This window comes from Salvelinus namaycush, chromosome 9 (genome assembly GCF_016432855.1).
Source record: "Salvelinus namaycush isolate Seneca chromosome 9, SaNama_1.0, whole genome shotgun sequence".
Lineage (NCBI taxonomy): Eukaryota > Metazoa > Chordata > Actinopteri > Salmoniformes > Salmonidae > Salvelinus > Salvelinus namaycush.
In genome coordinates this window covers 20931408-21073065 of record NC_052315.1, presented here as the reverse complement: position 1 = coordinate 21073065, position 141658 = coordinate 20931408, and the positions used below count along the sequence as shown (strand labels likewise).

Below are 141658 nucleotides of genomic sequence, written 5' to 3'. Positions count from 1 at the left end.
GCTGACCACAACAGTGATATTTCCCCTCAGGGAAAATAAATGCAAACTAGATTTCACAGCTTTTTTTTTTTTTTTAGCTAAAAGGAAAGTTTAAAAACAGAAGTATGGTCCCCGGTCACTTTTTAAGTAGTGTAAATGGGAATATTCGATCTAGATGTCCACTCATCCTTATACCCGTTCAAATAATAACACCAACCCACTCACCAATCTCTCAATCTGACACTCAGAGTGGCAGTATGTCCACAAGGTTGTTGCAACTCTGTTTTTAGCTCATTACAGACACATTTACCCTCACCTCTAATCTGCCTGTGTGGCTGTCAGCCCAGAAGCTTTAGGAGGAGTTCCAAAGGCAGCCAATGAAGGGCACAGGCAGGCGTCGCCAGGCAGCGTAGCAAGTCCTCTGGGCAGGTGGAAGGTGAGTCTTCTGCCAGGAGACGATCCCACCTGCCTCTCAGCCGTCTGGACAGACCACCTGCTGCCCTTCATCATCGCTGATATCCAATATCATCCAAGATCACCCTCCAACACACATACTTTTAATGCCCTTAGGTTTTTACAAGAGACTGCTAATATCACGTTCCTTTTTCTTTTCATTATGACCATTTAAGATGGTATGTGTACAAGGATGTGGGCTTGTCCTGCATGTTAGATTGGGATGGCACTGTTCATAAAACTAGTTGATTTTCCATACTAATTTCAAACAGGAATGTAATCAATTCCCACTATATGCTGTTTTCCATCCTGAGATGGTGGCACTCCTGGTGCACCAGGACGTCCCTTGTAACCCCCTGACTACAGGTGTTACCATATAATAAAGTACTATTAATAAAGTACTACTAATAAAGTACTCACTTATGTATATTTTAGCATATCCACCCCTCTCTTCCCAGTTCAGAAAACCCTCAAGCAACACTTTAGTCTTGCTAAACTTCACAGGATTTCAAAGTGCAACGAATGCCTACTGTTTTGAATAACTAAATATCATCAACCTTTCTTACTGTTCAGAGAAGGGAACACAAAATGCCTTGTTTCAGTGTCCTTTCATGTTTTCTAACAGAATACGCATGCTTTGGCATTGCATTTGCACAATGACTACATGCTGTACAGTACATCCCCACCGATAATATAGCCAGACGTATATGGCAGGGTCTACAGGAAATCACGGACTACAAAAAGAAACCAGCCACGTCACGGACACCGATGTCACACTTCCAGACAAACTAAACACCCTCTTTGCCCACTTTGAGGATAATACAACGCCATTGTCGCAGACCGCTAACAAGGACTGCACCCCCCCCCCCTCCTTCTCCATGGCCGATGTGAGTAAAACCTTTAAACGTGTTAACCCTCGCAAGATTGTTGGCCCAGACGGCATCCCTAGCCGCGTCCTCTGAGCATGCGCAGACCAGCTGGCTACCAAGGACTGTGGGCTCTCCTTCTCCGTGGCCGACGTGAGTAAGACATTTAAACGTGTTAACCCTCACAAGGCTGCCGGCCCAGACGGCCGGCCCAGACGGTTTATATTTTGTTTTTATTGCTACTATGGTGTGTCGTGTGTATGCTTTGAAAGTAAATGTGTATATCTACATGTTACCTCTTGGTGGGTTGGGGAGAAAAGATAAGCCATTCTAGTTAAATTTGTCTTTTGTTTTTGTTAGTCTTTAGTGACATGGATAGAAGTACAGTCTGCTGTCATTCTGATCTAAGAATATTACTCCTGCTTATTATGAAGAAAAAATACATCTGTTTAACTTTGTAAACTAAAGGTGTGTTTAGAATTATTTTTGTTGTATTAATGCTATTTAATCTCTCCTCAGACTAATATTATTCTGTTTGTCCTGTGGGTACCTTTGCCACTGTTCCACCCCTTGTGTATTGCGCTGTCATGGTGTATTTGTTAATAAACAGTCCTGGTGGCTGGTGTGTTTACGGACATATTCAATCTCTCCCTAGCCCAGTCTGCTGTCCCCACATGCTTCAAGATGGCCACCATTGTTCCTGTACCCAAGAAGGCAAAGATAACTGAACTAAATGACTACCGCCCCATAGCACTCACTTCTGTCATCATGAAGTGCTTTGAGAGACTAGTCAAGGATCATATCACCTCCACCTTACCGGCCACCCTAGACCCACTTCAGTTTGATTACCGCCACAACAGGTCCACAGACGATGCAATCGCCATCACACTGCCCTATCCCATCTGGACAAGAGGAATACCTATGTAAGAATGCTGTTCATTGACTACAGCTCAGCGTTCAACACCATAGTATCCTCTCAACCCGCCCTGTGTAATTGGGTCCTGGACTTTGATGGGTCGCCCCCAGGTGGTGAAGGTAGGAAACAACATCTCCACTTTGCTGACCCTCAACACTGGGGCCCTACAAGGGTGCGTGCTTAGCCCCCTCCTGTACTCCCTGTTCACCCACCACTGTGTGGCTATGCACGCCTCTAAGTCAATCATCAAGTTTGCAGACGACACAACAGTAGTGGGCTTGATTACCAACAACGACGAGACAGCATACAGGGAGGAGGTGAGGGCACTCGGTGTTTGGTGTCAGGAAAACAACCTCTCAGTCAACGTCAACAAAATAAAGGAGATGCTTGTGGACTTCAGGAAACAGCAGAGGGAGCACTCCCCTATCCACATCGAAGGGACAGCATTGGAGAAGGACGAAAGTTTTAAGTTCCTCGGCGTACACATCACAGACAAACTGAAATGGTCCACCCACACAGACAGTGTGGTGAAGAAGGCTGCCGGCCCAGGAGGCTGAAGAAATTTGGCTTGTCACCTAAAACCCTGACAAACTTTTACAGATGCACAATCAAGAGCATCCTGTAGGGCTGTATCACAGCCTGGTATAGGAAATTCACCGCCCTCAACCGCAAGGCTCTCCAGAGGGTGGTGCAGTCTGCACATCGCATCACCGGGGGCAAACTACCTGCCCTCCATGACACCTACAGCACCCGATGTCACAGGAAGGCCAAAAAGATCATCAAGGACAGCCACCACACGAGCCACTTCACACCTCTACCATTCAGAAGGCGAGGTCAGTACAGGTGCATCAAAGCTGGGACCGAGAGATTGATAAAGAGCTTCTATCTCAAGGCCATCAGACTGCTAAACAGCAATCACTAACTCAGAGAGGCTGCTGCCTACATTGAGACCCAACCACTGGCCACTTAAATAAATGGATCACTAGTCAATTTAACCAATGCCTCTTTAATAAATAATGCCACTTTCATAATATTTGCATAGCTTACATTACTCATATCATATGTACATAATGTATACCATCTACTCTACATACTGTATACCATTATACCATCTATTGCACCTTTCCTATGCCACTCGGCCATCGCTCATCCATATATTTATATGTACATATTCTCATTCACCTCTTTAGATTTGTGTGTATTAGGTAGTTGTTGGGGAATTGTTAGATTACTTGTTAGATATTATTGCACTGTCGGAACTAGAAGCACAAACATTTCGCTACACTCACATTAACATCTGCTAACCATGTGTATTTGACCAATACAATTTTATTTGAGTTGAGTTACCGCTAGCAATAAATATATATTATTATTCACGGTGCAATTATCTGGGTACATTCATTCATGTCAATCCTTTCCTTTAGTGTTACCATGTGAATCCATTTTAGATAATTGGCATAGGAGAACTTCCTTTGACAGCTAGTAAATCTCTTCTGAAATGATTATGTTCATAAGGCTTGAACATGAACAATCCCAGCTTTAGAACTCTGGGTGTCAACTAGTCTGAATAATCAGACTGTAATACACAATTCATTGGTACAGTTGAAGTCGGAAGTTTACATACACTTAGGTTGGAGTCATTAAAACTCGTTTTTCAACCACTCCACAAATTTCTTGTTAACAAACTATAGTTTTGGCAAGTCGGTTAGGACATCTACTTTGTGCATGACACAATACATTTTTCCAACAATTGTTAACAGACAGATTATTTCACTTATAATTCACTGTATCACAATTCCAGTGGGTCAGAAGTTTACATACACTATGTTGACTGTGCCTTTAAACAGCTTGGAAAATTCCAGAAAATGATGTCATGGTTTTAGAAGCCTCTGATATGCTAATTGACATCATTTGAGTCATCTGGAGGTGTACCTGTGGATGTATTTCAAGGCCTAGCTTCAAACACAGTGCCTCTTTGCTTGACATCATGGGAAAATCAAAAGAAATCAGCCAAGACCTCAGAGAAGAAATTGTAGACCTCCACAGGCCTGGTTCATCCTTGGGAGCAATTTCCAAATGCCTGAAGGTACAACGTTCATCTGTACAAACATTAGTACGCAAGTTTAAACACCATGGGACCACACAGCCGTCATACTGCTCAGGAAGTAGATGCGTTCTGTCTCCTAGAGATGAACGTACTTTGGTGCGAAAAGTGCAAATAAATCCCAGAACAACAGCAAAGGACCTTGTGAAGATGCTGGAGGAAACAGGTATAAAAGTATCTATATTCACAGTAAAACGAGTCATATATCGACATAACCTGAAAGGCCACTCAGCAAGGAAGAAGTCACTGCTCCAAAACCGCCATTAAAAAGCCAGACTACAGTTTGCAACTGCACATGGGGACAAAGATCGTACTTTTTGGAGAAATGTCCTCTGGTCTGATTAAACAAAAATAGAACTGTTTGGCCATAATGACCATCGTTATGTTTGGAGGAAAGGGGGAAAGGCTTGCAAGTCGAAGAACACCATCCATCCAGCAATGGGGTGGCAGCATCATATTGTGGGGGTGCTTTGCTGCAGGAGGGGCTGGTGCACTTCACAAAATAGACGGCTTCACGAGGATGGAAATTTATGTGGATATATTGAAGCAACATCTCAAGACATCAGTCAGGAAGTTAAAGCTTGGTCGCAAATGGGTCTTCCAAATGGACAATGACCCCAAGGATACTTCCAAAGTTGTGGCAAAATGGCTTAAGGACAACAAAGTCAAGGTATTGGAGTGGCCATCACAAAGCCCTGACCTCAATCCTATAGAAAATTTGTGGGCAGAACTGAAAAAGCGTGTGCGAGCAAGGAGGCCTACAAACCTGACTCAGTTCCACCAGCTCTGTCAAGAGGAATGGGCCAAAATTCTCCCAGCTTGTGGAAGGCTACCCAAAGTGTTTGACCCAAGTTAAACAATTTCAAGGCAATGCTACCAAATACTAACTGAGTGTATGTAATCTTCTGACCCACTGGGAATGTGATGAAAGAAATACAAGCTGAAATAAATAGTTCTCTCTACTATTATTCTGACATTTCACACACTAAAGATAAAGTGGTGATCCTAACTGACCTAAGACAGGGAATTTCTACTGGGATTAAATGTCAGGAATTGTGAAAAACTGAGTTTAAATGTATTTGGCTTAGGTGTATGTAAACTTCTGACTTCAACTGTATATACCGCCTGCAAAATCATGTAAATGTTCCTTACAAGCCAGAATGTTGAATAAAATTACAAACCGCACATACCAGTTGTCTGTGTGGTTTGTCCTTCAGCTGCTCTATATTTTTTACAAAATATCCACAGGTATGTATTGTTTACCTGACTTTTTAGAGAGCTGGTAGGTATATCAGAGGAGGATGGAGAACTAGCAACACCTTATTTAAATGTTTTATTAGGATTTAAATATACAAAAAAAATTACAATTCACATAAAAAATAATGTGTTGTTCTCCATCCTCTCCTGATTTTTTACCTTAATTTAACTGGGCAAGTTAGTTAAGAACAAATTAGTTTTTTCAATGTACAGGAACAGTGGGTAAACTGCCTTCTTCAGAACAACATATGTTTTACTTTTCCAGCTCAGGGATTTGATCTTGCAACCTTTCAGTTACAAGTTCAACACTCTCACCACTAGGCTACCTGCCTGTTCATGGCATGTTCAATAGCTATAGATAAGAGAAAACCGAATATCCACTATAAACAAACTTTAGCTCGGTGCCTAATCAAACCATACCTACCAGCTCCCTAAAAAGTTGGTTAAACAATACTTTCCTGTGGATATTTTGTCCAAAATTTAGAGCAACTGAAAGACAATCCGCACAGGCAACCGTTAGAGAAAGTTTACATTTTGTTCAACATTATGGCTCGTAAAGAACATTTGCACGATTTTTCAGGCAGTATCTCTCAATTGCCCTACTGTAAATGTACAAGTACAAGGATCTGACGTATACTGTGAGCCACACTGTTGATGACCACCATACTGTGGGCTATACTGTACATACAGTCAGGCTAATAGCCTAGTTTGGCAGCTTCCCAGAAATGTCATGAACATACACAATTGAGTGGAGAAGCAATGCATGCCAGTGAGATAATAATTTAAACTGAATAAAAATACACAATTCCTGGAAGCGGAAAATGTCAGAGTTCCTTTATGGTCTGCGTACTCACCAGACATGTCACCCATTGAGCATGTTTGGGATGCTCTGAATCAACGTGTACGACAGCATGTCACAGTTCCCGCCAATATCCAGCAACTTCGCACAGCCATTGAAGAGGAGTGGGACAACATTCCACAGGCCACAATCAACAGCCTGATCAACTCTATGTGAAAGAGATGCACTGCATGATGCAAACTTTTTTTTAAAGGTCTCTGTGACCAACAGATGCGTATCTGTATTCCCAGGCATGTGAAATCTATAGATTAGGGCTTAATTTATTTATTTCAATTGACTGATTTCCTTACATGAAATGTAACTCAATAAAATCTTTGTTGGTCAGTGTACATTAAGAAGACAGAGAGCCTTTCACACACTCACTCCTCCCTCTAATGCCAAACATAGATCAGGGCTTGTCAGATACTCCACCATCTCGTCTTTTATTTACCACTGATTAAGAGAGACATGTGAAATCAATAAATTCATTAGCCCTATAAGTCTCTGTAAAACTAAGTAAACACTATGAACAGCTAATCTCACTCCCCAGCGATGGGATTGACAGTGGTCTGCTGCTCTTACTGCTTAGTATGTAGACATGTTCTGCAGAAAGTCTATTGACCTTCTCTCAGTGAGTGCCTTGGATCCACAGACTCCTGGGAGTTGAGAGGTTAAAGGTCAAGCTGAGGATTGGCTGCAGCAATATTGTGTGTAAGGGGTGGTTGGTGTTGTTGTCATTGTGGAGCAGAGAGCAGCAGACTAGGACTGGCCTGACTGCACCACTGGGACTGAGAGCAAACAAACAGGAACAGTTGAGGACAAAACTACAATTACAACAAACCCTACACTGAACAGTAGGCTACAACATAGATAGTGTTGTGTCGTAAATTTGCTAGCTACTGCATTCACAATGGCTCACAAATTCTGGGGAAAGTATAAGAGGTAAAATTAAGGGGGGAAAGAGAGAGAAGCAAGCTGTGTAAGGTTGAAAAGCCACTTGGAAATACCATTGTGTAGTCTTTCTAGTGATGGGGAGTAGTGAGCTACTGTACATTTAGTTCCACTAGTAACTATATTCCATTTTGTCGTAGCTTGGTGGTAATTGAACTAAATTCAAATATAGTTAGTGTTTTCGGTAGTTAATTACTTTTTTGCAATGTAGCGGTGTAGCAAACTACTGGAATTACAAATTACTTTTTTGAAAAAAGAAAAGATGGGTGAAGTACATTCTTAGAAAAAAGGGTTCCGAAAGGATTCTTCACGGTTCTCCTATGGGGACAGCCAAAGAACCCTTTTAGGTATTTTTTTTTCTTCTAAAATTGTAGGCAAGAATTTCCTTTATTTGTTGGCATAAGACCTGCCTCATTTTCACTTGAAACATAGGTTTGTGTTTAATAGACTCAATAACACATCCTGTTAACAAGGGACTCGAGAGTGATCTGTTTTTGCTATTTATATTATGACATTTTAGATTTGCATATGATCATTTTTCACAAAGTAGTTTGGATGTAGATAACTACTTTTTCAATGTATCTTTAGTTAATAAACTATATTTTTATGAAGGGTAGCTTTAGTGTAGGTTAATTCTTCCAGTGTGAAGTAATTGGTATCTTGGAAAACTATATTTTCAGAGTAGCTTCCCCAACACTGAATCTCTCTTTCAACAATCCATGGACTTTAAGCTTGAGCTGGAATTCAGAACCAAACATCATAAAGACAATAAAATATTCCATGAGGACACAACTGTTGCATGTTGCCCTCCCCTATTATAAATCATGTATAGCAGCCATGAGAATTAACAACAGATGAGCTGAGCCAGGTCTCTAGTTGAATTCATTCAATTTAAGTTGCATGTATTCATTAGTCCCTGTAATAATGGTATATGTAGTAACACTGGTTAATTAATGTAACAACTTTTATAAATATAATAACATTTAGTATTTTATTAGGATCCCCATTAGCTGTTGCCAAGGCAGCAGCTACTCTTCCCGGGGTCAGAAATAAAGCATTACATCATACAAAACATTGTGCATCATACATATGTACATTGCTCCATTATTACATGACTAAGAATAATGTGTATGTGTCTCTCTCTTTCACATTGTGCTGTGAGTTGTTGTTTTATCTGTTTTTTTAAATCAGATTTTATTGCTAGCTTGAGTTACCTGAGGTGGGAGAGAGTTCCATGTAGTCATTGCTATATATAGTACTGTGCATTTCTTAGCCTCTGTTCTGGACTTGGGGACTGTGAAGAGACCACTGGTAGCATGTCTTGTTTCAGTGGGGTATGTATGGGTGTCTGTGCTGTGTTTTAACTGATTGAAACAGACAGTTTGGTACTTTCAATACATCAATACCTCTGACAAAGACCAGTAGTGATGCAGTCAATCTCTCCTCCACTTTGAGCCATGAGAGATTGACATGCATGTTTTGTTTTTTTTGTAAATTCCTGTCAAGAAGAGAGACACAGAAGCCCAGTTAGCCTAAAGTTTCAAATGGAGGTCGCTAACAAACAGTTTCAATGCTGCAGGAGCTGTGATATTTTGTTTTATTCCCAGACAACGTGCCCCCCCCCCCCCCCCCAGCAACTGTTTGCTCACAGAGGACTACAGAGGTGAAGTGGCTACTCTTAGCAAACAAGTAGTGAACTTACACAAGCTACTGGGGAATCAACATCCACCTCACTTGCCTAGTTAAATAAAGGTTAAATATAATAAAAGAAAACATCCACATCCACCTACTTTCTCTTCTACTCCAGTAGCTGGACGCCGCTCTGACCTGATGGGTGTGTTGCCACCGTGTCGTCTCCCCATAACCGACTGGCCGGTGTTCTGCAGGGATCCCTCCCCGAAAGGGTCTCCCCCTTCCCTGGGAAATTGAATTAGTAGGATACTTCTGGATGACCTAATGGGTGTTCCTATTTGTTACAGGCTTTGGTTTTTCCATTTGTTGGTTTGACTGATGGGAAGGCCAATGCAATGATACTGTATGTTGCGTGGTTCTAGGTTAGATATTGTCCACCCTAGCTCCTAACAGGCACACTACAGGACAAAGTGGGATACATACTGTACATTCAAAATTCAACATATCACCTACCTCAGTCCAAAATCTTTTGACGGCTGGACATTTCCATAACAGATACATTAGTGTACCAACCTCACCGCAGTCATGCCAACACAAATCTGAAAGGCTTTGATACTTTTTTTTTCAACTTGTGAGGTGTAATATAAGCCCGATGCAAGACCTTCATTTTGAATAATTTTATAACTTACACAGTTCGATATCGATGTTGTGTTTTTCCATGTTGCATCCCACTGTACTGCAGTGAGAGATACACTCAAGTCCTGTTCCCAACACAACTGAGCAGGGATGTTGTTGTTTGAGGAGGAGATGCCACCAGCTTGTATAAGGCGGAAAATGTTTCTTTCCCATTAGCAACACCGCTCAGTTTGTTGTCTATCACACTTTTAGATCCCACATCAATACCGTTTGAGGAAATACATTTTATTATTGATTTGAGCTGCAAATAGGTAGAAATGCCGTATCTGTCACGCCTGTTCCCGCTCCCCCTTTCTGGCACTCGAGGGTGCCAGGCTGCCCATCATTACGCACACCTGTCACCATCGTTACGCACATCAGCACTTCATTGGACTCACCTGGGCTCCATCACTTTGTTGATTGCCTCATTATCTGTCTATTCCTCAGTTTGATCCCCGTGTCAGCATTAATGTTGTTATGTTTCCCCTGTCCAGACGCTGTCCGTGTTTTGTTTCATGTCTGTTATTTATAAAATATTCAGTCCCTGTACTTGCTTCCCGTCTCCCAGCGTCTGTCCTCACAAAATGCTGACACCAATATTGGAAGCATCAGGGAGTTTTTTGTTGTTATTTGTTTTGGTTGGTGATGTCGGGTCCGGGTGCCACTGCCGAAGAAACCAGGGATGCCTTAGCTGGCTCGAGAGGTTTTATTATTTCTGTTATCCCTTTTTCTCCCCAATTTTGTGTTATCCAATTGGTAGTTACAGTCTTCTCCCATCACTGCAACTCCCGTACGGCCTCGGGAGACGCGAAGGTCGAGAGCTGTGCATCCCCCGAAACACAACCCAGCCAAGCTGCACTGCTTCTTGACACAACGCCATCTTAACTTGGAAGCCAGCCACACCAAAGGGTCGGAGGAAACACTGTACACCTGGCGACCATGTCAGCGTGCATTGTTCCAGGCCTGCCATAGAAGTCGCTAGTGCGCGATGGGACAGGAACATCCCTGCTGGTCAATACGGACCACAGGCCCCCCCAAAAAAATACTCTGTTAGTGATCCCTCTAAATTCTGGAAAACCATTAATTCACTGACGCTTGGGAATTCCTCTACTTCCCTGTCTAAGCAAGTAGTTTTAGACTCCTTCATCATTACTGAAAAGTTAAGATCTCTGATGCTTTTAATCAGAATTTTACCTCTGGTTTCCTGTTTGGTTTCATATTTCCTATTCCTGGTTTCCTATTTGAAAGAAATGGTAGTCATACCAGTCTTGGCCAGCCAGTTGAGCACCACTACGGCAACCATGGTTGTTGCAAATTATATTGCAAATGCCTTAGATGATAGAAAGAATTGTGCTGCCAATTTTTTAGCTTGTTAATTAACTTCTTGACGCTCGGGGTCAGATTTTTATTTTATTTTTAATAACGTACTATTTCTCAGGTCCACATCGTAGAATATGCATATAATTTACAGATTAGAATAGAAAACACTCCAAAGTTTCCAAAACTGTCAAAATATTGTCTGTGAGTATAACAAAACTGATTCTGCAGGCGAAAACCTGAGAAAATATAACCCGGAAGTTATTTTTTTGTTTTTTAAATCTGTGTTTCCTGGCCAGTCTTTCTTCCATTTAAAGGGTTATCAACCATATTCCTTTTCCAATGGCTTCCTCAGGCTGTGACCAGGCTTTAGACATAGTTTCAGGATTTTATTTTGAAAAATTAATGAGATTTTTCAAAAGTAGTCGTGTCCTCTGAATAGTGCCTGCGTGCGAGAGGGGAGCTCTCCATTTTCCTTTTCTCTCTTATTGAATAGGTTACGGTCCGGTTGAAATATTATCGATTATGTTTGTTAAAAACAACCTGAGGATTGATTATAAAAAACATTTGACATGTTTCTACGACCATTGCGGATACTTTTTGGAATTTTCGTCGAACGGAACGAGGCTGTAGTTTTCTCAACATAACGCGCAACCCAAATGGCGTTTTTTTGTTATAAAAGTAATATTTATCGAACAAAAAGAACATTTGTTGTGTAACTGGGAGTCTCGTGAGTGCAAACATCCGAAGATTATCAAAGGTAAGCGATTCATTTTATTGCTTTTCTGACTTTCGTGACCATGCTAATTTGGGGCTAGCTGTTGTAGCATTGATTGATACACTCACAAAAGCTTGGATTTCTTTCTCTGTAAAGCATATTTTCAAAATCTGACACGGTAGGTGGATTAACAACAAGCTAAGCTGTGTTTTGGTATATTTCACTTGTGATTGCATGATTATAAATATTTTTAGTAATATTTTTGAATTTGGCGCCCTGCAATTCAGCGGTTGTTCAGGGAAATGATCCCGTAATCGGGATCTGTGCGTAGAAAGGTTAAAATCTTTTGATACTGTAGTCTATGTTTTTCTGTTGAATAAGCTGTCCACAATAGGGTTGGGCACTGATGCTTGCCGATGGTTTCATAATTATCTCAATGACAGAACGCAGGCCATCAAGGTAGATGGGGTCAAATCTGAGTCCCTTAAGTTACATAAAGGGGTTCCCCAAGGTTTGATACTCGGCCCAGTATGCCCCACTAAAGTTTACAATCTATATATACTGAACAACAAATGTAAAGTGTTGGTCCCATGTTTCATGAGCTGAAATAAAAGATCCCAGAAATGTTCCAAACACACAAAAAGCTTATTTCTCTCAAATGTTAATGAGCATTTCTCCTTTGCCAAGATAATTAATCCACCTGACAAGTGTGGCATATCAGGAAGCTGATTAAACAGCATGATCATTAGACAGATGCACCTTGTGCTGGGAACAGTAAAAGGCCACTCTAAAATGTGCCTACCCTAAGTGACTATTAAAACCTACCCTAACCAGAAACTGTGGATAGATGGCGGCATTCGCACAAAACTGAAAGCGCGAACCATCGCTTTTAACCATGGAAAGATGACTGAGAATATGTCTGAATACAAAAAGTGTAGTTATTCCCTCCACAAGGCAATCAAACAGGGAGAAATGTTGGTATAGGGACAAAGTGGAGTCGCAATTCAACGGCTCAGACACGAGACGTATGTGGCAGGGTCTACAGGCAATCACGGACGACAAAAAGAAAACCAGCCACGTCACGGAAACTGACGTCTTGCTTCCAGACAAACGAAACATCTTCTTTGCCCGGTTTGAGGATAATACAGTGCCTCCAACGCGGCCCGCTACTAAGGACTGTGTTCTCTCCCTCTCCTTCTCCGTGGCTGATGTGAGTACCAACAACGACGAGACAGCCTACAGGGAGGAGGTGAGGGTTCTCAGAATGTGGTGTCAGGAAAACAACCTCTCACTTAACATCAACAAATTAAAGCAGATGATCGTGGACTTCAGAAAACAGCAGAGGGAGCACTCCCCTATCCACATTGACGGGACAGCAGTGAAGAAGGTGGAAAGTTATAAGTTCCTCGGCACATCTCGGACAAACTGAAATGGTTCACCTCACACAGACAGACAAATTCAACCTCAGGAGGCTGAAGAAATTTGTCTTCTCACCTAAAACCCTGACAAACTTTTACAGATGCACAATTGAGAGCATCCTGTCGGGCTGTATTACCGCCTGGTACGGCAACTGCAGTGCCCACAACCGCAGGTCTCTCCAGAGGGTGGTGCAGTCTGCACAATGCATCACCGGGGCCAAACTACAGGACACCTACAGCACCAAATGTCACAGGAAGGCCAAAAAGATCATCAAGGACAACAACCAACCGAGCCACTGTCTGTTCACCCCGCTACCATCCAGAAGGTGAAGTCAGTACAGGTGCATCGAAGCTGGGAACCAAAAACAGCTTCTATCTCAAGGCCATCAGACTGTTAAACAGCCATCACTAACACAGAGAGACTGCTGCCTACATACAGACTTGAAATCATTGGCCACTTTAATAAATGGATCACTAGTCACTTTAATAATGCCACTTTAATAATGTTTACATATCTTGCATTACTCATGTATTTACTGTATTTTGTACCATCTATTGCATCTTGCCTATGCCTCTCTGTCATTGCTCATCCATATATGTATATGTATATATTCTTATTCCATTCCTTTACTTAGATTTGTGTGTATTAGGTAGTTGTTGTGGAAATGTTCGATTACATGTTAGATATTGCTGCACTGTCAGAACTAGAAGCACAAGCATTTCGGTACACTCGCAATAATATCTGCTAACCATGTGTATGTGAGCAATACATTTACATTTTTTTGCCCCACCTGTTTCGAGACCCACATTTTTAGCAACAAAAAAATGTTTTGCATGTTATTTTGGCATTAATACGTGTCACATATCAGTATGCAAACAATGTAATAAATAAATATATATAATTGAGTTAATAAAGCCGCATACAAACATGGTCTCTTTTTTGTTTAGTTGAATAAGGCAGCTCCAAAATGTAGGTGTTTCAGTCTAGCTCAGTGCTTTCTGTGGTGGAGGGGCAGCCAGCGGAAAATATGGAACGTTGCGCCGTGATTGGCTCAGTGTTCTGTCACTCATGGGGACACAACGTCACCTGGGATTAAGAGGCTCTTTTCCAAATTTTAAATTAGAAACATTCAACATTGTCCATGCTGTCAATGAAGTATGATTTGTGCCGTGCTCAAAACAACTATTAACTCGGAACTGCGAAAACTTGACTTCAGTGAGTTCACAACAACTGGGAAGTCGGGAATAAACGAGCTCCGACTGGGAAAATATGTTTTGAAACAGTCATCCAACTCAAAATTGTAAATCCGGCCTCTTTCTAGAGCTACGAGCTGAAGATCAGTGACGTCATCATGATATGACCTTGTTTTTTCCCCAGTTGTTTTGAAAGCACCATAAATCCAGAGAATGCCAGAATTTCCTGTTCAAGTGAGCACAGCAAAACAAGGTGAGTCCAACAATGTCTTGTATGCTGCTGCATAAATTATGTAATATGCCAAGGAGATATGTATACTGTAGCTAAGAAAGTAATACTATGTGTATGTTGGGTAGTAAGATGTTAGTAGCCCATGTGCCTCACCCTAATAATTTGGTCTATTTACCCCTCTTAATTTTGCCTACTGTTCTGACTTGGAGGTGCACATGTAGCCTATAACCTGTTTTAGAGAAATGTAATCATTGAATACATTGTCCTCTTGTATGCCCCCTTTATTTATCCTACAGTTCTGACTTGGCGTACAGGGAGAACACTAAGAACGGCCCATGATTTGAATTCTGTCACTGTACATTTATAAAGTGCTAAACAAATAGTTATATTGACTACGTCCATCCTAGCTCGATCGTTAATGTCTTAATCGAAATTATGATTTCCTCTTATCCTCTTGTCGTCCCCTTATGCCATAGTTTGTACATCTCAATTGTCATTAGAAACCACATTTGCTTAAGCAAGTCAGCCATATCAGCTCTGTTTTTTTTTAAAGGCAGTAAATGAGGCTGAATTAACTGTTTCGCTGCCAGACAAGGCTCCGCTGATAGCCAGGTTTGTCACCGTTACAGTGTAATTCATGTATTGTTTAGTGTTGTGTAGTGGCTTTGCTGGCATGCATCCCACTTTCTCACTTTTTCAAACTGAAGGTGATTGTCATACAAGGAAGTATGATCGTCATAATGCTTTATTCAATCTTCATCGCGGAAATCAGCTTTACAGAGTGATTTAAATTAAAAGGCAATGTTCCTGCTTTAGTGGAGACTGTGTTCACTGTAAACACTGCTTATGTCAGCTCAATCGGAAATGACCTTTACATTTATATTGCGGAATCTGTAACAGATTTAATAGAGCCCCCAATCAACTCACCTTCAGTAAAACAGACATATCAATTATGAAATGATTACTGGTTCACATTTCTTTCCGTCTTTGTCATGACTCGTTGTAGGAAAGCATCTGTTCATCAAACATTCCAATTGTCTCAACAACCAAATGTTCACATTGTTGCTGTGATTTTATGAATAAATCTGTGCATACAAACATTTTACAAATGATGCCTTTGGTCTGCCATCCAGTGACGTGTACCACCAACCCTGTTTAGCTTCAGAAGCAAGCCACTCTTCTGGTGTATGGCGATCAGACCTGGGTTCAAATACTATTTCGGGTATTTCATTTGCTCTCAAAGATGTGAAAATACTCAAATACACTGACGTAAACCAGGTATTTGAAAATAGTATTTGAAATAAGTATTTGAAAATACTTTCAAAGAGTAGGCTATTTATAGAAATGTATTTTAAAATAATTACCAATACTTTCAATAGTAGTTGTTTCGGGCCACACTATTTGAATATACTCAAATACAGAAAATAAGTATTTAAATAACAAATAATAAAATACACATATATTTCAATGCAGGTATAATGGAGATGGTGCTGGGAAATGGAACCCCTTCAAATTCATAGACAGTGCTCTAGTTGCGGAAGCAGAAGCTATACACAAAGTCTCTGTGTTTACACAAACATACAGATTGATGGTGGCAGCACTTCCTTATTCAGCTATTGCTCCACTATAACTCAGAGGCTAGTGTAATAAATAAGACATGATTGCTGCTGCTGCTGGGACTGAGCTCACTCCTTTCTACAGGACCCTCCCACTCCACTCTACACCACTACAATACAGGCAACCTGACCTCAGGACACACCAGGACTGTTTACATGGGAGGGTTTCTGTTGGAACTTACCTTAGTCAGTGGTCATAGCCAAATGAGTTAATGAGAAACTGGAGAGTCATCAGCGTCTCCCTTGCCTGAACTCTACTCATCTCCGATACTACCGTGATCTTCAAAAAGTGATGTATTTCTTTGCTCTCTCCTAATCTAATCCCATATAACAGTATATTTACATTGCTACATGTTCAGTGGATCATTTCATATTTAATATTTTCTTTCATAATTTGTTACGGTTAAGTGAATCATTTTATGTCAACCTGCTGAGAAAATTCTCAACATTACTTACTGTATAGCCTACTGTGTAATGCCAGCTTGAGAGAGGGGAATGTAGGAGAGAATTTAGCATTTCCACTGAAACATGCTGTGACACGCTCCACCCAGGTTCAATGGGAAGCCTGGCTTCTTAAGATTGTCAAATTTACATAACAGGAGTCTGGAGCTGCCGGGTATAGGTAAGCCCAGGGCTCGACAGCCCAAGTTCTCTGTCTGTGCATTACTCTGGGGTAATGTCATCTATCTGTCTGTCTGGCAATAAACGTGCCAAGTGTGGGAAGGAACTATGCGAGAAATGCAGCTGTAAAATCAGAGGTGACCTCCAAGAGCAGTGCTGAAACAACAAAGCTTGTGCTGGATGCCACAGCCGCACAAGCTTACACTCTGTCTTACACACGCTCTCTCTCACACACATGCATATAGACGCTCTCTCTCACACACATGCATGCACACACTCGCATGCGCACACTCCCATGCACGCACACTCACACACAACAAAGTACAATATAAAACTCTTTCATCTTTGCTAATCCTTGAGAGATTATCTTCAAGTACACATCTCCTGCATCTGAGTAGAGGAACAGCATGCCAGGGGAGAACAGTGTTCACACGTCTACAGCACACAGAAGAATGAGTCTGAGCACAGGGTTTAGTCACTCTTTGCTGCACTGCCTTTCATAGTAGGAGACTTTGTTTGTTGTCATTGTTTGCGTTGCTGTTTCCATTTTCTCGTGAATGAGAATCATGTTATGTAAACCATGTTCACTGGTGAAAAAGCAGGAGAGGGGGAGATGTGAAGTGGGCAGAAGGGAGGAGGGAGGGAGGGAATGGGGGAGTTGTTTCAAGCCTCACACCACATAGAAGAAAGATATTTTGGAGGCAGTCATGTCAGGCACAGACTCAGCGTGTGAACAGGGCCCAGTGGGAGTTTGATGCGTCCCCTTATAGAAAGCACAACCTGTAGAAGTGCAGCCTGATGTTCTACCCGGAGAGGAATACTGTACAAAGAGCAAGGCAGTCATCAGTTATCACCCATACATTGTAAATGTATTATGAAATCTACGTGGAAAATACATTGGATGTTTGAGAGTGAAATTTCAACCACAGGATTATGTCATTATGGTAACCAAATTTCAACATAGACAAATCTTGTATAAAATATGTCAAATTTATACCTTTAAAACAATGTCAGATCTTCAGATATCAGTTTGTGTCTGTGAATGGTTTGTCCTCTGACAAATCAACTGTACATTTCGGTGTTCCTCAAGGTTCCGTTTTAGGACCACTATTGTTTTCACTATATATTTTACCTCTTGGGGATGTAATTTGAAAACATAATGTTAACTTTCACTGCTATGCGGATGACACACAGCTGTACATTTCAATGAAACATGGTGAAGCCCAAAAATTGTCCTCGCTAAAAGCCTGTGTTTCAGACATAAGGAAGTGGATGGCTGCAAACTTTCTACTTTTAAACTCGGACAAAACAGAGATGCTTGTTCTAGGTCCCAAGAAACAAAGAGATCTTCTGTTGAATCTGACAATTAATCTTGGTAGTTGTAAAGTCGTCTCAAATAAAACTGTGAAGGACCTCGGCGTTACTCTGGACCCTGATCTCTCTTTTGACGAACATATCAAGACTGTTTCAAGGACAGCTTTTTTCCATCTACGTAACATTGCAAAAATCAGAAACTTTCTGTCCAAAAATGATGCAGAAAAATTTATCCAGGCTTTTGTTACTTCTATGTTAGACTACTGCAATGCTCTACTTTCCGGCTACCCGGATAAAGCACTAAATAAACTTCAGTTAGTGCTAAATATGGCTGCTAGAATCCTGACTAGAACCAAAAAATTTGATCATATTACTCCAGTGCTAGCCTCCCTACACTGGCTTCCTGTTAAGGCAAGGGCTGCTTTCAAGGTTTTACTGCTAACCTACAAAGCATTACATGGGCTTACTCCTACCTATCTTTCCGATTTGGTCCTGTCGTACATACCTACACGTACGCTACGGTCACAAGACGCAGGCCTCCTAATTGTCCCTAGAATTTCTAAGCAAACAGCTGGAGGCAGGGCTTTCTCCTATAGATCTCCATTTTTATGGAATGGTCTACCCATGTGAGAGACGCAGACTCGGTCTCAACTTTTAAGTCTTTACTGAAGACTCATCTCTTCAGTGGGTCATATGATTGAGTGTAGTCTGGCCCAGGAGTGTGAAGGTGAACGGAAAGGCTCTGGAGCAACGAACCGCCCTTGCTGTCTCTGCCTGGCCGGTTCCCCTCTCTCCACTGGGATTCTCTGCCTCTAACCCTATTACAGGGGCTGAGTCACTGGCTTACTGGTGCTCTTTCATGCCGTCCCTAGGAGGGGTGCGTCACTTGAGTGGGTTGAGTCACTGACGTGATCTTCCTGTCTGGGTTGACGCCCCCCCTTGGGTTGTGCCGTGGCGGAGATCTTTGTGGGCTATACTCGGCCTTGTCTCAGGATGGTAAGTTGGTGGTTGAAGATATCCCTCTAGTGGTGTGGGGGCTGTGCTTTGGCAAAGTGGGTGGGGTTATATCCTTCCTGTTTGGCCCTGTCCGGGGGTATCATCGGATGGGGCCACAGTGTCTCCTGACCCCTCCTGTCTCAGCCTCCAGTATTTATGCTGCAGTAGTTTATGTGTCGGGGGGCTAGGGTCAGTTTGTTATATCTGGAGTACTTCTCCTGTCTTATCCGGTGTCCTGTGTGAATTTAAGTATGCGCTCTCTAATTCTCCCTTTCTCTCTTTCTTTCTCTCTCTCTCTCGGAGGACCTGAGCCCTAGGACCATGCCTCAGGACTACCTGGCATGATGACTCCTTGCTGTCCCCAGTCCACCTGGCCGTGCTGCTGCTCCAGTTTCAACTGTTCTGCCTACGGCTGACCTGACCTGACCCTGACCTGTTCACCGGATGTGCTACCTGTCCCAGACCTGCTGTTTTCAACTCTCTAGAGGCAGGAGCGGTAGAGATACTCTTAATGATCGGCTATGAAAAGCCAACTGACATTTACTCCTGAGGTGCTGACTTGCTGCACCCTCGACAACTACTGTGATTATTATTATTTGACCATGCTGGTCATTTATGAACATTTGAACATCTTGGCCATGTTCTGTTATAATCTCCACCCAGCACAGCCAGAAGAGGACTGGCCACCCCTCATAGCCTGGTTCCTCTCTAGGTTTCTTCCTAGGTTTTGGCCTTTCTAGGGAGTTTTTCCTAGCCACCGTGCTTCTACACCTGCATTGCTTGCTGTTTGGGGTTTTAGGCTGGGTTTCTGTACAGCACTTTGAGATATCAGCTGATGTATGAAGGGCTATATAAATACATTTGATTTGATTTGATTCAACGTTATATCCATTACCAGACAAAAATGATAGACCGGGCTGCACCTCCTACTGGAGAATTGATCTATCTACAGCTATCCATTTGGTCTTCCATCCAGGGATTTAACCAAGCCCAGCTTAGATATGATATTTGTCACTGACTATTACCAATGTGCTATAGTGAGAATGATTATTGAGAGATCTCCACTTAAAAACTAAATAGATTCCCTGTTTCTAGTCATTCTAAAGGGTAGGTTTAACAGAGCGAATGAAATGTGGCCATACTTTATCACTCATATATAATTTGCAAAGTCATCAACAGCTATAGTTTCAATTTAACTCAGAATTCAGCTAACAATAGAAAATACAAAACACTCTTAGCAAAAGGGTTCTTTGGCTGTCCCCATAGGAGAACCCTTTTTGGTTCCAGGTAGAACCCTTTTTTGTTCAATGTAGAACCCTCTGTGGAAAGGCTTCTTTGTGGGAACCAAAAAGGGTTCATTAAAGGGTTCTCCTATGGGGACAGCCGAAGAACCATTTTAGGTACTAGATAGCAACTTTTTTTTCTATTAGTGTAGGCCTAGGGTTTCAAGCTCTGGTTGATTTCCAATGTAATGATATTTAGTAATATTGAATTGTGTTTGGTTTTCAAAGCAACCAAATATCAACATTTCAACTTAATAATTGATGTGTTGGATTCACATCGTCATTTCAACCAAAAATCAAAGTTGAAGAATAGGACTTAATGAAATCAAACTTTATTTAAAGTGCATTTGAACTTTGATTTGATTTAGCCCTGTTCATTCAATTATATTTTTTGGTTGAGATGGAGACGTGAATCCAACATCAATTATTCGTTTGTAGAAAAACTGGAATTTAAGACATGGATGGATGTTTCCAAGCAGAAGATAAATCTCCTTCAAATGTTGATATTTGGTTGCATTGACAACAAACATAATTCAATATCACTTTTGAAATACAATAGCTTATTAACTTGTCGACAAGTTAACAACTTATATGTTGGATTCATGTTTCCAACTCATCCTAAAATACAAATTTAAGAATGGGATTAAGCCAGTGTGTCACGATCGTCGTCAGGGTGGAAATGACCGGACCAAGGTGCAGCGTGGTCCGGTCATTTCCACCCTGACGACGTTCATGACAGAACTACCCACCACAAACGGACCAAGCAGCGTGGTAAGGAGGACTGGACATGGGAGGACAACCTGAATGGGAAAGGATCCTGGACGTGGGAGGAGATCCTGGCGGGAAAGGATCGCTTGCCGTGGGAGCAGGTGGAAGCAGCGAGGAAGGCGGAGGCAGCGAGTAAATGTGCTCAGGATTACACAGGGTCACGGCTGGCACGAAAGACCGGGAGGCCACTCAAAATTTGGGGGGGAACACGAGGAGATTGGCTGAGTCAGGTTGGAGACCTGAGCCAACTCTTCGTGCTTACCGTAGGGAGCGTGGTACAGGCACTGTGTAATGCGGTGGTGCGCACGGCCAGGTGCGCTACATTCCAGCACCCCGTATCGGCCGGGCTAGAGTGGGCATACAGCCAGGTAGGATGGTCCCGGCTCAGCGCATCTGGCCGCCAGTGTGTCTCTACGGCCCAGGATATCCTGCGCCGGCTCTACGCACTGTGTCTCCGGTGCGTCTGCACAGCCCATTGCGTCATGTGCCAGCGCCCCGCCTTTGCCGGGCGAAGGTAACCATCCAGCCAGGACGGGTTGTGCAGGCTCTACGCTCGAGACCTCCAGTGTGCCTCCACGGCCCAGTGTATCCGGTGCCTGCTCCAAGAACCAGGCCTCCAGTATGTCTCCCCAGCCTGGTGAGTCCTGTGCCTGCTCCCAGAACCAGGCCTCCTGTATGTCTCCCCAGCCTGGTGAGTCCTGTGCCTGCTCCCAGAACCGGGCCTCCTGTATGTCTCAGTCCAGAGCCTCCAACGACGGTCTCCAGTCCGGAGCCTCCAACAACGGCCTCCAGTCCGGAGCCTCCAGCGACGGCCTCCAATCTGGAGCCTCCAGCGAAGGTCCCCGCACCGGAGCCGCCACCGAAGTAGATGCCCACCCGGACCCTCCCCTATAGAGTCATGTTTTGCGGCCAGAGTCCGCACCTTTGGGGGGGGTACTGTCACGCCCTGGCCATAGAGGCTTTTATTCTCTATTTTGGTTAGGCCAGGGTGTGACGAGGGTGGGCATTCTAGTTTCTTTATTTCTATGTTTTCTGTTTCTATGTTTTGTCCGGGTGTGGTTCTCAATCAGGGACAGCTGTCTATCGTTGTCTCTGATTGGGAATCATACTTAGGCAGCCTGTTTTTCCACCTTAGTTGTGGGTAGTTGTCTGTGTTAGTGGCCTGTATAGCCCTCGTCAGCTTCACGTTCGTTTTTGGTTGTGTCTTGTTTTTGTTGGCGACATTCAAAATGAAAAGGAATGTACGCTCACCACGCTGCACCTTGGTCCGGTCATTTCCACCCTGACGACGTTCGTGACACAGTGGTTCAGATGGAACTATCCAAGCAGTAGTTACATCTCCTTTACTTGTTGATATTTGGTTGCATTGTCAACCAAACACAATTCAATATTACTTTTGTAAATACAGTAAAAAGCCTAAAGTTAAGGCTATTTTACAAACTAATGTAACATTCTATTTTAAAATGAGTAACACATCCATGGCCACATTTTGAGGTTATAAATGTCTTATGAAATCATGTAAAGTGTGTTCAAGAGAGCATGCATAGGTGGTTACAGGTCTGTGGAGATCTTCACAATTGCTGTAATAATCTGTGCAGAATCTCGAACAGCATTAAATCACCTGCACCTTGCACTTATAATGTAATCTCAACTGCAATCCATCCAGGTCATTTTGTTCTTCTATTAGATTAAGCACAGTGATAACTGTTGTATAAATAAACAACATATCTGATGTTGTATTCCCATTTGAACTTTGCTGTGCTTTTAAATGGTTGAAAGTGCAGTGATAGACATTTGCGTGAAAACTAAACCAAAAATCTGTCAAAAACATTGTTTTTCCATTGAATTTTGGTTGTACTTTTAGATGGTTGAAAGCATAGTGATACCACATGGGAAATTCAACTAACTTTTGGCTGTGTTTTTGAGTGGGTGAATATAGGTTGTAGTATTATTGATCAATGTCTCAACCAAATGCATTACATGACCAAAAGTATGCTCGTCGAACATTTCATTTAAAAATCATGGGCATTAATATGGAGTTGGTCCCCCTTTGCTGCTATAACAGCCTCCACTCTTCTGGGAAGACATTCCACTAGATGTTAGAACATTGCTGTGGGGACTTGCTTCCATTAAGCCACAATAGTTTATATTGAGGTCAGGCACGGATGTTGAGAGATTATATCTGGCAAGCAGTCTGAGTTCCAATTCATCCCAAAGGTGTTCGATGGGGTTGAGGTCAGGGCTCTGTGCAGGCCAGTCAAGTTCTTCCACACCGATCTCGACAAACCATTTCTGTATGGACCTCGCTTTGTGCACGGGGGCATTGCCATACTGAAATAGGAAAGGCCTTCTCCAAACTTTGTTGCCACAAAGAATAGTCTAGAATGTCATTGTATGCTGTAGTGTTAAGATTTAGCCCGAACCATAAAAAATTGCCCCAGACCATTATTCCTCCTCCACCAAACTTTACAGTTGGCTCTGTTCATTGGGGCAGGTAGCGTTCTCCTGGCAGATTCTACCAGATGGTGAAGTGTGATTCATCACTCCAGAGAACGCATTTCCACTGCTCCAGAGTCCAACGGCGGGAAGCTTTACACCACTCCAGCCAACGCTTGGCATTGCGCTTGGCATTGCTGCTCGGCCATGGAAACCTATTTCATGATGCTCCCGACGAACAGTTCTTGTGCTGACGTTGCTTCTAAAGGCAGTTTGGACTCGATTGTGAGAGTTGCTTCTGAGGACAGACAATTTTTATGTGCTATGCGCTTCAGCACTCAGTCCCGTTCTGTGAGCTTGTGTGGCTTACCACTTCGCGGCTGAGCTGTTGTTGCTCCTAGATGTTTCCACTTCACAATAACAGCACTTTCAGTTGACCAGGGTACCTCTAGCAGGGCAGAAATTTGACAAACTGACTTGTTGGAAAGGTGGCATCCTATGACGGTGCCACGTTGAAAGTCACTGAGCTCTTCAGTAAGGCGATTCTAATGCCAATGTTTGTCTTTGGAGATTGCATGCCTGTGTGCTCGATTTTATACACCTGTCAGCAACGGGTGTGGTTGAAATAAGCCGAATCCACTTATTTGAAGGGGTGTTCAAATGCTTTTGTATATATAATGTATTACTCAATTATCCACGTTTAAGTTGTGTGGTGTGCCCATTGGGCAGTATTCTTCCTTTCTATTTTGTAGTCTTGCTCTATAGATTCCCCAAATATGGTAAATAAGTCAATAAGTCACCATACTTACAGTGCTCTGTGTGCTATGCAGGGATTCCACTTCCACATTTCAGGACTCTGTATACTGTATACTCTAATGTGGATGGAATCTCAAAGTTCTCCCATCCCTCCCCTTCCTGCCAACAGTTTTGTGACAGGACAAGGCCTCTTGTTAGTCAAGGTAGGTACAGTACAATCTGCAGTGAACAGGGCCATGCACCAGCCAGAGCACCGCGGCTCCCAGGGGCCCGATGGACAGGCCTGGTCAGGACATGACAGGAGACAAGAGAGGTGTGGTCCCCTGGACAGATGAGTCATCCCACACATTTTTAACAGTGCAATTAACAGCCTTTGAAGAGGTGGGATACCCGGCCTGTTGAGGGAGATCTCTGGGGTACGGAGCAGTGAAGAGAGGAGAGGAGAGGAAAGAGGAGAAGAGGAGAGAAGCTGCTGGCTCTCTCTCACTCTCTGAGAGGAGTTGTTCTACCTCTGGAAATCAACAGCAGCCAGCCTTGGGGCCAGAGTAGAGTAGAGCAGAGCCAGTTTGTCAAAGACAGGATATGCAGCATAACACATCCACCCTAATGGAATTTACCTGGCATTCCTGTCCTTTATCAGATCACTCTGCACTTTAGAACCCAACCCTGCTATATGCTGAATCACTATGCTATACAGATGATTAAAGGGCACTGTGCCTTTCAAGAATACAGTAGGAATGCTGTCATAATACATCATAACATAATGTAAGCTATTGACGGCAACTGTGTCATATATAGCATGTCACTGCAAAGGACACTTACATTTCTAGCTTTGATCTAGCAAATTATAAGGTCATTAATAAAGTAATGTATAAAGTATGGTGTTCAGGTGTTGTGACAATAATCGTCAAGAGGTCACTGTTGGTGCAAAGTAATCTATTTGCCATATTAGCTGGAGAACAGTATCCTGAAAACCCAGCAACAGAGCAGCCATACTGCTGTTATTCTCTAGTCTCCTCTCCCCTTCTTCCTTCATCTCTGAGTGGCCTCTCCTCTCTCCCTGGTTTCCCCTGACTGTAATTCAGTGGAACACATTACTATGGCTCACGTAACCACCCTGTCTGCTGCGGTGTGCAGGGTAAATACAGCTGCTGTTCCCTCCCTCCCTCCTCCTCTCCATCCCTCTCCATCCAGCAGTAGGTTATATGGCCAGACCGAGCCAACTGCTGGGGCCGAGGGGGGGATGGGCTCAGGGCGTCAGTCAGGGGGCTCCTCACATGCTCCTGCTGCCTGGAAGTCACTTAGTTGCTGTGTGTTTGTATAACAGTCTTATGACACTGTGACTAGGTATTATAACAGTCCTGAGGAGGGGGTGGGACAGGGTATAAACCCAGTGTTTAGAGGGGTAACCACCGGAATGTCTGGGATAGTAATCGCCTGAAGCTGTCCAAGCTTTTGGTCCCCCTCTTGAAAGTTGTAATAGTAGAATGAATGATAACACTTTACTTGACACCCAGTGTCATAACACATCATAATATGTCATAACCGCTGACATAACTTGTCAAACTGTTATAATAAGGTCATAACATTGTCATGACCCATATTTAGACCTGTTGTGACATATATTGCGCTTTTTTAAGGCCGGTTATGACACCTACATAAGAGTCTCAAAACCCACAAAGCCTCCCACACAAGGCAAAACATTCCATTACACCATAGCCTACGTGTCAACAGTATGTTTAATTAATTATATTGACCATATTAAATTATACAGTCGAAGTCGGAAGTTTACATACACCTTAGCCAAATACATTTAAACTCAGTTTTTCACAATTCCTGACATTTAATCCTAGTAAAAATTCCCTCTCTTAGTTCAGTTAGTCACCAATTTATTTTAAGAATGTGAAATGTCAGAATAATAGTAGAGAGAATGATTTATTTCAGCTTTTATTTCTTTCATCACAGTAGAGCCTCTAGCCCTGCTCAATATGCCTTAACCAACCGTGCTTCTACACCTGCATTGCTTGCTGTTTGGGGTTTTAGGCTGGGTTTCTGTACAGCACTTCGAGATATTAGCTGATGTACGAAGGGCTATATAAAATAAACTTGATTTGATTTGATGTTGTTCCACCTCCTACATATGCGATGACATCACCTGGTTTAAACGTCTCTAGAGACTATATCTCTCTCATCATTACCCAATGCCTAGGTTTACCTCCAATGTACTCACATCCCACCTTACCTTTGTCTTTACACTATGCCTTGAATCTATGCTATCGAGCCCAGAAACCTGCTCCTTTTACTCTCTGTTCCGAACGTGCTAGACGGCCAGTTCGTATAGCATTTAGCCGTACCCTTATCCTACTTATCCTCTGGTGATGTAGAGGTTAATCCAGATCCTGCAGTGCCTAGCCCCACTCCCACTCCCCAGGTGCTCTCATTTGTTGACTTCTGTAACCGTAAAAGCCTTGGTTTCATGCATGTTAACATTAGAAGCCAAGTCACTAAGTTTGTTTTACTCACTGCTTTAGCACACTCTGCCAACCCGGATGTCTTAGCCGTGTCTGAATGCTGGCTTAGGAAAACCACCAAAACCCCTAAAATCTCCATTGCTAACTATCACATTTTCCGACAAGATAGATCTGCCAAAGGGGGCGGTATTGCAATCTACTGCAAAGATAGCCTGCAGAGTTCTGTATTACTATCCAAGTCTGTACCCAAACAATTCGAGCTTCTACTTCTAAAAATTCACCTTTCCAGAAACAAGTCTCTCACTGTTGCCGCTTGCTATAGAACTTCCTCTGCTCCCAGCTGTGCCCTCGATACCATATGTGAATTGATTGCCCCCCATCTATCTTCTGAGCTCGTGCTACTAGGTGATCTAAACTGGGACATGCTTAACACCACAATCTAAGCTTGAAGCCCTCAATCTCACACAAATCTCACTCCAAATCCGTAAACACGGGCACCCTCATAGATGTCATCCTAACTAACTCGCCCTCCAAATACACCTCTGCTGTTTTCAATCAATCAATCAATCATCACTGCCTCATTGCCTGCATCTGTAATGGGTCTGTGACCAAACGACCACCCCTCATCACTGTCAAACGCTCCCTAAAACACTTCTGCGAGCAGGCCTTTCTAATCGACCTGGCCGGGGTATCCTGGAATGACATTGACCTCATCCCGTCAGTAGATGATGCCTGGCTATTCTTTAAAAGTGCCTTCCTCACCATCTTAAATAAGCATGCCCCATTCAAAAAATTTAGAACTAGGAATAGATATAGTCCTTGGTTCACTCCAGACCTGTCTGCCCTTGACCAGCACAAAAACATCCTGTGGCGTTCTGCATTAGTATTGAATAGCCCACGTGATATGCAACTTTTCAGGGAAGTTAGGAACAGATATACACAGGCAGTTAGGAAAGCTAAGGCTAGCTTTTTCAAACAGATTTTGCATCCTGTAGTACTAACTAAAAAAATCTCTGGGACACTGTAAAGTCCATGGAGAATAAGAGCACCTCCTCCCAGCTGCCCACTGCTCTGAAGCTAGGAAACACTGTCACCACCGATAAATCCACTATAATGGAGAATTTCAATAAGCATTTCTCTACGGCTGGCCATGCTTTCCACCTGGCTACCCCTACCCCGGTCAACTGCCCGGCACCCTCCACAGCAACCCGCCAAAGCCCCCACCATTTCTCCTTCACCCAAATCCAGATAGCTGATGTTCTGATAGAGCTGCAAAATCTGGACCCCTACAAATCAGACGGGCTAGACAATCTGGACCCTCTCTTTCTAAAATTATCTGCCGAAATTGTTGCAACCCCTATTACTAGCCTGTTCAACCTGTCTTTCGTATCGTCTGAGATTCCCAAAGATTGGAAAGCTGCCGCGGTCATCCCCCTCTTCAAAGGGTGTGACATTCTACACCCAAACTGCTACAGACCTATATCTATCCTACCCTGTCTTTCTAAGGTCTTCGAAAGCCAAGTTAACAAACAGATTACCAATCATTTCGAATCCCACCGTACCTTCTCCGCTATGCAATCTGGTTTCAGAGCTGGTCATGGGTGCACCTCAGCCACGCTCAAGGTCCTAAACGACATCATAACCGCCATCGATAAGAGACATTACTGCACAGCCGTATTCATCGACCTGGCCAAGGCTTTCGACTCTGTCAATCACCACATTCTTATTGGCAGACTGGTTTACCAACTACTTCTCTGATAGAGTTCAGTGTGTCAAATCGGAGGGCCTGTTGTCCGGACCTCTGGCAGACTCTATGGGAGTGCCACAGGGTTCAATCCTTGTGCCGACTCTCTTCTCTGTATACATCAATGATGTTGCTCTTGCTGCTGGTGATTCTGTTAAAATATTTTATCAAGGTTTAAGATAAATGATTAAATAATTCTACCCGGAAACTTAACCATTAGGATTAGAGGTTATGTAGCATGGACAAGGAGTAATTCAAGCTGATAACCATTGGGGAAGAAAGGAATGTATGTGTGTGCAGAAAGAAAACAAGAGACTCCTTAACCTATGTTTGAACCGACCCAGCTATAACTCTGGGGAGATAAGATAGGACAGGGAGAGCCCCTCCAGGTTTCCCTTATCTGGGGGGGGACTGGAACTGTCAGCTGAGTGGTAATAAACTGTGGTGAGACTTCAGGAGAAAATCCAAATATTAGTGTGTATGTATGTGTGTAGGTTAAGAGAATAGTATAAAAGGAACGTTTTTGTATATGCACGGGAGAGCTCTCGCAAATAAAATGGAATCTGACTAATTGTGAGATGGGAATTCGGTTTCATTTAAACCAGAACTTTACAACCTCTGGGTTTCAGACCTAAAATGATAATTGCAATTTATGAACATTAATTACAAAATTACATAACAGCAGACGACACCATTCTGTATACTTCTGGCCCCTCTTTGGACGCTGTGTTAACTAACCTCCAGACGAGCTTCAATGCCATACAACTCTCCTTCCGTGGCCTCCAACTGCTCTTAAATGCAAGTAAAACTAAATGCATGCTATTCAACCGATCACTGCCAGCACCTGCTCGCCCGTCCAGCATCACTACTCTGGACGGCTCTGACTTAGAATACGTGGACAACTACAAATACCTCGGTGTCTGGTTAGACTGTAAACTCTCCTTCCAGTCTCCAGTCTCAAATTAAATCTAGGATCGACTTCCTATATCGCAACAAAGCATCCTTCACTCATGCTGCCAAACATACCCTCGTAAAACTGACCATCCTACCGATCCTCGACTTCGGTGATGTCATCGATATAATAGCCTCCAACATTCTACTCAACAAACTGGATGCAGTCTATCACAGTGCCATCCGTTTTGTCACCAAAGCCCCATACACTACCCACCATTGCGACCTGTACGCTCTCGTTGGTTGGCCCTCGCTTCATACTCGTCGCCAAACCCACTTACCAAACCCACAAAAATACTTATCTCCCTCACTAGCTTTAAGCACCAGCTGTCAGAGCAGCTCACAGATTACTGCACCTGTACATAGCCTATCTATCATTTAGCCCAAACAACTACCTCTTCCCCTACTGTATTTATTTATTTTGCTCCTTTGCACCCCATTATTTCTATTTCTACTTTGCACATTCTTCCACTGCAAATCTACCATTCCAGTGTTTTACTTGCTATTGTCACGTCCTGACCATAGTGCTTACGTGTTTTGCTTGTTTTAGTGTTGGTCAGGACGTGAGCTGGGTGGGCATTCTATGTTGTGTGTCTAGTTTGTCTGTTTCTGTGTTCAGCCTAATATGGTTCTCAATCAGAGGCAGCTGTCAATCGTTGTCCCTGATTGAGAATCATATATAGGTGGCTTGTTTTGTGTTGGGATTTTGTGGGTGGTTGTTTCCTGTGTCAGTGTTTGTGCCACACGGGACTGTGACGGTTGGTTCGTTTGTTGTTTTGTATTTTGTCTAGTTTTCGTGTTATTAAATCATGGAAACTTACCACGCTGTACATTGGTCCTCCGATCCTTCTCGCCTCGCCTCTCCTCGTCCGATGAGGAGGACGACTTAGACTGCCGTTACAGCTATATTGTATTTACCTCGCGACCATGGCATTTTTTTGCCTTTACCTCCCTTATCTCACCTCATTTGCTCACATTGTATATAGACTTATTTTTCTACTGTATTATTGACTGTATTTGCTCATTGTATATAGACTTATTTTCTACTGTATTATTGACTGTATGTTTTGTTTATTCCATGTGTAACTCTGTGTTGTTGTATGTGTCGAATTGCTATGCTTTCTCTTGGCCAGGTCGCAGTTGCAAATGAGAACTTGTTCTCAACTAGCCTACCTGGTTAAATAAAGGTGGAAAAAAATAAAAAGATGGGTAAAAATAAAGAAAGCAGACATTGAATATCCTTTTGAGCATGGTGAAGGTACTAATTACACTTTGGATGGTGAATCAATACACCCAGTCAGTACAAAGACACAGGCGTCCTTCCTAACACAGTTGCCGGAGAAGAAGGAAACTGCACAGGGATTTCACCATGAGGCCGATGGTGTCTTTAAAACAGTTACAGAGTTTAATAGCTATGATAGGAAAAACTGATAATGGATCAACAACATTGTAGTTACTCCACAATACTAACCGAATTGACAGAGTGAAAAGGAGAAAGCCTGTACTGAATTTAAAATATTCCAAAACATGCATCCTGTTTGCAACAAGGTACGAAAGTAATACTGCAAAAAATGAGGCAAAGGAACTTTTTGTCCTGAATAGAAAGAGTTATGTTTGGGGCAAATCCAATTACAGACTACCACTCTCCATATTTTCAAGCATAGTGGTGGCTCCATCATGTTATGGGTATGCTTTTAATCGTTAGGGACTGGGGAGTCTTTCAGCATAAAGAAAAAACAGAATGGCGCTAGAGGTCCTAGAGGAAAACCTGGTTCAGTCTGCTTTCCACCAGACACTGGGAGATTAATTCACCTTCAGCATGACAATAACCTAAAACACAAGGCCAAATCTACACTGGAGTTGCTTACCAAGAAGAGAGTGAATGAGGTTGTCTAACAATTAACAACCAATTTGACAGAGCTTGAATTATTTTGGAAAGAATAATGGGCAAATGTTGCACAATCCAGGTGTGGAAAGCTCTTCGAGACTTACCCAGAAAGACTCATAGCTGTAATCACTGTCAAAGGTGCTTCTACAAAGTATTGATTCAGGGTTGTGAAAATTTATGTAAATTCAATATATCTGTATTTCATTTTCAATAAATTTGCAAAAATGTCAAAAAACATGTTTTCACTTTGCCAGTATGGGCTATTGTGTGTAGATGGGTGAGAAAAAAATACATTTAATACAGTTTGAATTCAGGCTGTAACACAACAAAATGTGGAATAATATAAGGTGTATGAATACTTTCTGAAGGCAATGTAGACGTGACAATAGTGAAAAAGTTCAGGAACCACTTCCCTACAAGCTGGAGAATGACAATGACGGTGATCACAGCTAAGATATTAGGTTTCCATGAAGGCCAAAGAAAGGTATTTGGTCAGATGTTGGGTAAAATGTTGAGAAATTCTACTAAGAAAAGGAGAGAACATAGCACAGGCACAGACAAACACTGAGTGACAAAATAAGATTTCTGAGAGGATACTATCTAGAAAACAACTTTGGGTAGTTTCACAAGCGAGGTGTTGCCATGCGTCAGCATAGGGTACTATCCACTTTCACACCTTCCAGATTAAATCATAGAGAGAGAACATGCTGTACTGTCAGAGGGAAGGGGAAACGGGAAACGGGATGGATTGACCATAAAACTGTATTCACATCAAAGACACCGTATTATTGGTCTGGCATGGATTTTAGAATCACTCGAAGGTCATGCATCTCATCATAATGAACATTGATGTCTGTCCTCCCCCTAAACTTACCATCTCATATCCACAGGGATCCGAAGAGGATATATGATGGATATGAAAGATTCCTGTCATTCCATCAGAGTACAAATAACTATATAAGGTTCCACAGTCGACAGTGCACGTCAGAGCAAAAGTCATGAGGTCAAAGGAATTGTCCGTAGTGCTCAGAGACAGGATTGTCTCTGAGCTCCCCAAGATCACAGTGGCCTCCATCATTCATAAATGGAAGAAGTTTGGAACCACCAAGACTCTTCCCAGATCTGGCCTCACGGCCAAACTGAGCAATCGAGGGAGAAGGGCTTTGGTCTGCGAGGTGACCAAGAACCTGATGGTCACTCTGACAGAGCTCCAGAGTTCCTCCTTGGAGATGGGAGAACCTTCCAGAAGGACAACCATCTCTGCAGTACTCCACAAATCAGGCCTTTATGGTAGAGTGGCCAGACGGAAACCACTCCTCAGTAAAAGGCACAACAGCCCGCTAGGAGTTTGCCAAAAGGCACATAAAGACTCTCAGACCATGAGAAACAAACAAAATTCTCTGGTCTGATGAAACCAAGATTGAACTCTTTGGCCTGAATTCCAAGCGTCACGTCTGGAGGAAACCTGCCACCATCACTTCGATGAAGCATGGTGGTGGCAGCATCATGCTGTTGGGATGTTTTTCAGCAGCAGGGACTGGAAGACTAGTCCGGATCGAGGCAAAGATTAACGGAGCAATATACAGAGAGATCCTTGATGTAAACCTGCTCCAGAGCGCTCAGGACCTTAGACTGGGGCGAAAGTTCACCTTCCAACAGGACAACGACCCTAAACACACAGCGAAGACGCAGGAGTGGCTTCGGGACAAGTCTCTGAATGTCCTTGAGTGGCCCAGTCAGAGCCCGGACGTGAACCTGATCGAACATCTCAGGAGAGATCTGAAAATAGCTGTGCAGCAACGCTTCTCGTGCAACCTGACAGAGCTTGAGAAGATCTGCAGAGAAGAATGGGAGAAACTCCCCAAATACAGGTGTGCCAAGCTTGTAGCGTCATACCCAAGAAGACTCAAGGCTGTCGTCGCTGCCAAAGATGCTTCAACAAAGTACTGAGTAAAGGGTCTGAATACTTATGTAAAGTGATATTTCAGGGATTTTTTTTGCTTTGTCATTATGGGGTATTGTGTACAGATTGATGAGAAAAAACTAACAAAATGTGGGGAAAAATCAAGGGGTCTGAATACTTTCTGAATGCACTGTATACAGAACCAGCACAGTACTAGTACAGTAGCTTGGTTGGGATGTTTCTATGTGGTGACTGTTTCATCACTGTTATAAATCAAATCAATAATGTCATATGCAACAGCAACAGACTGAGAATGGCCGCTGGGTTATCCTTTAGCCCAACCGTTGAACCTATCAGAGATCCCTATTGATCTCTAATAGGTTATAAATGACCATTGGCAGACTCAGAGAGATGGATGGATAAAGAATGAAGGAGAGGGTGGCACACCATTGGCTGGCTGGCTGGCTGGCTGGCTGGCTGGCTGGCTGGCTCTCTCTCTCTCTCTCTCTCTCTCTCTCTCTCTCTCTCTCTCTCTCTCTCTCTCTCTCTCTCTCTCTCTCTCTCTCTCTCTCTCTCTCTCTCTCTCTCTCTCTCTCTCTCTCTCTCTCTCTCTCTCTCTCTCTCTCTCTCTCTCTCTCTCTCTCTCTCTCTCTCTCTCTCTCTCTCTCTCTCTCTCTCTCTCTCTCTCTCTCTCTCTCTCTCTCTCTCTCTCTCTCTCTCAAAAACAGCCTATCTATCTGAGTGCATAGTGCCATTAGTATTCATTGTTCAAACATTGATGGGAACATACACACATGACCTGACAACAAATGTCGGCCCCTTGTCTGAGATTTTGAAGTTCCTCTCCACAATAACAATAACACCCTGCTTTCTTTTACTCACCTGTCACATTCCTCCTGTGGCTGGACTGTGAGGGGAGCAGGATGGGAGAGAGAGAGAGGGGATGGACATTATACAAGCCTATTTGGAAGAGGAACAACACAATCTAAGAAATTGACTCCCTCCACTGTGACACGATATGAAATAGATGTTTAATCTTTATCAACATCTAGCATAAAAATATATATAACTCGCTTGAGGGTGTTCGGGGGAAATCAAAGGCTGGCAATGGTGAACATACTGTTTTTGATACTCAATGGCCGTTCTGTTCTCTGTTCGTATTGAGACACACTCTCTGTCTGGATTTACAGCCCAAGACGTAATTGATGGAGTGGCAACACGTCCGTTATCACAAAGGCACCCAAAATGAAGAGACAAATGTGGAACAGACAGAGAATGCCATTGTTAAGTAGTGAAAGGCTCTCTAGAATGAGCTCTCATCTTCATTAGTCACACCCTATTAACAGGCTTAATTACTCCTATCTCCCTGGCCACTGGTCTTCCAAGTGTAATCAATCAATCATGCTCTGGACCTGGCTGACAGGGACGGGAGAGGACTGGCTTTCATGGCTGTGTGATCAGACTGACCAACCAGATGCATTCCTACATTTTATGTCTACAGCTACATTACTATGTCTACAGTTATGAATATGAAACTTACTAATAATAAACTCTCTCCAAAAACAATGTTTGTTTCTAAGCTGCTGCAGGAGCTGGACTGACTTGGCTTCCACCCCTTTGGTGAGCCATAGCTTATAGATAAATAGTGCACTTTATAGCAAATATTACAGTCTGGCAGGGGCAGACCGAAACGCCAGATAGGCTGGATCATTTTTTGCCTAGTGGGTCTGTCTAACTAGTTTTTTTGTGCAAAATGATAAATATCTGGCTAATAATTGGGGCCTCAAGGAATAAATGGGCTGGTGTGTGATGTTCAGCAGTGTTAGCAGTGATGTTCAGTAAAGCAGACACTGATTGGCTTAAACCTATAGCATCTTTTCCCCCCAGTCGGGGAGGACACTAGAACTGATGCCTTCTAAGTAGGGCCAAGTGTTTGAAAAAGCCGAAGGACCCTAGGGCCGAGGAGGGGAAAACAAGGAGGACTTTGCCCGGTGGTTAGAAGCAGAGGTTTCCTTCACAACCAAATCAAATCAAATGTATTTATATAGCCCTTCTTACATCAGCTGATATCTCAAAGTGCTGTACAGAAACCCAGCCTAAAACCCCAAACAGCAAGCAATGCAGGTGTAGAACGGTGGCTAGGAAAAACTCCCTAGAAAGGCCAAAACCTAGGAAGAAACCTAGAGAGGAACCAGGCTATGAGGGGTGGCCAGTCCTCTTCTGGCTGTGCCGGGTGGAGATTATAACAGAACATGGCCAAGATGTTCAAATGTTCATAAATGACCAGCATGGTCAAATAATAATAATAATCACAGTAGTTGTCGAGGGTGCAGCAAGTCAGCACCTCAGGAGTAAATGTCAGTTGGCTTTTCATAGCCGATCATTAAGAGTATCTCTACCGCTCCTGCGGTCTTTAGAGGGTTGAAAACAGCAGGTCTGGGACAGGTAGCATGTCTGGTGAACAGGTCAGAGTTCCATAGCCGCAGGCAGAACAGTTGAAACTGGAGCAGCAGCACGGCCAAGTGGACTGGGGACAGCAAGGAGTCATCAGGCCAGGTAGTCCTGAGGCATGGTCCTAGGGCTCAGGTCCTCCGAGAGAGAGAAAGAGAGAAAGACCCTAGCCCCCCGACACATAAACTACTGCAGCATAAATACCGGAGGCTGAGACAGGAGAGGTCAGGAGACACTGTGGCCCCATCCGATGATACCCCCAGACAGGGCCCAGCCCCCACACCACTAGAGGGATATCTTCAACCACCAACTTACATGGCCGAGTATAGCCCACAAAGATCTCCGCCACGGCACAACCCAAGGGGGGGCGCCAACCCAGACAGGAAGATCACGTCAGTGACTCAACCCACTCAAGTGACGCACCCCTCCTAGGGACGGCATGAAAGAGCACCAGTAAGCCAGTGACTCAACCCCTGTAATAGGGTTAGAGGCAGAGAATCCCAGTGGAGAGAGGGGAACCGGCCAGGCAGAGACAGCAAGGGCGGTTCGTTGCTCCAGAGCCTTTCCATTCACCTTCACACTCCTGGGCCAGACTACACTCAATCATATGACCCACTGAAGAGATGAGTCTTCAGTAAAGACTTAAAAGTTGAGACCGAGTCTGCGTCTCTCACATGGGTAGGCAGACCATTCCATAAAAATGGAGATCTATAGGAGAAAACCCTGCCTCCAGCTGTTTGCTTAGAAATTCTAGGGACAATTAGGAGGCCTGCGTCTTGTGACCGTAGCGTACGTGTAGGTATGTATGGCAGGACCAAATCGGAAAGATAGGTAGGAGCAAGCCCATGTAATGCTTTGTAGGTTAGCAGTAAAACCTTGAAAGCAGCCCTTGCCTTAACAGGAAGCCAGTGTAGGGAGGCTAGCACTGGAGTAATATGATCACATTTTTTGGTTCTAGTCAGGATTCTAGCAGCCGTATTTAGCACTAACTGAAGTTTATTTAGTGCTTTATCCGGGTAGCCGGAAAGTAGAGCATTGCAGTAGTCCAACCTAGAAGTAACAAAAGCATGGATTAATTTGTCTGCATCATTTTTGGACAGAAGGTTTCTGATTTTTGCAATGTTACGTAGATGGAAAAAAACAGTCTTGATATGTTCGTCAAAAGAGAGATCAGGGTCCAGAGTAACGCCAAACTATTCTCCTGTATTAGCCTGTGGCTGAAAAGAGCCTTTGGTCTGAATCTCATTAACGTCATTCATTCCTATTATTCAGAGCAGGAACCAAGGCCCCTCTGTGCATCACTTCATCTCCCCAACTTCATCTACCTGTCACTACATACTGTAGACATGAATCAACAGGTTTCACTTAGGTTTTCAAGATAGTTTGTCTTACTTCAAAATGCAATTATTAATGACAAAATATATTTCTTGAAAGTGAAAGGGGAGAATACTATGTTGTATACTGTACATACTGTTAGAATGAATATAATGAACAATCCCACCAGTTCCATATGTTTTTTTTTTGTGTCAACCTGCTGTGCAGAAGACAATTTCTCTACCCCATTCAAAGTAGGCTAAACAATTTGAATGCCTAATGACTACAAGTCTTGAGTTGTCAGATCATGAAATTCCAATACTTCAGACTAGTCAAGGTGCCCTGCCCTGGCTATGGGTCTGACCTCCAGCCAAGTTTCTCTCAAGCAACATGTTTGTCTTCTTTCCCTCCTCTTTTTCATTACAGGGTAGTATTTGCCAAGCAGCTGTCACTGAGGAGATGTCGGCCATTGTGTGTCAACAGCCTGGTAACCATGGAGGTATGCCCAATAGGAAGCATCTAAATCAAAGTCTACAAAATATTTACATTCACCACTCTTGGCTGTGGTCGACAAATGTTTGTTTTAAACAGAGGCCCCATTTAAACTTAACAGTCACAACCTTGAAACTAAAAACTCCTAGACAGAGGAGAACTACATCAGTGGTAATCAACTGGTCAATCGCAATCGACTTGTCAATCTCCAAGGCATTCCTAGTCGATCGCTAAATATTTCTGTAAAAAACCCAACGATAAAGCCTTGCGTTCCTATTTTTTTAAATGTGTATTACACTTTTCGCAGTAGGTCCACCCGATTCGGGTAGGCGAAGTGTTCCCATTTTATGTGTCTGAAGGTTCAAAATCAGCCTTCCCGGTGGGCCCGGAGAGCAAATCAAGTGCTCTATCGGCCTATCGCTGGCCAATCGGATGTCTCAGATTTCCATGTCTGCAGTAATGTAGCAGACGTTAAAAAAAAGCAACAGCAAAGTTGTTACTGTGAGATTTCTAAACGTTTAAAACCATGACCTTAGTGATCACTCTTTTACAGCTTGTTTTCGTAATGGCTGCTCAGTGAAAGGACCTGTCCTGATTTGTCATACACTTGCAAAACATTTTTAGGAGCAAAGCCTTCCTTCATGACCTGGCCTCTGTAAATTGGTATAGAATCAGCTTCGAAGACGCTTGGACCTTCTTTTTTTATATTTTCAGTGGTATTGTTAAGAAACACCTCATAAAGAAAATTAGAAAAAAAACAGGTTCAGCCCCTGGTTCGACCATGCAGAGTTACTGCACCTCAAGAATTCCATTTAGCGAAAGGCTCGGCACACGCATACTCAGGCTGACTGGCTCTTGTTCAGGCAAATGAGAAATAAGTACACTCAGGTTATCCGGAAGGCCAAAGTTAGTAACTTTAAGGAGCAGTTCTCTCTCTGTGGATCTAACCCCAAGAAGTTCTGGAAAACAGTTAAAGACCTGGAGAATAAACCCTCCCCTTCACAGCTGTGCATGTACCTTAATGTTGATGATGCGGTTGTTGCTGACAAGGAGCACATAGCTGAGCTCTTTAATCACCACTTCATTACATCAGGATTCCTATTTGACTCAGCCATGCCTCATTGCCCATCCAACATTTCCTCATCTCCCACCCCTTCTAATGTGACTAGCCCTGATGCTCCTCTCTCTTTTTCCCCTGCCCCGCTACAAAGGCTCTCCCTACAGGCGGTCACTGAGTCTGAGGTGCTAAAGGAGCTCGTTAAATTTGACCCCAAAAAGGTTGCAGCCCCTATCATCGCCAATAGTATTCTTTCTGGTATTCTCTCTGGTATGCAGTCTGGTTTCTGCTCAGGTTATGTATGTGTCACTGCAACCTTAAAGGTCCTAAATGATGTCACCATTGCTTTTGATTCTATGCAATGTTGTGCTGCTATTTTTATTGACTTGGCCAAAGCTTTTGATACGGTAGACCATTCCATTCTTGTGGGCCGGCTAAGGATTATTTTTGTCTCTGAGGGGTCTTTGGCCTGGTTTGCTAACTACCTCTCTCAAAGAATGCAGTGTATAAAGTCAGAACATCTGCTGTCTCAGCCACTGCATGTCACCAAGGTAGTACCTCAAGGCTCGATCCTAGGCCCCATGATCTTCTCAATTTACATCAACAACATAGCTCAGGCAGTAGGAAGCTCTCTCATCCATTTATATGCAGACAATACAGTCTTATACTCAGCTGGCCCCTCCCCGGATTTTGTGTTAAACGCTCAACAACAAAGCTTTTTCAGTGTCCAACAATCTTTCTCTGCCCTGAACCTTGTTCTGAACACCTCCAAAACAAAGATCATGTGGTTTGGTTAAAATAATGCCCCTCTCCCCACCTGTATGATTACTACCTTTGAGGGTTTAGAGCTTGAGGTAGTCACCTCATACAAGTACTTGGGAGTATGGCTAGACGGTACACTGTCCTTCTCTCAGCACATATCAAAGCTGCAGGCTAAGGTTAAATCTAGACTTGGTTTCCAAGTAATCGTAATCGATCCTCTTTCACCCCAGCTGCTAAACTAACCCTGATTCACATGACCATCCTACTACCCATACGGAGACGTAATTTATAGATCGGCAGGTAAGGATGATCCCGAGCAGCAAGATGTTCTTTACCATTTATCCATCAGATTTGCCACCAATGCTCCTTATAGGACACATCACTGCACTCTATACTCCTCTGTAAACTGGTCATCTCTGAAAACCCGTTGCAAGACCAACTGGTTGATGCTTATTTATAAAATCCTCTTTGGCCTCACTCCCCCCTATCTGAGATACCTACTGCAGCCCTCATCCTCCACGTACAACACCCGTTCTGCCAGTCACGTTCTGTTAAAGGTCCCGAAAGCATACACATCCCTGGGTCACTCCTCTTTTCAGTTCACTGAGCTAGGTACTGGAATGAGCTGCAAAAAACACACAAACTGGACCGTTTTATCTCCATCTATTCATTCAAAGAATCAATCATGGACAATCTTACTAACAGTTTATTTTTCTTTACCTTTATTTAACTAGGCAAGTCAGTTAAGAACAAATTCTTATTTTCAATGACAGCCTAGGAACAGTGGATTCACTGCCTTGTTCAGGAGCAGAACGACAGACAATTTTTACCTTGTCAGCTCGGGGATTCAATCTTGCAACCTTCTGGCTACTAGTCCAACACTCTAACCACTAGACTACCTGCTGCAGTTGTGGCTGCTTCGCGTGAAAAAGCTTCCAAGAAGGCGTAGCAGTGGGATGTCTGTTTTGATTGTCTTGTCCCGTCCCTTGTATATATTGTTTTTCTTTGTATATATTTCGTATATATTTTTGATATTTCTAATCTCATTTTCCATCTACGGACTGAACATACTCTGCTGCAACCCGCCTCACCCAATGTGGTATGGATCTTCTATTTTTTACACTTTAGAACCGGAACCCCCTTCAGAAGCTACCCAGCAAACTAGCTACTAGCTAGTAGTCAGTTAGCCACTGCTAGCGGTCATCACTGTTAACTTGGACATCTGCCAGCCTCAGCCCGGTCAACTCCTGCCAGCCTGCACAGCTCGATATCAACCCAGAGCATATCGGACTGCTTTTCTCTACCACATCTCCGGATTCCTACTGCAAGCTCTGAACCTTTACTCTGGATCATCGCAGCTAGCTAGCTGCTATCCGAGTGGCTACTCCTGGCTAATGTCTCTGTCCCGAATCAAGCACCAGTTAGCCTGGAGCTAGCCTCGATCTAGGCCCATCTCCCGGCTAGCCGAAGAGATCCATCAAGCAATTTCTGGGCTTCAATTACCTCTTTTGCCAATTGGCCTTTTGCTGCCGAAACGGAGCCCCGCTGATCCATCACGACTGGTCTACCAACGTAACCGTCCAATAGGGTTTCTGTCCCGAAGCAAACACCAGTTATCCTGGAGCTAGCCTCGAGCTAGGCCCGTCTCCCGGCTAGCCAAAGAAATCCATCAGAAAATTCTTGGGCTTCAATACCGCTTTTGCCAATTGGCCTGGACCCTTTGCTGCCGACATATTGTAGTTATTTTCGCCTCTAGGGCCTATTTATTGCTTACCTCCCTACTCTTCTACATTTGCACACACTGTACATAGATTTTTCAAAAAAATAAAAATAAAATTGTGCTATTGACTGTACGTTTGTTCATGTGTAACTCTGTGTTGTTGTTTTTGTCGCACTGCTTTGCTTTATCTTGGCCAGGTCGCAGTTTTAAATGAGAACTTGTTCTCAACTGGCCTACCTGGTTAAATAAAGGTTGAAATAAATAAAAAATAAAAAACTAGAGCGAGAATGTCAACGAATACATCAAAGAGCTTCTGTTTTTATGAGTGAATTCATGTTTAAGTTCTTTCTCAGCACTGTCAACACAATTCATTCAACACTTTTATAAGCCATAAAATGTGCGTTCTTCCTTCTTCCACTCGCTCTACTGTAATGAGTAAGTAGGAAAGTGTATCAATAGGCTTGGTTGCATTGTTATTAGCGGCTTGGGACTTTTTTAATATCGAGGAATTTCACTTTCTCTGCTCATAGGAGTAACAACAACATGAATTTGTGCATGAGGCAGAAATAATGCGATGCGACTCAAGTTTCACCATCAGCTGGAAAACGGTGTAACTTTTTGGTCAGTGTCAGTGGAGGAAAAGGAGAACGGAGGGATGTTGAGAGGCGGACTGAGGATGAGACTGACCATCAGCTGCAGGCACCATCAGCCCAGTAAAATACAAATAAAATACAAATGATTTAACTGTATGCTCACTCAGCTGTTCCCCACAAGTAATATAACAACTTATCTATTACAGGTGTGATCATATAGCCTACCTGACATTTTTAAAATATATACAGTACCAGTCAAAGGTTTGGACACACCTTTTTGTAGAGTAATAGTGAAGACATCAAAACTGTGAAATAACACATATGGAATCATGTAGTAACCAAAAAAGTGTTAAACAAATCTAAATCTAAATACATTTTATATTTGAGATTATTCAAAATAGCCACCCTTTGCATTGATGACAGCTTTGCACACTCTTGCCATTCTCTCAAACAGCTTCTTGAGGTAGTCACCTGGAATGCATTTCAATTAACAGCTGTGCCTTCTTAAAAGTTAATTTGTGGAATTTCTTTCCATCTTAATGTGTTTGAGCCAATCAGTTGTGTTGTGACACGGTAGGGGTGGTATACAGAAGATAACTCTATATGGGAAAAGACCAATTCCATATTATGGCAAGAACAGCTCAAATAAGCAAAGAGAAACAACAGTCCATCGTTACTTTAAGACATGAAGGTCAGTCAACGCGGAAAATTTCAAGAACTTTGAAAGTTTCTTCAAGTGCAGTCGCAAAAACCATTAAGTGCTATGATGAAACTGTCTCTCATGAGGACCGCCACATGAAAGGAAGACCCAGAGTTAAATAGTGCAATACATACACTCAAACATATTCAGTTGGCCTTGATGTTATGATTCATGTTGTCCTTTGTTTTTTGCAATGTTGTTTTATGTTTTCCTTTGTCTTTCTCTTTTGTTGGGTGGCTACTTTGAAGAATCTAAAATATATTTTGAGTTGTTTAACACTCTTTTGGTTGCTACATGATGTGTTATTTCATAGTTTTGATGTCTTCACTATTATTGTACAATGTGGAAAATAGTAAAAAATTAAGAAAAACCCTTGAATGAGTAGCTGTGTCCAAATTTTTGACTGGTACTGTATTTATTTAAATGTCCCGAACAACAATGCGTTGGCATTGTAATTGAATACAAGCCAATATGCAGTGAGAATGTATTGGGCCTATAGCCTACTGTACAAACCTCATTGCTACAGTACTGTTTTTAATAGGTCAGCCGGGTGGCAGGTAGCCTCACGGTTAAGCGCGTTGGTCCAGCAACCGAAAGGTGGTTGGTGGTTTGAATCCCTGAACAGACTTGGTGAAACAAATCTGTTTTATGTGCCCTTGAGCAAAGCACTTAACCCTACTTTCTCCTGTAAGTCGCTCTGGAGAAGAGTGTCTGCTAAATTACTGAAATGTTAATATTGCATATACATATGTTTTTTAAGTCATGTAAAAACAAATTCTGAGCGGTAGATCTCGACTTACATTTTCACTCAGAAAGTGATTTTGACTCAGAAAAGTTTGGTGACCACTGAGGTACATCTACAAACTGGTGGAGATAAATATTAGGTTCTGAACAAACAGAGTAAAAACTCAAACAGACAACTAGTGAAAGCTCAAACCAAGTTTCAACCCAATGGGTGCCTCAGCTGCAAGCACAACATACAAGTCACAGAAGCAAATACTTATACCTAAGATAAACAATCCTTCTCTGTTGCTAGGCAGAAACTCAGTCTGCTCTTCTTACTGGTATTGTCATGGCCCTGCCTAAGTCCTCTGGCCCCCCTCCCAAAGGTTTCTTCTCTCTTCAAATGTTGACCTTATTGAGTTGAGTTCCACACCCATCCTTATCCTAGTTCTACAGCATCTGGCCTGCCTTATCAGGAACTGAGACTAGACTGTTACTCTTCGACTCCTTCCTGAGAAATATTCATATTCTTCATTGACATGTTTGCACAGCTATTAACTTTCTGTACTTCCCCTTGTCTCACACAGTAACTTTCCTTACACAAAGTTTGTATTCACCCTTCATTTACCCCTAACATATACTGTAAATGTCTTATATATGCAAAGTAATCAATGTTCTATAATGGTGACATGAATAAGTATATTTGAAGACAGAATCCAATACATAATTGTTGTCCCATGTGGCTCATTTGGAAGAGCATGGCACTTGCAACACCAGGGTTGTGGGTTTGATTCCCACAGGGAACCGTTATAAAAATGTATGCACGCACTACTGTAAGTCGCTCTGGATAAGTGTAGTAATTAGATCACAAACAAGGCCCTGCAGCTGCTTGCCCTGTGATTGGGGGTGAAAAAGCTGACTACAGTTGTTTGTGTACCCAGACCATGGACTGTGGCATTCACTACTCTGGATGCAGCATTCCAGGGGTTTCTATACATCTGCATTTGACCAGAAACCCATTACTCAAGCCAATGCCAGCACAAAACACAGCCATTAATCTTTTTTTTTTTAAACACCCATCAACAGAACATACAGACAGGCCAACCGACACAACATGCTGCACTTCCTCAAAATACTGTATTTACATACTGACACAGAGGGCCGTGGTAATTGGTCAGAGGACACCCAGTGGGCTGTGGAGTGCAGCTCCCCCAGAAGGCCCAGTCAGATCAATGAGCAGTCCGTCTGGTCTGTCCAGGACAGAGCAACGCTCCATCAGAAACATGGTGGAGCCTGGAACCCCTGATCGGCATGCCGATGAACTCATCCTCTCTCTCTCAAAGAGCATGTTCACCAGGAGCCCAATGGACTCCCACATTTTCAACTGGCCTTGCAGGCCCTTTGATCTATTGTTGTGCCCCAGCGATTGAAATTTCCTGCTTGCTCACCAGTAGCTGGCTGCAGTGCCTGGTCAGCCTAGTGCTAATGAATGCACACACAATCCCAGAAGCTTCCAAAGCCCCTGCTAGTCCAGCGCCAACAGCAGAGCGAGCGCTAAGCTCCCAGTGAACCGGCAAATTAAAATACCCTTGTTGACAGCCGTAATGGAGCGAAAACAATTTAATTCCTTCAGCTGCGGCTACAACCCATAGATTCTATTGTGGCCTGTGTGTGTGCATCTTGCATAATCCTCCACCCTCCAATTTGGGGTGGTGAAGAAGATGCTCGTTTAATTTCATCCCCCCCATGTCCCCCCCACAGAGCTAGAGGATGTTGGAGGAGAATTGGGGTTGGTTGTGGTGGGCTGGTGAGTAGAACACGGTCGTTGGGGAAAACACAGCCAAATTACAGAGCATGCAGAGAAGGGCAGCATCTGCTGGAGCACAGAAGATGATGACCAAACGCCTCACATATCACACCAAGGATGTGCTCACATGCCAAGCTGTGTGACTGCCTTACTGCCTGGCTGCTACAGCACAGTGGGAGGTCATAGAAAACCAATAATGGGCAGGGAGGAAAAGTGCTTTTGAAGTGCATGTACCTTACAAAAAAATGAGGTCTGGTTCAGAAGAAAGACATGTTCTTTTAACAGCCTGAAAAATAAGCAGAAACTCTCTGGATGAGCATTATTATCCCTTCTCTCTCTGCCACTCCACCGGGATCAATATAGCCCTAATGCCATCATTTATGATTAATGGAAAAGGCAACAACAACAAAAAATCTATTCAGCAGATCAGGTATAGAGAACAAATGAGCAGAAATAGAGATTGAAAAGGTGGAGGAGGAGAGAGGACCAGAGGGAGGGAGAAAAACAGGAAGAGAAGGAGAGAGAGAGAGCTGCAGAGCGGAAGCAATTTAGTTCTGAACCTTTAAGAGTTTAGGTGAAATATGATTGCCGATGATGGGAGCCGCTGAGGGGTAAATTATGAACCCTAGCCTAATCATCGCTGCCCCCGGGGAGAGGAGGCCCAGAGATGGATGGAAATGGCTTCAGACCCTCTGCCTCCCATTTCCATCAGACAGTGATTGAGTTCAATAATAACCCATAGGGTGTTGCCTGCGTGGTGTGTGGGGGAATGGGAGAGACAGGGAGGCACTGCACTGTCGTGCTTCCAATGTGATATATATGGAATGAACAAAAGAACGTGACACCTGTGAGATTTACGAGGTACTGGCTTGTATAAACCCAGGCTGGCTAGTTATACAGCTTTCATTGTAAAACAAAGACATCAGTCAGCCATCCATCTGAGATGACCGCCTGTCTCATTAAAGTTGTTATCATATTGAAATAGCTCAATACCATACAGGCTGGCCTCTTTAATACATCTTAATATGTATTATGTTTCTTTGATGCCTCTACATTCTCTAAGATCAGGAGGATATTCTTCATCCGGTATCAAGGTGTTTCCCATGTTATATATACACAGGTTTCCATACTCAACTGGGGCAGATAGGTTGCCATAACATACTGTAAGTTGACTACCACAGAGAGCAGCTCATTGAGGTTTGTACTATAATATGTAAAAGGAGAATAATGACTCATGCCCATATCGGAGCACAACACCAGTCTGCCACTATTATTCTAGCGAACATACGGACAGTATTTATATGCCCGTCGACACGGAACACAATAAAGAGTCAGGTTTCTATTGTTTGTCCCTTTTTCTTTTCTTCCCTCAGATGGAGCAGTCTAGAATGGCTCTTTCACGTTACACACCAATTGGCACCAGGAGCTAGATAAAGGTCACTACTGACAGTGAGCAATGCATGATAATATCATCCTTTACAAGCCAAATCTCTGCTGCTCTGCTCACATTCTAACGGTGTGACAGGTCGCCCAGTCATTCTTCCACTGCAGTTGAGGGAGGGAGGGCCAGGGGGATTTGGAAGCACTTTGAAAAGGTCATACTAGCAAAGATGAATATGTGCTTAGGTGAAGATATAATGGCAGACATCTTGTAGGCTGGAGCTTTGGGAATTATATAGATCTGGACCTGAGAGTGGGGCATTTCACAGCAGCTGCTAGAGAATGCTCATCACGGCTTAAAATAAAGCTGTTCGTATCCAAAAAAACTTTCAAAGTCAAATATGGATAATCATCTTGGACAAACTAATAGAAAGCAGAAATAGGCTTCCGGTGACGCAACTTAGGAAATGGCTGCCTAGTTTTTCGTACTGCACATCGGTTGGGAATTTCCCCCCCAAATTCAAGTATTTACTCTGAGCATTATAATAACTTACGCAAAATGGAAAAGGGGAAAACAGGGAAAGGTCGTGGAGCTACAACAACAGCCCGTAACAAGACAGCAGAAGATATAATCGTCGAAGAACCCGAAATGGCTAATGCTAGCGCAAATAAGATAGCAGCAGCAAAAGAACCCTCATTTCGTGAGGTGATGAAGGAGGAATTGCGCGAGGCGCTCACAGGCTTACGAGAGGAACTTCGAGAAGATGTAAGAAAAGAACTAAATGAGTTCAAGAAGGACATTAACCAGAAACTGGAAGAAAACAAATTAGAACTTCACAGCATATCTACAAGAATGGGGGACGCAGAACAGCGCATTGGGGAAACGGACACATGGAACTTCGCAGTCAAGGAAATACTTGAACAGTCACTGAAAAGCCAACATGCACTACAGGCAAAAGTGACAGAACTCGAAGGTTTCTCACGTCGAAACAACATTAGACTTTATAACGTAGTAGAGGGCGCAGAAAAAGACTCTATGCCCAACTTCGTGGAGGGTCTATTCAAGGACATACTTGACGACGACACTGACCTGGGAATCGAGAGAGCACACCGAGCTCTGGCCTCAAAACCCCCCAGCGGCGCCCCACCAAGATCCATAGTAATACGGTTCCTAAAATTCTCAGTCAAAGAGAAAGTTTTACATGCTACCTGGAAAAAACCTGTTAACTTCCAAGGCCAACGAGTGTTCTTTGATCATGACTACGCGGGAGAGATACTGAAAAGAAGGAAAGAATACACCCCCATTAAGAAAGCACTTAAGGAGAAGGGTATTCGCTTCCAAACACCATACCCGGCAAAAATGCGGGTATTTCTGAAAAATGGCCCGGTTACATACGAGCATGCAGACGAGGCGGCTGAGGACCTGAAGTCAAGGGGCTTCCCAGTGGAGTATACCGCCAGGAGAAAGGCGACATCACCAGCGGAAAGACTCGAGCAGGCTCTCCCATGGATCGTTGTCAACAAGCAAGATCATGGAGAAAGAGGGAAACCATCTCGGCGAGAGGACGTTCACATCCGAGAGAGACTCAGGCATTTCCAACGGGAAGATGAAAGACACTGAATCGGATTTAACAGAATTAATAGTTACCGCAGCTGTTAAGACTTGGGTTGTTACGGTTGACATTGCAATAGATAAAATATCTCCCCTATTTTCCCCCAATGCTGAACAAGGGTGAGTACCCAAAAGCATGTGTTCTTTATGAACACATTAAGTAGCGTCACGTTAATAACATATATATTAGCTAAGGATTAATGACACATTGACAACGGGGCGACAGAAGGGCATATCAAGGGGAGGATTCATGATATGCACGCATGACCGATATAGTTTTCACTTGTAATTAACCGATGTGTATAAGCGACGAAATAGGCGCCCTTATTATTTTCGCTTCCACCAGGTCTTGTTTGTGACTACGTCACGCATTTTCATATCTGAGCGAGGGGCCCATCCTGCGGACAGGCTCATCCCCTCAAACCCCAGAGGCAAGAGACAGTCCTCTGACATGGGAGTCCAAATACCAAAGTACTTTCCCACTTTGGTTTACTTTATTATCGTTCTTGAATTTTCGTTCATTTTTAGGTTCATGATAAGCAGGCAGATATGGTGCACAGCTTTTTTTATTTATATCGATGCATCATCGGGAATTTAAGGTCATAAGTCTCACTGTAAACGGACTGGGGAGTGCCATCAAGAGAAGTAAGGTAATAGCAAAGATGAAACGGGAGAGAGTTGACATACTATTCTGGCAGGAAACTCACTTATCCACACCTGAACACAAGAAACTCAAGAAAATGGGATATAGGAACACTTTTTTTTCTTCTTACAAAATGGGTAGAAGGGGAGTTGCAATCTTGATCCCAAATTCAGTTAATTTTGAGTTTATGTCAGAAATAAAAGACAAGGAGGGTAGATTTATACTTGTTAAATGTAAACTGGATAACAAGGAAGTTACATTATTTAATGTATACGCACCCCCAGGGAGTGACATGGTCTTCTATAGGAAGGTGTTTGATTTAATTGCCACAGCAACCACTGGCACTCTTATCTGTGGAGGGGATTTTAACACAATACTAAACTCAAAATTGGACAGCACAAATCAAAATAGGAAAATGAGCCTAGTTGCCAAAAAGATCAATAGGATACTGCAGGATCTAGGACTGCTCGATGTATGGCGTGACACCCACAAGACCGATAAGGAATATACTTTTTACTCAGCCCGCCACACTGAATACTCCAGGTTAGACTACTTTTTTATGTACAGTGCAGATAGACACAGGCTTAAGGATTGTAGGATCGGGCAGAGCGACTTATCAGATCATAATGGAGTTTACCTCACTCTACACCTTGATAGCAAACCAAGAAATACTACATGGAGACTTAATACAAGCATGCTGAATGATCCAGCATTCAAGGAATCAATAAAGACAGAACTGAACATCTATCTGGAGAATAATGATAATGGGGAAGTATCTCCTGCTATACTGTGGGATGCAGCTAAGGCGGTTATTAGAGGAAAAATCATAGCCACATCGTCTCTCAAGAAAAAGATTAAAGCACAGAAACTGCTGAAATTACAGGAAACCCTAAGAAACTTAGAACGATCTCATAGTCAATACAAAGACCCTCTTATATTACGAGAGATTCAAAAGGTAAAACAGGAAATTGACCAGATTTATAGAGAAGAAGTAGAGAAAAAGCTTAGGTTCCTGAAACAACGATATTATGAAGCAGGCTCAAAGGCAACCAAATTACTAGCATGGAGACTCAGGAAACAACAAGCACAGAATACCATTTTTAAAATAAAAGACCCCAAAACAAAAAAGATCACATGCAAATTAGATGAAATACAGAATGCATTTGAATCATATTACACAAATCTGTACAAGCAACCAGAGAAGGCAGATGCACAGACAATAGAGCACTTTTTGAACTCACTTGATCTCCCCTCAATTGGGACAGAGCAAAATGATAGACTAACTTTAGAAATATCCACCGAAGAAATTAATAAAGCAATATCTCAACAAAAAGTCAACAAGTCTCCAGGCACTGATGGCTTCCCTTCAGAATGGTTCAAGACCTTCAGAGAACAACTAACACCTCTACTTAAGGCCTGTTTTAACTGGACTCTGAGGGAGGGTGGTCTCCCACCGTCATGGAGAGAGGCCATCATATCTGTAATCCCAAAAGAGGGTAAAGATAAGAAAGAATGCAGTTCATATAGACCTATCGCAATTCTTAACACAGATTATAAACTATATGCATCAATAATAGCCAAAAGAATGGAGAACATAATCCCAGAATTGATTGACGGAGATCAAACGGGTTTCATACAAAATAGGCAGACACAGGACAATATAAGGAGAACACTACATGTCATGGACCACATTACTCAGAATAAGACAAGTGCAATATTAATCAGTCTAGATGCAGAAAAAGCATTTGATTCAGTGGGATGGGATTACCTATTCCAAGTTATGGAAAGATTTGGTTTCAACAAAGAAGTGATACAGTGCATCAAAACACTGTATTCATGTCCGACCGCTAGAATAAAGATAAATGGACATTTGACACGAACGATAAAATTAGAGCGAGGGGCAAGACAAGGCTGTAATCTTTCACCCACGCTCTTCTCCTTGTACCTCGAACCATTAGCACAGGCAATAAGACAGGACCCAACCTTAGAGGGAATAACAATAAGAGACAGTGAACATAAGATATGCATGTATGCGGATGACGTTCTGTTATTCCTTAAAGACCCAGGCTCAAGCGTACCTAGATTGATGGATGTTCTACAAACATTTGGAACATATTCAGGGTATGTGCTTAACGTACACAAGACCCAAGCCCTAGTATATAATTATACCCCACAGGAAGAGCTGAAGAATAGGTATAACTTCACCTGGACCTCTTCATCCATTAAATATCTTGGAGTATACCTACCAAAAGATACACCCAAACTTTATTGCATGAATTACGATCACATCAACAAGAAAATATATGATGACCTAGACAGGTGGAACTCACTTCCCTTAGATCTTAGTAGTAGAATTGAAACAATCAAAATGAACATCCTGCCGAGGTTATTGTATTTGTTCCAATCACTGCCCATAGAAATCCCACCTAAACAGTTTAGGGAATGGGATAAACGGATATCAAGGTTTATCTGGAACAGTAAGAGACCAAGAACTAGATATACAACATTACAGTTACCAAAAAACTGTGGGGGTATGGCCTTACCAAACCTAAAAGATTATTATGTGTCAGCCCAATTGAGACCCCTGGTTTGTTGGTGCAATTCAGAATACGAATCCAAATGGAAAGACATCGAGACTACTTTGACAGGGATACCCATACAGTCAGTTTTGGGAAATAAGGACATGGTAAAAGAAATATACAATAGACAAAATTAGTGGATTAATTTCTCTCTGAAGACATGGTTTAGGGTAGTTAAGCAAAATAATTTAGACAGAGAGATCAAACTGCTGAGTTGGCCCGCATACGACCCCAGCTTCATCCCTGCAACTCAGGACAGCAGATTTAAACAATGGACGCAGAAAGGCATCACATCATTCAGTACAATTATAAGGAATGGGGACCTAGATAACTTCCAGGACTTAAGTAAAAAACATGGCTTGGATAAACAAGATTTTTACAGATACCTACAAGTCCGACACTATTTCTTAAGGGAGATAAAAGTGACTGACCCTCGAGCACCTCCAAAATTAATCCAAGTATTCACTAACGCATACAACTTGGGGAGTAACAAAAAAACGATTTCAAATCTCTACTTGGGTATTCAATCTTCAAAGAAACATTCTACAAACTATATTAAAAAGAAATGGGAGGAGGAACTTAACATTGAAATAACTGATGAAACATGGTTGAACATATTAGAGACTCAACAAAGCTCCACCAACTCAAGGTCATGGAGAGAATTCTGTTGGAAGAATGTTATACGTTTCTTCATAACACCTAAACTGAAATCAAAACAGACTGGCTCACCACACCCTTGTTGGAGAGAATGCGGTCTATTGAGGGCGGACCACTCTCATATCTTTTGGTCCTGCCCCGCAATCGAAACTTACTGGGGAGAAATAAGATCTAACATTGGAAAAATAATGGGATTTGACATAGAACAAACATTAATTTCTTTGTACTTGGGTGAAATACCAGATAACTTACACAGAGAAAAGTACCTCTTGAAGGTCCTACTGGCAGCCAGTAAAAAGGCTATCACTAGGAAATGGCTACAAAAAGACCCTCCCACAGTGACACAATGGATAGACATTGTAGAAGAAATACACCACATGGAGCGTATGACCTTTGCTTTAAGAACTCAACAGGAGAGAGGTCAGGAATACTGGGAGAAATGGGTTTCATACTTGGAAAAGGTCTAATTCAAAGATGCTAATGTAACTAATATGATGATGAAGGTATGAAGTGCACTGTAACTGCCAGATCATTTTTGTTCTTTTATTTTACTTTATTTGTACTTTCTTTGTGTTCCTACAATAAAAACAAAGTATAAAAAAAAAAGAAAGAAAGCAGAAATAGAGAGCATAATGTGTTAGTTAAACCACTGGTATAAGCCAAGGAAAACATTATTTAGTTTGGCTGTTTTGTGTATTATCAACCAGAGAAAAAATGTGTACATTCTTTAATCAGGATGAGATTGACTGGATCTGATTAGAAAACAGTTTCTTATCTTCCCATCCTCGTACCTTGAAGTCCTGTGTTTCTCCTCGGCGCAGTGCAGTACGGTGTAGGCCAGCTGGGCAGGGTCACTTATTGTCACTGACAAAGGCAGGGCTAGTCACATCCAGAAGTGGACTCCGCCATACCCTCTACCACAGAATTCCTCCTGAAGCCACTCTCAGCCTAAAGAGCTGTCAGTGAGGTGGATGAAAAAGCATGCTAGAGCGAAAAAGACAAGTACATTTCCATCTTGTCCATGGAGTGGAACACACAAGCGTAAAGAAAGACAACGTCCCCTGCAGAGGAATGGCAGTTTTGCGAGGTACCTCGTCAAACTAGACAGCACAGGATCATAGAGACAGAGAGAGAGAAAGAGAGTAACGGGTGGTTAAATCAAACATACCCTCTGTGCAGCTGGCATCAGCCAGTCAATTAAGGCCTACATTCACCCAAAAACTGTGAAACACGATCCGTGCAGAGTTGTCCTGCTTGACTGGCCAAGAGACACACCAAAGACATTCCATTATAGAACAAACAATTAACACACAAAGACAAAGGGAGAAAATAGACACAGACACAAATCTCAGTTGACAAACAATAATAGTTATTTATTAAGAGAAAAAAGAATTTACATTTTATACCTCCAAAACAGGGAGGACACTGATAAATAAAGCCTCATTATAAAAAGCTTAAATCGATCCAAAAATCCACAAACAATACTTTAAAAGTTAAATTTGTACATGACACATATTTACATAATGGTTGCTTTGCCCTTTTTTTTCTTTTTACATGAAATTCCGCAAGAAATACAAATTGTACCTTTTTAGTACAAACAACAAATTACTTTAAAAGCACAGATATACAGTATAACTGTAAAACCCACTCCAACTCATCACAGATGCTGGCTAATATTCTAGTGCATTTCAATTTGATCATAATGGTCTCCCCTATCTCTGCATTTGCCACAATGCATCATGTACAACATTTCAGAGCAACTGTAGCACTGCTCAACATCTATACTGTAGACGGCCATGACAGTTGTTGAAGGGATGAGTAGCAGATATTCCCAGAAGAATATCAAGTGATAAAGGGTAGGGTCTAAGAACGTTCACACCTGTCAAAAGCGGAAAATGTCTATTAAGGCAAGTCAGTAAGTGTGAATGAACCAATCAATCAAAATGCCAATGATCCCTCCCTATGCTTTCACTTTTGTAAAATCACTAAACAAGGCCATAAAACACCATGTTAACGTGGTGATTCACTTTGCATATATATGACCAGGGGGAATTGTTGTGAAATATCAAGATGACAAATCCCACAGAGTAGATAGTGGTGGTGAATTATGAAGATTGCCACAGCGCCATCTGATGGTCAAAACAAGATAAACCAACACAGACAAGAAGAAGCAGAACAGTTAGGCTGCATTTACACAGGCAACCTAATTCTGATATTTTTTCCACTAATTTGTATTTTTACCCATCAGACCATATATATTTTTTGGAGCTGATCTGATTAGTCAAAAGACCAATTAGTGATAAAAAGATCAGAATTGGGTGTAAACACAGCCTATGTGACTGATGATTAGCACCATATTTCAGCTTTACAGAGTCAGAAGAGGACTTTGCTGTGCTTTCATTTTAAATTCTGCTCATCAGCAGTAAAGAGAAACGACAAAACTGAAATATTACGCATAATGCACCCCTGGTTATATGGATCAAAACCCAAGACTGGAGCATGGACGGAAAAATATAAATGAAGAAAATACAGGGACATTAATTATTCTGGACTATTTGAGAGGCACAAGAGAGCTTGTGGTACCACAGGCTACCAATACTAGAGCAGACTGCAGGGAAAATAGGGAAATATGGGGTTTTGTACAGAGGAAAGGTTTGGTTTGGTTTTACTAATAGACGAACAGCCTGTCCTGCAGGCAGATATACAGTATCAGTGTAATTCCAATGGGAATGGTTGGTCAGGGCTAGATTCATCTATTCCAATATCAGCATTAAAATATTACCCAAAAATGTAATCAGAATTTTTGTTTCTGTAAATCCATTCTTGTGAGATAGATATCCCTTAATCAGTCTGGATTTCGATTTAGTCTGTGTATATTGAATGATTGTCACTCATTGTAAAGCAGGAAGTCTTGCCACTTGTAACAGAGTGAATATTATCATCAACTTCAAACCCTGTGCCAGTATTGCATTGCAGTGATTGACAAATAAAAGGGTTCACAAATTCAAACTCAAGTGTGCAGTGGAGGAATAGAAACATGTACCGCAAATGTTTCTTCTACCCATTCAGTCAGCTGGAACCGTAGCGTCTAACAGTTTATCATCATTATATTCAATTGCAAAGTGGACAATAGCGACAAAAGCAAGTCAGCCACTATGTCTTTGAGTTTCGCTTCCTTACACACTCTCTTCAGCTCTTCCTCTTCGTCACTCATCTCTCTCTCTCTCTCTCTCTCTTTTCTCTCCTCCATTACAAGCTATTCTTTCTCTTTCTTTGGCTTGTCTTGTTTTCCGTTTCTCCCAGACTCATTCATCCTCTTCTCACAACTCGGACTCTGTGGTTAGTCATGTCTTCTCTAGCCGTGAGTTGCCTTTCTTTACAACTGATGTAGTGCTGATGGGAGAAATGAGGCTGTAGTTCCTTACAGGCGGGAACGAAGCATTATGGGGCCCAGTGTTAAGCAATACCTTTAGAAGTATGTCAATAAACACTATTACATAAGCTTTACTCACTCAACTGGAATTGTTGAATAGGGTGTACTGTATGCTCTCTTTTGTCATATTGGCTATTAGGGTATACTTGAATTTGTGAAATGCAGAACATTCTACCACAGTCACTCCCCTACGACACCTGCTCTGTTAAATCTTCCCTTCACATAGAAAACAAATGTCAGCTACTGTATACTTCATGAATGCTAAATCTTCTTCTAGCCATGGTAAAATTCCTGAAACGGTCCAAATCATTTCTGAACACTATCAAACACCAAAGTAACCAACCCATGCATACCAATCCAATCCATGCCACAGCAGACTTGCAGCTTCACCACAGAATCAAACCCGAATTATCTTCATCCAAAAGTTACACCTTGACAATTCAGTGGCAACTAAGCGGGAAGTGTCTGCATGGTTCCGTAATAAGTTCACAGGAAGTGCTCAAGCTGTACATCCTGTCCATGGCCATGGCCGACCCCTCCAGGTCCAGGTCAGTGGGTAGGGTACAGTATGTCAATGGGGTGCATGTCTATCTGGCCACACTACTACATGGTCTGGCAGTCAGTTGATGCAGTGAGTGTGGGGCATTGTGGGATAGTGGATGACAGAGGGATCAGCAGAAGAAGATCTTTCCGTCGCCCTGAGGCTCTGTGCCCCCAGTGTTTTCAGGATCTGTGGAGAAGAAAGACAGACATATACTTTAGTTAGACTGTAACAACATCCCTTATACACCGGGTATACCAAACATAAGGAACCTCTCCCCCCTTTCGCCATCAGAACAGCCTCAATTTGTCGGGGCATGGATTCCACAAGGTGTAGAAAGCGTTCCACAGGGATGCTGGCCCATGTTGACTCCAATGCTTTCTATAGTTGTGTCAAGTTGGCTGGATGTCCTTTGGGTGGTGGACCATTCTTGATACACACAGGAAACTGTTGAGTGTGAAAAACCCTTCGTGTCAAGAACTGCATTTTGACACAAATCAGAGCGCCTGGCACCAACTACCATACCCTGTTCAAAAGCACTTAAATATTTTGCCTTGCCCAATCACCCTCTGAAAGGCACACTGTCACATACATAATCCATATCTTAATTGTCTCAAGGCTTAAACATTTTTTTTTTTTACCTGTCTCCTCCCCTTCATCTACACTGATTGAAGTGGATTTAACAAGTGACATCAATAAAGGATCATAGTTTTCACCTGGATTCACCTGGTCAGTCTATCATGAAAAGAGCAGGTGTTCTTAATGTTTTGTACACTCAGTGTATAGCGCCTAGCACAGGTAACTCAACTTTTCCCATGGCTCTCTTTTCCTTACAAAGATATGTGGTGCTACTGGTACCTGGCTGGTGCTACTGGTACCTGGCTGGTGCTACTGGTACCTGGCTGGTGCTACTGGTACCTGGCTGGTGCTACTGGTACCTGGCTGGTGCTACTGGTACCTGGCTGTGATTGCTGCCCCTTCCCTTTCTTCTTCTTCTTCTCCTTGTCCTTGGTCTTGGCCATCTTCATCAGGCGGTTAGGGATTTGGTTCTGGCCCTCTGTGCTGCTCTGGGCCTTGGAGCTGGCGTTGGAGGAAGAGGACGAGGAGGAGAAGGGGTTCAGGTTCTTCCCTTTCCTCTTGGAGCCCATCCTGAGGAAGGGTTCTTTGGTGGCGGGGGAGGAGGAGAGCTCTGCCTCCCCTCCTCCAGGCTCTTTATCCAGAGAGGTGGAGCTCTGAAACTTCATGGACTCCTCTGAGGTGGTGGAGGGCGTCCGCTGGGTCCTGTGTGCCTGCTCTACCTACAGATCAAACCAAACCATACAACAACAAGTAGGCAGTTAAGCCTCACAGCAACTTAATGATGGAATCTGACTTGAAGGAAGAGATTATGTCTAGGAGTCAAGGTTGAGCTGTTTTAGGATTAGAAGCTTAGGCTTGAGCCCAGGTGGTTATGGTAAGCGGTAGGTAAAGGGTTATTTAAAGGCCTTCATTACATAGCTACATGTGTAGTCAGTCCATTGTGGTTACATTTTGTTACATAATAGTTATTTGATTTCTGTAATGTAAGGTAACAGACAGAGACCAGTGAGCAGTATCCCTCTTTGAGAACCGTGTCGACCGATCCAGCTCACCTCGGCTTTCTTCATCTGCTCCACCATCTCAGCCTCCCGCTGCAGCGTCTCCTTGTCTCTGTCCAGCTTCCTCTGGGCGTCCCTCAGCCTCTCCAGATCCCTCTGGTACTCCTCCTTCCTCCTTAGCAGCTCCTTCCTCTCCTCCTCCATCTGCCTACGCCTCTTTACTGTCTCCTCCTCCTGCTCCTTCACCTGCACCTCCCTGTCGCCCAGCCCCGACTCCCTCACCTCCCACTCCCTCTCCCTCCTCCTCCTCTCATCAGCGTGGGCCACCTGCTGGCGCTGCAGGTTGGCCACCTCCTGCCTCTGCTTCTCCAGGCTGCGCTGTTTCTCCTGCTCAATCAGGGAGTTGGGCCGTGAGGAGGAGGAGGAAAGGGAGGAGGTGGAGGAGTGGCGCGAGGCTGGCCGCTCAGCCAGAGCATGACGCTGGTCCTCGATGAAGGTGTCCTGCTGCACCACCACTGCCTGCAGGAGGACAGTAACAACGGTTATAAACACATTAAGTTGTATTGACATCCATACTAATGGACAGTTTTTGTATGTCAGTGTGCTTTTTAACAGCTCTGCGTGATTTATCTAACATAAGAGGAGAGGAAACGGGAAGAAGCGAGGAGAACATTGTATGAAAGAGAGGAGAAGTGGATATACCTGCAGTGTGCTGAGGAGGTCATGGAGGTGTGTGACACTCTGGAGGACCTGCTACATTATAAGACAAGAAGAGAGATCATAAACATGTACCTGTGTATGGTTACACAGTAGGAACATACACACAATAATATACTTCCTATGAAATAACATAATACAGTACAGCAGCAACTAGAGGCCTGTCTGTGGGAACAGGTAGTGATGCCTCGCTCACGCAGCCAGTCAGCCAGTCAGTCAGTCAGTCAGCCAGTCAGCCAAGGATGTACAGTATGCTGGTAGTGTAACATAGCGTTGGAGTCAGACCTACCTCACTGTTCCTCTTGAGCAGCAGCAGTAGGTTGTTGTTGCCCCCCTGTGGAAGAAGACAAGTACAGCTGCAGTTAGTTACTGAGATATTAACAGAGCTGCTGAAGCGAGGGGTCATGTTAATCACCCCCTCAAAGGAAGAGATTGAGCCCACCTGCCTGCCGGGGAGGCCTGAGCAGAGGAGATTGTAGGCATTAAAAGCACAGCACTACTCCCACACATTTCAGCCCAGCCCGGGGGCATCACCTAGCCTAATGGAGCCTTATTAATATGGACCAGCTCAGCTCAGCCAGCCCAGGGCCTCGGGCTGGGATAATGTCTGTCTGTTAATGTCAGTGGTGGTGATGGGGGACTGGACCAGGCCTACTGAGTCACAGGCAAGATTAAATCCTTCCTGATGGCATTGGTTAGGAAATAATAGTTATAAAGAATAGCCAGGAGTTAATGAACAAAGTGTGTGTGTGTGTGTGTGTGTGTGTGTGTGTGTGTGTGTGTGTGTGTGTGTGTGTGTGTGTGTGTGTGTGTCTAAGCTGGTCTACAAGCATTTCTCTGTTCCTTTCATTCCTTTGCTGTGACTCACACACATACACCTCTGAGATGTACAGTTACTGTAATTACCTTCTTTAACACGCCGTCTGACTCAGTCCTCCGAAGGTCTAATGAGTCATCCCCCTCTTCTTTCTCTCCGTCTGGAATAAAAAGAGACCTTTATCCCACAGCTCAGCTACAGTATGACAGTCAGGGTACATAGGGAGAGGAGTTGGAGTGGGTGATGTGTCCTTACTCTTGGAGATGTTCATCTGGTGGCTGTCGAAGCCTCCGAAGGTCTCAGCGCGGCGAGGCAGACACACCGGCCCCACACTGCCCCCTGATGCATCCTGGGTACTGGACACCTGCTGCCCCACGGCCCCGCCCAGACTTCCATTCACCAGCACATGGAGAGTCTCCACTGAAACACACACACAAATTACACACATAAGGATAGGTCCTGCACTCTCGTGCTGCATTCTTGCAGTAACGTGACATAAAATCATTCACAGTTGTGTGTTGTTTTTTATTACTATTTGCCAGGTCTTGTGACCCTTTTATGGCTACATGTACACACACCATACTGTATGATTTCAGTAACGACTACACACACTACTCTAGGTAGTTGAAGAAACCCGGACAGACCTCCATAAACTGGGTTTCTAAGGGAACCAGGAGAAAAAATATCAATATCTGGCTCATTACTCAACCTGCAGCGTTAAAGCAGTCCATTTGTATGCTTATGCATTAATTCCATCACTGTCTACAGAGAGAAAACGCTGATATAAATAACTATGACAAGTAACCATATATCACTCTGGCTTTAGCCAATAATGAGTTTTCGGCAGTATTCTGTAATCTGTCTGCCTTGGTCTTTCAGCTGCTACCGGCATTATATTATATTAGGGGTATTTTCGGGTAATTTCCTGATTGTTTCTGATTGGTCCTGTGTGTCTTTAGGGGCAAATCACTGGTTGGCCATGTGTCGAGGTAATTCAATAGGTGAGCACTGAATGAATAAAGGGTCATCTGTGTTGTGTGTGGTCTCTGCCCGAGGACCGTCCACTCTGACTCACCTTCCCTCAGGGCATCCTTCATGATGGGCTCTCCCTTGGTGATGTCATCTGGGGTGGCTCTAAACAGCATTCTGGTCCTGATAGACTGGGTTGGTCTGGTCTCCTCTGCTGGTCTGCTGCCACCCTCACACATTTCCCTGAACACCTTCACCTTCTCCTCCAATAGACTCATGATCTGCTCATCCTTCTTCCTCAGCAGCTCTGAGAGGAACAGAGACGCACACTGTGGTTAATACCTGTCATACACAACACTGACAGAGGATATCCATCAGGTTATACAGTATTTGATGAAAAAACAGAACAGGTTTTACCTCTAATCTCCCGTGCTTTGGTCTCTAGCAGTCTCTTGTCTTCCTCGGTCTCACTGGGGATTCCCTCATCATCATCCTTCTCTCTGTTAACACACACAATCCTCCATCAATCAAACCATTTACACTGCATGTGTAGTATAAAACAAACATGTTCTACGTATATATTTGTGTATCTGTGGGTACACAATTTGTATAGAATTACAGATATTTTTTGTTATAATCAAATTGCTGTGGTCTGATTGGTTTTCCCCATTCTAGTCATTATATTTCTATGTGTGTTCCTGTCTAACTGACTCACATGGAGTGCATGGCGTCCTGTATGAGCTGCATCCAGGTGTTGCGTTCCTCCTTGGTGCTGGCCAGCACCTCCACCATCTCTGGCTTCTCTATCCCCGCTGTGATCAGGAACAGACCCCTCTCCTCATTAGCCACCTCACGCACAATCAGCTTCTGCAGGGAGATCACCGTGGACCGCTGGTCCTGAGGGACGGGAGAGCGTGGATGGAGGGGAAAGAAAGAGGGAAGAATGGAGTGAGAGGAAAGAGAGAGAGAGAGAGAGAGAGAGAGAGAGAGAGAGGGAGAATGGAGGTGAAAGGATGTATTGACCAGGTTTCTATTGAAGTGTGTATAGACCAGGTTTCTATTGAAGTGTGTATAGACCAGGTTTCTATTGAAGGGTGTATAGACCAGGTTTCTATTGAAGGGTGTATAGACCAGGTTTCTATTGAAGGGTGTATAGACCAGGTTACTATTGAAGGGTGTATAGACAAGATTTCTATTGAAGGATGTATAGACCAGGTTTCTATTGAAGGATGTATAGACAAGGTTTCTATTGAAGGATGTATAGACCAGGTTTCTATTGAAGGATGTATAGACCAGGTTTTTATTGAAGGATGTATAGACCAGTGGGAGGTTTCTATGGAAGCTACTATAGGGAAATTCAATGTAAAGCCCAAGGAAAGAGGAGCTGAATGAAAACTCCAAACGTAAGTGAATGGTAAAAAACTGCAAGATAAGATTCTACAAAGAGTGTAACCAAGCCAATATACTGCTTCATTAAAATGTACATCTAGAATGCAACGGCCTTGCGAGGCACAATATTAATAGAGCTGGATAAACCTTGAAGGACTGGTGTTATAACAGCACAGAAAGCTAAACTTGGTGTAAACTAACATGAAGTGGGCACAGCTCTCTACAAAGTGTGGTACATATGAAACATTGAGCTGGGAAAAACAAAAATAACATACCAGTGAGGCAAAGACATATTTTTGGTCTTTCTCCTGGAGGAACACAAACACGTCGGACAGCAGCATGGCCTGGACATCTGAGGAAAATAACAAAGGTTCAGGATCAGTGGAGGACGGAGGGAGGGTGGAGAAGAGGGATGGGCAAGAGAGGGAGGGGGAGGTGAGAATGGGAGAGAGTGAGAGAAATTGAGGACAGAAAGAGTGAAAAAAAAATAGAAGGAGAGGGAGAGAGGGAATGAGAAAGAAAGAGAAACCTAGCGAGAGACAGAGAAGGCGACTGAGACAGAGATAAACAAGGCTGATCCCGTACCCTTTAGTCTGCCTGCAGAGTTCTTGAGCTGCAGTGGTCCATCATGCAGCAGCCTCCTGCCTCTCACCAGGTCTTCCCGTGCAAACATCTGGCCACTCTTCATCCTCTGAATGGACTTGCTGTCCGTACGACTGTACACTTCTTTCAACCGTTTCTTCTTGTCGTGTTCGTTCACCTTGTTGTCCACTGCATTTAGAATCTCCTTCACCAGCCTCAGAGCCTGGGTTATATCGTCATGGTCTTCCTCATTCTCTGCATCAGGGAAAGAAGACCTGCATGTCACTTCAGCACACACAGAGGGAGAGACATCACCACTCTTTCTCACAAAGTAAGTGTACGAGTGCCATTCAAGGAATAGAGAACACCAGGCCTCACCTTTGGTGTGATGCAGTATCCTCTGTAGTAGCACGGGGTACTTGGTTATTCGCTGTGTCACTAATAAGATACACTCTGGAATGCCTAGTCTTCGGACGATTGTGCTGCTCATCTTTTTCTGAAAAACAGACCGATCCAATTCAGATATCAATATTCTGTTTCAAACAACTGCAGGTTTATGCAATAAAATTACAACAGTGTAGTGGCACCACCTGGTGGAAAAAGTTACATTTTTCATACTGCTTATAATCAATCAAATGTATTTATAAAGCCCTTCTTACATCAGCTGATGTCACAAAGTGCTGTACAGAAACCCAGCCTAAAACCCCAAACAGCAAGCAAGCAAACAGCAAGCAGAAGAAACCTAGAGATGAACCAGGCTATGAGGGGTGGCCAGTCCTCTTTTGGCTGTGCCGGGTGGAGATTATAACAGAACATGGTGTTCACAATTTTTATAGATGACCAGCAGGGTCAAATACTAATAATCACAGTGGTTGTAGAGGGTATAACCATGTACAACAAAGAGCAGTTAGTTACCTTAATGAAGGCTTGGAAGCGTTTGTCTTTGGTGTGAAGCTCCTTATAAAAGTTAACTGCCTCGTTGTGGCGACTGCAGAATTTCCCGTAGACTTTCTTCATGCGGTCCGCATTGGGCCCTGAGAACTGAAGACCAGACAACCCATCTAAGATTAACTTACAGGTTAGTCTACTAGTCAACATTTGCACAACATCTCCACAACGATCACTAAACCCCTCATGCCGACAAACAGTCTCCCCCTGCTAACCTGTGAGACAAGGACGTCTCCTATCTTGTGGATGAGGAAGCTCCCGTCATCCCGACCTTCGATTGAAGACTCCCTCTTGCGCTCCAGGAGGTGTGTGAAGAAGTCTGTGTGTAGGTCCAGGAGTTCATCCAGCATGGGGAACACCCGCTCCACCGTCAGGGCCTCCAGCTGCAACTCCTTCTGCAGGCCCTTACTGTACACCTCAGACATGATCCTCAGCGTCCGTACGTGGTGCATCTCTGTCTGGACCAGCTCTGCAGAGAGACAGGAAGGGAAGGGTAGGAGGGAGAAGTAGAGAGTGGGTTATAGTGCAAAATCCCAATTAACAACACCCACACATTGTGTTTAACCCCAGGGTGAAAGTAAGCTGGTACGGTCCGGTACAGAGTACCGTCAAAATAACTAGTGGGGATACGCCGTACCGGTTACATGACCCTATCACAATAATTAAACAAAGATGCAAATAAACTGTCAGCTATTACACTTATTTATCATTACCACATGTCAGTCGCATGAAAAGAACGTGTGGTTCGAAATGCGGTGTGGTTCGACGACAATGGTGGCATTTTGCGAAGGTAGAGGTGAGTGGCCAAGATGGAGATGCACACGGACAGCAGTGGACCCATCCATTCAGGTTAAGTCTAATGAATGACCATCACTGAATGTCATTCATTACATGTTGGGGTGTTTTGTAAAGCCTGTCGCATGCTTCCCAGTCCAAACAGCGCATACATTATGAAAACATTTTGTGTCATTTTTGCAGTGGTGTAAAGTACCTAAGTAAAAATACTTTAACGTACTACTTAAGTAGTTTTTTGGGGTACCTGTACTTTACTAGTAATATTTTTGACAACTTTTACTTTTACTCCACTACATTCCGAAAGAAAATAATGTACTTTTTACTCCTTACATTTTCCCTGACACCCAAAAGTACTTGTTACATTTTCAATGCTTAGCAGGACAGGAAAATTATCTAATGCACACACATATCAAGAGAACATCCCTGGTCATCCCTACTGCCTCTGATCTGGCAGACTCACTAAACACAAATGCTTGTTCGTAAATTATGTCTGAGTGTTGAACTGTGCCTCTGGCTATCCGTAAAAAAAACAGAGAAGAAAATCGTATCGTCTGGTTTGCTTAATATAAGTAATTTTTTGTGATTTATACTTTTACTTTTGATACATAGGTACATTTAAAACCAAATACTTTTATACTTTTACTCATGTAGTATTTTACTGGGTGATTTTCACTTTTACTTGAGTCATTTTCTGTTAAGGTATCATTACTTTTATTCAATAATGTAAATTGGGTACTTTTTCCACCACTGGGTTTTTGTTGGTGTTGGTGTTCAGCAGGGTTTTCTCGGCTGTTCGAACATCATTTTTTTTCTTGAAAGTCGAAGTCCGGTAGACGAAGTCCGGTAGACGAAGTCTACGCCCCTTCGTTGGTGATTGTTCAACAATAATACTCTTAGTAGGAGTGGGAACTATGAACGGGATTCTTCAATGAAGTGTTTGTTGTCATTCAACAAGAGACGACTAGTTTTCATGCAGATGTTTTCACGAGAAATAATGCACCGAACATCTTAGTTTGATGTAAAATTAAGCGACTAAGACCTCCTCGGCAAGAACATCAACATTTATTACAGATTTCTTGATTAATAAATATGTATTTATTTGTTGTTGCTACGGCATCTCAAGAGGCACAAACAGTAATGTTGCCGCTTTTTTCTCATTTTTCAAGCAAAGGTCTTTTAAGGGAGTATGCGAGGCACAGACGTTCGCTTCGCCTAGCTGAGTTCTGCTAGGAGCAAAGTGGACCTAGTATGCGGGCGCCTTAACAGATGTCTCTTTCCACTCATCAAATGGCGGGTGCACAGTGCAGTGTATGGATGTAGGAATGATTTTCGAGTAGACAGGCTTACAGGAACCTATTGAAGTGATTGTTTGACAATCAGATGAGAACATGATGACTGGTTGTGTTTATGCCACATTAAAAGGTAATACATTTTAGAAGTAAAAAGGACAAATCTTTACTATTAGTCCCACAGATATCCTATTAAATTAATAGGGATTCTATATGCAAGTTTATATGTGAACATGCAAGTAAGCACTTCATTGCACTGTGTACTCCATGTATTTCAGGGATGGGCAACTTTGATTGGGGTGGGGGTTGAGCTCTGCTAACCGACCCGAGTCCAACGCCCCGACATTATACATCAGGACTAAATTGATCACTAACAATTAGAAGCTGAACATTTACGCGTGCTGTGCTGCGCAGTACAGTCATATATGATTAAGATCATAACATGGCGTCGGAAGTGCTTCAACCTCGTCAAATATAAGACAAGAGAGATTATTTTACAGAAAATAAAAATGTTCCGTGAGTTTTGTCAGAGTTGAGTGACGAAAAAGTAGCTAACAGCTACTCATGTCTCTTCATTGAGCAGAGCAGCCCAAGCAGAGCCGTTGCTATGGATACTCAAACACAGAGTTGCCATGTGCAGAGCAGCCCAAGCAGGCTTGATTTCAGGCTTCGGTCAGGGCCGGGTCTTAAATTTAGCAGAAGCAATAGGGCCTGGGTAGGGTAGAAGTGTAATGTAGTGTAAAAAGTATGTTGTAATTTCTCAAATAAATTGTTTGACTGAAACAAAGGATGGGAACATATGAAGGAATGAGTGGGATTGGGAGAGTTGCCCTCCTACCATAGATGACGTCCTGTCTCTTGACCACCTCCTTCTTGAGCCCCTTCACATACTTCTTGTCCACAGTGAAGGTCCAGGAGTCTGCCTCAAGATCCTTAGACTCTGCCTCAAACTCTCCCATCAGCTGGCTGTCCATCATCTCAGTCCCTAGGACAACACACATAACACACACAGGAACAGTTAGTATGGACGGCAGGAGTGGCTATACTGTATGTACTGTAAGCATACATGTTCTCTCCTACACTCACATATGCTGTAAAGGGAACCAATACAAAGTCATGCAAAACAACAGCTGAAAACAGAGGAAATCTGAACATGTCATATTTGCTCACTCCTTTGAACCGATCCCTACAAAGAGAGTACAGCAAATACAGGCTCTGTCACAGCGATAACTCTCCAGCTCACTACCTTACCTTCATCAGTGAGAGACTCAGTGGACTCATTGACCTTGGAGGTCTTGTGCAGTGAGTCTGTGGACTGGGACAGGTACTTCAGGCCCTTCAGTGGCATCTCATCCATCAATGGCCTGCATGGACAGACAGACAGACAGACATACAGGGTGGAAGAGAGAAACAGAGTTAGTGAAGGAGGGACTGTTACAACATAAGTTGTGTATACACTCTGGTTGTACAATTGATGCACAATGCATTTGACACAACACTTGTGAGTACACAGTATTGTTGTTGAATGTGTCAGCATGAAAATGTACATCATTTGTACAACCCGAGTATGTAAGGGGCGATAGTGAGTTGGTTGGTGATTGAGTGGCGTTGTGTCTCACCCTGCGATGTTGCTGATGGAGATGCTCTTGGACAGGTTGCTTTTGTTAAAGGGGAGGATGCTGTGATTCCGGCGAGGCACCACCGCTGCCAGCGTAACCATGGCCTGGTCATCAGGGGACAAGATGGCAGACCACGGACGCTCCCGAGACGATGTCGATGATGTAGCTGATCACACAAATACCGTTAGCATGTAGAGTAGTAGAACTCATAAGGATATCAGGAATTCTACATGCACAAAGTCAAATAAATACAAATATACTGTACATAAAAACAAATACAGTACTTGGGATTTTTTGGGGGGAAATATTAACATTGCATAGATTGAGACAGACATAAGGTTGAAGTCGGAAGTTCATTCCAAATGCCTGAAGGTACCACGTTCATCTGAACAAACAATAGTACGCAAGTATAAACACCATGGGACCACACAGACGTCATACCGCTCAGGAAGGAGACAAGGTCTGTCTACAAAAGTATCTATATCCACAGTAAAACGAGTCCTATATCGACATAACCTAAAAGGCCGCTCAGCAAGGAAGAAGCCACCGCTCCAAAACCGCAATAAAAAAAGCCAGACTACGGTTTGCAACTGTACACGGGGACAAAGATCGTACTTTTTGGAGAAATGTCCTCTGGTCTGATGAAACAAAAATAGAACTGTTTGGCCATAATGATCATCGTTATGTTTGGAGGAAAAAGTGGGAGGCTTGCAAGCCGAAGAACACCATCCAACCGTGAAGCACGGGGGTGGCAACATCATGTTGTGGGGGTGCTTTGCTGCAGGAGGGACTGGTGCACTTCACAAAATAGATGGCATCATGAGGATGGAAAATTATGTGGATATATTGAAGCAACATCTCAAGACATCAGTCAGGAAGTTAAAGCTTGGTCGCAAATGGGTCTTCCAAATGGACAATGACCCCAAGCAAACTTCCAAAGTTGTGGCAAAATGGCTTAAGGAAAACAAAGTCAAGGTATTAGAGTGGCCATCACAAAGCCCTGACCTCAATCCTATAGAAAATTTGTGGGCAGAACTGAAAAAGCAGAACTGAAAAAGTGTGTGCGAGCAAGGAGGCCTACAAACCTGACTCAGTTACACCAGCTCTGTCAGGAGGAATGGGCCAAAATTCACCCAACTTATTGTGGGAATCTTGTGGAAGGCTACCCGAAACGCTTGACCCAAGTTAAACAATTTAAAGGCAATGCTAACAAATACTAATTGAGTGTATGTAAACTTCTGACCCACTAGGAATGTGATGAAAGAAATAAAATCTGAAATAAATCATTCTACTATTATTCTGACATTTCACATTCTTAAAATAAAGTGGTGATCCTAACTGATCTATGCCAGGAAATTTTTACTAGGATTAAATGTCAGGAATTGTGAAAAACAGAGTTTAAATGTACTTGGCTAAGGTGTATGTAAACTTCCAACTTCAACTGTACATCTGAACTGTACAAATAAATATATTACATTTACTTCTCAACATGACTCCGGATATGGACGCAGAATCTGGCACCGTTTGCTGCTTCTGCTGCTGAAAAATACAGTATGGTATTACAATACATCAATGCCATTAACAAGCCTGTTACCCATTCATTCACAATAGACAGAGACTGATCCCGCACAGATGCATTCTGTTCCTATGTGTTTGAACGAAGTAGCGTTGTAGCCAGCTGACGGCAAGCTTACCTTCATTTTGACCTGGACACACACAGGAAGACGCTCTCTGCAGCCCTTATGGACCTGTGCATTGCAGTCTGAAATCATCAGAAGAAAAACAACATTAGGACAAAGATTTGGTAGAAACATCTGTTAAAGACTGCAGGAAAAGCAGAGTAGTCAGGTCTACCCATCTCACTCTCCTCCTTCATCAGGTGACAAAGTTGCTACTTGCTACTAGTGTAAATAATATAATTTCAATGCAACAAGATCACACAACAGTGTAAAAAACCTGATAGTTTGGTGGTGTGACTCATACCAAATCAACAATGCTCACCTGAACCACCCTGAACTATAGAAATAAACAGGCAGCAAGAGGAAACTCTAATCTGTACACTGAGAAAATGTCTTCATCCAGATTCCACCCGATTTTAGGCTGCATAAAATAATTAGAAAAAGTCCCAAAATGTTATGATGTTCTGTAAAGAAAAACATATTTTCTATGTTTCTGCCTAGTTTCCCTTTTCAGACAGGGTACATTGTCTTACAGTACGTCTCCCAGCACTCCATGTCTGACCTCTGAACAACTACAAAGTCTTGTTTACTGAACACAGTTAGCAGACACACCCAGGTTAAGGTGAGGGGAACTCAGAGCAGGCGCCATATAAACAGTTGACCTAACAACATAAAACATAAAACAGAGGAATCAAGGCTGAGTGTAGAGTATGAACAGACCATAGAGTTTAAAGTGTTCCACTCCACCTCCAGTCAAGCCCATCCAAACACCAACACAACAACACTTCAGGGAGGAAAGAGATGGGAAGAGGGGAGAAACACAACAATGAGCAGGCTCTCCCAGCTGGAGGTTTTAAACAGTGAGCGGGGACTGTGCTATTGCTCTCTCCCAGCTGGAGGTTTTAAACAGTGAGCGGGGACTGTGCTATTGCTCTCTCCCAGCTGGAGGTTTTAAACAGTGAGCGGGGACTGTGCTATTGCTCTCTCCCAGCTGGAGGTTTTAAACAGTGAGCGGGGACTGTGCTATTGCTCTCTCCCAGCTGGAGATTTTAAACAGTGAGCAGGGACTGTGCTATTGCTCTCTCCCTGCTGGAGGTTTTAAACAGTGAGCAGGGACTGTGCTATTGCTCTCTCCCAGCTGGAGGTTTTAAACAGTGAGCGGGGACTGTGCTATTGCTCTCTCCCAGCTGGAGGTTTTAAACAGTGAGCGGGGACTGTGCTATTGCTCTCTCCCAGCTGGAGGTTTTAAACAGTGAGCAGGGACTGTGCTATTGCTCTCTTCCAGCTGGAGGTTTTAAACAGTGAGCAGGGACTGTGCTATTGCTCTCTCCCTGCTGGAGGTTTTAAACAGTGAGCGGGGACTGTGCTATTGCTCTCTCCCAGCTGGAGGTTTTAAACAGTGAGTGGGGACTGTGCTATTGCTCTCTCCCAGCTGGAGGTTTTAAACAGTGAGCGGGGACTGTGCTATTGCTCTCTCCCAGCTGGAGGTTTTAAACAGTGAGCGGGGACTGTGCTATTGCTCTCTCCCAGCTGGAGGTTTTAAACAGTGAGCGGGGACTGTGCTATTGCTCTCTCCCAGCTGGAGGTTTTAAACAGTGAGCGGGGACTGTGCTATTGCTCTCTCCCTGCTGGAGGTTTTAAACAGTGAGCGGGGACTGTGCTATTGCTCTCTCCCTGCTGGAGGTTTTAAACAGTGAGCGGGGACTGTGCTATTGCTCTCTCCCTGCTGGAGGTTTTAAACAGTGTGTGGGGACTGTGCTGTGCAACAGGGTGTGTCCATTTTTTTTGTGGCCAGCTTGTGGGAGTTGTTTTAATTGTGTGTCAAACACAGATCCTGACAGACTGAATCTCTCAAAATTAGTCTGAGAGAACAGAGAGAGGAGCAGTGGTGTAAAGTACTTAGGTAAAAATACTTTAAAGTACTACTTTGGGGTACCTGTACTTTACTTAACTATTTATACTTTTACTTCACTACATTCCTAAAGAAAATAATGTACTTTTTACCCCATATATTTTCTCTGACACCCAAAAGTACTTGTTACATTTTGACAGGAAAATGGTCTAATTCACACACTTATCAAGAGAACATCCCTGGTCATCCCTACTGCCTCTGATCTGGCGGACTCACTAAACAAAAATACTTTGTAAATTATGTCTGTGTGTTGGAGTGTGCACCTGGCTAACCGCCAAAAAATACATTTTTAAAATTGTGCCGTCTGGTTTGCTTAATATAAGGAATTTGAAATCGTTTATACTTTTACTTTTGATACTTAAGTACATTTTAGCAAATCCATTTACTTTTGATACTTAAGTATATATAAACCAAATACTTTACAACTTTTACTCAAGTAGTATTTTACCTGGTGACTTTCACTTTTACTTGAGTCATTTTCTATTAAGGTACTCAAGTATACTTTACTCAAGTATGACAACTGAGTACTTTTTCCACCACTGGAGAGGAGGCAGCTCTCCATTAGACACTACACTCTATTAGTTAATATTTCAGAAAAAACTCATTGACTCTCCACAAAGCCCTATTTTACTATTAGATAAGATAAGGATCAAAATCACTGATCAAGAAAAAATATGTTCTGAATAATTATGTCAATTGTCAAAATGAAGGGCTTGTTTCAAATGTAGGTCTTTGCTCGTCAAACGCTATGTGGGCCACAATTCTGTGTATCTGTGTGACTAAAACTGACTTTTGAGAAATGAGCAATGGAAGCCCAAATAGGGCTTACAGCACATCCTCTGCCAGTGGAAGAAAGAAAGAAATAAAAAAAGAGAGAGAGATAGCCGGGATGTAAGAGTAGAGCTGACATCTTCCCAGCTGCGTCAGGGGCCAGGGGCAGGGTGATGCAACCCATTGAAACGTTGAGGGGACTGACTGGGCCGAGGGGCACATCCCTCCCCTGTCTCTGGTTCCCTCTAACCACCCAACTCCTATTCACTGGGACAGACCCAACCAGTCCACCACGCTTCAGACAGACTGACAACAAACAAAGTAGCTCTGAGAAAAAGTATTGGGAGTGGTCTACTCTGCTCTTCTAATGCATGCTGCTGGCCATACAGAGATGATGGAAGGAATGAATATACTGCAGCGACATAGTTCCTATATACGTCCACTTCTGATGGCCCCAAAATAAACAACATCCTCTTTAGCTCTCTGCAGATAGACCCTGGACATGTAGAATTTCCCGTGTCCTGCTCAATATGGAGCAGTTTCAGTAAAGTGACTAGACTGAATGAATAAACAGGAGGAGAACCAGTCACCATTTTGTCACATTACTTGGAGCTAACGTAGGATGTTCCACCACCAGACAATACACAATGATGGAAAACACGGCTTGAGCCCCTGAAAACATACTGTAAAGTACTGAATCTACTGACTTACGAAAACAGCATAGTTTCAAAGGTAGAAATACACACAAAACAGGTCCAAAGCAGCACCAAGTGTAGGCCTATGTAATCACCATGTAAAGGAATAAGGGGTATTGAGGTGTGGCAAATGGCGCCAAAACTAGAGCAGTGGTCCCTTACCATGGAACAGAGTGACAAACTAACTCTGTGGAGTCTGGTTTCTCATAAACACTCTGATAAGATCATTACAGATTTGTTGTCTTACTGGTGCAGAGGAAGGCTTCTTTAGTGATAATGGGTTTGTTGCATTGGTGGCAGGTTGCGGATGGGGCTGGGTTCACAGAGCTGAAGAGATGGCCGTTCAGGTTTTTTTTCTCCTTCTCCTTGGAGTCTTTATCCTTCCCCTGAGCCTTCTCTTTCTCCTGCAGAGAGTTAGAGACACAAAGGAAATACCATAAATTCTCTAAGTCAAAGCACTATGGCACTGTGTATGCTTTCCGTAGATACTGTAAGCAATCAAGGTCTCACAAATAGATCTCACACTTCGATAGTACTTAGCCAAAGCCGAGAGATATGAGTCATTTGCGCAAAGATGTACTAAAGTTTGACAGCTGTCAAAAACCCCTTCACAATATTTCCATATTTTCTATCCAGAAGTCTCATTTACAAAAAGAAACATAATTATGACCAAAGGTTACAGTATATCAATATAACAACAGACACAATACACTGGACGATAACACACTCTCAGGTTGACTGTACAGGTAGTCACTCATTCATAATCAGTACAGGAAATGAAACTTCCAATATCCTATGATTCCGACTCAACCTAAATGTGTTGCTGAAGCAATTCCTCCTGAAAAAGGGAAGAATGTGTATTTAGAGAAGAGTATCAGAGCCTGTTCCTTTCTGAGCAGTGAGCCGTGAGACAGGCAACAGGCGTTAGTCAACACAAAGAACCAATATCCCCTACCTCATCCTGTATTGTATCAGCCCCCAGCTTCAGGGAGTGACCGTGTGCCAGGAAATGTCTACACAACATCACAGTGGCAGTCTGTCTGTCTGTCTGATACATTATTACAGTGACAGTCTGTCTGAACGCTGGTCTGTACGCTGGTCTGGAACAACAGGCAGTACAGAATCTACAGATGGAACTCTGGCGTTCCCATGTTGCCAGCCTTCAGCCCAACAGAAGGAAGTGAGCTACCATGGATGTACCGTGAGTGTCTGTGCTGACTGTTTTGCCGTCTCCGTGACACACCAGCCCCACTGCAACTTCCGGCCTATAATCTAGCTCACAGTCTCAGCAAACTATTGTAAAGTATGTATAGGGCATTCAGAAAGTATTCAGACCCCTTCCCTTTTGTTACGTTACAGCATTATTCTAAAATGGAATAAATGTATGTTTTTCCTCATCAATCTACACACAATACTCCATAATGACAAAGTGAAAACAGGTTGAGAATTGTTTGATAATTTTATTTAAAATTTAAAAAACAGAAATACTTATTTACATAAGTATTCACACCCTTTGCTATTAGACTCGAAATTGAGCTCAGGTGCATCCTGTTTCCATTGATCATCCTTGAGATGTTTCTACAACTTGATTGGAGTCCACCTGTGGTAAATTCAATTGGTTGTACATGATTTGAAAAGGCACACCTGTCTATATAAGGTCCCACAGTTGACAGTACATGTCAGAGCAAAAATCAAGCCATGAGGTCGAGGGAATTGTCCGTAGAGCTCCGAGACAGGATTGTTTCGAGGCACAGATCTGGGGAAGGGTACCAAAACATTTCTGCAGCATTGAAGGTCCTCAAGAACATAGTGGCCTCTATCATTCTTCAATGGAAGAAGTTTGGAACCATCAAGACTCTTCATAGAGCTCCCGCCAAGCCAAACTGAGCAATCGGGGGAGAAGGGCCTTGGTCAGGGATGTGACCAAGAACCTGATGGTCCCTCTGACAGAGCTTTAGAGTACATCTGTGGAGATGGGAGAACATTCCAGAAGGACAACCAATATTCTCTGGTCTGATGAAGCCAAGATTGAACTCTTTGGCTTAGAGGAAACCTGGCACCATCCCTACAGTGAAGCATGGTGGTGGCAGCATCATGCTGTGGCGATGTTTTTCAGCGGCAGGGACTGGGAGATTAGTCGGGATCGAGCAAAGATGAACGGAGCAAAGTACAGAGTGAAAACCTGCCCCAGAGCTCTAAGGACCTCATTCTGGGGTCAAGGTTCACCTTCCAACAGGACAATGACCTAAGCACACAGCCAAGACAACGCAGGATTGGCTTTGGGACAAGTCTCTGGATGTCCTTGAGTGGCCCAGCCAGAGCCCGGACTTGAACCTGATCAAACATCTCTGGAGAGACCTGACAGAGCTTGAGAGGATCTGCATAGAACAATGGGAGAAACTCCCCAAACACAGGTGTGTCAAGCTTGTAGCGTCATACCCAAGAAGACTCGAGGCTGTAATCGCTGCCAAAGGTGGTTCAACAAAGTACTGAGTAAAGGGTCTGAATACTTATGTATATGTGATATTTCAGTTTATTTCTTATAAATGAGCAAAAATGGCTAAAACCTGTTTTTGCTTTGTCATTATGGGGTATTGTGTGTAGATTGATTAGGGAAAAAACGATTTAATACATTTAAGAATAAGGCTTTAACAAAATGTGGAAAAGGGTCTGAATACTTTCCGAATGGACTGTACAAGGTACATACTTTCAAAACCCATATTGGAAGCTATACAAACACTGGACATTTCTCTCGGTCTGTATGCATGTGTTATGGATTGAGTAGCATTTTTGATGATAAACATGTTCTTCTATGTAATAACTAGGCCTGCTAAAAAATACATAGAAAGATATTGTTTTGGATACAACACAGGGAAATCAAATCACATGAGAACTGTGTTGATGCATGGTCTGGGCATTACTGTTATTTCCCTTAATGTTATCAGGAAGTCTAATGTTATTAGGTCTGAAAGAATTGTGGTTTGTTTTGGTAGCAGCAGTGATGCCATACAGACGTCTGTTTGAGACAAACCACAGCATGCCTCTGTTTCCTGTTTGGCTTCCCTACTGCGTGCAGACCAGGCACCTCGCTCTGCTTCTCACAACTCACAGCCAGATACACTTACCCAGCAGATATATACTGTATACTCCCTCACAGTCATTTACAATCTGATTATGACACCTAGAACACAGATAAGCGCCAGGGGAAATTATCTTATTCCGGAAACGACAGTTTTGAGATTGCAATATGTGTATTAGCCTGCACACAGCTATTAGCCTGGACATAAATTATAACCTGAAAACTTGTATCCAAAGAACTATAATGAGAAACCTTTAGACACGTAATAATCCATTGGATTCAACACCAATACAGACAACGGCGCTTGGGTCAGACTGAAAAGGTAGTGTACTACTGGAGCTTCTTAAATTCAATTAACTTCAATGCACCTTTATTTTCCCCTGAGGGGCAACTCTGAGCCAGGCCCTACGCCGGTTGTTTCATTGTTAGTCTACACCTGTTGTTGTTTACAAAGCATGTGACCAATAAAATGTGATTTGCTTCGCTAGTGCAGGAGGAGGAAGAGAGGCTGAATGGACACTCACCTTGTTCTTCTTAGTACTCATCTTGCTCTTGAGGTAACTGAAGGTGCGGCTGACCTTGGTCCCCTGTCTCCCCTCAGAGTCGCTCCGCAGTGGCCCCGGGTCCTCCTCAGAGATGCTGGATGAAAAAGAGTAGGAGAACCATAGAGATAAACTCAGTATACTGTCATTCAGACTGCCAGATACTACCCTGCTGGAGAAATAGCCTTTAAGAACAGGCCCATATAAAACAGGACAAGGTTTCTGTCTTACCTGTGCTCTAGTGATGCCGATCCCATTCCTACAGCAGAAATAGAGAGAGGAGGTGATGAGCTGGATCAATGGAACAGCAGATTGTGTCATTTATTTATTTATATTTGTATTATTTTTATTGGTACACCAGATAGGTGCAGTGAAATGTGGTGTTTTACAGGGTTAGCCATAGTAGTACGGTGCCCCTGGAACAAATTAGGGTTAAGTGCCTTGCACAAGGGCACATCTACAGATTTTTCACCGTGTCGGCTCAGGTATTTGAATCACCGACATTTCGGTATATTGGCCCACACTCTACGTGGTAGGCTACCTGCCACCTTAAATGGGACAGGGAGTTGTAAATGTAGTTAGAGAAATATAAATAAGATCAAAATATAGTTGTACATTTGTACATTTATATACAATACGAGCAATGAAAGCATGTTGAAACAACAGAGATTACAGAGTGGAATCCCCCCCCCCAGGATATGTACTTTTATCAGTATTTTGGTTCAGTACAAGCATACATTACATAACCATTACAATAGATTTCCAAGCAGAGGTGATATCACATAACATGTAGTAGTACCAACATCCAACAGAACCAGGTTAAATGTGGAATTGCACACTGGGTCATTTGGTTATGGACTTGGCCAATTAACAACAAGACCAACAAATACATACACAAGGAATGTGACAATTATGCAGCATACATGTACAGTAGTAGTCAAGGGTGGCCAATAATAAAGAGATTTACTGAGGGCCAGACACAGCACTGAAACTCAGCCTCAGAACTACAACAAAGCTCAATAAGACACACATATCACGACAAACACAGAGACATTTTCAACAACAAAAAATTGCCAGGCAAAATCTCTCACAGCTCTTAAGCTGTAGATATGACACGCTAGAGCAGCGAAAGCCCTTTGAAACGTCATCCTCCAGCAACGGCCCGGACAGGGATTTTCTTCCTATCGTTCTCTCCAAAATAATATACAAGGCTCAAAGGAGCGTGACAGCAGCAGTGAAATGTTCCTATCCTTTCTAGCAGCTGTGAAGCCCAACAGGAACACTTTGAAATGTGTTTATGTAGATTCCAAAGAATGGAGGCTAGGGGGAATAAGTAGAACTGATGGAGGAAAGAGAGGGGAGAAATGTGTGTAAAACTCACAGGAGAGACATAATAGGAATGTCAGCCATGTCAAATACAATAGAAAAAGTGCTACTTTGAAAAGGGGCTACTATGCTAACAGAAAGCTGATTATTTGATCTCAGTTAGATACCAATAGTGGGAAATAGATTCTGGGTTTATATGCGTCTCCAGCAGATGTAACATATGGCTGACTGGACTGCAAAGGGCTTTTCACTCTGCTACAGCGTCCCTACTCTTTTAAAAAATCTGGACAATGAGTCTGCTGTTCTTGCATGGGTTTCAGCAATGTAGATATAGTTCAGAAATACAAGGCTCTTAAAAGGACAAAAGAGTTAACTGTTCATGAACGTTTATGAAATATGTGAACATCTTGGCAGGTTTGACATCCTTTCATACTTTTTTCAGTCATTTTCATGGCAGCCAAGGTTTTCGAAACTGATCAAATAGTTGAATTTGCTTGAAACGTCACATAAACAGAACAGCAAACAGTGCATTTTTGATCACCTGTTGAGATTTGTATTAGTAACTAGAGGCAATTTAAGCCTCTGTAAGTAAACACAAATTTGAAACAATGACTTGTACTGATTGATATTTTATCAAACCAAATTATTTGCCTGACAATGTTAACCTTGTTAAGGTTAGGGGACCAAACAGAGATAAATTGGTTTAAAAGAGTTGATTTAGAGAGAGGTAACGTCCTTCAGTGACACGGGTTGACCTAGAGGCACACTACACAGGAAGCAGCCAGGGGCTAAGGGGCCACTCAGGGCATTCTGGGAAATGTAGAACTTACTCACTACCTCCTCCTCATCACTGGAGGAAGAGCCAATAGAAAATAATGTTCTAGATTTTGGGAAGGTCGGAGAGATGCTGAAGGAGAAGGAGATGCGCCTCTTTGGTCGAGTCCGTCCACTGGCTATCCAGTTGAAGGGTACAAAAAATATCAAATCACACGTTAAATTAGCACAAGAACCTGGGCCGTCCCTCATTCCCTTCCAAGTGATCAAATGAGTGAACCCTACACAAAGGGACAGGGAAACCAGAGAAGGGAGAAATAACAACCCCAGTGATAGTGATGAGAAGATCTAACAGTAGCCCCTGTTAGCCCCAGAGGAGATTGGGATTGAGAGAGTTAACAAACCACCTGATTCCTGTCTGGGAAACACAGCAGAGGGACAGAGAGAAAATGTACCTGTAGGACGAGGTTGGAAACAGCAGGTGACAGGAGACTTGATTGTTGGATAGATAGAGGCATGGGCCTGAATCCACAAACCATTTCAGAGTAGGAGTGCTGATCTAGGATTCGTCCATATAATCTTATTCATAATGACCTAAAAGGCTAAACTGATCCTAGATCGACACTCTTACTCTGAGACGCTTTGTGGGTACACGCCCTGGCCTTGTGTACCACCATGTCACCACAGAGAGAGAGAGAAAGAAAGAGAGAGAGAGAGAGAGAGAAAGAAAGAGAGAAGGATATAGAGGGTAACCCAGAGAGAGAGTGTTAAAGTGACCCTCACCATCCAGGTCTCTGTGACTGATGGCCAGCATGGACACCGACTTGGTGAGTGCTTGGTGAGGAATGGAGGGACAGCTGTGTCTCACAGGCAGAACTCTTCCTGATTTCTGAAATAAAGGAGAGAGAGAGAGAGAGAGATCAGTGAGCTGTCTGGGTGAAAATAAAACATGAACTACTGTGCATAGAGAGAACCAGTCTACATGGGATGGTACGAAGATTCATTGATTCAGTGCAAGTGCAAGTCATTGTGCAAGCAAAACACAGGACCTCTATGGTAAAGATACGTCTGGACAGTATAGTGTGTGAGGGTTACCTGGCTGTCGAGGCTGATGTAGTCTCCCAGGTCTGACTCCTGCTCCTCTGTTAGGGACAGAAGTGAGCCCCTCTCCTCACTGTCCAGACGCGCAACAGTTCCCACACCAGAGGAGATCTTCCCAGCATCCTCCTCTCCAGCCAGACCCTCCAAACTGTAACTGCAGACAAAACAATACCATGTTAGTGAAAGAACACTCCACTGGTGTTTCTGGTGATAGATGTGGTAATTTGTTTAGGGACAGTAGATACAAACACCCTGTGAGATCTTTAAACCCTTGGCAGGAAGTGAACTCACACCCAGCAGATCTTCATGCTCCAGAAAGGATGACACAATCAGTTATTTCAAAACTGAAACCACACAAGTGGAGTGCACAAGTACATACACATATTCACAGTTAAAGGAAAAATCCAATCCAAAACAATATTTTTTAATTGTTTTAATTAGTCCACTGTTGATACAGTCCCAAAATGTTTTGCATGTCAGCAGTTACGTTTGGAAGATATTTGATTTTCAAGAAGCAAAGTGTCACTTGCCACATCATGATGATGATGATGCGTTTTGCACATCTTGAAAGTCTAATATGTTGAAAACTTGACTGTCGACATGCAAAACATTTGGGACTGTTTTAAAAGTGGACTAATAAAAAAATACCGAAATATATTTTTGAGTGGATTTGTCCTTTAACTAGATCCCTGCAGTAGAGCAGTGAGGAGATGATGAGATAGAGAAAAGAGGAAAAGCATGTATAGCCAAAGGAAATACATATGAACACCAGCACAAACAGGAAGGAACACATACATGTAAACCTAAACACAAATGTAAGGGGAAAATAACTGAAGTAAAATAAACATAAAAATACAATTCCCCAAGCTACAAATCAGTTAAACAACCTAGTTAACTTGATTCAAAAGTGTAGTATGTTAAATAATAGGCGACAAATAAACTCCTTTGAGACCATACTTATGTAATTTATGAATGCATAAGAAATCAGCATTCAGTATTAGAGTACAACAGACCTATTATCTCAGTCTAGCTGTGTGTCAATTGATCCTCTCACTGAAGCTGTAAGTCTGGCTTAGCGAGATGAACTGAACTAAAACCATAACTCACCTGTCTGGCTCACTGATGATGATGACTATATTAGTCATTCTAATCTTTGCAATAGTTAACCAGCAGTGTAGCAGTATAATACTATTGTTCTAAAGATGCTTGATGCTTCCTCTCTAAATTCTAGCTTCCTTGTCTCAGAGAGAGAGAGAGAGACAGAGGGAGAGTGGAAGAAGATAAGTGACTGTGCATCGCTGAGGTCGACCACAACTGACCAACAAGGTGAATAAGACAAAGAGAGAGCAACAGCAGCAGTGACAAAGCATACACCAAGCCAGAGACACACCAAGCCAGACACAGACATGCACAGAGCAGAGAACATGCAGAGGCCTCTTCCTCTCTTTTTATTTATTTCATATTGTTTGTGTATTTGTCCTCTAAAGCTATTAGTTGACACGGTGATGGCATACCTTCTGCTATCAATCTGTTCCGGGTGGGGAGGGGGGACGTTGGAGGGACACCAGCTCATACTGACAGGGAGAAGCCAGGGAGGGACAGGGATGGAAAGGGACAGGAGAGGAGAGGAGAGGAGAGGAGAGGAGAGGAGAGGAGAGGAGAGGAGAGGAGAGGAGAGGAGAGGAGAGGAGAGGAGAGGAGGAGACAGACAGACAGGAGCAGAAGGGAAAGGGTGACGTTATTTCAGGGTGAGATGTGATGGTCAAAGGTAAAAGTGGTGGGTTAATGGGGAAGGTTTTTTTTCCCATTGAGGTGGCTTGATACATATCATATTGGAGAGAAATAAAGTTTCACTGTCTTCATTCTTTACATGTTTTAGAAATGATTTTTCCATAGCATAAGGCACATAAAATACAATTTGATTTGATTAGGGATTGCTCAATATAGGTAGCAATGCGTTTTACATTTTCTACCCATAATTAAAACACAGCTTGGCAGTGACACACAAGGGAGAGTCAGAATGGAATCAGTGAGGAATAACTGTGGTACCTTCTCCTATGAAATGTTGGCTTTCGAGGCTTCCCTTCCCCTTGACCTTGCAATAAACTGAGAAGAGATGGGGAGATGAGCAGAGGACAGAAAAGATGGGATGAACAGAGAGATGAGAGCACTGACAGTACAGTACATGATCACATGGGTGATAATGAATAAGAAGGAAAATGGTGCCAATAAAAATCACAGTGTTTAACCTTTGACCTGGACCAGGCCTTTCCCACAAAGTCCACTGACACAGAGGTGCCTCAAGGCGTATCTAACTGTACTGTATAAGGCCCCCTGAGGGACAAGCATGGATTAAATACACACAGAGACAAATATCTACATACACATGCGCTCACACACACAAACAGTGGCCCACTGACACACAAACACAAAGTGTCTGAACTTGAGGCCGTATGAGGACCAGTCCTCGGAAAGCAAGTCTCTGTCAGTCTCATCCCTGCAGACTGCACTTCCGAGGGTACTACTGTCTCAAGTGACTCCTCAATAGATATCATCATACCGAGGACAAGTCAGGATACTGTAGGAGTTGGAGGCTTATGGTTCACACAGATTATGACTTTTCACCATTCATCCATAGCTATCCTTCCTGGGTATGTACTATAGGGTAGTGAGCGTGTTGAGTTAGAGGTCAGTGTGTGGGGTTAAGAGGACTCACCTGCGTTGGTTCATGTCTGTGTCTCCTGCGGGATTCTTCCCCGGGCCCCAGCTGTGCCGGCGGAACGGAGAGAGTGAGCGGATAGAGGAGCGCAGGATAGCGGAGCACACAGGCACCTCTGTCAGCTTGTCTTTCCTCTCGTCCTCCTCTCCCCCCCTCCCTGTCGTCTGCCAGGCGTCTCCGGCACTCCAACTGGCCCTAGTGCTCAACACCCCTGCCCCCGCCCCTGCCCAAGGAGGACCCACACTGCCCTGGGAGCAGGCGCTGAGAGGACCCACACTGCCCTGGGAGCAGGCGCTGAGGGGACCCACACTGCCCTGGGAGGAGACGCTGAGAGGACCCACACTGCCCTGGGAGCAGGCGCTGAGAGGACCCACACTGCCCTGGGAGCAGGCGCTGAGAGGACCCACACTGCCCTGGGAGGAGACGCTGAGAGGACCCACACTTCCCTGGGAGCAGGCGCTGAGGGGACCCACACTGCCCTGGGAGCAGGCGCTGAGGGGACCCACACTGCCCTGGGAGCAGGCGCTGAGGGGACCCACACTGCCTTGGGAGCAGGCGCTGAGAGGACCCACACTGCCCTGGGAGCAGGCGCTGAGAGGACCCACACTGCCCTGGGAGCAGGCGCTGAGAGGACCCACACTGCCCTGGGAGGAGACACTGAGAGGACCCACACTGCCCTGGGAGCAGGCGCTGAGGGGACCCACACTGGCCACGTCGTCTATGGAGGAGAAGGACACCGACACACCACTGTTGCTTTCACTTGGCCCAGTCACAGCCTCCTCTCCCTTTGGACAGAGAGAATACAGAAAGACCCTGTTACCCGCTGCAGTCAAAGTCAACTGAATGGCATTGTGGAAGGATTTGGAATTGCACATTTCAGCTAACACATTTGGGTAAGGGGGACTTCATTTTACACCAAAAACAAAGCTAAAAATATCAATTATACTAAAGGTGTGAAAGCTAAATAAATCTCTATCTATTGTCAAAGTAGTCAGTTTTGACTTAATGTCCTGTCTTGTATGCCAGTGAGGTTAGACTTGATGACCGGTCTGAGCTGCCTTTAGTCTGAGCTTACTGCAGCCTTCAGTGTGGCGAGGGGAAAGGGCAAGGCAGTGAGAGATAGACATGCTGCTGGGAGAGAGAGTTCTTTCCAGCCCTATAAAAGGTTACATAACAAGAGAAACACACACACACCCTTTAGGGAGGCCGGCAGGCAGGCAGGCTGCAGATGATTTCCATTGGGACTGTATCATTAGTTTTCACATTGTCCAGTAGTGCCAGCACTGGGCGTGCGAGCGGGTGGTGAGCTAACCGACGGCCACTGTGGCTCAGAGCATAATCATGCAGGCCCCTTTATGAGGACCAGGCCATAGAATATCAGCTTCCAGAACAAATGAGTCACCCTTCCTGAGCTCATGCAGCAGAGCAGCATTCAACCAGCTAACACTGTCTACACAAACACACACCTACAGGCAAGATTATTATAGTAAATGAAAACTGAAACTAAAACAAAAACTAAAATTGGAAAAACTATTTAGTAAAGCGAAATTAAAACATTTGAAAAAAGAAAACTATACTGAAACTACTCTCTTTGACCGTAAAACTAACTAAAATAAAAACCATCATAAATTAAGTTTATTTTTTTTCTTCTACACTCGGGACAAAAATCTAAAAGGGGTTTTCAAACTTTTTTTGTAATGGGGTTTTTGAGCTTCTGAATCTGGCGGTAAATGCTGCCATTAGATGCCGATGTTTCAAATAGGCGTAGCTTGTGCATCACTATCCTTATCTATCACTAGCTAACAGTCAAGAAATCTGAGGGCGAGTACAGGAAGTAACTGAGACAATCTAGAACAGCTTGTGAAGTTGATGGAGCCGTTCGCAATCCAACCCACCCAACTTCAAACTGACAGCCATTCACTGATTGATGTGGTGACTTGCCTTGAGGCACACTTGCAGTCAACTACTGTTGCAAAATAGTTGCCACAGGTCCTCCTGAAGTTACTGCGTGAGCTCTTTGCATGCATACTGAATCCTCTGGCATCCAACTTTGGTCCAACCCCTGCATTAGCTTGCCTCATGGACCCAAGTGTCTCTGGCACTTAGCTCAACAGAGATGGAGCCACTGATGAGGGACGCAGTCTTTTGTACTTCAGAAAATCAGAGAGTACAGCCATGGAGCAGCAGGACCCCAGGAAGATGCCATAACGATGAATCCAGCAAGCATCTCGACCATAGTGCTTCAGGAATATAGCTTCCTTGCATCGAAGATTGTGTTTGAGGTCACCGTCCAGCCAGAGGGTCAATCTAGCATGGCATTAAGTGCCCCGGTTGAGTTGCAGAAATACTTGGAAGAGGTAAAGGGGCATGTTTACAGAGTCACCTCTCCAGTTCAGGCAGGCAAGGATGGCTGTTTATCCAAAGCTGTGCCCTGTGGCACTGGATCTGGTTTATGCCCCTGAATCCCAAGCTGAATCCCAAAATATATATACATTTAACCTTTATTTATCTAGATTTGTGAAGAAGTGTTTTATTGCTTATGTTTTTGCAACTGTTTTTAATAACTCTATTTGAAGGGGTTAGTCAGTCATACATTTAATATTACTGTCACACCCTGGCCTTTGTTATATTGATTTTCTTTATTATTTTAGTTAGGTCAGGGTGTGACATGGGGGATGTTTGTGTGTTTTGTCTAGTTTAGGGTGTGTGTATTGTTTAGGGGGTTTTGTAGTATGTATGGGGTTGTGTTCAGTGTAGGTGTTTAGGAAAGTCTATGGTTGCCTGATTTGGTTCTCAATCAGAGACAGCTGTTTATTGTTGTCTCTGATTGGGAGCCATATTTAAGGCAGCCATAGGCTTTAGGTGTTTGTGGGTAATTGTCTATGTTGAACGTTTGTAGCTTGTGTATGCACTAACGTTTGTAGCTTCACGGTCGTTTGTTGTTTTGTTTTGTAAAAGTGTTCGTTTCGTGTTTCGTCATCTCTAATAAAAGACGATGTCCTCATATCCCGCTGCGCCTTGGTCCGCTTATTATGACGATCGTGACAATTACATAAACATAACATGTCAAATGTGCCATAACTTCATTTGTTGTTTTTCATCCTCTCTTTCTGTCAGATAAAGGTAAAGGTACTTGATTCTTCTTACATCTACTACTAAAGTTAAAAAAGCATTAGATTGGTGTAAACAAGAGAGTTTCCTTCCACCATATTTATTGTACCAGTCTAGGTGCTTATCCTTTAAATTAAAGTCACTTTAGGATTGATTTCCAATTTAAACCAAGCCTATGTCCTGGCCGTGGAGTTATATGGAGGAGGGATCAGCCAATGAATTCTACTTGTGAAGAAGAAAATGTACTATTTCAAGATGAAGACGGTGTCAATGGCGATGCCCAGACGCTCCCAGATGCCTTCATGACACAGATACAGAGATGTAATGTCTATCCAAGTCTATGGTCTTGGCCCATCACCTAATGTATTACTGCCCCTCAGCGGCAAGAAGTGGCATCCCCCCCAAAAAAGACTGTAGGCCTACAACATATAAATGGCTCCTAGCCTCCCACGCATAGGCTACTTTCTGTCCCTAACACTAAAACAGAAATTAAATAATAAAACGAAATAGAAATGTTGTTATCAAACTAAAACTAAATAAAAACTAGTAAATCAAGTCTAAAAACTAACAAACTAAAATAAAACACTAAAATCTAACATGAAAACACATGTAATAACCACTATACTAATTTTGCCTACAAGACCCACATGCAGTGTCTCACACACACACACACACACACACACACACACACACACACACACACACACACACACACACACACACACACACACACACACACACACACACACACACACACACACACACACAAACACAAACACAGCTAAAAACGTAGCTTTAAAAAATAGATTTACAGGATTGTTTTAAAGGGCCTTTGAGTAGTGAAAGTCTAACTGTAACAGGTCCTTTTTTGGTCACTGACTGGCTGTGTCTGTCCAAAGTGCTGAGTTCACTCGAACTTTCAAAATCTATTGCATAATGGCAGACCTCAACACCAGAGGCGGAGAGGCAGAGACAGGTCTGGGAGTAGTTAGAGGGGAGATACAGTGCCTTTAGAAAGTATTCACACCCCTTGACCAGCCTGAATTTTAAATGGATTCAATTGAAATTTTGTGTCACTGGTCTACACACAATACCCCAGAATGTTAAAGTGGAATTACGTTTTTAGATATGTTTACAAATTAATAAAAAATGAAAATGTCTTGAGTCAATAACTATTCAACCCCTTTGTTATGGCAAGCCTAAATAAGTTCAAGAGTAAAACTTTGCCTAACAAGTCACATAATAAGTTGCATGGACTCACTCTGTGTGCAATAATAGTGTTTAACCCCCTAGAGTTGGTTGATGCACTGGTGCGTTAATCTATATTACATAACAAAAAAATCAGTCAGTTTAAGCTAGAGATAACTTTTTTTGTGGGGGGGGGCACACACTAATGGAAAGGGGAGATTGTGGAAAGGGGAGATTCTCACGAACACCTCTCCGTTTTGCTCTACGACCCCTAAAACTGTCACAGAACTCGTCTGAAGGTAACCGGTACCGGTTTTAAAAAACAAATGGAAGCATGAAGATTGTTTTGTGACTACCGAAAAAAAGTGGTTAAATATGTGTAAATTGTATATACAGCGCATTCGGAAAGTATTCAGACCCCTTGACTTTTCCACATTTTGTTACGATACAGCCTTATTCTAAAATATATAAAATTATGTTTTCTCTACGTTAATCTACACACAATACCCCATAATGACAAAGGAAAAAAAATATATAGAAATTTTTGCAAATGTATTAAAGTTTTAAAACAGAAATACTTAATTTATATAAGTATTCAGACCCTTTGCTATGAGACTCGAAATTGAGCTCAGGTGCATCCTGTTTCCATTGATCATCCTTGACATGTCCACCTGTGGTAAATTCAATTGATTGGACATGATTTGGAAAGGCACACATCCGTCTATATAAGGTCCCACAGTTGACAGTGCATGTCAGAGCAAAAACCAAGCCATGAGGTCGAAGGCATTGTCCGTAGAGCTCCAAGACAGGATTGTGTCGAGACACAGATCTGGGGAAGGGTACAAAAACATTTCTGCAGCATTGAAGGTCCCCAAGAACACAGTGGCCTCTCTTCCTAGAGCTTGCCGCCCGGCCAAACTGAGCAATCGGGGGAGAAGGGCCTTGGTCAGGGAGGTGACCAAGAACCCGATGGTCATTCTGACAGAGCTCCAGAGTTCCTCTGTGGAGATGGGAGAACCTTCCAGAAAGACAACCATCTCTGCAGCACTCCACCAATCAGGCATTTATGGTAGAGTGACCAGATGGAAGCCACTCCTGAGTAAAGGGACTGAATACTTATGTAAATGTTACATTTCAGTTTAATTTTATTTCATACATTTGCAAAAAATGCCAAAAAACAGTTTCTGCATTGTCATTACAGGGTATTGTGTGTAGATTGATGAGGGAAAAAAATATTTAATCAATTTCAGAATATGGCTGTAACGTAACAAAATGTGAAAAAAGTCAAGGTGTCTGAATACTTTCCAAATGCACTATATATATTTCCTGATTTAGGACAGACACAAAATCTTGTTTCTTCTTATTTATTTTTTGACTGTCCTTTTTGCCATTTATGAATATGTTCTTCAATGGTTCTATGGCCTTTAGTAGTAAATGCCAAAATCAGTATTTATCCACAAGAAACAATAAATGAGGACCAAAACTGTAGTGTGACATTGCATTGGAGTGCCATTATGCCGCAGCCACCCTCCAGTGTGTAAACGTTGAAAAAAAGAGTGGGGGCAGGGCAGGGCAGGAAGGGCGGTAATGAGCGTGCGAGGGGGATGAGGTCATAATGAGTTAGCTGGCCCAGGAAGGAGTGCTCATGGGAGGCTGCTGATGTCACATGGAACAGGCAAGCTGACCAGTCTGCTGTGGACTGAAGGTGGGGGCCAGAGGCCAAAACATAAACTAACGAATAGAGGGGCTGGGAATTATATGGAACTATATCACCAGAAACATACAACATAAAGTCATAGACCATGTTGTTTGTGTTATAGGATAACTGACTTATAATATACTCGTATGCTATCATGTCATAGCCACTCAAGACACATTGTGACTATAAAGGGAATGTCTCGTTCCAGTGTGCTGATCTCACCTTTCTGAAGACACTGTTCTCTCCCAGACTGTCCAAATCACTGACTGAGTCCCGCAGGGCACCAGTGGTCGACACAGAGCCTCCAACACTCTCTGAGCATGGGGATACTGGGAATTCTGGGAAAGAGAAAATTGGTATTAAGATTAGAGTCAGATATTTACCATGGCAAGGCAGCACATATTTAATTTAATTTTAAAATTTAACCTGTATTTAACTAGGCAAGTCAGTTAAGAACACATTCTTATTTACAATGACAGCCTACTCCAGCCAATGCAGAGTCAATTGTGTGCTGCCCTATGGGACTACCAATCACAGCCAGATGTGATACAGCCTGGATTCGAACGAGGTACTATAGCGACGCCTCTGGCCCTGAGATGCAGTGCCTTAGACCTCTGCGCCACTCGGGAGTCCCAAGTCAACAGGCTTTAAAATACAATCCGATTTTTCAATATCAAAACACAACAGAAAGATTGATCATCAAGGTCACAATTTCTAAGAGAATTGGGCCAGATACACCACTTTGATCACAACACAGTCAAATGATCAGGAAGAAAAATGTGCTGCAAAACATCCTTGCATCGCTAGTTGCAATCGTTTTGGGCAGGATGTTGATGTCAGAAAGGATTTTATTCTATATGAGTATACTGTATGAGTGGGTTGTTGTTTTGTCATTGTTTGGCCTAGCAACCGGTGGAACAGTGGAAGTGAAAGCCTAAAGTGAAGGGAAAACCATAACAGAAACACAAGATACAGAGATGCAGTGATTTGGAGATATTTTTAAGCTATGATCAAATCAAATGTTATTGGTCACATACACATATGTAGCAGATGTTATAGATTGTGTAGCGAAATGTTTGTATTCCTAGCTCCAACAGTACAGTAGTATCTAACAATGCAGTAGTATCTAAAAAAGATTCATAACAATACATACAAATCTAAAAGTAAAAGAATGGGATTTAGAAATATATAAATATTAGATTGAGTGGCATTGACTAAAACACAGTAAAATAGAATACAGTACATACATATGAGACGAGTAAAGCAGTATGTAAACATTATTAAAGTGACAAGGGTTCCATTATTAAAGTGGCCAGTGATTCCAAGTCAATGTATATAGGGCAGCAGCCTCTAAGGTGCAGAGTTGCGTAACCGGGTGGAAGCCGGCTAGTGATGGCTATTTAGCAGTCTGATGGCCTTAAGATAGAAGCTGTTTTTCAGTCTCTCGGTCCCAGCTTTTGATGCATCTGTACTGACCTCGTCTTCTGGATCATAGTGGGGTGAACAGGCCGTGGCTCGGGTGGTTGATATCCTTGATGATCTTTTTGGCCTTCATGTGACATCGGGTGCTGTAGGTGTCCTGGAGTGCAGGTAGCTTGGCCCCGGTGATGCGTTGGGCAGACCGCACCACCCTCTGGAGAGCCCTGCGGTTGCAAGCTGTGCAGTTGCTGTACCAGGCGGTGATACAGCCTGACAGAATGCTCTCGATTGTGCATCTGTAAAAATTTGTGAGGGCTTTAGGGGCCAAGACAAATTTCTTCAGCCTCCTGAGGTTGAGGATACGCCATTGCGCCTTTTTCTCCACACTGTCTGTGTGGGTGGACCATTTCAGATCGTCAGTGATGTGTACGCTGAGGAACTTGAAGCTTTCCACCTTCTCCACTGCGGTACCGTCAATGTGGATAGGGGCGTGCTCCCTCTGCTGTTTCCTGGAGTCGACGAACAGCTCCTTTGTTTTGTTGACATTGAGTGAGAGGTTATTTTCCTTGCACCACTCTCCCAGGGTCATCACCTCCTCCCTGTAGACTGTCTCGTTAGTGTTGGTAATCAGACCTACTACTGTTGTGTCGTCTGACAAAATTGATGATTGATTGATGATTGAGTTGGAGGCGTGCGTGGCCACGCAGTCATGGGTAAACAGGGAGTCTTGGAGGGGGCTGAGCACACACCCTTGTGGGGCCCCTGTGTTGAGGATCAGTGAAGTGGAGGTGTAGTTTCCTACCTTCACCACCTGGGGGGTGGCCCGTCAGGAAGTCCAGGACCCAGCTGCACAGGGTGGGGTTCAAACCCAGGGCCGCGAGCTTAATGATGAGCTTGGAGGGTACTTTGGTGTTGAATGCTGAGCTATAGTCAATGAACGGCTTTCTTACATAGGTATTCCTCTTGTCTAGATGGGATAGGGCAGTGTGCATTGCAATGGCGATTGCATCGTCTGTGGATCTATTGGGGCGGAAAGCAAATTCAAGTGGGTTTAGGGTGTCAGGTAAGGTAGAGGTGATATGATCCTTAAAACCTGTTGATGATAGGGGGCGCTATTTACACTTTGGGGGAAAATCGTTCACAATTTAAACGGCCTCATACTCAATTCTTGCTCGTACAATATGCATATTATTATTCCTATTGGATAGAAAACACTCTCTAGTTTCTAAAACCGTTTGAATTATTTCTCTGAGTGAAACAGAACTCCTTCTGCAGCACTTTTCCTGTCAGGGAGTGAGATTTCATAAATCCATGTCCCTGTTCTGAGATCAGTTTATAAGTCCCCATGCAAGCTATGAGGGTACATGCACTGCATACGCCTTCCTCTAGATGTCAGTAAGCGGTGAGACTTTGAATGGAGTCGATTGCGCAATCTGGGAACTTATATTAGACGTGGAACCGGAAGTACCGTTCTTTTCAACAGTGCGCTTGGCGCATGAAGACATCAGAATGGCGTCCTGCAAACGCTTTCGTTTTAGTATTTCTATATCTCCAGTCATGTTTTTATTCGTTATAGGTGTTAAAGACATCATAAGGTAGTTAATTTAAACCGACTTATAGCAGTTTATAGCAGTTTATTGCGATTTTCTGGGATTTCTTTGCCATGCGCTTCACGAGTTGGACACCACTCCAGTTGGCAGCTAACGTTTAGCGGCTAATTCGACCGGACAAGAGGACATCTTTCAACCCAAAGACGATTGTTTTGAAGAAATGACACCTTGCCCAAGATTCTGATGGAAGCTCAGCTAATAGTAAGCAGTCTTTATGCTGATAATTCATTGTTCTGTTGAAAAATGTCAAATGCATGAAACGCCATTTCCTGCAGTGTAGCCTAGCGTTATCGCAGCCTGTATTGCGCAGTAAGGTTAATTTTAAAAATGTAATTCGGCGATTGCATTAAGAACTAATTTGTCTTTCAATTGCTGTCCAACCTTTATTTTTTAGTCAAGTTTTGGAATAGTTTTCGATAAGAATAGGTGTCTTTCCAAGATGGCGCCGGACATATTGCTTGACGTTATGGACACTGTTTTCATTGTCTAAGCACGATTTGTGCCGCTAAATATGCACATTTTCGAACAAACTCTATATGCGTTGTGTAATATGATGTTATAGGACTGTCATCTGAAGAATTCTGAGAAGGTTAGTGAAAAAATTTATATCTTTTGGTGGTTTATACGTAATGGCTATGTTTGGCTTGAATCAATGCTATTGTGAGCTATTGTGATGTTTGCTATTGTGCTAAGCTAATATAACGTTATATTGTGTTTTCGCTGTAAAACACTTAGAACATCTGAAATATTGTCTGGATTCACAAGATCTGTGTCTTTCAATTGCTGTACGCTGTGTATTTTTAAGAAATGTTTTATGATGAGTAATTAGGTAATACACGTTGGTCTCTATAATTGCTCTGGCTGCTTCGGTGCTATTTTTGACGGTAGCTCTGATGGTAGCTGCAATGTAAAACTGATTTATACCTCAAATATGCACATTTTTCGAACAAAACATAGATTTATTGTGTAACATGTTATAAGACTGTCATCTGATTAAGTTGTTTCTTGGTTAGTTTGGTTGGTTCTTGGTTAGTTAGGTTGGCTTTGTGCATGCTACCTGTGCTGTGAAAAATGTCTGTCCTTCTTTGTATTTGGTGGTGAGCTAACATAAATATACGTGCTGTTTTCGGACATGTTGACTGGATTCACAAGATGTGTATCTTTCATTTGCCGTATTGGACTTGTTAATGTGTGAAAGTTAAATATTTCTAAAAAATATTTTTTGAATTTCGTGCTCTGCCTTTTCAGTGGAATGTGGGAGGAGTTCCGCTAGCGGAACGCAGGGGCTAGACAAGTTAACTAACCTCTCAAAGCACTTCATGATGACAGAAGTGAGTGTCACGGGGCGATAGTCATTTAGTTCAGTTACCTTGCCTTCTTGGGTAGAGGAATATCTTGAATCAATTGGGGACAGCAGACTGGGAAAGGGAAAGATTGAATATGTCTGTAAACACACCAGCCAGCTAGTCTGCGCATGCTCTGAGTACGCAGATAGGGATGCCATCTGGGCCGGCAGCCTTGCGAGGGTTAACACGCTTAAATGTCTTACACACGTCGGCCACGGAGAAGGAGAGCCTACATTCCTTGGTAGTGTGCCACGTCGGTGGCACTGTGTTATCCTCAAAGCGGGCGGAGAAGGTGTTTAGCTTGTCCAGAAGCAAGACGTTGGTGTCCGCGACGTGACTGGTTTCCCTTTGTAGTCTGTGATTGTCTGTAGACCCTGCCACATACGTCTCGTGTCTGAGCCGTTCAATTGCGACTCTACTTTGTCTCTGTACTGACGTTTTGCCTGTTTGATTGCTAAACGGAGGGAATAACTACACTGTTTGTATACGGCCATATTCCCTGTCACCTTGCCATGGTTAAATGGGGTGGTTCGCGCTTTCAATTTTGCATGAATGCTGCCATCTATCCACGGTTTCTGGTTTGGGTAGGTTTTAATAGTCACAGTGGGTACAACATCTCCTACACACTTCCTGATGAACTCAGTCCCTGTATCCGTGTATTCGTCAATGTTATTCTCAGCGGCTACCCGGAACATATCCTAGTCCGCATGTTCAGAAACAATCTTGAAGCATGGATTCCGATTGGTCAGACCAGCTTTGAATCGACCTTAGCACGGGTACCTTCTTTTTGAGTTTCTGCCTATAGGAAGGGAGGAGCAAAATGGAGTTGTGATCTGATTTGCCAAAGTGAGGGCGGGGGAGGACCTTGTAGGCATTTCGAAAAGTTGAGTAGCAGTGGTCCAATGTTTTACCAGCGCGAGTACTACAGTCAATGTGTTGGTAGAACTTCGCTAGCGTTTTCCTCAAATTTGCTTTGTTAAAATCCCCAGCTACAATAAATGTGGTTTCCAGTTTGCATAATGTCCAGTGTAGTTCTATAACTGAAGATATTTATCTTGGGAATTAATATGGTCGGATATGATTGAGGTATTCTAGGTCGGGTGAACAAAAGGACTTGAGTTTCTGTATGTTATCACAATCACACCATGAGTGGTTAATCCTGAAACATACATCCCCGCCTTTCTGCTTCCCGGAGAGTTTTTTATTCCTGTCTGCGCGATGTACTGAGAACCCACATGGCTGTATGGACGGGGACAGTATATCCTGAGAGAGCCATGTTTCCGTGAAACAGAGTATGTTACAATCCCTGATGTCTGTCTGGAAGGAGATCCTCGCCCTGAGCTCATCTACTTTATTATCCAGAGACTGAACATTAGCGAGTAATATACTCAGAAGCGGTGGATGGTGTGCACGCCTCCTGAGTCGGACTAGAAGTCCACTCCGAATATCTGTTCTCCACCGGCTGTATTTTGGGGCAGCCCCTGGAATAAGTTCAATTGCCCTGGGGGATACGAACAAAGGATCCAATTCGGGAAAGTCGTATTCCTGGTCGTAATGCTGGTGAGTTACTGCCGCTCTGATATCAAAAGTTATTTCTGGCTGTATGTAATAACACAAAACATTTTGGGCTAATAATGTAAGACATAACACACAAAAAAAACGAAATACTGCAAAGTTGCTTAGGAGCTAGAAACAGAACTGCCATATAAACTCAGCAAAAAAAGAAACGTCCTCTCACTGTCAACTGCGTGTATTTTCAGCAAACTTAACATGTGTAAATATTTGTATGAACATAAGATTCAACAACTGAGACAGAAACTGAACAAGTTCCACAGACATGTGACTAACAGAAATGGAAAAATGTTCCACTGAACAAAGGGGTGGTCAAAATCAAAAGTAACAGTCAGTTTCTGGTGGCCACCAGCTGCATTAAGTACTGCAGTTCATCTCCTCCTCATGGACTGCACCAGATTTTCCACTCTTCCACCAAGGCACCTGCAAGTTCCTGAACATTTCTGGGGGAATGGCCCTAGCCCTCACACTCTGATCCAACAGGTCCCAGATGTGCTCAATGGGATTGAGATCCAGGCTCTTCGTTGGCCATGGCAGAACACTGACATTCCTGTCTTACAGGAAATCACGCACAGAACAAGCAGTATGGCTGGTGGCACTGTCATGCTGGAGGGTCATGTCAGGATGAGCCTGCAGGAAGGGTACCACATGAGGGAGGAGGATGTCTTCCCTGTAACGCACAGCGTTGAGATTGCCTGCAATGGCAACAAGCTCAGTCCGATGATGCTGTGACACATCGCCCCAGACAATGACGGACCCTCCACCTCCAAATCGATTCCGCTCCAGAGTACAGGCCTCGGTGTAATGCTCATTCCTTTGACAATAAACGCAAATCCGACCATCACCCCTGGTGAGACAAAACCGTGACTCGTCAGTGAAGAGCACTTTTTGCCAGTCCTGTCTGGTCCAGCGACGGTGGGTTTGTGCCCATAGGCAACGTTGTGCTGGTGAGGACCTGCCTTACAACAGGCCTACAAGCCCTCAGTCCAGCCTCTCTCAGCCTATTGCAGACAGTCTGATCACTGATGGAGGGATTGTGCGTTCCTGGTGTAACTCAGGCAGTTGTTGTTGCCATCCTGTACCTGTCCCGCAGGTGTGATGTTCGGATGTACCGATCCTGTGCAGGTGTTGTTACACGTGGTCTGCCACTGCGAGGACGATCAGCTGTCCGTCCTGCCTCCCTGTAGCGCTGTCTTAGACGTCTCACAGTACGGACATGGCAATTTATTTCCCTGGCCACATCTCCAGTCCTCATGCCTCCTTGCAGCATGCCTAAGGCAAGTTCACGCAGATGAGCAGGGAGCCTGGGCATCTTTCTTTTGGGGTTTTTAAGAGTCACTGTGACCTTAATTGTCTACCGTCTGTAAGCTGTTATTGTCTTAACGACCGTTCCACAGGTGCATGTTCATTAATTGTTTATGGTTCATTGAACAAGCATGGGAACCAGTGTTCAAACCTTTTACAAATAAGATGTGAAGTTATTTGGATATTTACGAATTATGTTTGAAAGACAGGGTCCTGAAAAAGGGATGTTTCTTTTTTTGCCGAGTTTATGTCGGCGAAATCTTACTTAATGGCAACTAATCTCTGCACAGATGTGAACAGTAGTCTAAATCCTATGAAATAATGAGCTACATAAACTCTCTTCTTCAGACATCAAAGGTAGTAAAGGTAGGGTAGCCTTGTTCGTGAGCTGCACAGTGTGCTGCATGCCTGGCCTGCCAACCAAAGGGGTGCAGTGATACCGAAGGGATACATGGTACAGTAGGGATAGGATTCAAAGAAAGCAGTGCCATTCCATACCCATCTTATCTGCATCAATGACCTTACCATTTCAGTGCTCCAGACTGCGACTATTTAGTTGCCGTTTTCCACCCTTTGAATTGACTGTGCAAGTTCAATTCTTAATTGGTGGCATTGGTGCGAGCTGCACATTCTATCTACATGGTCATCTTACTTAAAATGTTTTATTTTTTTAGGAGGCTAAAACCATGATTTGGTCATAAAGTCAAGTACATTAACCTCATCATTCCTAAAGAAAGTGTCTGCCTGCCCCTGTACCTGTTTCACTGCTGTGTGGTGCAATCCACTCTCTCTCCTTTCCATGGAAAATATTTATGTTCCAGGATAAAACAAATAAAGTGTTCTTATTGTATAACATTTTAAATTGTGGGGAAACCACAGCTATCATAGTTCTCAGCTTTCTGTAGGTATCATTTTTATATCTCAACTCTAAATTTTGCGCTCAATATAAAGTATTTTACAACGGAGATACTTGATATGGCTTTGAGATATGGAATGCGCAAAATGCGATATGGCCATTGCGATTGCATAGGCCTCATTGGGCAGCATAGGCTACAACAAAATTAGTAAATTACTTGCCTGAACGTTTAGGCATTTTTGTTTAGGCATTTTAGTTTGTTTGATAATTGGCAATGTGAAAACAACTGGACCAAATGAAAAAAATACAATGTAACAAATAATCAAAATGATTTGAACTATAGCTCAGAACTGTGTGTGAAAACGCCCTAAGCCTCTCTCTCTCCTCCTACAAAGCGATGCTCTCTCCTCTACAGTATGTCTTAATCCTCTGAAATCAAGTTACAACCTCGCCTTTCCAACTGAGATCCTCCAGAAATCAAATTACATTCTGGCAAATGCTCTTCCATGATCCAAGCAAGGACCTCTGGAACTCTGACAACCCTCCTAATCTTAATTTATGTTCCTCTCCATCTTATATAACCCTCAATGATTAGTGACTGCCTGACAGAAAAAAAACTCAACACTGGCAATGCCATGGCTGGAAATTGTCAATACAAATTCCCCTGACAAGCTGCCTTGAAGACAGACTTCCTTTGACTAACAGATCTGTATGTAAGTTCCCTTAGCCTCATCTACAGTACAGCATCATATTTTGACTCGTTCTTACCTGTGCATTCTGGGATCGTGGTCTTCACCTGTAGTGTGGGATCTGTGCAGGGCTGGACAGGGTAAAACGACTCCTTCTCTTTGTGGATCTGTAAACAGAAGAAATTTGGGATCAACAAGACTGAACTTATACAACAGATGTCTTCAGCAATGTAGAGGGTAAACATTTTTAGTTTTTGAGAGACAAAACCACTACTGGATATTCACCAACTGCCCGTTTCTCCGAAGTTTCTATTTTCATAAACCCCAAGAATCTGAGAAGAATTCCTAGTATTCTCAACCACATTGTCTTGGCTGGTTGGTGTTGTATGAACAGTCAGACAGACTTACAGTAGTGTTAGTCTCAGGACATTAACATTGATGGCCTCTACTTTGGAAGACCCCATTTTCCCTACCACAGAACCATTTTCCCTACCACAGAACCCAGCCTTGCATAGGGGAGGGAGAATAAATACATTCCTGGAGGTAGAGAGAATCTAATCACGTGAATAAAAGACCACAAACAGTGGGACTGTGCCGCGATCTGACTTGCCAGGCCCACATCTGGCCTATCCCATGGGCCCAGGTCTGCTACAGGCAGCATACAGGCAGCATAAAGGCAGCATACAGGCAGCAGGCTCTGTCTGGAACAGCCTGGGCTGAGCTAAGCTGAGACTGCTGCTCACCACACATGCTGCTGGGAATTTGGACTGGGAGTCAGAGAGGAATTCTGCCCACATGTAAACATGAGGCCTGATTGACATTCAGCTAACAGCTGCTAGCAGTCTGAGGCTCTGGGTCTAGCAGGAGTTCAAGTAATATAATGATGATTAGTGTTCACTGTTCAGATGGCAGTACGAGCAGAATGGAAGAGGGAGAACACAAACACTCAGATTCATACAGAGAGTGATGACAAAATGAATAGAGATAAGCTATTGCTTTTTCTAGCAGATGCCCTTATTACAACCCAAATACATTAGTTGAAAATTTCAAGAGTTACAATATAGTGACTACAATAATTACACTTCTCCGGGGAGGGGTTTATTGAGAACTTGGCCATGGAGAGTTGAAGAGGACAGAGAGGAGATTCACACCGCTCAGCCTCAGTACCCCATCATACATCATCAGCCCCAAACATCACACCCACAGGCAAACCACTCATCATGTGACTCCAGCTCGCCAACTACAGAGCCAATCCTCCCATGTACTGTACGTGTGTTTGTAAAAAGTGTGGGTGTGTGCATGCTTGCGTGTGTGTGGCTGTGTGCTTTTGCTTTTACTATCTTTGTGGGTACCATAAGTCCTCACAAGGATAGTAAAACAAGGACAATTCGGACAATTGAGGACATTTCACTGGTCTCCACAAGAAAAAAGGCTATTTTAGGCTTAAGGGTTAGGTTTAGGGTTAGGGTTAGAATTAGGGTTAGGTTAAGGTTTTAGGGAAAATAGGATTTTGAATGGGAATCAATTGTTTAGTCCCCACAAGGATAGTAAAACAAACATGTGTGTGTGTGTGTTTACATGAGTATATTATGCGAATGCTCTTGTGCATGCAAGTGTGACTGCATGTGTGTGTGTGTGTGTGTGTGTGTGTGTGTGTGTGTGTGTGTGTGTGTGTGTGTGTGTGTGTGTGTGTGTGTGTGTGTCTGCTTATGTTGATATGTGTTTATCCAGGACATTCTCCAGTCACACACACAAACACGCATGAGCAGCTGCTGATTACAGGGCCTTATTGTTCCTCCCCTTATCAGCTGCTGCTGCTCAGACCCAGGCCAAGGGGACAATACGGACACGTGACCTGGAGATACTATCCTCTCAGACCACACAATGGCTTTATCACACCACACCGCCCACGGAAAGATAGATGACCAATGACCACATCTCAACATGCTTTTATCACTTATAGACAACCCACGTTGGGACCTCATCAAGGTTTATCTCACATAGACAACCCACGGACACATCGCAACATGCTTCGACAGTATCACACCAGACGACCCACATTCGGACATAAGTATGGTTTATCACGAAAACAGAGGACACATAAGGACCTTTCTATCCCTTTATAACCTGTAGATGACCCTATGGAGACCTCACCAGGACCCTATCACATAAGGCAACCCCATCCTATCACAGACCAGCCCCACAATGAACCACCCTTTATCCAACCTGACTAAGATTTAAAGGTCCTGACTGAATCAATGACTATGGTCCCATCAACCCAGACCCAGTTGAGTTTGTGACAGCCCCCTGGGCCCCTGATTGTGTGCCCAGTCCACATCAAACACAGGACTCTGACACCAGACACAGTTCATTGACAAACTGCTGGACACATAGCTGGATTCCATTCTGATGCCATGTTGTGTAGTAATCAATTGTGATGTTAATGAGCCTAGCAGTCTGGGTTGGTAGGACACACAACCTGATCTACAGTCAGTGAAATCGTATGTGACATCTTGGCTTAATATCCTTCTGAAGACCTCGACTCTGACTCAACCACATACATAGAGCCACAGTAATCAAGAAATATGCAATACATAACACAGGTCTGTATTACTATACAGTACATTCTCAAAATGGGCAGAAAAATGATCAGCTATCTGGACTTCCAGAGGAGAGTTCACTGTCTATTGGGTTTCCACCACTGAGGAGAGAAAAGTCAAGAAGGCCAGGATATTTTTGTTAAAGAGGAAATACATCAGTCAATCAGTTACCTGTCTGGACTAAACAGTTCTTAAGGGCCAGAGATTGAAACAGACAGTACAAACGGAACTGTTAAGAAACACTGAACAAAGGATCCACATCCAGGATCCATCACACTATGATTTATGGTCCAACAATTAAGTTATGAAGCCATTCCACTGCTTTCTTTCGCAACACAAACATGTGCACTGACGTTCATTACTAATGACAACTTACTTGATGACAGAACTGATTGAGTCAGGTAAAAGTCAATTATATTTCAAAGCATGAAACCCAATAAAGTCTATATGCATTTTTGTTATGTGTAAGAGAGAGAGAGAGAGAGAGAGAGAGCGAGAGAGAGAAAGAGAGTGGGAGAGAGAACAAAGTCTATGTGTACATTGCTCTTCTCTGTAGTGGGAATGTGAAAACGTGGATTTCCCCATGCTTGTGGTTAATTGTCTTAGCCCCACTAGAGGGGTGTGGGGGGAGGGGGCTTCTATACCAGGGGCTCTGCACAGTCAAAGTAGCTAGTGGACAATGCACAAGGCCTAATTGATGGGCCTGCCTACAGCCCAGTCAATCACTGAGCAGCCTCTGTGTGCCCTGCAGCGCTGGGCGGAGGAGAACACTACACTCTTATCCTCCAGAAGCCTAGGGTCCAGGCCCCACAGCAGACACACACACACCGGACACACATATGCAACATACAATATAGAACATGAGACAAGGACAGTTCTTATTCTATACAATGCATGCAGGTACAGACACATATCCATTCTTATCCAACAATGAATAATAATTCATTTTTGTTCTATTCTATTTTATTATATTCTATACAAAAATAGCATGCATTTACACAGTATTTCAGGCCTTAAGCCTGTCTCCTGTGCTGTCTGAGAAAAGTAGATGATCAGCTAAAAATTGATAAAGGTGGGTGGAGAAAGAGGCTCAATGTTCAGAAGTGTCCCTGATGGAAAATAAACCAAATATAGTGTATGGCAGACAGAGACTTGCCATTTCCACAGTGACAGCCAATGGCTGGCGTGACACAGTGGCACAGCAATGGAGAGGAATGTCCTTGGAGAGAACTAATTTGAAGTGCTTTGTTACAGTACTTACAGTGTAGATAAAAACAACACTGCCAAGCTTAGTTTACGCACATACGATCAATACATGCACTTGGAATAGATTTGTAAATTGTTTTTATTTAACTTTTATTTATTTAGGCGAACCCATTGAGACCAGGGTCTCAATTACAATGGTGCCCTGAGGACAACGATACAACAAATTCAAAATGATCAATAAAAATAAACTGAAAATTACATAATCAACACTACAGCTTCAAACACCACAAATACAATTGTTTACATTAAATCCAAACAGTTGCAATTCTCATTAAATTCATTCAACATTAAAGTCCTAAACTGCCCTAGAGGCACCAGAGTCAAGATGAGTTTTGTAGACTATTCCAAAAATGGGGGGGCACTAAAACTGAAGGAGGCTTTACCGAGATGAATTTTTCTGAAGCTGAGGCATAGTTAATAGAGCTGGGGGGGGGGGATAATTTCATACAACATTTCTCCCAGGAGTGGTACTAGCAACGAGTAGCAACGAGTTTTACCCTGGTCTATCTGGCACTGAGTTCACTTGGCCATCGCCCTTCACGGCACACATGACCACACCACACCAAAGGACTTCACAGGACAGCTTGTCAGTCAGAGGACCAAAGCTAAGGAAAAATAGATTTGATCTGACCACTACCGCCGTCACCCCTACTTTTGAGGGATGTCGTAAGACAGATGCAATAAATAAGGTATAGAGGCCATCTTGTCTCTAATATACAGTGCCTTCAAAAAGTATTTATATCCCTTGACTAGTTCACAAATTGTTTTTCCCCCCTCACCCATCTACTGTACACACAATACCCCATAATGACTAAGTGAAAACATGTTTTTAGATATTTTTACAAATGTATTGAAAATTAAATACAGAAATATCTAATTTACATAAGTATTCACACCCGAGTCAATAAATGTTAGAATCACCTCTGGCAGCGATTACATCTGTGAGTCTTTCTGGGAAAGCCTAACAGCTTTGCACACCTGGATTGTACAATAACTGCACATTATTATCTAAAAAAATGATTTAAGCTCTGTCAAGTTGGTTGTTGATCATTGCTAGATAGCCATTTTCAAGTCTTGCCATAGATTTTAAAGTCAAAACTGTAACTAGACCACTGAGGAATATTCAATGTCATCTTGGTAAGCAACTCCAGTGTATATTTGGCCATGTGTTTAGGTTATTCTCCTGCTGAAAGGTGAATTTGGCTTCCAGTGTCTGTTGGAAAACAGACTAAGACAGGGGCTCCTCTAGGATTTTGTCTGCTTAGCTCTATTTCGTTGATTTTTATCCTAAAAACACTCCCTAGTCCTTGTCGATGACAAGCATACCCATAACATGATGCAGCCAGCACCTAGCTTGAAGTGGTACTCAGTGATGTGTTGTGTTGGATTTCCGCCCAAATAAACGCTTTGTATTCAGGATATAAAGTACCTTTCTTTGCCACATGTTTGGCAGTTTTACTTTAGTGCCTTATTGCAAACAGGATGCATGTTTTGGAATATATGAATTCTGTTCAGGCTTCCTTCTTCTCACTCTGTTATTACGGTTAGTATTACGGTTAGTATTATGGTTAGCATTACGGAAAGTATTAGATACAGATGTAAATTCTCGGGCCGACTCTTTTCTCTGTATATATCAATGATGTCACTCTTGCTGCGGGTGATTCTCTGATCCACCTCTACGCAGATGACACCATTCTGTATACATCTGGCCCCTCTTTGGACACTGTGTTAACAAACCTCCAAACAAGCTTCAACACCATACAACACTCCTTCCGTGGTCTCTAACTGCTCTTAAATGCTAGTAAAACGAAATGCAAGCTCTTCAACCGATCGCTGCCCGCACCTCCCCGCCCGTAGCATCACTACTCTGGACGGTTCTGACTTAGAATATGTGGACAACTATAAATACCTAGGTGTCTGGCTAGACTGTAAACTCTCCTTCCAGACTCACATTAAGCATCTCCAATCCAAAATTAAATATAGGATCGACTTCCTATTTCGCAACAAAGCCTCCTTCACTCTTGCTGCCAAACATACCCTCGCAAAACTGACTATCCTACCGATCCTTGACTTCGGCAATGTCATTTACAAAATAGCCTCCAACACTCTACTCAGCAAATTGGTTGCAGTCTATCACAGTGCCATCCGTTTTATCACCAAAGCCCAATATACTACCCACCACTGCGACCTGTATGCTCTCGTTGGCTGGTCCTTGCTACATATTCGTTGCCAAACCCACTGGATCCAGGTCATCTATAAGTCTTTGCTAGGTAAAGCTCCGCCTTATCTCAGCACACTGGTCACCATAGCAACACCCACCCGTGACACGCGCTCCAGCAGGTATATTTCACTGGTCATCCCCAAAGCCAACACCTACTTTGGCAGCCTTTCCTTCCAGTTCTCTGCTGCCACTGACTGGAACGAATTGCAAAAATCACTGAAGTTGGAGAATTATATCTCCCTCACTAACTTTAAGCGTCAGCTGTCAGAGCAGCTTACCGATCGCTGCAGCTGTACACAGACCATCTGTAAATAGCCCATCCAACCAACTACCTACCTCATCCCATATTTGTTTTGTTTTTCTGCTCTTTTGCACACCAGTATTTCTACTTGCACATCCTCATCTGCACATATATCACTCCAGTGTAAATTGCTAAATTGTAATTACTTCGCCACTATGGCCTATTTATTGCCTTACCTCCTTACTTCATTTGCACACACTGTATACAGATTTTTCTATTGTGTTATTGACTGTACGTTTGTTTATCCCATGTGTAACTCTGTGTTGTTTTTGTCGCACTGCTTTGCTTTATCTTAGCCAGGTTGCAGTTGTAAATGAGAACTTGTTCTCAACTGGCCTACCTGGTTAAATAAAGGTGGGAAAAAAATAACTAAAATGTTGTTGATACATCCTCAGTTTTGTCCTATCACAGCCGTTAAACTCTGTAACTGCTTTAAAGTCACCATTGGCCTCATGGTGAAATCCCTGAGCGATTTCCTTCCTCTTTGGCAACTAAGTTACGAAGAATGCTTGTGTCTTTGTAGTGACTGGGTGTATTGATACACCATCCAAAGAGTAATTAATAACTTTACCATGCTCAAAGGGATATTCATTGTCTGCTTTTAAATTTAAAAAATTACCAATCTACCAATAGGTGCCCTTCTTTGTGTGGCGTTGGAAAACCTCCCTGGTCTTTGTGTTTGAATCTGTTTGAAATTCACTGCTTGACTGATAATTGTATGTGTGGGGGACAGAGATGAAGTAGTCATTCAAAATTAGGAAAAAGTAACACAATAACAGTGTACTTGGTCCTCTCTTCCCATCTGTATAGAAGCAATCCAAAATGTTATTTAACATTTTCGTGATACAGCAGACGCTCTTATCCAGAGCGACTTATAATTAGTGCATTCATCTTAGGATAGCTATGTAAAACAACCACATATCACAGTTGTAGTAAGTACATTTTCCCTCAATAAAATAGTTATTAGCAAAGTCAGTGCTAGTAAGAAAATACACATTTGGGGATTTATTTAAGATACTCTTTTTAGAGGTAGGGTTTCAAACGTTTTTGGAAGATGGGCAGGGACTCCGCTGTCCTAACATTAGGGTGAAGCTGGTTCCACCATTGCCAGGACAGAGAAGACTGGGCTGAGTGGGAGCTGTCCTCCCATTGGGGTGGGACAGCCAAGAGCAGAGGTGGCAGAATGGAGTGCTCAGGTTGGGGTGTATGATTTGAGCATAGCCTGAAGGTAGGGAGGGGCAGTTCCTCTTGCTGTTCTGTAGGTAAGCACCATGGTCTTGTAGTGGATGTGAACTTCGACTGGAAGCCAGTGGAGTCAGTGGAGGAGTGGGGTGACATGGGAGAACATGGGAAGGTTGAACACCAGGCGGGCTGTGGCTTTCTGGATAAGTTGCAGGGGGTTTTTGGCACAAGAAGGAAGCCCAGCCAACAGAGAGTTGCAGTAGTCCAGACTGGAGAGGACAAGTGCCTGGATTAGGACCTGCACCGCTTCCTGTGTGAGGAAAGGTCGTACTCTACAGATGTTGTAGAGCATGAACCTGCACTGCCTTGATGTTTGCAGAGAAAGACAGGGTGTTGTCCATGGTCACGCCAATAATTTTTGCACTCTGGGAGGGGGACACCATGGAGTTGACAACCGTGATGGAGAGGTCTTAAAGCGGGCAGGCCTTCCTCGGGAGGAAGAGCAACTCCGTCTTGTCGAGGTTGAGCTTGAGGTGGTGGGCCGACATCCAAGCGGAGCGACCTACCAGGTGTCAAATCTCATCATTGTCCAATGCTAGTCTGGCCTGTTCTGTGACATCCAAAGATGATGGCGAGCAGAGAGGAGAGGTCCCAGGTCTGAAGCCCAAAGATAGAGTCTGACGCCTGGCCACAGAGATGCAGCCTGACCCCTTATCACACACCTAATCCACAGGCCACTCTACTCTGTCCAAGTGCTTGAACAGGCTCTGCTGATTTGGGCTGGCCTCTCAGATACAAATAAAGTGCCCTTCCTTACCACTACATATACTGTATATTCACCAGCCCAAAGCCCACAAGACACATTCCACCACTGTTCCCAGTGCCACCCAGCTACAGTAGGGAGACATGCTTGAAGTGATAATGATGTGAGAGATGCTATGAATATCACTCAAACCCTTCATCCTCCACTGAAAAGGTTGCCAAACCCTTGAGCAATAATTGTGTTTTACAGAAAACAAATTCAGGTTTGCCTGTTTTATAAGGTTGTATCTGTGAACGTCTATGGAAAAACATGATCTAAGCTGTATTCTTTTTTAAATAAAATGTTTTATCTGTAGAATGAAAAAGGGGACAGGTTCTGACAAGTCTATGAGATATTTGAGGCATAATCTATCCCGACACACACAGACAACCGAATACGCATCACATGCAGAATCCTAGCATTGTATTCAGTGACTCACACTTTGCACACAGACAAAGAGTCAACCAAAATAAACAAGGAGAAAGAGTGATAGAAAGAGAAAGGGAGAGAGAGACAGAGCGGGAGAGGAGAGAGAGGAGAGAAAGGAAGAGAAAACAGAGAGAATGAGAGAGAAAGAGAGAAAGACAGAATGAAAGAGAGAAAGAGGGAAAGAGAATGGATATTAATGGGATCTGGCCTGCAGGCCTCCACTCTCCATCCAAAAACAAACTCCACCCTGAGAGCACACTCCTAGAGGCTGTCAGTGTGCCCATCTACCAACGGCTCACACACACTCCACACCTCCTGAGCACACACAGAGGAACAGCTAACAATTAGACACAACCGGACAAATACACACTCAGAGACTAAATCATGTTTCTGTGACGTGAAATGTGAGTCATTTTTGCGGCGTAGATATGAAATTTAATTTGTTACCACACGGATACAGCAGAGAAGAAAAGCTAAAACACTGAACACACATTTATAAAAACTAGTTACAAAATATTTCCATAGTAGAGCTCTCTCTCATGTGGCAACTGAAAAGATTCTCTGTCCATTCATACCTTTATCAAAACGACATCCACTGTTCTCTCCCCCTTTCCACGCAGACTATACCTCCGCTTGTGTCGCTCGTACATCTTTCCAGGCAGTGAAAAGGAGTGGTTATTAACAGAAAGGCGCTAGATTCCAACATGAAGCCCAGGCTTGTGGAGTCCTTCGTGAAGTTTTGGGAAAATGAGCAACTCTTCCCACATCTGCTCACAGAACCAGCCCCTGGGTCTGACCCTCCCTCCCTCTCTCCCACACACTCCTCCCTCCTCTCAAATTCACTGTTACTCACCGAGCCTCTCCCTCTTTTCCTCTCCTCCCTTTTACTGATACTGCTTTTTTGGCTGTTTTCCTCTATTCATCTATTTCCATTTTCGGTTCATTTCCCGTCCTCTTATCCTCCCTTCTATCTCCATCTATTTCCTCTTCCTGTGTCTCTTTAGTGACGAGTTGAACAGTGTTGTGCTGTGATGCTAAGCGACAGGGAGAGAGTATGTGTCTTTGGAAACAGTCTAAGGCAGCCAGCCATGAGAGAATCCTCTGAGGCCTGCCCTGAATACTGTCATCCTGACTCCAGGAGAGGGATGCTCTCCTACAAACTGTGATTCCTCGGCCGTAAGGAAGAAAGAGAAGTCTTTTCCTAAGGGAAACTATCAAATAAAAGTGTATTAGTCACATTCACAGTTTAGAAAATGTTATAGCGGGTGCAGTGAAATTCTTATGTTACTAGCTCCTAACAATGCAGTAAAATGTCAAACAACTACACAAAGAATCAAAATCAAATACTGTTACTTCTCCCATAGGTTTCTATTAAATAACACTACAGTTAATAATTGTTTTAATTAAAAACATATATTTAAGTAGAAACAGCAAATGCATGGTAAACATCCCAAGCTTATCAGTAAGCTCACAATTCATATCTCAATGTGAGTAAAATGACCTCAACCCCCGGGAACAGACGCAGAGGAGAATGCAGAACTGCTCTCTGTGTGAAAGACTGGGAAAAAAACAGGAAAAAACTCCACATCTGCAGACAGATCAATGGAAAGGACAAACAGCTGGAAACATGGCAACCATTACAAACTGTCCACTTGACGAGAGAGCGAGAGAGCGAGAGCGAGAGAGCGAGAGAGACTTGAGACAGCTGGGGCTCCTTCAGTTCTAACTAACACGTCTGGGCAGCTGAGTAGAACGCAACACAACCCCTGGAAACAAGAGCAACTTGGCCCTAATCCTACTACTCCCCAGGGCACACTACACATAACATTAGGAGAGGAACAGAAAAGAACAGACCAAAATACATGATGTGCCCATCTTGTTTAGGGGGTTTTTCTAGTCAGGTCGTTCTAATTGGTTAAAACCTATCACTATGGAGAAGGGGGAAAACATGTGGTTTAGCTTCCCTTTTTCCTTCCGACTGCGTAACTCGCAAGAAATGTCCAACCAATTCACATTGTTACATCATTATTACAATTGCTAAGATAGTTCTATCAACTGGCAGTCTGGCTTAGCAGCCATTCTGAAAAGGAAGTCACACACGAGGACAAAGACAGGACAAAGCCATGCAAGCTGATAGAAACACACTGTGCACACAGAGTGCATAGCCTGAAAATGAGAAAACAGCACAGAACACTCTCAAGGGCACACACACACATGCAAATGCACATACAAATGCACACACACACACACACAAATCACCCTCATAGCCAAAGCTTCCTGTTTCTATTGAGACTGATCTGCGTGCCCCGCCCCCACCCGACCGTTCTAACAGTAAACACTTCCATATTTCCTCCAGCCTCTCGTGCCGAGCTAACAAACGATGGCCTTCTATTTGAAGGCAGTCGTTTGCATACCACAACAAACTCTCAACACACGCCTACTGTAAATAACAGCCCTTTCAAAACATTTAAGAACGCAGAATTCACAAAACGTCAATAAGCGTATAATTTCCCATGCTGCCTGCTCAGTTAGCATAGTGATGTGGGTGCAGCTCGTCCCCTGAGAGAAGGATCAATTATCATAAAAGGCAGTGTGTCAGGGTGGGTTGAGAGAGGTGGTAGAGGGGGAGGGAGGGAAGGGGGAGCACTGTGAAGGGGCCTTTGTAAAGCCCTGATGCATACAAACATAGAGGGTCTGAGACTGGGTCTCTGCTAAAGACATGGCACCTATGGAGCTCTGGGCTTAGGACCTAGGCTAGTTCAGGACCATAACCAAAAAAGACCTAGGCTGTTATAGGACTAACCTATAGGACCTACGCTGGGGTAGGACCTCCCTACAGTAGGTGTTGGAGAGAAAGAAAGAAAAACTAACTGCACGGTTATGTTTCCTCATACACTCTTGGGATTTCTTTTTTAACTAGGCAAGTCAGTTAAGAACAAATTCTTATTTACAGTGACGGCCTAACAAAAGGCCTCCTTCGGGTATGGGGGCTGGGATAATACATTAAAAAAAATATATAGGACAAAACACACGTCATGACAAGAGAGACACCACAACACTACATAAAGAGAGACCTAAGACAACAACATAGCATGGCAGCAACCTAAAAGGGTTATTCGGCTGTCCCCATAAGAGAACCCTTTGAAGAACCCTTTTTGGACCCAAGTAGAAACCTTTTGGGTTCCATGTAAAACCCTTTCCACAGAGGGTTCAACCTGGAACCCTAAAGGCTTCTACCTGGAACCAAAAAGGGTTCTCCTATGGGGACAGCCAAAGAACCCTTTTGGAACCTTTTTTTCTAAGCGTGTATCCTGCTGTACAACTACAGAGGACCTATGGAGGAAGAGGAAGAGAAACCAGAGGGAGGGAGAAGAAGAGGGACATGTGTAAAGACTTAGTGAAATGACTGATATTCCCCTTCTCACACACACTCACGACAGCCAGACTCACCATGGTCAGACTCAGTGAGCTATGAACAGGCTCAGTGTTTGTCTAGCTCCACTGATCAATCTCACTGAAGACTTCACAAGCTACCCCTTCCTCACAACCCAATCGTCCCCAAAATCAAACAATATGGTGGAAAACCTCCTTCCTGTTATGGAATGGAGCACTGAGCAGCCTCAGGACCTACTAAGTTGTACAGTGCCCAGACAGCCCATTTCACTGCAGTAAGGACGAGTGACAGATTTATAACAGCCTTAACATGCTCGCTTTGGTAACCTGTGAAAACTCAAAAAATCATTACCCTTCCCAATCACAATTCCTGACTAAACTGCAGGCTCACAAGAATGCCTCTAAAATCTTACTGAACCAAGGCTTCTGGAGAAGAATAAAAACAACTTTTAATAGTCTGTGTTGTCTTGTTCTTGTTAAACCATATGAATTGCAGCGGAGAGCAGCCCAAGCACACATCTGGAGGTAGTTATACTAGAACACAACACAAGGGGGTGCCTGAGGACACAGCCAGGGCTGGCAGGAACAGAAGCTCCATCTGCTCTGTCTTTCAGGACTTCTCTCCAGGCTGCTCTCTGCAACTCTTCCCCAGCAGTACTCAAGAGTTCTGTTTTTCAAAGATTACTCAACTGTACCTCGCATTAACTCCTTCACACTAAAATCTGTGATGCATGTCAAAACAAAGCATTCAACAAACGTAACATCTTACTTTATATCATCAATGTAACATCAATAGTGAATCTGTAAGTGCTCTATATTCTCCTTTGTATGATCATGTATTGTTGAAAACTTTGGTCATCAACATTTTCAAACAAATGTAAATCTCTGGTGCAGTCTGTCGACCAACATGCAGCTCCAGTTGATGTAAGACATCTCTCTGTTGGTGACAAGCATCAAGTTATTATTCCAGGCATCTCCTCCAATCTGTCTCTCTGACACGTTGTCATAATCAATGAGGCAGAAACCAAAGATTGTGAATAAATAAGATAGTTTACTCAGGCCATTCACCATTGAAAAAAAATTGTCAAGGTTCCTGTTCCTGTTAAACTCAACTTCATGATTTACGATGGAGTTGAGCGGCGACTAGTGTTGGCAGACTGGAGCGCCGACGTCACAGAAAATGACATTTTTATCCAAAACGACTGATTTCAGCAACTAAAACAATAGTCCGCAATTACACACAACATTGTGTGAGTTTCTTAAAAGAGAGAGTGCTCCAGAGTTAGTGTAATTCCTCTCAAATGCTAACAATGTAGGGAGGTCAAGAGAGAGCTGCGATAGTGGCCCTGTCTACAGTGCCTTCAGAAAGTATTTACACCCCTTTACCTTCTCCAAATGATGTTGTGTTACAGCCTGATATTTCTTGTCACTGGCCTACATACAATACCGCATAATGTCAAAGTGGAATTATGTTTTTCGAAATGTTTCCAAATTAATAAAAAATTAAAAGCTGAATAAGTTCAGGAGATTTTTTATGACTATCTCATCTCTGTACCCCACACAAACAATTTTCTGTAGGGTCCCTAAGTCGAGCAGTGAATTTCAAACACAGATACAACCACAAAGACCAGTTAGGGTTTCCAATGCCTCGCAAAGGAGGGCACCTACTGGTAGATGGTTAAAAAAATATGGACATTGAATATCCCTTTGAGCATGGAAAGTGTATTAATACACCCAGTCACTACAAAGATATAGGCATCCTTCCTAACTCAGTTGCCGGAGATGGATGCGGTGGATTTCACCATGATGCCAATTGTGACTTTAACCGTCTAGTGGGCCAGCATCCCTGTGGAACACTTGACACCTTGTGTCCATGCCCTGATGAATTAAGGCTGTTCTGAGGGCAAAAGGCTGGGAGGGAGCAACTCAATATTAGGAAGATGCTCTTAATGTTTTGTACACAGTGTATACTTCCATTAGTTTTTTAAACTGGTACTGGGCTTTTTCAGACAGGTCCTTTGAGGCTTGTAGGCATCCTATAGCAAAACAACTGACATGTTGGGGTCATAATAGAGGGGTCATAATAGTCTGAGAAGAACAATTTTCGGGATAAAAAAATAATAATATGCTAATTACATTCCTGCAGGGGCGCGGAAATTGACTTGAGGGTTTTAAAACAGTTACAGTGTATAATGGCTGTGATAGGGGAGAACTGAGGATGGATCAACAACATTATAAGCTAACATTACCAACCTAATTGATAGAGTGAAAAGGAGGAAGCCTGTACAGAATACACCTATTCCAAATGCATCCTGTTTGCAACAAGTCACTAAAGTAACACTGCAAAAAATGTGGCAAAGCAATTTACTTCTTTCCTCAATACAAAACTGGTTGAGAGAATGCCAAGAGTGTGCAAAGCTGTCATCAAGGCGAAGGGTGGCTACTTTGAAGAATCTAAAATCTAAAATATATTTTGATTTGTTTAACACTTTTTTGGTTACTACATGATTCAATATGTGTTATTTCATCGTTTCGATGTCTTCACTATTATTCTACAATGTAGAAATAGTAAAAATAAAGAAAACCCCTTGAATGAGTAGGTGTGTCCAAACGTTTGACTGGTACTGTAAATCTGCTTGAAAATGTATAGCAAGACTTGAAAATGGTTGTCTAGCAATGATCAACAACCAAATCGACAGAGCTTGAAGAATTTTGAAAATAATAATGGGCAAATGTTGCACAATCCAGGTGTGGAAAGCACTTAGAGACTTACCCAGAAAGACTCACAGCTGTAATCACTGCCAAAGGTATATTTCTGTATTTAATTTTCAATACATTTGCACAACAAAAATTAAACATGTCTTCACTTTGCCCTTATGGGCTATTGTGTGTACTGTAGATGGGTGATACATTTTTAATTCAGGCTGTAACACAACAAAATGTGAAATAACTACTTTCTGAAGGCACTGTATATGTCTACATGTCCCTCCCCAGATTAGCATGAGAGCAGCACAGCTCCGCCACATTCACAGAGTGTGGGGAGGGGGGGGGGGGGGGGGGAATACAGAACAAATTAGAACTGAACAATACTAAAATACCTCATGAGGAAAGACAATTATCATAGATGCAGACAGAGTTTAAGCTAAACAACGTCGATGACGAGCACACTGTGAGATTGTGGTGTGATTGTTTGTGTGATTGCAACAGTGGTGCCACACACCATGTGTTTGTGGCTGAAGCATATGACATGAATGAAGTATACAGTATGAGATCATCCCAGTCACATAGGCTCTGTGGCCTATGCTGACACAAAACACCACAAGACAATCACAAAGGAAGGTTGCCTACATCTGCAAGGTCAGTCCCTCACAATAACATCATTAAGCAGTAAGGCCTGAGGGGTTGTGGTATACGGCCAATATACCACGGCTAAGGGCTGTTCTTAAACACGACGCAACGCGGAGTGCCTGGATACTGCCCCTTAGCCGTGGTACAGTATATTGGCCATATACCACAACCTCAGAGGTGCCTTATTGCTATTATAAACTGGTTACCAACGAAATTAGAACAGTAAAAATAAATGATCTGATATACCATGGCTGTCAATCAATCAGCATTCAGGGCTCGAACCACCAAGTTTCTAATACCTACTATACAATAGAAGGTGACCTTTTAGAACCAGGTGGTCAAAAACCGATAATGACAATGGTATGAAACAATATGGCTTCCCATAGGAAGAGATATGTCTCTAGAGCTGTGATGGAGGGCAGTGCCCTGGCCCTGCTGGTGTGGATGTATCATGCTGGTAATAAGACACTTCCTCTCCCTCCCTTCCTTCACACTTCTGCTGCTGCTGTCAGACTATGTTATTTCTGCCTCCCTCTCTACGGCTTGTTTCTCACCCCTCATATCACTCCTCTCAGGGGAGAGAAGATACAGTGAGGTCATCTTTCTTTTCTCCTGGTTAAACAGGGCAGGGCAGGGCACACTCAGGCCAGGGCATGGGTGCACACACACAGTGAACTGCATGGCCACAGCCTTCCCATATCTTCCCACCCGACTTTTAGAAGACAGAGTTCAACTTATCAGGCTGAAAAGTGCGTCATGTTTGTACGGACATCCCCAAAAGTGAAGGCAAACATGAAAAAGGGTTTATTTAGTGAGGTCAGGTGAGACTGCTTCCCAGAAACAAATAGTCTCCCAGTCATGAAAAATGTTACATTAATCAAACTACATGTGACTTTCCCCTGATTTGTGGGAACTGGAGTCACAGTACGTTTTTACTTATGTTCCAAGTTATTAAACAACCTAGGACTGTAAATTCATAAACACATGAACATACCAGTGTAGAGTCTGCTGTGTCTGAGAGGGATTCCTTCTTCTCCTTCTCTTCTCCCTGGGATGGACAGACTATTTCTTTGTCTGGGGAGAGATACAGTAAGAGACATATGACACAGGAAGGAATAGAGGAATACGTATGATGACACAGGAAGAGGAATATCAAGCCATGACCTTATGGAAAAACTAACACAGAATCCTCTCGGTAAATGAAACTTCATTAGAACTCAAAATATGAACTCATAATAATGAATCATACCAGTAGTATCTAATGTATAAAATGGTCTATGCCTTGACAACCATTTGGATAGCAACAACAAAACAGCTATCATGCAGGAAGAGAGGAGGTAGGTGGGGGGAAACACAGTCATTTCTATTAGGGAACAATGATGTTGCTGAGCATCAGTCAACACTGCCCTGCTATTTATACCACATCAGTGTAGATGTAGAGGATCTATTCTGCTTCATATTCCCATCAGACGGGAAAGGGCCAGGGCGTAGCCATGTGCTTACAGACTGCCAAGATTTGGCCCGGGGCTCCGAGTGGAAGACCACCATTCAGGCTACCTCTATTTTCAGAACCTACTGTAAGGTCCGGTGAGATCATTGTATTGTTGCTTGGATACACAGACTGACATACATAAATACACAGCCAGCTCCATTCACATAGCGCTCTAGATGACTGATATGAAGCCTTTGACCTTTTCAGACTGACTAAGGGACCAGAGGCCAGAGTCTCAAGTTATTTTTCTCCTGAAAATCAAGCTTCTCTAATTCACATACTGAAGCTGACAATATTATGGACTTAGCTAAGTTACATTTTGTTCTAGTTTCTGTTTGGGGACTTGTTTGACGTAAATATTCTGTAGTTCAACATCGCCAGAATGTCATGACAAATGACAGCCTCTCTTTAGCAGCAGTTGACACATAGCTGAACTAATGGTCACATGCTCAGAGTCACACGACAGTGTGCTATGCCTCAGAGCAGGCGGTGCACTTCAACAGCATTTGAGGGATGCACACTGGGCCTGAACTTAGAAGCTGGGCCAGGCTCAGATACTGTATACAGTAGAGCAGGGGTCTCCAACAGGTAGATCACCAGCTAACAGTAGCTCGCAGCCATCCTCAAGTTTCAAGTTTTTAATTAGTCGTACGGGATACGCATGGTATACATCGTCCAATGAAATGCTTACTTGCAGGTTCCTTCTCCATAATGCAACAACAATAAGAAATAATACAAGATAAGAACACGAACTATGAATAGCTTGCCAAGCAATTCTGAAAGTACTTGCATTTTTTTCATGCGTTCCATCGCAAACTGTCAAAAACATAAAGCTCCCGGCTACTTTCCAATCGAAGCCACATTGACATTATCCCACTCCTGGTTACCACTATTGGCTTAAAAAGCCAAACGTAACACTGCCAATTCTGCCAATTCATTTCCAGCAATATTGCTCATCTGTCTGTTTGGTGTGCGCATTTGTCTATCACCCTGCACGTAGCCAGTTAATGATGCTAATGATAACCGTCTTGAGGGTAGAAAGACTTTCCCCAAAAACCTTCTCAAGTAATTGGTCTTCTTTGACATTGACTCAGAACATACATTTTCATTATTTCTCTATGAATAAGTGTAATATTGAGAGTAAAAAAATCTAAAACCAGGAAAATTTATGTCCTTAGTCAATGTCAATTGAAAGACCAATTTTGAGGTCTTGGAAAATAACTAAACAAATGTGATTTTTTTGTGTAATTGACCTTAAATTGTGCATTAAACAAGAGAGGAACGTGTCGGTCTAGGAATGTTTCTGCTGTTAGGCCTACTGAGTAAAAACTGAATTCCAGAAAATACAAAATATAGTTTTATGGGGCCTCTTATAGTTGTTTATTAACCATTATTTTACCAGTTATATTGACAGAAAACACATCTCTTCTACACCAAGGACCAGGGGGAGAAGAGAAGAATGTGCCTATTTGAAAGCTATTAAAAAAATGATGCTAGAAAAGGTTGGAGACCCCTGCAGTAGAGGGTGCATGTAAATGAAATATGAGCTTCAGGTTAGCCTCATGTCCCAAATCTGTTTGAATTTCAGCTAGTGCCGATAGTCATCTTCCTCTTTGAAAAATTTGAACTGTATACTAAAAGCATTCTTTTTGAGCAATAAATTAATATCTATGCAAGCAAAACAAAGACAAAAACTGCAAAATCATGATATAAAAGGGCCATAACTAGCTACAAACTAGCTATATGTGTATTATTATGTGGCCTTACCTTTCACTGGCTTGTCAAGCTGTCTTAAAGCTTCAGAATGCTCGTCTTTAGTATCCAGCTTTCTCACACACACTCCATCCAGGCTTTCCAGTGTATCTGAAGACTGAAGGCCCAAGGACATGCCAATGACTACTTCCACAGAGGAGCTGTACTGCTCGTCATCCAGGCCTGTTCCATTGTCTAGCTCCAAGGGGGAAGTCAGCTCTGGATTCAGGGATGTACCACTGTCTGGGTGTGTAAGGGTGGTCAGGGTCGAGTCACTGGGTGTATGTGTATGTTCAGGTGGGGCTGGTGGGGTCGGGCTCTCTGGGATGGCCTCCTGATGTGTCAGCTCTGAGGATCTCTCTGGGGAGATAGAGGAGGAGGAGGATATGACCTCGGCACTCTGTCTGTCCACAGCCCTTTCATCATGTAACAACGTGTGCGAGTGGGAGTCTGCACACTGCCTGCTGGCTTCTACACTTTCTTCCTGTGTCAGACTCAGGCCTGGTAGTCTGGCCTCCACTCCATTCTCACTCCCACGTGTGGTATTGGACAGATCACTGTTCTCCTCTCCCTGTCTGACATGAGGCTCATCCGCTCCCTTTGAGGGGTTCTTGACCATCACATCCTCCTCTAACGGACTTGCTGAGACAGTCGGACCCCTGTCTGAGGTGCTAAGGTTCTCAGTGGCCTCAGACACCGTGACCCCTGACCTTCGTGCAGTGTCTTTGGGTCCGGTCTGATGCTTACTCTGGATCTCTGCGGCAGCTTCCTGTACCTGGCCTCCCTCCAGCATGGAGTTGGAGTTGCATTGTTCTAGGCTTGCTACAGCAGCTGCTACTGCTACGGCCACCACTGCTACTGCTGTGGCTGCTATTTCCTCTCTACACGCCAGAGAGTCTGCCTCTTCTAACGATGCCCACTGTAGAGACACCTTCTTCCCAGGGGCCTCCTGTCCTGTGACTGTCCCCTCCTTAGACAGTTTGTCTGTGGAGCAGCCGACCGACTGGACGAGTTCCCCCTCCTCAAAAGAGGATGTGTGGACCATGACATCATAGTGTTGTCGCCCCATGGTCTCTCCACTCTCTCTGTCCTCAGCTGTTCTGCTGGCTAAGTCAGTGGACGGCTGTTCCTCACATTCCTGCCCAGTCTCGTGGCCCTGGCTGTGGGTGCCGTCCTGGTCCTGCCTTGGCTGTGGTGGGGTTGCCACTACCTCCACTGTATCCTCAACTTGCTGATCCAGAACCTGCTGCTCACTGGGTTCTTTTGCTGTAACGTAACCTGGTCCGTGTGAATGGCTGCTCTTGATCTCTCCCTCCACCATAATGGGGCTCTGCTTCATGCTGTTTGTGTCAGTCTCTCCACTTCTGCTGCTGGTTGTCTCAGTGCTACCGTTGGTCTGTTGGCTGGGGTTTCCTGCCTCTGTCTTTCTTTCGTCTGTACCGCCCCTCTCAGACTCCCGGGTCTGGTTGCTGTTATCGGCCCACTCGGGTTCCACAGAATAACTTGTCACTGCTGTAGTGGTTTCCTGTCTTTGTTCGGAGTCCTGTGCCTCTACAGCTTGTGCCTCATGGCGGCTCACAGCTCCCGTCAAAATCTGAAGAGTACATTCAGAAGTGGCCTCAGCATACTCCACCTCAACCTCACCGCTATGTCCATCGTGCTGTCCATTCTCCACAGGAGCCCCAGATTCCATCTCCTGGATGTTCTCAGGCTCGCCCTGCCTTTCCATAGTCCTCTGAACACTTGTGTCCCCACAGCCACTACTGCTGCTGCCTGTAGTCCTCAGGGGCTGATGCTTAGCTTCCGTGTGTTCCGTGTGTTCCTGAGACTGCGTGTGGCCCATGGCTCGTGAAGCCTTTGTCGGAGCAGCAACAGCCTTATCGCCTGTCTCAGTCTCTGCTCTCCTCTTCTCTTTCTCTTCCTGGTTCCTTTTACAGCGCCCTGCCTTGCTGCCCTGCGTGGCAGTGATTACGCCTGTCCTCTCTCTATCAGCTTCCTCCTGCTGGTCTCCACAGGATGGTGCGCTGAAAGCTGGAGTCTCGCCCTCTCTCTGCTGCTGGGCATGGCTGTGGGGGGGCTGGGACTCTATGGCTGAGTGTGCTGATGTGTTGCTGATGCCACTGGATCCTGCTGTAGTGTTCAGCTCATCTGGGGACTGCTGCTGGAGCACATGATCTTCCTACAGTACAAACAGAAACACAGTGTGAATAACAAATGACACAAATAATAAAATCACACACTGTTTATTATACACACACACACATATTAACTTCCTGTAAAGATAAGACGTACAAAAAACGTTCAGAGCAAACAAAAGGATAGCATACAGGTAACTCACAATAGGCCATGTTTTGTCTTTTGGCAGATGTTAATTAGCTAGCTAGTGCACACAATATTTGGTTGTAGGATCTGAGAGTACATACTACACTGTATGAGCCCTTTGCTCCATTAGGAGCTGCAAGGAATAACTCAATTAAGTCATGATTTAAAGCAACAACATGTGAGAGTTAAAAGCAGACAGAGATGAAAGCAGACATGGTTTAAAAGCAGACAGAGTTTAAAGCAGAGTTATATATCTCACCTTGTTGTCTCTGTGGCGCTGTATGAGTTTCTGTAGCTCCTCCACCTCTTCCTTTAGGCTGGGCAGAGGTTTCCCTAGCAACGTGTCCACCGTCAGGGTGTATGTGTTCAGTTTAGGGTGGTGCTGCAGCACTCGGCCTCCTGGGTAACACTGCCTCTCCTCCGTCTTTATCCGGGTCTCTGACAAGGTCTCAACCCTGCCCAAAACAAACAGAGCACACCGTGTCAGAACGAAGGTAGCCAAATCACATAGCACTGATTCAGCATTCAGCACCACTACCTACGCCCATAATATATCACCTAGTGTGAATGACAGGTTCATTCCGGGGGTAGGAAGGCACTGGAGACATGGTGTACTAACAAACCTTTCATCAATCGACCGCCAACCTCCAAACTGGTTCAGCTTCATTGTATTGCTACTTCTACTCGGTCAGCTTTCTGGTATTTAATTCATTGTTCTACGGTATCAGTGGAATTGAAAAAGAAAACACTACCTCTCCCTTTCTAATCTACCTCACGTGAAAACACTTCTACTGAGTAACAAAAATGAAGAAAAGAGACCAAACATGGCTGAGCTAAAATTAAGTTTCCTTCATGGTTCTAGACTAAATGTGTCTTGTAATGGGTAAACCCAGGCAGGGACGAAACGTCTATAGCAGTGTATTGTCCTGTTGAGCTGGCTCTGGGTCTGTCTCTGCCTGGGTAGAGTCATATTTTCTACTCTCTTACAATGAGTGTAACTGACCCCAACTGACTCAGGGGTGATGATGTCACTGCTGGTACACTCCGGTGAGAGACACAACAAAACAATCTGATGGAAATAGGGCTTTAGAAACAAAAGGAATTAGGGAGTATGTAAGTCCCCCTCTAGCCCCAGCCCCATGAAGCCCCTGGGACAGGAGTGCAGACCTAGGTTCAAATAGTATTTGAAATCATTTAAAATACTTAATCTGTGCTTGATTGAGCTTGCCTGGCTTATTGGACCAATGGAACAGTCCCAAAAACGGCAAACCCCGGCCATATGGTACTCCAGGCAGGTTAAAGCAAACACTAAAAGATTTCAAATAGTATTTGAAGCCAGGTCTGCAGTAGTGATGCGATCTGGGGCTGTTCTCACCTGCCTCATGGCGCTCAGTGCCAATGCAGGGCAATAAAGGGCTGAATGGGTGTCCATGGCAACCCCCTGACATCACTCAGTGAGGACTGAAAGGCAAGACGCAGGGCGGGGGAAGAACAGAGGTACTTTGTGGGGCCTGAATGCACCCAGGAGGCAGCCTCAACTCTCTCCACATCCAGGGGAGATATCTTAACAACACACAGAACTGCACTATGCATGTTAGAGCTTTTACTACTTTATTACTAGATTACTAGTATACAATTTAACCAAATTATTCCCACAGTCAGCAGGTGGAATTAGCACATGTATGCTGTCTCCAGTGAGTTGGGATTCAGTCATGACACCTAACTGTTTTCTTGTGCCAAATAACAGCAGGCCCTCTGCTTCTCCCTGACCTGAACTAATCCTGTCTCAGAGCATTTAACACCAGCAGCCAGGTGACTCAATCTCTCTACTCCCAGCTTAACTCAGGACTACTTCAAAAACATAACAGCCTCCCCTAACAATATCAGACAGATAGGCTTGGTGTCCAGGTGAAGGAGGACAGGTAGTGTAGGTAAGAAGAAAATGCTGGTCTGGTATGGAGAATAGCTACAGCTTGGTTCTCTTCTGTAACACACACACACTAACTCTCCGAGGAGCTCCCACCAGGCCCTTTTCTTTCCTATGGTTATAAGGTTTCACCGCCTCCACCAAACCAGGGCACGGCCGACAGACACCCAGGATCCGGTGACCCAGGGGACAGCCTGTGTGACACAGACAGACCGAGAGACACCATTGATGTGGCCTGAGAGTGTCCCTGGGCCAACTCTTTACTGTTCCTGGTCAGCACAGGATAGCATATCTCTGTCAAGGACTGGGTGACACCTCAATCTCCATGTTATAGAGAAAGCTGATGATCTCAGGTGATCTCTGTAATGAGGTTGCTCATATGTGCTCAGCTGGAGAACAGATCACCACCGTGTCACGGACACTGATGGAACAGGTAAACAAACTGGTTTGGTGAGGTGCCAGTGGAGGTGTGTTCATCGTCTACCAATAGGACAGAACTACCCCTGCTAGATAAAATCTGATAAAGCTCTGACAGTTTGTATACAAGGACCCTAGAACATCTATTTCCCGCCACTTGTACATGTGGTGCCTGGTGTTTTTGTACAGCTCGAATGTGTCACAGAGCACATGAAAACAGTCCCATACAGCTATCACAGCCGGCGAGAACGCTGTGCAGTCTATGAGCTGTCACCTAGCACGTACATGTCCTCCTAATTCTAGGTACATTTTGTGATTTTATCCCACAACAAAAGACTCTAGTCTGATTTTATGTACTTTAACAAAGTGCATATAAATAAAGTTGGATTCTGTGGTGATTTCTGTGCTGACTTCAGCTGTTTACAGCAGCAGTCCGGAGTTTGTCCTTGGTCTGTCTGCTTATCTGTGTGTACCGCCAACACTCCAAACACATTTCAACATCCACAACAAGCCCCTCCTAACCATAGAGCTGCTCCCATTCCCATGGTTACATAAAGACCTCTCGTTGATTTGGATTCCAAATCCTAGTTTGCTAGCTAATGTCTTGAAGAATATAGGAGTGCAAGAGTATGTGTTCAAAAAAGAGGAAGAGGTGCAAGGTAAAGATGTGACGATGTTGAGAGCCAAAAAATGCTGTGGAGAGGGCTGTGCCTTTCATTCACAGATAACACTCTGAAAACAGCAGAATATATTATGATGACACTGTTAGTTCAGCAAGTTCTGATTTTCATCATACAGTCCGTCCCAGGGTTAGTAGAAACAATTGGCTAGCCAGCCTACTCCCATAGAAACATAATAATAATGTATCTGAAGGTTATTACTAGTGTAATAAAGGATATTAAAAGGTTATTCATGTTTAGATCCTGTGTGTAGTATACAGTATGTGATCCAGTTAAGTACTTACTCAGTGAAGAGCTGCTGTAGCTGGTCGTGGCCCCTCTTCTCTGCCACACTGACTGGTGTAGAGCCCTGCTTGTTGGGCAGTCTGAGAGCCTCTCTGCCTCCTGGCTGCTCGAGCAGGAACAGGGCCACCCTCCGCAGACCGCGCCGAGCCGCAAAGTGCAAGAGGGTCTCGTGTGGAGCGGGCTCAGCTGAACGGGACACACAGGGAGGGAGAGTTACACTGCGCTCAGAAACGGTCAACAGTTACAGCCTTCTAACTAGAACACGACACACATGCAACGATGTCCTGCCAGTAAGCATCCAACAACACTCCAGCTTCTGCTTAATATCCAACCTGTTTTCTCTACTACTGTGTGACCAATAATCTGTTTTGCAGTAATATGTTCATATGTAAATCCCTCAGTGCGTTTGCAGGCGGACACGGTTGTCCCTCTCTCCACACTCCCTAACCCCTCCCACCTTTGCTATCAGCCTTAACTGATAGCCCTGTCAGAGTCCCGCCCCCTAACCTGTGTGACACACTGCCCTTCCTGAGTCATATGTCTAATTACCCCACCCCCTCCTACCCTCTCACTCCTACTGGTCAGACTGCTGATTCTCTGCTTCAATACACACTGAGTCACCAGGAAGGCCTGACTAACTGTGTGTCTAACTAAAAAACACACAGCTATAGTCCAATTCAGTGTGAGTAAGTGATTAAGTCTTATGGAGACCTTCTCCCTACCGATCACAATGATGTAGTAGGAGATAATCTGGCCTTGTCGATGGGGCCTGGCGATCTCCATTACCATCCCAACAGTATGAGGACACACAGTGGGAGGATTCAGGGGCTGGGAAAGAGACTGCCACAAAACGGAGTCATACTAGAACCATAACCTGGTATTGAGGAGATAAGGATTAGGTCCTAGCAGGGGTGAGGATTTAACACAGTCTACACCAGGTCTAACAACAGGAGCCTCATTTATTAATCATATATAGGCACAAATCTGCGCGTAATCCATGCGTAGGATCATGTACACGCAAAGTGTGAGATTTATCAGTATAAACATTTGGTTGAGTGTGTGTGAATTTACACACAACCATGACCATGCGTACACACACGTGACCATGCGTACACACAACACAGAATGAAGAAAATATATATGTTGACCTTTTTAAATTATGATAGTGAGCCTAATAATGATGATAGTGGGCCTAATTATGATGATAGTGGGCCTAATTATGATAGTGGGCCGATTGAATTGTATTTCCATTGTGAATTCATGCAACATATTTTGACAGGCTATATATAATTTGACCATATCAGTGCATTTGTTACAATAATAATCAATATAAAGTACAGTCATTTTGCTAAATTAGAGGCACGTGTGAAATTGAAACCACTGTTGAAATACTATAAAACAGTGAGACCCTAACCCTAACCCAGTGAGCAATGGCTGATCTTGTTGAAAGATTTGGCACACGCTGCATTTCGCAAAGAGTGCATTTTTAGAGACAGGTGGGACTTTTTTGCAAAAAGTACAGATTGGTTCATCAGATATCGTTTCCCAAAACCAATCTCATAGGATCTTTGTGAGGATGTAAGACCTACTTTAGAAAGGCAAACATTCCATTCCGATGCACATCAAAGTGCTATCTACCCTCTCGTTTTTGGCAACGGACACGTTTCTGCGGGAGATTGCAGATCGGCATCTCACATCCCTCTATGAGCCAATGTTTTGGATGCAATCATCAGCAAAACAAACTGTAAAATAACATTTCCATACACCATCGCACAACAGGTTGAAGTCAAGAGGTTTGCCATCAATGGGTTCCCAAATATGAACTGAGCAATAGACAGCACCCACATCACCATAATAGCACCATCCCAAAATGAGTTCAACTACATGAACAGAAAAGGTTTCCACCCCTAATGTGCAGGTGATAGGTTATGTGATGTGCAAAAAACACTGCTAAATGTGGTGGCCTACAGGAGGGAGCTGTTGAGGATGGATGGCTTATTAGTGAGTGTTGCCTACTCATTTGAACTCTATTTTCCATTGCTAAGGCAACTTGAAATGGCCCAATTGGTCCTCGCTTTATACTTACATTTGAATTTTTAATGATCAAAATATAACTGAGGCAGCCAAATGAAACCTTTTGGTTGTACTCAGTGTTTTGTTCTAAGCTTGTTTTGGTTGTACTCAGTGTTTTGTTCTAAGCTTGTTTTGGTTGTACTCAGTGTTTTGTTCTAAGCTTGTTTTGGTTGTGCCGTTGTAGGCTATTTCATGGTACGGCGTTGTATATTCCCCACTGGCTTTAAAGGATCATTTTTACCATAAATGCTAGTCACTGTTCACCCACGACTGCGTGGCCAAACAAGACTCCAAAACTATCAGTAAGTTTGCTGACGACACAACAGTGGTAGATCAGAGACCTGGCAGTGTGGTGCCAGGACAACAACCTCTCCCTCAACGTGAGCAAGACAAAGGAGCTGATCATGGACTACAGGAAAAGGCGGGCCGAACAGGCCCCCATTAAAGGGGCTGTAGTGGAGCATGTCGAGAGTTTCAAGTTCCTTGGTGTCCACATCACCAACAAACTATCATGGTCCAAACACACCAAGACAGTTGTGAAGAGGGCACGACGACACCTTTTCCCCCTCAGGAGACTGAAATGATTTGGCATGGGACCCCAGATGCTCAAGAAGTTCTACAGCTGCACCATCGAGAGCATCCTGACGGGTTGCATCATCGCCTGGTATGACAACTGCTCGGCATCTGACCGTAAGGCGCTACAGAGGATAGTGCGTATGGCCCAGTACATCACTGGGTCAAAGCTCTACACCCAAGCCATAAGACTTCTTAACAATTAATCAAATGGCCACCCGGACTATTTACATTGATACCCCCCATTTGTTTTTACACTGCTGCTACTCGCTGTTTATTATCTATGCATAGTCACTTCACCCCTACCTACATGTACAAATTACCTCGACTGACCTGTACCTCCGCACACTGACTCGGTACCGGTACCCCCTGTACATAGCCTCGTTATTGTTATTTTATTGTGTTAATTTTTTATTTATTTTAGTTTATTTGGTAAATATTTTCTTAACTCTTTATTGAACTGCACTGGTGGTTAAGGGCTTGTAAGTAAGCATTTCACGGTAAGGTCTACACCTGTTGTATTCGGCGCATGTGACAAATAAAGTTTGATTTGAACCAAATAGCCAAGGTTGTGCATGAGCACTGAGAAGAATTGGTATTTATCAACAGTTATCATCTCCTGTGCGTATGACGCTCGTAGGATTGTTTGACACTTTTTCTATGCGTACAAACATTCTAAATTCTGTTCGTAAGTAGTATTTTAGAATAGTTTCTACACAATATTGATAAATGAGGCCCCAGGAGTCTTGAAGCAGAGATTGTAATCACCACTGCAGAGTAGAGGTTGTTTTTATGTTTTGGTCTCATTTTCCTGTCAGAAGATGGCAGAGAAAAAGGGAAGTAAAACAAGAAAAACAGGCACTGTATTTCGTCACATTGACAGACACACAGGACAAAAGAACAAAACAAATGTTAGGAAATCTGTAATACCCCAACTTACCATAATGCATGCATAATAAACATTATCAACTCAATGGCCTACAGTGGCAGATGAGAACGCCTAGACTCATTGATGGGAAAATAAAATCAACCCCGCTCCAGATCTCTACAGACTCAGTTCAGTGGATCAGATTTGTAGAAATACAGAGACAATATGAGCATGGGCCGTCATTTCCTCTCTGTCAGCCCCATTCTATGGTAGAACTCTCACTCCAAAAACGCCTTACAGGAGTAGGGAGAGACACTAACAAATCAGATTTTCCACCAGTGCTGGATTCTCATGGCTACTTTTCTCCCACAAACCCTCAGTCTAATAGACGCCGGGCGATGCGCTGGAATGCTAGCAGATCCTCTGTTGGCATTTAGAGCGCTGGCAGCCGATGTGACAAGGGATGAAATATGCCTTTAGGAGTTTTTCTGCGTTTTTCATGATATTAATGCCCCTCTGCTTTATTTTACTCGTACTAGTTTTTGGCTGTGGCCGGGGCGCTGGGGCCGGGAGGTGCCAGTAGAGCCACCTAACAAAGACAGCCTCTAGGCCGGGTGGTGCCACCAGAGACAGCTAACAGAGAGAGCCTCTAGACCGGGCGGTGCCAGCAGATCCAGCTAACAGAGAGAGCCTCTGGGCCAGGCGGTGCCAGCAGAGACAGCTAACAGAGAGAGCCTCTAGACCGGGCAGTGCCACCAGAGACAGCTAACAGAGAGAGCCTCTAGACCGGGCGGTGCCAGCAGATCCAGCTAACAGAGAGAGCCTCTGGGCCAGGCGGTGCCAGCAGAGACAGCTAACAGAGAGAGCCTCTAGACCGGGCAGTGCCAGCAGAGCCAGCTAACAGAGAGAGCCTCTAGACCGGGCGGTGCCAGCAGAGCCAGCTAACAGAGAGAGCCTCTGGGCCAGGCGGTGCCAGCAGAGACAGCTAACAGAGAGAGCCTCTGGGCCAGGCGGTGCCAGCAGAGCCAGCTAACAGAGAGAGCCTCTAGACCGGGCAGTGCCAGCAGAGCCAGCTAACAGAGAGAGCCTCTAGACCGGGCGGTGCCAGCAGAGCCAGCTAACAGAGAGAGCCTCTAGACCGGGCGGTGCCAGCAGAGCCAGCTAACAGAGAGAGCCTCTGGGCCAGGCGGTGCCAGCAGAGACAGCTAACAGAGAGAGCCTCTGGGCCAGGCGGTGCCAGCAGAGACAGCTAACAGAGAGAGCCTCTAGGCCAGGCGGTGCCAGCAGAGCCAGCTAACAGAGAGAGCCTCTGGGCCAGGCGGCCTGCTGCTAGCTCCAGTTTCAAGGCTCACTGTGCCTCACCAAGGTGCCCGGGACCAGCTTCAGGAAATGACAGGGCTGGAGAAGGCATTAAACATCTGGCCCACTCTACCGGCAGGTTGGGGAGAGGAATGAAATGTTCCTAACCTGACTGCAGCATCATCTATTCTTAAAGGACCATTCATCTTTCCCCCTTTTCTTTTTTCAAACATCAAAGCGTTTTGGAATCAAATATTATCAGGGAAGACCTCAGGTAACAGTGGAACCGGAGGAGATGCAAAGCACAGGGGATATAAGCAGGCTCACATGTCCCACCAAATAAAGGACAGCATGCTTTCATCTGGGTGCACGTCAGACCCAGAACCACCTGAAGCATATAAACCGGCTAATCTGACAGGTGTTTCTAGCTCGCCATACATTGTTGGCTTGTTCTGTACATTGTTACTAGGCAGAGGTCCCTGCCAAATCCCTGTGCTCTTACATGCTGAATCCCTGAGAAAAAAGGATCAAAGCCATTCTGATACTATAAACCGATCCCAATACATTTAATAGGGATATATCTATCACTGAGTGGACAAGACAAAGCAGTCCTTTGAGAGGCTGATAGGAGGGGCTCTCAGTCTTCTAGCTCTGTGAGTTTTTGTGTTCCTCTTATCTATTCCTGACAGAGGCACTGGTTTACAACCCAGACAGAACATCTGCTCACCACATCAGCAGTCAGTGGCACAGCTCTGACAGAATGCAGGAATTGGAACTAACATTAGAGGACTAAACACATTCTGTTAGTATTACAATCTGTCATCAGTCAAAGCTAAATACAAAGATGGTAGACTAGACATGTATACACAGCATACCGATTTTAGTGCTTTGGAATTCAGACCATGGTTGTGTCCCAATCCAAGTGGCAGCTGCCTGCTGCCTACCTGCTTCCAAATTACATTTACATTTTAGTCATTTAGCAGACGCTCTTATCCAGAGCGACTTACAGTAGAGTGCATACATTTTATTACATTTTACATATTACATACTGAGACAAGGATATCCCTACCGGCCAAACTCTCCCTAACCCGGACGACACTATGCCAATTGTGCGTCGCCCCACGGACCTCCCGGTTGCGGCCGGCTGCGACAGAGCCTGGGCGCGAACCCAGAGACTCTGGTGGCGCAGCTAGCACTGCGATGCAGTGCCCTAGACCACTGCGCCACCCGGGAGACCAAATGAACCTATCTAAGTAGGTAGCACTTTCCAGTAGGTAACTGCCATTTGGGACAAGGCCCAAGGCAGCATCACGTGATAACGCATTCACATTCCACTGAGCGCGAGACATTTGTTTACATTGTAGTCACTGTAGCAGTGTGAGCTAGCAATTCAGTGAACAACTATCCCAAAATTGAAATATCTGACATGAATATCAAGTAAACAAGTAACAGAGTCGATCTCCTCAGTACCTGTTAATGAATGAAGTTGACAGCGACCAGAATAATTATCCTACGTTATAGGGTCCTACTCTCGCATATTGCTTGGTGTGCTGCTCCATCGTTGTGGACATGACAGGTAAGCTTGCATGCACGATAGACGCTATGATTTTTTTGAGATAGTGAAATAGCAGTAAAATAGCTTACTTAGCTGTTTAGGAATGATTAATAACCATAAGTGGTGTTTCAGTGTGAAGCTAATATTGCATTAGAGCTTGTATTGGTGTTTCTAATGAGTAGGCTTGCATTGTGATTCATTCATACTATCAAACCATCACACCCGTGCATAGTATTAAATGACACGGATGTTCAAGATAACATGGTGTTATATTAGTTGATAACTAATATTGAAAGGTGATATGATGCAATCTAACTAGATTAGAAGGCTACTTCAACTTAATGTCAGCTAAAAAAAAAAAAAGGTGTTATGGGTTAGCCTCCCCGGCAAAGGTTACATGGCATGCTACCTTCAAAATAGCCGAATGAAGAGTTCTGATTAGAGGGAGTACAACTACGACCGGAAGGACTTTTTTTTATAGCAGGTTAGGAGAATTTACGCAGCAGGTTATGATAATTAAAGTGGCAGGTTAGGGGATTTAGGTTAAGATTAGTAAAAGGTTCAGAGTTAGATAACAATGCTCTCCTAACCTGCTACAAAAGTCACTTTTTTTCAGCTATCACTTTTGAGTCATAGCTGTACTCCCTGTAGTCACACCCGAATGAAGGCACCTTAGAAGGCAGCACTTTAAGGTACCTTGGGATTGGGAGGCAGCATCCTCGTCAATTGGGACACAGCTCATATGTGCCTATGTCAACAAAAGTCTAAGGGGACGAGAAGCACAAAGGACTGAAAGGTCCTTCAAATGTCTTTCTGTAGTATTGCTGTAAATATCAAATCAGCCTGGAGTTGACATTCTTAACTATAGATATGTTTATGATGGATTATAATTGCTAAGCACTGACAATGTTAGAAAACAGAAATGTCTTGTTCAATCTGTCTTCTCCAGTTTGGTGTTCCAAATTACCCAGCAGGAGCCAATAGTTTTCATGATGACCTATGGGTCCTATACTATTACAGTATATTGCTATAGGGACATAAATTCAAGTGGCTGAAAGGGCTGCATGTCTGTCTCATCTGCCTCTAGTTTTTTCATGACTATTCGTGCACACTTATTTCATCTTAAAATACCAGGTTTTTCCTCCTTTACCACAATCTCGTATTACTGGTGCAGAGAGAGAGGAGCAGAGAGAGAGGGGAGGAGAGGAGAGAGGAGCAGAGAGAGAGGGGAGCAGAGAGAGATGAGAGGAGAAAGAGAGGAGAGGAGAGAGGAGCAAAGAGAGAGGGGAGCAGAGAAAGAGGGAAGCAGAGAGAGAGGAGCAGAGAGAGAGGAGAGAAGAGAGGAGCGGAGAGAGAAGAGAGGAGCAGAGATAGGAGAGGGGAGAGGAGCAGAGGAGAGAGGAGCAGAGAGAGAAGAGAGGAGAGAGGAGCAGAGATAGAAGAGAGAGGAGAGAGGAGCAGAGAGAGAAGAGAGAGGAGAAAAGAGAGAGGGGAGCAGAGAAAGAGGGAAGCAGAGAGAGGAGCAGAGAGAGAAAAGAGGAGCAGAGATAGAAGAGGGGAGAGGAGCAGAGGAGAGAGGAGCAGAGAGAGAGGAGAGGGGAGCAGAGAGAAGAGAGGAGAGAAGAGAGGAGAGAGGAGAAAGGAGAGAGGAGAGAGGAGCAGAGAGAGGAGAGAGGAGCAGAGAGAGGAGAGAGGAGAGGAGCAGAGAGAGGAGAGAGGAGAGGAGCAGAGAGAGGAGAGAGGAGAGGAGCAGAGAGAGAAGAGAGGAGAAGGCAACAAAGAGAGAGGAGCAGAGAGAGAGGAGCAGAGAGAGAAGAGAGGAGAGGAGAGAGGAGCAGAGAAAGAGGAGAGGAGAGAGGAGCAGAGAGGTGATAGTACACTAACACTCTACTGACAAGAACAGGCTTACTGGCTCCAAATGAAACAAATACCAGTCAGCTCTGACCAGAGCCGACATTTATCCCAAATTTCCCCTTTTGTGCTCCAGAATATGTCCCAGGCTCTGGTTAATAGGCCATATAAACACTGTGTGTTACTGCCTACTTCTTAATTGGGTGGGAATGTTTGTTTTTAGCATATCTGACATATCTGCATTCCTGATTTATGATGATGACCCAATAGGAGCAGAAAACAGAAGTGGGTGTAAATGCAGTCGGAAAGCCGAGCCATGAACATCAGGAGTGGAGAACTGGTGCTATCCCAGGGGACACTGCTCTCTCAGCTAAAGCCCTTCCTCTCCTATCTAGGGTAGACCTCTCTAGTCAGACTCGCTCCTCTGTCAGGACCGTCTGTGTGCCAACTAACAGAATCACTGCAGTTTGACTGAAAGTAGTTACACATGTCAGAGCCCCTCCAAAAAAACACAAAATGAATAAAGTGACCTCTGATTGGCCGTTAGCTGGAGTGGATCTTTCTCCTAAAGCCGTAGGTGGCTGGTGCGAACATTAATGCCCAGGCGGAGCTGGAGTATCATTAGTGAACCACCTGGTGGGCACGCTCCACTACTCACACAGCGGAATGGGACCCCGGCCAAATCATCTCTCGGAGGAAACAACAAATGTTCCCTCAGTCTACTTGATTACTTCACTGAGGTGTGAACAGAACACAGCAACACATACTGTAGGAAATCTACAGGCACATTAAGAGGGTATAAGGCATGATAATGTACAGACAGACCGTGCTGCAACACTAAACTGTGAGAAACATACAGAAGTAGATGCACAGAGACACACAAAGCATCCCTACTCACCAATGCTGTTGTCCAGGTTGGTACCTGGTGGTGTGCCTACGTTGGCGCCCAGGACGCTCCACCCCTGGGGCAGGGCCAGGTGTCTGAGTGCCAGGGAGAGGCTCTCGTCCAGTCGCTCACACTCCTGCAGGGGGATCTGGCACTCATCCAGCAGCAGCGCCCCCTCCAGACCGTCGGCCCGCCCTGCAGCGCTCACCAGGAACTGGGCCATGTCGAAGGCCAGGTCCTGGACGAATTGGAAGCGCTCCTCGGCCACAGGGTCCACCGAGCCATCAGACCGCGCAGAGCACAGCGTGACTTGCACCGACTCACAGCAGTCATGGGCTGGGGAGGGAGGATGGAGGGTTAATATAACCTGCACACGTGCTTCAGACATGCCAAAAAGACTTTAGTGTGAGTTTACAGTGTGAGTTTACAGTGTGAGTTTACAGTGTGAGTTTACAGTGTGAGTTTACAGTGTGAGTTTACAGTGTGAGTTTACAGTGTGTAGTAGCCCTACAGCTCAGACTCCAGAAAAAAGAACAGAGAAAACCATGTTCAAGCTCCACTGTCCTGCTGCAATGCTGGCTTGAGTTCTGTGGCTTCTCTGGTTGCTAAGATGCACAAAGTCCAAACATTAAACACTATTTGTCAGTGAATAGTTTTAAAAACCACAGAGAAATGAAAAGGAAGCCTTTAGCATTTAAGTCTCTCGTCAGCTAATATGGGTAGGAGTGACAGAGTAACTGCCACGTTGCTTGCCCAAATAACTTGGCTGCATGGGGTCAACAGGTTTCAAAGCAGACAAACGTTAATCTAGCCTCCATCCCAGTGGACCATTAAACCGACCATTTTAAAACAGACCACAGATAGAGATGTAACATTGAAGAGGCCTGTGAACCAAAAGGTAAATATGCTATTCTCACAATCAGAGGAATATTCATTATAGGTGTCACAAAGAGGGGAAATTACCATCAAAACCTATTAGCAACAACAAAAAGTGTTTAAAACATGGCCTAGTGACGTGATATACTGAACTGTTCTTTACCATGTCCTTCCCTCTAAGAATGCATGGACTCCACAGAAAAAGGACATGTGAGAACTTAGTTAAGGAGAGCTCATATTATGAAACAGGAGTGATGGGACAGGAGACCCAAATACTCCTATTCATAGCTCTGCTGACATCCATACACACACACAACACAAACACTGATAAATCAAAGCTGGGGCAGCCATCATACCATCATCAATATGCCACTTCAGCCATGTTTTTACATGGACCCTGCATACCGCTCAGGGTGATAACTGGAGCCGGGTGAAAGACAAAAACACCTAAATATATTTTGGTTTTATCACCAAGTCTTCTTCTGGTAAGGCTGCCTAGACATAAACAGCCCTTTGATGAGAACATGGTTTATTGCCAACAACCAGACTGAGATAGATATAATTATTGAGCAATGTTCTCACATTATAACAATGTATTTCCATGACTGTGAAAAAAGCAAGATGGCATACATCTAGAAGAGAAGCAGTCATTTAAAAATGCTCCTTTCCTGTGGCAGCTGCCAAGAGGCTCGTCCCATTTCAGTGGAACCATGAAGCACAAATCATTAGCTGGAAATCCATGTACAATGTCTCTCTGTGCCCATGAAGAGCGGGGTGTGTGTGTATTACTATCCTCGTGGGCATCGGAAATCCTCCAAAGTCCCCACAAAGATAGTAAAACAAGGACAATTATCCCTCGCGGGGACAAATACTAATATAGGCTAAGGAATTAAGTTTAGGGTTAGAATTAGGGTTAGGATAAGGGAAAATAGGATTTTGAATGGAAATCAATTTTAGGTCCCCACAAGGATAGTAAAACATATGCTGTATGTGTGTATGTGTGTGTATAGTAAAACAAGGAAAATAATCTCCCTCGTGGGGACATTTCCCACATCCACATGAGGACAAAGGCTATTTTAAGCTTAGGGGTGTCACGCCCTGACCGTAGAGAGCGTTGTATGTCTCTATTTTGGTTTGGTCAGGGTGTGATTTGGGTGGGCAGTCTATCTTCTATGATTTTCTATTTCTATGTGTTTGGCCGGGTGTGGTTCTCAATCAGAGGCAGCTGTCTATCGTTGTCTCTGATTGAGAACCATACTTAGGTAGACTTTTCCCGCCTATGTTTTGTGGGTCATTATTTTCCGTGTGTGTTTGTGTGCACCTCGGTTGCGTCACGGTCTTTGCTGTTTACCTGTTTGTTTTTTGATTGTTTCGGTTTCACTTTCATTAAAAGGATGTGGAACTACATGCACGCTGCGTCTTGGTAGATTTATGACAGGGAGTTTGAGGATAGCGAGCGTGACAAGGGGTTAGGTTTAGTGTTACAATTAGGGTTAGGTTTAGTGTTACAATTAGGGTTAGGTTTAGTGTTACAATTAGGGTTAGGTTTAGTGTTACAATTAGGGTTAGGTTTAGTGTTACAATTAGGGTTAGGTTTAGGGCAACGCAGGCTGCTGAGGTGAGGTCGGCTCATAATAATGGCTAAAAAGGAGCAAATGGTAACCATGTGTTTGTTGTTGATACCTTTCCACCTATTCCACTCTAGCCATTACCAGGTGCCTGTCCTCCCCAATTAAGGTGCCACCAACCTCCCGTGGTTTAGGGTCAGGGAAAATAGAATTTAATGGAAATTAATTGTAGGTCCCCACGAGGATAGAACATAACGTGTGTGTGTGTAATCATAAAAGACTTGGTTAATCCAAACGGATCTGCCACACACACACCACCAGTACGACTGTCCAGCATCAGATCTAGCAACCAGTTGTGTGTGTGGTGCATGGTGGAATTTACCTGGGCACACAGCCTGTAGGGTGACATGGCTTATCCTCAAGGTACTGGTCAGGTGCCTCTGGGTGGTGCCAGCAAACAGCAGGTAGAACTCTACATCCTCCAAACGCTCTCCATCACCCAGCTGCACCGTCAGAAGAGACTTACCCTGGAAAAAGACAGACAAATAGAAATACAATTATACATTTGATCTACAAAGTTTGATTTACATAGTTTTAACTAATAGCTTACATTGTCAGAGATTGCAACAGCATGGCAAATAAACCAGAGGAGAAACCCAAACAGAAACAGAGAACATTAAGAGCATGGTGGGCAGGTATCAACACCTGTCTATTATAATAGGAAGAGGCTGGGTTTTGTTATAGCACTATCAACCCGTAATGTAGGTTGGAACATTCTACTGTATACAGAAAAACAAACCCTGCTAAAACAATAATTACCCTGCCTTATGTAATTACAGTGTATTGCGTAAGAGAATGTGTGTGTACCAGTGTTGGGGAGTAGTGAACTACATATAGTTCAACTAGTAATTGAATTACATTTTGCAGTAGCTTGGTGGTAGTTGAACTAAATTCAAATCTAGGTAGTGTTTCCAGTAGTCAATTACTCTTTTGCCTTGCAAAAGTAATCACACACCTTGGATCTCTTCACATTTTATTGTGTTACAAAGGGGGAATAAAATGGATTTTATTGTATTTTGTATTGTATTTTTTTGTCAACAATCTACATAAAATACCATTTAATGTGAAAGTTAAAGACTTTAAAACATTTTTAAAAGATCGATAGCAATTCAATAACTAAAATATAGGCGTTACATAAGTATTCAGCTCCCTGAGTCAATACATGTTAGAAACACCTCTGGCAGTGTTTACAGCTGTGAGTCTTCTTGGGTAAGTCACTAAGAGCTTTACACACCTGGATTGTGCAATATTAGCCCATTATTCTTTTCATAATTCTTCAAGATCTGTCAAGATTTAGGGGATCATAGCTAGACAGTAATTTTCAAGTCTTGACATATTTTTTTTAAGCTGATTTAAGTCAAAACTGTAACTTGGTCACTCAGGAACATGCACTGTCTTCTTGGTAATCAACTCCAGTATACACCGAGTACACCAAACATTAAGAACATCTTTCTAATATTGAGTTGCACCCCCCCCCCCCCTTTAATCCTAAAAATATTATCCCCAATATTCACCGATGTCAAGCATACCATACCATGATGCAGTCACCACCTTGCTTGAAAATAAGAAGGCAGTTACTCAGTGATGTATTGGATTTGCCCAAAACATAAGGCTTTGCATTTAGGCCAAAAAGTGTATTCCTTTCCATGTTTTTTGCAGTATTACTTTAGTGCCTTGTTGCACACAAGATGCATGTTTTGTAATATTTGTATTCTGTATATTTGTATTCTTCATTTCACTGTCATTTAAGTCGTTATTGTGAAGTCTACAATTGTTGTTGATCCAGATCCTCAGTTTTCTCCCATCACTGCCATGAAACTACGTAACTGTTTTAAAATCACTAATGGCCTTATGGTAATATCCCGGAGCAGTTTCATTCCTTTCCTGCAGCTCAGTTCAGAAGGACGACTATCTTTTTGATGTGTCTGGGTGGTTTAATACATACTGTAATCCACAGCATAATTATTACGTTGACCATGCTTAAAGGAATATTCAATGTCTGATTTGTTATTGTTAACCATCTACCAATCCCTGCCCTTCTTTACGAGGCTTTCGAAAAGTTCCCTGATATTTGTAGTTGAATCTGTGATTGAAATTGAGGGACTTTACAGATGTTGTACGTATGGGGGACAAAGGAAGGGTTAGTCATTCAAAAATCATGTCAACCACTATCATTTCACACAAATAAGTGGGAGATTTGTACAGGGTAAAAGGGATCTTGAAGAAGGAAGGCTATCACTCCATTTTGCAACGCCATGCCATACCCTGTGGACGGGGCTTCATTGGAGCCAATTTCCTCCTACAACAGGAAAATGACCCAAAGCACAGCTCCAAACTACGCAATAACTATTTAGGGAAGAAGCTGTAAGCTGGTATTCTGCGTTAATGGAGTGGCCAGCACAGTCACCGGATTTCAACCCTATTGAGCTGTTGTGGGAGCAGCTTGACCGTATGGTACGTAAGAAGTGCCCATCAAACCAATCCAATTTGTGGGAGGTGCTTCAGGAAGCATGTGGTGAAATCTCTTCAGATTACCTCAACAAATGTACAACTAGAATGCCAAAAGTCTGCAAGGCTATAATTGCTGCAAATGGAGGATTCTTTGACGAAAGCAAAGTTTGAAGGACACAATTATTATTTCAATTAAAAATCATTATTTATACCCTTGTCAACATCTTGACTATATTTCCTATTAATTTTGCAACTCATTTCATGTATGTTTTCATGGAAAACAAGGACATTTCTAAGTGACCCCAAACTTTTGAACGGTAGTGTATATAATTGTTCTTCCACTTTGACATTAGAGTATATTGTTATATATATATATTTTTTTTTTTACAATTAAACCTATTTTAATCCCACTTTGTAACACAATAAAATGGGAAGAAATCCAAGGGGCATGAATACTTTTGCAAGGCACTGTAGTGGTATATCTAACTAATGGAACTACACACTACTCTTTTTGCAAAGGGAGTGTCTCCTAATCTGTGACCAGGGCTGCAGTCCACATTCAAAGTAGACAGCCCTCGGTCCTAAACCCTCAGCCCTTGAATTACATTTTATATCGTCACATCCAAATGTGCCTTAAATGTTCCTTGCCCAAGCGAGAGAGAGTGATGATTGGAGAGGCAATGTCTCTGGTGGAAATCTTGAAATTCAGTTTAAAAACAACCAACCTAAAGCTATTAATGTACCTAGCAAGCTAACCTAGTTAGCTAGCTACCGTACAGTTACTCATAGCTGGCTAGCTAGTTTTATAGCTTGGTCATTTATTCCAATACATTTCAGAATTCCCCAAAATATGTTTATGAAGCTAGTTACATTTTATAGGCTCCTCACTACGAGACTGAGCCGATTTTACAACAATAAAATCAATGTCATACAGTACCAGTCAAAAGTTTGGACACACCTACTCATCCAAAAGTTTAAAACAAATCAAAATATATTTTAGATTCTTCAAAGTAGCCACTTGGCATTCTCTCAACCAGCTTCCCTTGGAATGCTTTTCCAACAGTCTTGAAGGAGCTCCCACATATGCTGAGCACTTGTTGGCTGCTATTCCTTCACTCTGTGGTCCAACTCATCCCAAACCATCTCAATTGGGTTGAGGTCAGGTGATTGTGGAGGCCAGGTCATCTGATGCATCACTCTTCTTCTTGGTCAAACCAGATGGGATGGCGTATCGCTGCAGAATGCTGTGGTAGCCATGCTACTTAAGTGTGCCTTGAATTCTAAAGAAATCACAGACAGTCACCAGAAAAGCAACCCCACACCATCACACCTCTTCCTCCATGCTTCACGGTGGGAACCAAACATGCGAAGATCATCTGTTCACCTACTCTGCATCTCACAAACACAAGGCGGTTGGAACCAAAAATCTCAAATTTGGACTCATCAGACCAAAGGACAGATTTCTACCAGTCTAATGTCCATTGCTCGCGTTTCTTGGCCCAAGCAAGTCTCTTCTTCTTATTGGTGTCCTTTAGTAGTGGTTTCTTTGCAGCAATTTGACCATGAAGGCCTGATTCACGTAGCCTCCTCTGAACAGATGATGTTGAAATGTGTCTGTTACTTGAACTCTGAAGCATTTATTTGGGCTGCAATATTTGAGGCTGGTAACTGGCTGAACTTATCCTCTGCAGCAGAGAACTCTGGGTCTTCCGTTCCTGTGGCGGTCATGAGAGCCAGTTTCATTATAGCGCTTGATGGTTTTTGCAACTGCACTTGAAGAAACTTTTAAAGTTCTTGAAATGTTCAGGTTTGACTGACCTTCATGTCTTAAAGTAATGGACTGTCATTTATCTTTGCTTATTTGAGCTGTTCTTGCCATAATATGGACTTGGTCTTTTACCTAATAGGGCTATCCTCTGTATTCCACCCCTCCCTTGTCACAACACAACTGATTGGCTCAAACGCATTAAGGAAAGAAATTCCACAAATTAACTTTTAACAAGGCACACCTGTTAATTGAAATGCATTCCAGCTGACCATCTCATGAAGCTGGTTTAGAGAATTATTAAAATGTGACACTTTGCGACCACCGGATTATGACACGTGACTACAGTTTGCAATGAATTGTGGGTCATATCAATCCCACAAGAGATCAAGTTCTTCACTCACTCCCTCAAGCTAATTTGAGGGCAGTGGAGGCAATGTTAGTCAATTGGACCTACACTTAAGATAGCGATCAATCTGCGAGACTTCGAGCGCCAGCTCTCCTAGGGAAAACGTCGGAGGGAACCAGCTACAAGATGGTTCGATTAGTCTTCCACCCCTATATCCAGGTGGTAAAACCGATTTGCCTCTCTACGACTGGACTGGCCCATCTAGCTAGCTAGTAGAGGGGTACAAAAACACCGATACACAGATGCATAGCTCATACAATTATACTTTGTTCTAGTCAATGACAATACATGTTGCAAAGTAAATACCTGCTTCAAAAATATCTCTCATTGCATTGCATGCATGAAATCTCTAGTTGTGTTTTTGTTTTGCATAAGAAAGAGGTCTCACCCAACATGTATGATAGGTACTGACCGAGGACGAAAAACCTGGTGACCACTAAATGTCCTCGTATACCCATATTTAGATCAAATGCACTTTTTTGTCAATACTGTGTGAATGACAAGCCCATTCAATCAAGTGTGTGTGAGTGACATTGCGAATATCATATTTTTGAATTTGTATATATATTGGGGGGGGGGGGGGGGGGTCTTTGACGGTTGAGGGGCAGCTCTCGAGGGGAAATGTGGGGAAATTTGGATGGTTCATGGCCTGGCGGTTGGGAGCTTGGACCGGTGGCCGAGAGATCGCTGTTTCATGTCCCCGATTCACTTGGTGGGAGATCTGGTTGCTCCTGTGGGTCGTTCTGGATGGGAGAGTCTGCTAGATGACTGAATGTAATGTAAATGTTGAGCAGCTTCACTGCAGGTAGATTGTATGGCAGTTAGCCTAGTGGTTAGAGTGTTGTGCCAATAACCGAAAGGTTGGTGGATTGAATCCCCGAGCTGACAAGGTAAAAATCTGTCGTTCTGCCCTGAACAGTTAACCCACTCTTCCTAGGGCGTCATTGTAAATAAGAATTTGTTCTTAACCGACTTGCCTAGTTAAAAAAAAAAAAAAAAAAAAAAAAAGTAAATGCAAAAAAAAAGACGACTCTGTGCTGTAGAATTTGTGAATTTTGTCTCTTGTATAATAAATTATATACATTAGTTTATACTAGATTAAGCGTAAACTTTCATTAACTGTAATTTTGTTAGTTATGCTCCAATTTTCCCTCCATCTTGTGCCAATATCAGTTCCTTTTTAAATCTTGGTTCCAATAGAATTTCTTCTAAGAGATGGTCAGTTGGATATGCTCTCTGCAAGGCTTTGTATATCTTCCCTATCATATGAACATCCTTTTCTGACTCAAATACGATTCCTGCAGGTTGCTCTGATATCCAAAAGAGTGTGAAATGTTACTTTTAAGTTGTATGTATTTGAAACTATCTAGATTGGTCAGTCCAAAATTACTTTTTAATTCTGTCAAGGAAATAAATGTATTTCCGGTTTCTATTCCTTTAGTTTTCCATGTGGACCAATTTATCAGTGAATTCTGAAAAGCCGTCCAAGGATTGTTCCCCATAAGGTTGTGTTTTTAGTGAGTGATATTGGTTCTTGTAGAACACGTTTAATTTTCTTCCATATGTTATAGTGTTTTTAACTCAGAAGTTGTTCATGTCCTTCACTTTATCCTTTGAAATTAGACAAGTAAAAAATATTCTGGGGATGAGCAGACACATCTTCAATATGTACTCACTGTTCCTCTTTAGTGCATATGTCGCAAGTAAAAACTTTGGGTAGCGAGTTGATACAATTACAAGGAAGATGTCCTTTTTATTCTATGAATTTTATTTGCCCATATAAAGTCTGTTATGACCGATAATACTTTCTTAAAGAATGTCTTTGGTGGGGTAATTGGTATTACAAAATAAATACAAAAACTTTGGCAGCCATGACATTCTTAAGAAGTTTATTCTACCTGTAAGATTTATGGGGAAATGATTCCATGTATTTACAGTGCCCTCCGTAAATATTGGGACAGTGATGTATTTTTTCTTCTTTTGGATCTATACTTCAAAAGATTGGATTTGAAATCAAACAATGACTATGAGGTTAACATGAAGGGTTAACATGAAGACTGTCAGCTTTAATGTGAGGGTATTTTCATCCATATCGGGTGAAATGTTTAGAAATTACAACAGTGCATAGTCCCCCCTCAAAGGTTTTGGGATAAATTCACTTATATGGGTATTAAAATAGCAAATTTGATCCCATATGCATAGCACGCAATGACTACATCAAGCTTGTGACTACAAGTGTTTGTTTTGTTTGTGGTTCAGATTATTTTGAGCCCAATAGAAATGCATGGTAAATAATGTAGTGTCATTTTGGAGTCACTTTTATTGTAAATAACAATATACTGTTTCTAATCACTTCTACATTAAATGTGGCAGCTACCATGATTACGGATAATCCTGAATGAATCTTGAATAATGATAAGTGAGAAAGTTAGACGCAAAAATATCATACCCCTAAGACATGCTAACCTCTCACCATTACAATAACAGGGGTCATTAGCATTTTGGGGTATGACATTTGTGCTGTAATTTCCTCACAGTCATTGTTTGATTTCAAATCCAAATTCCCACAAGATACCACGAGAATTTGCCCCAGATTAGGAGCCACTCCCTTTCGCAAAAAGAAAAAAAATGGATGAGGTAGGCAACAGAACTCTTCAAATTGATAGGGCCCTATGTCTGGAGTTACCTTTTCTTTTCAATCCCGGCTATGTGTAGTTCTTCAGACAGGTCTGCTATATTTAGGGACACAGTGTAAAATGCAAGACAACCTGTCGTTCCGTTAGAACAGGTAGATTTATATAATCGGGTTCATGACATGACGTTACCCAGCGCATGGTCCAGTGTGACAGCCAGCCACGCATAGCAATAGCCTCAGCCTGAGTGGAAGGAGATAAGATTAGAGGATGGCTATGTTTCCTGACAGGACTGCCCTTATTTATAGGTTATCTGTTGGCCTGTCCAAAGCACTGCACTAATAGAGATGTCTGCCTGCTCTCCGTTGTTTTCCTCACAGCTCCACATCATAGCCACTTTATCACATGCAGCAGTAGATAACGGCTGGGGGACATTCAGAGTCAGACACAGGGGTACTGACTGTCATGTCCAAATAAACCAACTCTCTCCTTCAGTGACAGGATCTCTTCATAAAGAAAGAAACACTGAAGACAAGCAAAAAACAAATATGTGGGAAACATACATTTCATGGGTAAAAAGAATGCATAGCATATTCACTCATTACACGCACAAACAATTCCCAAATACAAAGACTATACAAAAAGTGGTTCAGTGCTGCAAAGACACAAGATGACACATGCAACGTGTCCACTGACAGTATTCTTCAAACACTGGAAACACAGGCCTAATGTGAAACATGTTTTCATGGTTCAGAGCTACCAATTGTAGCCTTTGTAGCGGCTAGCTAGCTCACTATAGTGGTTGTTCAATAAGGGAGTGACGTGCATTGGGCCTATGTGGACAGGACTATTTACTTTGGACATCCTGCAGTGCTGAATGCCAGTAAACTTTTCTCTCTGGCTGATGATGGTTAGAGGACAAGAGGCACAATATGGGGGAATACAGTATTGAAGGCTCTCTCACCAAATACAGTTGAAGTCGGATAATTTCGGATAATATCCACATAATTTTCCTGCCTCATTATGCCATCTATTTTGTGAAGTGCATCAGTTCCTCCTGCAGTGAAGCACCCCTACAACATGATGCTGCCACCCCTGTGCTTCACGGTTGGGATGGTGTTTTTTGGCTTGCAAGCCTCCCCCTTTTTCCTCCAAACATAACGATGGTCATTATGGCCAAACAGTTCTATTTTTGTTTCATCAGACCAGAGGATATTTCTCCAAAAAGTACGATCTTTGTCCCCATGTGCAGTTGCAAACCGTAGTCTGGCTTTTTTTATGGCGGTTTTGGAGCAGTGGCTTCTTCCTTGATGAGCGGCCTTTCAAGGTATGTCGATATAGAACTCGTTTTACTGTGGATATAGATACTTTTGTACCTGTTTCCTCCAGCATCTTCACAAGGTCCTTTGCTGTTGTTCTGGGATTGATTTGCACTTTTCGCACCAAAGTATGTTCATCTCTAGGAGACAGAACGCGTCTCCTTCCTGAGCGGTATGATGGCTGCGTGCTCCCACGGTGTTTATACTTGCGTACTATTGTTTGTACAGATGAACGTGGTACCTTCAGGTGTTTGGAAATTGCTCCCAAGGATGAACCAGACTTGTGGAGTTAAAAAAAAAAAATCTGAGGTCTTGGCTGATTTTCTTTGATTTTCCCATGATGTCAAGCAAAGAGGCACTGAGTTTGAAGGTAGGCCTTGAAATACATCCACAGGTACACCTCCAATTATGTCAATTGGCCTATCAGATGCTTCTAAAGACATGACATACTTTTCTGGAATTTTCCAAGCTGTTTAAAGGCACAGTCAACTTAGTGTATGTAAACTTCTGACCCACTGGAATTGTGATACAGTGAAGTGAAATAATCTGTCTGTAAACAATTGTTGGAAAAATGACTTGTGTCATGCACAAAGTAGATGTCCTAACCGATTTGCCAAAAACTATAGTTTGTTATCAAGAAATTTGTGGAGTGGTTGAAAAACTAGTTTAAATGACTCCAACCTAAGTGAATGTAAACTTCCGACTTCAACTGTAGGCTAGCACTGCTGTACTAACTGTAACATACAGCTGGGGAATAGAGCACCTGAGATTATGGCTAATCCTGCAAGGGATTATGTCTCATCCTGTATGCACCTGAATGTGCAGAACCAAATTGGCCTAGAGCCTTTGTACAGTATGTATCTTTAACATATAGCACTGTCTGCACCCTTACGAAAAAAGATTGCAGTCAGAGTGAAGTATAACTGCTGTACACTGTAGTATAACTGTAGTTAGAGTGCAGTATATAACTGCAGTATGCTGCAAATACTGCATTGAAAATACCACAATCGACTGCAGTTACCGCACTTTTACTGCAGTTTCAAAACTGCTCTATTTTTTTGTAAGGGAATGGCTGGTTGAGCAAATAATCTGTGAGAAAAGCCTTTGTTTTACAGTGACAGATGAGCAATGTTATCTCTCTGCTCTGACTGCAGCAGCCATTTTCTACAACAATGGCCCATGGCAACACAAAAAAGAGG

General features: G+C 43.3%; 1 protein-coding gene across 1 annotated transcript; it reads right to left on the bottom strand.

Moving 5' to 3' along the window:
• Window positions 1-55838: 55838 nt before the first annotated feature.
• On the bottom strand, window positions 55839-120500 carry LOC120053812 (A-kinase anchor protein 13-like). Its single transcript, XM_039001072.1, has 34 exons — window positions 120273-120500; window positions 117224-117419; window positions 114658-116821; window positions 112393-112472; window positions 95936-96023; window positions 87282-87397; window positions 81059-81846; window positions 80392-80448; window positions 79857-79916; window positions 78337-78496; window positions 78025-78130; window positions 75373-75400; window positions 75124-75238; window positions 71768-71924; window positions 68158-68225; window positions 67939-68002; window positions 66464-66629; window positions 66096-66208; window positions 65683-65829; window positions 62976-63229; window positions 62728-62853; window positions 62191-62308; window positions 61816-62067; window positions 61506-61582; window positions 60557-60738; window positions 60259-60341; window positions 59948-60148; window positions 59128-59292; window positions 58962-59032; window positions 58345-58389; window positions 58041-58091; window positions 57393-57857; window positions 56720-57059; window positions 55839-55950 (listed from the first exon to the last, which is right to left on the bottom strand). The coding sequence occupies exons 3-34, from the start codon at window positions 116483-116485 to the stop codon at window positions 55892-55894; spliced, it is 6630 nt and encodes a 2209-aa protein (XP_038857000.1). The 5' UTR covers window positions 116486-116821; window positions 117224-117419; window positions 120273-120500; the 3' UTR covers window positions 55839-55891.
• Window positions 120501-141658: the final 21158 nt, after the last annotated feature.

Coding starts and splice junctions, on each gene's coding strand:
- LOC120053812 (XM_039001072.1), bottom strand. CDS start 116,485: ATGGGCCACACGCAGTCTCAGGAACACACGGAACACACGGAAGCTAAG. Junction 87,398..95,935: donor CACGATCCCAGAATGCACAG/GTAAGAACGAGT, acceptor TCTCTTTCCCAG/AATTCCCAGTATCCCCATGC. Junction 68,003..68,157: donor GTGTCCAGGTCAAAATGAAG/GTAAGCTTGCCG, acceptor TGTATTTTTCAG/CAGCAGAAGCAGCAAACGGT.